We start from the raw sequence: 144,179 nt of genomic DNA, 5'->3' as shown, positions 1-144,179 counted from the left end.
AATTTACCGATATATGGTTAGGTTCCTCCTGATGGACTGTCTAGTGCAGCACCAAGTGCACATGCATCTATGTTAGTTCGCAGGTAGGACGTAAAATCTGTCGATTTCGCACAAAAGATGGCATTATGCATTTATAGTTGTACGAGTCATTGAGACCATGCATTACTGCCATTAGTGAATTATGAAATATGGAGTCTAAATTTGCAATAAATTTTTTGCCAGCTGATTTCTCTAAAAATGATTTGCACATTAAGATAAAAAATATAACTCAGTACTCACTGCAGTGAGTGACAGAGAGCGCATTTTCTCGTCGACGAAAACTTGAGGTCACGGACGGACGGACAGACGGACAGACGGACGGACAGACAGACAGACGGACATGGCGAGCACACTAGTGCATTTTTTCCATAAATGAGAAAATACGCTAAAAAGAACAGAAGAGATAAAACCAAGAATGATATGATAAAATCAAGATAAAACCGAGTTATCTTAGCGACATGAATTTTACAAGTTGGGCGTCCTCAGTTATGATATACATATAGTGCGATCAAATGGAGGAACGATAATGCTAATTGTATTCCCATTTCACTGCTGTTTCTAAACTTAATGCTTTGTGGAGTATATAACCATGCATATGATGGATGATAAATGTTAATGTAAAACCATTGCGTGGTTCCAAATGCTCTTTCGGAAGTTTCAGCCCTTTTGTTTCCATTTAAACAATTTATTGGCAATTCAGAAGGTAGCGAACTTGATAGAAGGAACTTGACTAGGTGCCTTAACTTCATTGCCAATATTTACACTCCTCGAGATATTTCGTCATCTTACTTTGATAGTCAAGATTATAATCAATTATTAATGAATAAACTTTTCCGGGTGGTTCAGTTATGGTAATTCATATGTGAACCTCAGTGAATCGATATTGAATGTACTATTTGAGCACGCCTAGGGACCGCAAATTTGAATGAATTTAATGAAAATAAACACCTGCTCATGTAATCTCCAGCCGGGCGGTCCTTGCAAGCTTCAGGATGTCGAAATTGCCAAACACATTCGAGACTAATTAGAGATATTCAAATGGGCTGCGCGGCTGTGTCAGCAGAAATGCATTTATTCAGCAGGCAAGCAACGCCAGCATTAGGAACTGTGGTGACATACTGAGTCAAACAGACGCTGCCTGCACCACAATGCATTGCATGCTTGGCTTGATGGTAGCATTAGGAACAGTGGTGACATGCTGAGTCAAACAGGCGCTGCCTGCACCGCAATGCATTGCATGCTGGGCTTGATGGTAGCATTAGGAAAGTGGTGACATGCTGAGTCAAAAAGACGCTCCCTGCACCACAATGCATTGCATGCTTGGCTTGATAGTAGCATTAGGAACAGTGGTGACATGCTGAGTCAAACAGACGCTCCCTGCACCACAATGCATTGCATGCTTGGCTTGATGGTAGCATTAGGAACTATGCTGAGTCAAACATACGCTGCCAGCACCACAACGCATAGCATGCTGGGCTTGATGGTAGCATTAGGAACAGTGGTGACATGCTGAGTCAAACAAATGCACCATAATAAATTGTAAGTAATGTGCATAAAATCTATCATTGATTTGCCTCGCCATTTTATTCAATCATTTTTACATGAAATGGTTTAATATCAAGCTTCACTGTAAACTGAAGTTAAAAATAATAAACAAGCATATAATTTTAATAGTTTTTCTGATTATATCAATTCAAAATATGAAACATGTGATGCATATAATTTTTAATTCCAATTATGAGATGCATTATGAAGAGTTGTTTCTCAATACTATAAAACCATAATACTGAATAATAAATGAAAAATAAAAGGGCCGATCATATTTGCTGTGGAAAAGACCAAAAAAAAACTTTTGCTGTGAAAAAAAACAACAACAAAAGTTCTCAGTACACCCGCCATTTACGACGATATTCATACTGAGCTGAAGATGATTTTTCGACGTCAAAATGATCGCATCATTTGAAATGAAATTACTCTCTCAAAGAAGACGTAATCACGTTATCTGACCTCGCATCGCCGTTTCTGTTGTAAAAAACTGACAGTGAAGCGTCAAGCCACGTGACATCGAATGCCAGCACCGACATTCATACTTCCTTCATTTATCTGTTAGGGAAGAAGAAGTGAGTATGTATATAAGCGTGGCTCCTGTTGGTAATATATCCCATTAACGAAGAATTCTTAGAATGCTGGGAGTTGAGTTTAAATACGTGCACGCTTATATAGAATTTTGGAATCAGTAATGTTGGTTTTAAAATTTAAGCTTTTCAAAGGGACAAAAAGTTCCCTCACCTGATCAGAGTAGAATTTAACCAAACTGTAAATTGGAAGATAGTACTAGCATCATGAATGAGCAAAAATATGGACATGACACTAGTAATTAATCACTAATGCAAAGCAAGCCATTCACAAGCGGGACTTAATAAGATGAAGTGCTTACAAAGCATTTTTAGGTAAAGCTAACATAATAAATCGTGAATTAGTGAATGGAATTCATTAATGGTAGATGCGTCATCAGCATTTCCATCGAAAATATCTTACGGTTATTCGTCGGTCTCTGTAAGACCGACTGCTTACTGAAGATAAATTTTCTTTTAGATTTAATTATATCAGGATCTCGTGGTACGATTTGGGGAGGGAATAATATATAGTGGAGCAAAAATGGCAGTGGTTTTCAAATGACTGCAGCGCGAGAGTGCGATGCCTGTGTTCAAAAGAGGTTATGAAGAATCATATACGTAAATTTTTAGTTTCGATTAGAAATTCAATTAAACTTTATTCCGTCATTCAGACCTGCTTATTAGGAAGAATTATCAAATTTTATTGAAATTACCTTCTAGGTATCTCTGAGGTGAATTTTTTGTGAAATAAATGTTACGAATTATTTTTTAGGGCAAATGGACGAGGAATAAAGCCGCCTGACATTCCGCGAGTACGCGTCTTGAGTAATGCCACAATATGTGAGCTTAACATATTGATTGTTAAAATAAATTAAACAAATATAAACTAATGATGTATTTAAACCTGATTTTTAGGTGACGGAAAGCATTTCGTCTCATTCAAACTCTGGGAATGTCAGTCACCGAAAAAAATTCTCATCTCAGCTCAATGATTTTTCATTAATGTAACTCTGAGCCAAGGAAAGTTACAAGTGCAACGATTCGCTTGCAATGGAAGTCGTATGAGATAATCCATGGCATCGATTAATCCCTGTCACGAGTTTGTCTTACTTGAGCCTGACGCGATTAATAGCACAAACTTGTGGTTCGTTTATCAGAACTGGAGTTTAATTCAACGAAAGAACTTCTAGCAACTCACAGATATCAGAAGTCGGCGGAACAGAACGAGAAAAAGTTTTGTATTTTTGTTGGACATATCAGTGCTGGAGGCACGAACGGCTGAAACTAACATGTAATTTTAAATAATTTCACGTTTAAAGCGTAATTTTTCATTATTAATATTTTTGAAAAATGAGGCACGTCTACGAAGCGTTTAGGAATAGTTTTATGTAAGTAGAAATCAACACAGAATACTGCTTTTTAAACTTTAGAGTATCATACATATAGATAATAAATTCAATTTGACTCACAAAACATATTTTCGGTGGAAATAGATTTAAATTAATTGTAAAAAAATATTGAAAACAAAAATTTGATTTTTAATTCGAACTAATCTTCTCAGTTCATCATTTCACATTTTTAAAATTTTATACTGATATCAGTTCACGCACCATGGCGCCAGGCATGAGGGCGAGGAAGAAGTTAGTGAAGGCTTCTATAAAATGACTATAATGCTTAGAAATAACTTATATGGAAAGACATCGTAACTGCCACCCGCAGAGGCACTTTGACGGATAATATCGGCCGCTTTAGAAGCAACGAACTCTTCCCGGTATCTCGAATTGAGGTGTCATCCAATGCAGATTCCGACAGGTAGAGTTAATATTTACCTGTGATGTCGATATTTAGAGGAATATTTTAATGTTGAATGTCGTGGTGCTCAACTTGATTCAGTCTGTTAGTTATTAAAAATAAACGGGCTGATCTTGTGTGTGATAGATAGTCTCCGTAATTTGAAATTTTGAAATTTACTTATTCCTAGTACCATTATTCCGAATTCCTTGTCCCCTTAATAATTTCGCAAATAAAAAAGTCTATTAAAAGTTGGATTATAACTTAGTACAATTCCAACCAAAAGTTGGAATGGATTTCACATTTAGATGCCAGTTAAATTAAAAGCAAATTATTAATTTGTACCTACTTATAATAGTATTCTTACGGAAAAATGCCACATTCCATAGGGTTCACCCCTCGCTACTATATATATCTAGAGCAGCTTTAGAACACACAGACTCTAAATACACTAACAATTAATTGCCAAAAACTCTTAAAAATCTATAATCTCCTGGGAACGACATGAGACATTTAAGCGGATACGGCAATTGCTAATTTGCTTCCATCTTACTTGTGATTCTTCCTTAATATCATTAGAACTCTTACTAATAAATTCTTCAGTATTGGAGCATTGTATTGAGCCGAAGGTTGAACGCGGTATCACTCCTTTGTATCTTCAAGCCCAGTGAAGAAAAGTCGCTTCCAAATTCAGGGCCGCTTCCGAAATTTGGAGTAATGAGGACATTTTGGTCGTCACGAGGTTTAAAATAAAGAACTAAATCTCTGAGCTACGTAGAGATGTATTTTGTTCTACTCCGTAGCTTTTTAGTGGATTTGTTGCTAGAGGTACTGCCCCCTTTTATCTACCAGCCTATGTCAGCAACCTTTTTTTATCGCCATTCGCGAAATAGCTGAGAAAACCAACACTACATATAACCATGAAATTCGATTCAGTCAGTTGTATTGATGATTTTATTGCATAAATGACCAGATGTACTGTAATGTCTCTTAATTCTCTTTTATATACCCTAGCTCGATTATACTATTGAGTATAAATTTAGACTGGCTATGAGGTCACTGCTATGCGGTCACGCGGTTGATGGCATTTCCATGCGATACGAGGACGCAAGAACGCCAATATGTGGCAGCTGTCCACTGCTACTGCTTCGCGGGACGATATTAGCTTCGCCGCCTTCAGACCTTCTAATATTATTCAAAATATTTTCCTACGGTCTCTTCTTATACATATATTTTTTGATCGTATGGAGCTTGGCGAAGCACTACGATTGCTACAGCGATTTTTCGTGCAAGAAAATACATTTTAGGCTGCGGTATCCCGTTAACTATATTATTTACAAGGAGCAAGCGGATTCCAGTATATTTTGAATTTTTGAATGAAGAAAATAATTCCTACTTATTTAACCTGCAGGATAAACGTATTTTCTTATCAATTAATATCAAACAACTCCAAAACAAAAATGGTTGAGTTACTGTCATGCATTTACTTATTAAAGTCATGAGATATTTTCTAGAAAATTTGCGAACACAAAGAAAAGAAAATTGCGTATATCTCTGTTAATTCGTAATTAGCCGCATGAATTGTCGTGATTTCTATATTAATAAAAGTTCATGAATATTGCATAAAATAATTTGGATATTAGATGGGTTACCACAAACGTAGATATTAACTAGGTCATGACACCCATAAATATTAAAAAAATTAGTATTAAAGTATTAATTTCACTTTATTGCCTAAATGAGAAATTAACGTGACATTTAAAAACAAAGAAGATGGCACATAAATTCACTATATCTTTATAACGGAAATAATTTCGGCGTCCAACTCCATCGTCAGTTTACAAGCCTTAGAAAGTAACTACATATTTTATGATCCAATATACAGTGTGTATAGTGAATACATTGTATAATCTAAGATTTTATGAGATCATCAATGATTGTTTTTACGTTCTAAGTTTGTCAAACTGACGATGGAGCTGGACTCCGAAATGTATTCCATTATAAAGATATGGTGATTTTATGGTGCGAGTTTCTTTGTTTGTGAATTTCTTATTAACCATTTTTTTGTGACGTCAAAACCTCACATTTAAAATAAACAAAGGACAGTGTGGGAATGAGCCTCAAACGGTACTGTTATTTTATTAATGCGTTTTTTATGTGCTCGAAATATAACTGAAACACGAATTACACTAAATTATTAAATTTTTCACTTTCATCCAAAATTCTTGCTTGAAAATGCACTTCACATTTTGAAACTTGAGATATCAAAAAATTGTTATATATATTTTAAATATTTTTCTTTTTAAGAAATCAGTCCTCCAAAAGCCACACTAATGTTTACCGCTTGATAGTTGAAAACATCTCTTCCTTCTTTAATAATAGATTACCGAACATTTATCAATTTACCGGCTCAATGCCTTTCCAATGAGATTGATTACTGTTCATACAGCAAATTTATTGATAATTTATGGTGGAAAATCTTACTATACAAGCGTTGGCTGCTGCCATGCCATGCGGCGCACGTTAAGCTGCGCAGCGCGTGCAGCGCCTTGCGAAAATTAAGAGCCTTCAGTTCTGCCATAATTTCAGAATTTTGTTGTTTATTTTGTGCCTTTATATAAAGGCTGAGAAGTGGCCAGTATATTAATTCGCTTCATTTGCCAATCGTAGAATTTTATGGTAGCAGTATTTGTTCTAATTCTCTAAACGTGCTTCGTTACAAATTTTCTAATAAGTCTTGAAATAGCATTATATTTTGATGGTGTACTAGGATATTAAGATATCCCATCTCAGGTCTCTATTACGATATTTTTTTAATATATTTATTAAATAATTTTGCTTATAACCTCTTGGGCAAATATTTTTATGCCTGTCTCTGGATAGCCAAAGGAAATTCATTGAATTCTAATTATTTGAATAAATGACGTCGTGTAAAAATAAATATTCTAGAGAAACTTAATTAAACCAAGAATCACCAACCAAAGTAATTGACATTTTCTCGCAACTTTAACAGTGCTACAAAATTCGCATGAACGGCTTTTACTGTAGTTCAAATAGCTTTTCCTTCCCGCCGAGCGTTTGAATGTGATTTCCATGCGGGTGACAAACAGAAATTATATTTTTGGACTAACCTGCGAATTGCGTGCCGGTAGTTTCTCTGTACTGCCTCTAAATTCTATTCAATATTGTATAAATTTAAATTATGATGTCGAACTGTTTAATTTGCTTCAATTATTAGAATTTTCGAAAGTACAGTATATAACATGCATGGCATACATTCATCTCCGATTGTCTTGATATCTTGAGGTATTGAGCTTGCGGCCTGGAAAAAAACTTTTATTATTTTTTTAGCTCCCGCGTGTTTTCCTACATAGCTTTTATTTCTAGAGTGCATTTTAAGGCAACATTTGAGTTCCCAATGACCGCTCCTGGCACCTACCTTGAACCACAGTATTTTACCTGTCCAAATAAATTAAGGCCTGCGTCAACTGTTCGTGCGCGGGTAGCCAATGCATGCTAATAATTAATATTCCTCGGAAATTTATCTCGACAAAATTTTTGGTGGCCGCGGTGAGAGAATGTTTTGTTGTGTCATTTACTGATTGTCAAAAGTTATATGTTTGTATAGTGGTAATTCAGTGTATAAATCGGGTATTTCTTTGACTCGGTCGATTCAGCAAATTTTAGAATAGTTTATTAACTCAGAGATTCATCGAGCATTGTCATTTATTTCTGTCTAGCCGTGTTCTGTATTGGATACTTCGTTCGTGCTAACTTTTCAATTAGATATATCGTTAATTAAAAGTCGTACGTCGTAGAATAACGATGCGTTTCTTGCTTCCCAGGTGGGAGGGTTTTATTTATGTTGCTTCGGATCTTAAACGTTGCGGTCAAGAATTGTCAAGACACAGCTTATGATCCAGTCGACTGAAGTTCAGCTCTTGCCCCTTGTACAGTTGTCGAGATCTTGAACGCTTACCCTAACTTGGCTTGCCGTCTGAACAGGGTTACAGCTTGAAGAGAATTTACATTTTATAGGTTTGGTATCCGTGGCTAGCTTATATAATAGGATCACGTGATTTCGATAAATTTGGATTGTTTTCTTTGTGTTTATGAACCGAGTTATTAATTTTTGTTGATTGATTCATCCTTATTTCATCAGCTCAAAAATTGACGAGCCTCCATCAAGTTGACATCAAGTTGACGAGATAATCCAACATTACTGCATTTTCATAATTTCATTAATACGAAGCTATGAGAAAGAGTTTTTACAAATAAATTATCTGCAATTTTTTAAATGCAGCTTAACATTTTGTTTGTCGGTTAAAATATTGATATACAATTTTCCTGGTATCGATGACTTAGCGATAACAAGTGGAAAATTGAATGAAAAGAAAATTATTTATTCACTTTATTGATACCAACAGAACATAGATTAATTAATATGTATAACAAACTCTGAATAAGCGTACGGTTTTCCGAGGTATCTCGACCATCATGCGATCAAGAGAATACCAAGCTAAATGCTATTCTTAAAGTACAAAAACTTAGCGCAATAAAATTCATGATATGAGTTTATTCCATGAATTGTCTTAAATACGAATTAAAATATGTTTTGCATTTCTTTTTCCCGTCGAGGCTTGTTAATTAGGCTCCTTATTCTTCCAGCTTTAATGACTACAATTTTAAATACAAATACAAATTTTGTCATTCGCAATTTTTGCACCACGTTAACATCGTATGCTTGCACAAATTCAACTATATAAGAGGTAATTCAGAGATAATTACATTTTTTCCCGGATTAAACTGATAACAGGAAATGTTGATTGTATCGTCGAAATACTTTCAGAAAGAGAAATTTTGAAATTTCAATCAACAAATCACTGTTGTAGTCAGCAAAATTTGTCATGAAAATATAAACTACATGTGAATTTGAAGCTCAATTATAAATGTGAGGTCGAAAAAAATTCTTACACGATTCATACACAAAAAATTCTTACCCTCTTTACCTGATTTTCACTCTCAATTGCGGTCAGGATCAGGGTCGCGCTATCAAAATATTTAAGTTTGTAATAACGTCAGCCAATAATTGACGGCTTTTCAAGATAAGCCCACCATTTACAGACGAGAAATCAACCGATTTCAGAAAAATTTTGTGTTTTCATAAGTGATAAAGTTTAAAATTGATAATTTTTGTAATTTTTAATCACTAAAATAGAGAAAATTGTCACGAAGAAATATTTATTTTAGTACTATGCATAAAAATAAAATCTAGATTGTCGATTAACATTTAAATTTATTTCCTTTATAGAACGAGGTGGCTTACTTGTCTTATATACTAATATTTCCACAGAAAATAGCATAAATTATGCTGTTTGTTCTAATTTTAATTTTTTACCGTGAAAAAAATATCCCAGACTTTAATCTTCCAGAATAACTGTTCACAGTTATGCGTTCGAAACAGATTTTAAAATTAGAGAAACATACTTTCGCGAAATTCGAGTTGCTGAAACCCTCAGTCAAATATTTCAGCTGGAAGGAAATTTTTTACTACCTACTTGACAAGCATATTAGTTATTTAAATTAGTGAATAGTTTTTAAAGCGGTTAATATATTTAGAAGTTCAGGGTTTAGCACATTCATAAAATCTTCATAAAACAAATGACTTGTAGCTGAGGAGAAGCGTTTCGAACAGGCAATCGAGTGAGGTTAAAGGACGCAGACCACGACAGAGACAATCCACTCAAGATTAAAATAGGAATTCAAGGGTGGAATTGGCCAGCGATTAGTTTTTTCATTTTCTATTCATCGAAAATGTAGGCAAAACGCATTTTTGAAATGCACAAATAAATCCATTTACTATATGGGATAATTTAGTCAGTCAGAAACTGTTAGCTACTTTAATTACATTATTCAACATTCGCTAAATAGGCGTAGTAACAATTTTTTCACTTATCAGGAAGAAAAATAATAAAATTAATAAGAAATACATATACATTCATGTATCAAAAAAGATCCTATGGTAATACTCCCTGGTATTCAACGGAATGTCCCATCAATATCTTATCAAATTGCATGAATATATTGGAGTTATAATGATGTCAGGGCAAATTAAAGTCAGAAATTAAAGTCAAGGCAAGGAAATAGGGATGCTTAAAGATTTAAATCTTACGCGTTCCCGTGAATGTGCCTCGACCTTCAGGATTAAAATTGTCCGATGCTAAAAGAACTCAAAATTCCTGACCATTCTAAGTTGCAGCTAACGGTGTTTCATAAAGAAATGACGTAAGTTACTTTTCAAACATTTTGAGCTTTATTTACACCAAAGTTTTAGCTCTTGAGTAATGGCAAGAGAAGAGTTATTATCGGGACGTAGTGAGATAATAATGGTTCCTCGCCAGTCTGGCCTTATAGTTGTTGTCCGACAGCTAACAAACTGAAGATTTCCGACCATTTTAAGTTGGACTAGAAATGCTTTGTAACTCAGTAAATGTGGCTCTATTTTAATCTGGAATGGCACGCGTTTAACCGATTAATCACTCGCCATTTCCACCCTTTTTCTATTCGTCTAGCCTAGAGAAAGACGAGGGCTGCTTAATTAGCCATACAATAGACGTGGAGAAATATTTTCCAAACTGCGAAGCGATGACGTCAGAAAACTTTAGCTCCAGGACCACAATTATATCAATATAAGCACCATTATAAACCTACATGGAGGTTATTTAACGAATAATTGGCATAGATTTAAAATAGAAAAAATTGAGGTTGAAATTCAAAAACTGAGGATAAACATTAGAATACTACACTCCATAAATATTTTCGAGTCTCGTGTTTCATAGTCGGGTTTAGATGAATTTACAGTTTATTTAATTTCAATCTGCAGATAAAACTTTAGTTTCTTGGACGTCTCCACTCGAGCATCAGAGATGTGATTAGCAGCAAGTGATTTTGAAGCGACTGGATTTCCGGAACTGTTGGATGAGAAGGAAATTGAAATTTAGCAGCAGTATTCGAATAAGCTGTGAAAATTACATTTTCAGAATCATTCGAAAATACGCACCTTTCCATTAACTCGTTAAATAATTAATTGGTCTTTCAGTTCCATCGGAAATAAATTCAACAAAATAGTTAGTAAAAAAATATTAACTTTTTTCTAGGAGGCGACAAGACTTCATCAGTAAAGTTTTAGTCACACGTGCACGGTTATTGATGCCAATTTAGTGTTAAGCGTAAAATTGTAGCATCATAAAGTACTATTCTTACGCAGAGAAGATTTATTGTGACTATAGACGTAGCAGTATACTCGAAAAGAGACGTAAAAATTCGTAAAAATTTTATTTTTGACAGGTTATTCTGCGTAGCGCTTTCTAAGCCATCACACTTACGGAGTGTTTTGTAAGCTATATAAGCACATATAACATAAATATGTTCTATATAACGTTCAAATGTAAATAGCGTTTGATATTTTTGTATTACGTCTCAGCTATTTCAACGTGCTTTAATAATCAAGTTCCCATCATAATTCTAGCACTTAACTAACCTGCATTGGCAAAGTGCGTGTTATAGGCGACTTTGGCAGTTTTATCGGCGTATACAGAACCTCGGACAGAACAGGTGGTGAGTTTCTGTCCGTTAATTCTGGCTTATAATTCTAGCACTTAGCTAACCTGCATTGGAAAGGTGCGTGTTATAAGCGACTGTGGCAGTTTTATCGGCGTGCAGAACCTCGGACAGAGTTGTGAGTTTCTGTCCGTTGATGGAGGCTTGTAATTCTAGCATTTAACTAACCTGCATTGGAAAGGTGCGTGTTATAGGCGACTGTGGCAGTTTTATCGGCGTGCAGAACCTCGGACAGAGTGGTGAGTTTCTGTCCGTTTATGGAGGCTAAGCAGCTGACCCTGGCGATGCCTCTAAGGAAATGCTGGTTTGTTACAAGTCTCACGCCGCTCGTGCTGGTCACGCGGCCATCCTTGTCCACCACGTCTGGGTATTCGACGAGCTCTGATACTGTAGCCTGAAATGTTGGTATATTCTTTTAATAATGAGACAAGATCTCTTCAATAAATTGGAGGTAAAATTCATTTATTTACCTACACTACGAACTAATAAATAATTTTAGCTTATATCTCTTCAATGCATTGGAATTCGGGCATTGCATGCCGCGAATATTTGTATTCAACATGACGATATTAAATTTAAAATATTTTTATACATAACAAATATTGTTTTTTTTAATAGTTTCTTTCACAGCACGATTTTTTATGCATCGACATAATAGTACTGAGGATCACAGCACTTCGGTAGACACCAAAAGTAGCAATTTTGATGAATTTATTCAGCAAACGATCGTAAGGTACACTCAGCGAAACGAGCGAAATTTTTCAAAGAGCAATAAAGTCAATCATGAAGAAAATTTGACAGTTCTTCCTGACTAGTTTTATAAATTAATGCATTTTTTGTACATGTGTGAATCATACAAACCCAGTTTGTTCAGGAAAATGGTTAATCAGTGGTAGGTGTAACAAATGGATTTAACGGAATATCCCATTCATTTTCTTGTGTGATATTCTGAATTATCTCACACCCATCTGTGTGTATTATGAATAATGATCTCACAGGTTTGCCGTTGATGATCCACTTGAGCACAGTACGGGGGACGGAGCCCCCCGCCGAGCAGTTACGCTCCACCGTCTCCCCAGGGGCGTAGCGGGCGAGGGCGGGGAGCCGGGGGGACAGCCGCACACCCTGGGGAGGAACTGGCAAATTTTTTCATAAATATTTAAATTGATATATAATTATATTATTAACATTTCAACAACTGAAATATCAACTTTCATATTGTAAACTTAATGGTTAATATTTCAGTTTCAATTCTCGAGCATTTGTGTTTCAAGACAAACCAATGGGATAGAGGAATGCTGCTGGGTCAAAGATTTCTCTATAAATCCACTAGAGCTTCTTTTCATCTAGATGTAATTTTGTTCTACATTATAGGACATTTATTTACTGTCCGACGCATGTATTACACGGTATTAAATAATAATAAACATGAGTTAATACTTGTAGTTAATTATCGTTTCAAATTTCTTCCGATGGAAATTTTCTAAGTCATGATATCTTCCAGTTTTTTTTAATGAAAAAGTGAAATGGAAAATGGAAATAAGATTTTTATGAAGGCCAGCCTCCGTCATCACCTCGCACTGGTGGCACCATCATCACCCCATCATCAAGTTTGCTCACCTACAACTGTCATGTTTTTGTACATGACGGCCGTCTTGAAGGCCGGGGCCTCCGTCATCACCTCGCACTGGTGTGTCGTTATCAGTTCCTAAATACGTCAGGGATCAATTTGGGACTGGGCATCAGAAATGTCGTTATCAGTTCCTAAATACGTCAGGGATCAATTTGGAACTGGGCATCAGAAATGTGGTTATCAGTTCCTGAATACGTCAGGATCAATTTGGAATTTGGGACTGGGCATCTGGGCATCAGAAATGTGGTTGGTTATCAGTTCCTGAATAAGTGAGGGATCAACGTGGAACTTGCGACTGGGCATCGGAAATGTGGTTATCAGTTCCTAAACACGTCAGGGGTCAACGTGATCTGACACCGGATTAAAATGGAATGAATTCCCAGTAGTTCATTCTACTGTGAAGGAAGAATTCCTGCCAGTTCATTCCTCTTTAAATAAAAAAAAAATATTTAAATTCTCAGTGAAGAACAAATCACTTAAAGCAAACAGAGCAAAAAATTCTGAGTTTGAGGTGAAATTTTTTTAGAGAAGTAAATACGTAAAATATGAGCAATTACTCTCAATTATTTAATTAGATTATCAGGGCACTTAATATTGGGCTTATTATTACTGTACAAATTAGGAAAAATTAGATGACTGTGAGGCACAGGCGTTGATCATGTTCTACGTCGAGCTTTCGTGATGGCGGTGAGAAATTTTCGCTCTCGTATTGACGTCAAATTGAAAAATCCCATTACATATGCCCAACGGATGCCCAATTTATAAAGTGAATAATAGTAGATAAACATTCTAGCACATCGTCGGAAATTAAACATTCTATGATTGCCCGATGATTCTAAACACTCTTCTGTTGACACAGCAACTGTTCGCTGTTCAAGATTGATGAGTGTTCATCATGGCTGATGCAATGCAATGTACATAGTACTGAACTCGGCTGCATTGAAGCACGTAATTTTACATGACTTATTCAAGTTTGCTCGAACGAGCTGAATGTTTTATTAGCAAGAGATTAGTTTGACTTGTTTTGGTTTCTCACAGTGAACTTTTCGCAGAGATTAAGCAGGGAATTAAGGGAGGCCGGATTTGTTTACAAATTGCGAGTATCAAATGCAGTATTTGTTATAAGTATAAATAATGATTCTGAAAGCTCTTATTTAACCAGCTGTACAAAAATATCGCGCACGAATTTTACTGTTACATGCACTGCTTGATATCAATGAATTTTATTGTAAACAACCAATGAAAAGCACACGAAAAGTTACGAAGCTTGCGTCAAATTATCTGATGGCGCTTAAAATCTACCATTAATATTTCAGAGTACGTAATTGCTATACTGCCGACGGACAACTAAAACCCTCACCGGTCCGTGTTGCGATGGTTATTCGTATACTCCTCAGGAAACCAGTTGCTCCCGTAAGGCCCCAAAGTCCCCAGCGGAGGATACATGGGGTACGTGGGTCCGTAAATATCCTGGGATGTAGGGGACCTCGAGGGATCATCGTGCGTGTGCCCAGGGGATCTTTCCTCATACAGGGTCGAAGGAACGTCGATTTTTACGTCCCGTTTTTCGAGGTGCGTTGATTTTACGATCATTGCTGCGGAGTTAGATTTGGAACTCCGATAGAAATAATTTGCCGGAATTGCTCGGCTCTCTGGCGATTTTTCACTTGCATAGCATGTTATTGCTATCAATATCACGAGTGCTTGGAGAAGAAGTACGGGGCGACACTTTAATGTCATTTTTACTCAACAATTTATTCCAGTATCCTCAAGAGACATTCCAGTACGAAGGCACAAATGAGCACGGGTAGCAAACAGCCATGTCCGATATACTCCGGCCAAACATGTTCAAGTTCGAGACGCCGCATTCACTGTGTTCGTTCAAGGATGACACTGAAGGTGAGCACACTGACCTAGATAATGAATGAATGAAGAGCGAGTAATTAATGAACAACTAAATAACATGTTCACAAGCATATTATTTCAAAATTATGCATTCTCAAACAAAAACAATATGATATGTAATTTTTGAGCGTCTATGCGGTATTAATGTTTGTCTTTAGAGAGACCATTCCTGATCACCTCAAATTAACTACAAGCCCATGTATATCAGCACCTACAACAACGCGTATATAATAACAATGTTTGTATAAATGAAAACAAACCGTGCTACCCAACGCAGGGCAATACAATAACTTGCTGTTAGCGAGCCTCATCTCTCTTCATGAATGCACCAGTCAATCACTGGGGGTTTCTATTGGATCACCAAAAGCGATTTCCGCTGTCAATTCCTCGTTAAATTTCAATTTGCGTCGTTTTAGAAAAGTTTAGACAATTACTCACGCTGTCGGCAGAGAGAATTGCAGTCCAACTAAAGCTTGCCAGCAGCACCTCCATTAAGTGAAGGTTGTTGTTTTTTAAGTTATCAGTGATATGTTGCGTTGAATTATCCGCAGAATAATTATTATTGCTTTGTAGGCGTTCCCAATATAATGTGAAATGAAATGCCCTAAAAGTAATGTCTTTCTATACCGGTATAAATTTCCCCAGAAATATAAACCATCAGTTATCAGACCGATCTAAGGAAATAAATTAAACTTACATTTGGTTCACCGAGTATGAAAGTAACCTTAGAAGCACGATAATTACTCATTACCATGGCTGGATTGCCGAAAATGTGCTCGGTTTTAGAACGTACTGAAGTTAGAATTTCAAAATAATTAAAAAAAAAACAAAGTTTAAGTTTAAACAAAGAATTTAAATTCATATAATGTGTCCATTCTTAATTCTTACTGCTGGTTAATTGTCAAAAATAATTTGTCTTTTTCCATTTTTAATAGCCATTCAAAAAATCAATATTCAAATGCAGTATCGATCAAAATACTGTATTTTTAGCTCCATTTTGGACATAGCTCGAATAAAATATTACGTGGGAGTTTGGAAAACAATTTAATGGCAGTCAGTGCACAATCCTGGCCTGAAGTTGAGTAATGAATGCAAGAAAAAAGATTCGTCAGTCTTGGGGACTTCTAGAAACAGTTGCGTCGTAAGACGAAGCAGAGCGACCTTTCCTTTGTCCAGGGTTGGGACACATCGGGCAGCGATCTGGCGAGGTCGATTCGTATTCATTGGATGTTTTCAGACGGTGGGCTTTGAGCAAAAACTCCCAAAATTGGCCGCTCTAAACGACTCCAAACGACTTCTGAGAAACAACTCTCATGATGGAGCGTGGAGTATCGGAGAACGCGATAACACTGCTGGCATTGCCATGCTATTTGAACAGTCGAAAATAGATGATTATTGAAGTAATAAAACGCAAAATGAATGTTGACCAGAAATATAAAATTCATAGATCTTCGGGTTATTCCGAAAGCTGTTCGGAATAAAAAAAGCTCATAACAGTGTAATCGCAATTTTTCACATGTACGCTTCACGTAATCTTTCTGTTTAGACCTTCAGTCATCCGACCGAAGTTTACCTGTAGATAAATTGTCATTCGTAGTTCAAACCTCTTTAGTGGCGAAAAACTTCGGTGAGTTTAGTGCTGCAATTTATTAGTTCTGCATTATTGATTCCGATATATTTTTTGATTCACTTGGATTTAGTTTTGCTTATATTTGTTTATCTTGTGTATTAGATAGCTAATATTTCTTGTCATACTTGCAGAAACTATGTTTTCAAGATTACCCAAATAAAACTCCTTGAAATCTGAGTATCGAAATTTCGCCTAAGCCACTAGTGCTTAACAAACAGTAATGAAAATAGCAAAACTCTCTAAAACATCATTCTAAATTTTTGTGATAGCGCGATGTACTTTTGAAAACTCGTTGAATTTCAGGGAAATATTCTCCCTCATGAAGCAGAAAGTCTTAGAAACTGGTGTTAAGAGATCGGCTATTGCGAATTTTTTAGTACATGAAAAAACCCTGTCACGAGGAGCCTAAAATTTCAGATTAACTTAACTCAAAAATTGTAAAACGTCTCTGGCATTGATTATGCGTAAGTTCAATGTCTGGACTAGACGATAATCTCCCCAAGTTCAGAGTGTTTTCAAAATAAAAGATAATTTTTTCCCATTGGAGATTGACTATAAAAAAAGTTACCCGCCGCTAACTTGCCAATGTTTTTCGCCCCGCCTAACAGAATATTCTGAGCCACAGTGGCACAGATCTGCAAATCTGCACACTTGAATCTGCACAAATATCTGTAGGTGCACAAATATCTGCACAAATATCTGTAGGACCTACAGTATACATTTAGACTACGCTCAAGTACACGTTCTGACGAAAGTTCCCGTAGCTGTCTAAGTACACGAAGCAGCCGATTTCTCATCTCTCATTAATGATTTTAGCTCGAAAAACCAACATTGATTGTCTAACGAAGTTACAAACGGATATAAATTTTTGATAATAACCGGGGCTTTTTCACCGCGAACAACTTAATTGGAACTCTTGCTACAAAACATCAACTTGGGATGGCAGACAATGTTCGCAAGTTTTCTTTAACTGAGAATTTTGGTGTTTGATTAATTATTTATGTGTATAAAGAACATTTAGAGCCGAAGAAACATTGCATATCACAGATTTCTCTTAAAATCATTTCGTGAATTTCTGCAGCGTATTTTAACTTGACTTTAATGGTTTTTTGGGTATTCATTGTTAAAAAAACGTTTGCGATTTATTGTTGAAGGCATTTTCGATGAAATCGTGAAATCCTATTGTTATAAATCTTGATATTCCATTGTATTTATGTCTTGAGAATCCATTATTATTTTTGAGAAATTGAATTGCAATACTGTGTTAAGGCGCAAAGATATACAGATCCTAGAGTTGCGGAGAGGCGAGAACATTGCTTGGACTTTATAGAGGAGAACTTATAATATACGAGCATTGGAGAAATGTTAACGTTATCCCGTAATCTACCGCCCTTTAATGTACTGAGTTTTACGAAAATTGCGGCGTTCCTCATCATGAAAAACGTAGCTTTTATTTACCTGTATTAGACGGAATTGCTACGACCGTTGATCGTTACCAGGATCGTTCGCCACAATATTCGTTATAATGTTGAACCATTATAAGGAAAAATAGCTAAAAGGATAATATATGACATGAATAGGTTTTAAACTAAATAAATATAGAAGGGCTGATATAAGTTTTTTTTCTATTTCAGCGACTTCAAACGAGAAAAGATCAAAAAATTCATGCCGGAAGGAGCTACCGTTTTTAAAACTCTTTTTCGAATTATTAATAGCGGGTCATATGACGCCATGATCAAGGCACTATCTGTTAAGAATGTGTATTCAAAATTAATCAAAATTCATTGAAATCAATAATTTGCATTACGACGGCAGCCGCAAGAAGAAATTGACTAACTTAACGCGCTAGAAAAATTTCTTGTTGTACATTTTATCCATGAGTTTCAGTCATGTTTATCCAGCAGTTGGAACAGGGATTCTAGTGTAAGAGGTGCCAACATCTTTAATAATACGATTTTATCTTGTCAAACCCTGAATTTAGTAATACATTTTTTGGCGCTTTTGAGCTAAATCTAAATAAAATGCAAATCAGCTTGAGATCAGCACAATACGACACAATACCCCAAGAAGGTAATTGATAACTTACACATAAAAATCAAAATATTAATTAGACCAGATACTTTAATCCTCAATACAGACAATTCTAATCAAGATCTTGACCATCGAGCCTAACGCAACTCTTTCGAGGGCTCTCAGCCACCGCTGCCATTACCACCAGCAAACAACTTAGTTTGTTTAATTACTTTTTCCGATGATTGCAATTGTGGCGCAATCTTATACTATGAAATTTTTTGAATTGTAAAAAATCAAATACAGACTCGCAAGCAAATATATTTTGAACGAATCTGTTAGCGGCGGAATTAAAACAAATATGTTTTAAACGAAGCTGTTTTTGTCTTGAAAATGCTTGTGAAACTGGTTGTTCCATTTTCGACGCCATTCATCCATTGCGTTTTCACTTTAGAATTTTAGGATATTAGGCAGAGTTATAGCAAGGCTTGAGGAACAAATTTCGCTTTTAAAAATTCTCATGAAAAGTAGAAAAGATTTGAAAATTTAACATTAAATCATATAATAATTTGGTGTTCAAGTTCTGTCATCACTTAAAATGAAATATTTTGAATCAATTAATTAATTTTGAATCAAGTGATGGGTTGCGGCTTCTCTTTAAAGAATTCATTGTTCACTTTAAGATGAAAAATTTCACTGTATACAAATAATTCTGCTCTTCAATGATGTGAAGCATTCTAAATTATCTCTGTATTTCCAAATTTAATTTTTTGGCAGATAATTTTTAAAATCAATTATATATATGTGATTGCTGTGTCCGTTTTACTCAAACTTTCACTTTCCTAAATTATATTCGAAATGAAAATTTTATCAAACGTGAAATTCAAGATCAGCTTGGATTTCATTAAAAAAAGTATCCGGCCAAAATCATTCTGATATATTATTATAATAATAAAATTCTTCGATTAAATTTTCGAGAATGAGCTCTAAACTTTTCAGCGTTTTGATGAGATCAGTAAGGGGAGCTGCGTTGTTCGAACCAAGTTCTCCACAGCACACACCACACGACCTCCCCTCACGCACGCTGCAGGGGTACTGGGCACTGGAGGTCAAACGAGCGTGCCACTCACGCCAGTGATATGAACAGCTACTTGAGTTAACTGTTACCGTACTTATTCATTTAAAAAAGAATTTTTAAATAAATTTTAGCACGAGATAATTTCAAACATCAATTTATTTGAACCCATCTAGTGATAGATCGAAACTATAAGTTAGACTGGTGAATGAAAAATTAGTTTTCTAAATAAAATTATTTATACTCCGCGGGATCGTAATTATAGTTCATAATCAATAATTATAGTACATAATCGGTCAGCATAATCTTTATGAATCACCTGCAATCTATTGCTCCATTAATTTTGGTTTATTCTAAATAGGGGAATGTAAATTCCTTTAGCTATTAAATTTTGACATAATGGGAGAGTAGAATTTTCTCGAAAATCTACGTTTAGACGCCCATACATTCAATAATCTCGAAATATAAATGGATGGGAATCGAATCCATACGAATAACGTGTACAAATATCACAGATTTCGAGAAATAAAAGTTTGTGAGTACCGGAATCCTGAACACAGGTTCATCAGTACTGTGTTTCTGAACAGAATGCAAGTAAATGCAGACATGAGAAGTACTGAGCTCTCTAAGGCCCTATAGTGCGCCATGGTAAGTTACTTTGGGCCCGCGAACAGGCACGTGTCCCACCGGTGACAGCTGGCAAAATTGTTCCTTGTGTTTGGGCCCAAAGTTAGAGGCCGTAATTACGCCGCGCTGGGCTATTGACGCCTTCATCGTGACCAAACCTGCAAGAAATATCCTGACGAGGCAAACTACAGCTTCTCATGTTGTGCAGGTGATGACGGACGTAGTGATGTAGTGGAGATGATGATGGTAGACGTAGTGATGTAGTGAAGAGGATTTAGGATAGAGGTAGTGATGTAGTGGAGATGATGACGGATGGAAGAAGTGATGTAGTGGAGGTGATGACGGATAGATGTAGTGATGTAGTGGAGATGATGACGGTAGACGTAGTGATGTAGTGAAGAGGATTTAGGATAGATGTAGTGATGTAGTGGAGATGATGACGGATGGAAGAAGTGATGTAGTGGAGGTGATGACGGATAGATGTAGTGATGTAGTGGAGATGGTACGAATAGAAGAAATGATGTGATAAAGTAGATATTGGATTGATGTAGTGATATAGTGGAGATGAAGACGGAAAGATGTCTAGTGATGTAGTGGAGATGATGTTGATTAGATGTAGTGATGTAGTGAAAATGATTAAGGATTGAAGTAGTAATGATTGTTGCGATGAATATAATGAAAATGTACGTTGTTCTAGTGTTTCAAGGCAGATACGCGGTCTATGAGGTTCATACGAGTGTACTTGTGAGAGATTAGAAGGATTTAGGTCATTATACTATTGGAAAGTCGATAAAAATATTCATTTCACTGTGGAATTTTATTAAGTATATATCCATGTCTAGTTCAAATTTAAAATATTATGGGGATGAACCACAATTTTCCTCCTTTGAATTCTTTTATTTTAAGTGCGATGAAGAGAAGCTTTAGGTCGTAAAACCTTGCTCTCTGTGTAATGATGAGGAATTAAATCATCGACCTTCTTTCAGTTGAATTCTATGCGAATTTTAGGTGAATTCTAGGCGAAATTTTTGGCTCTACCTAAGAGAGAAAAAAATTGGGCGGTCAATGAAGTCTTTCAGGCAAGGGAGGAGTCATTGTCTGGGCGCGATTATTTTTCGAAATCTTCTGTCGGCAGGAAATTGAACGACATTTTTGTACTAGGACCGATCGTGTTGGAAAATAAACGAGATTGTAGACTGCTTTCTTTCATAATGAAGACATAAATAAAAATTAAAATAGTTCTCCACCATCTGAGAAATCTTTATCAACTCTTAATTATCTGTGTGAATGTTTTTAGAGTGCTGTGAAATACGGTTTTTGGAATAAATTTTACGTTTTTACTTTTCACAAGCAATAATTGATAGATTTGACCCCAATAAGCAGATTAAATTATGTCTTTTTGTAAATTTTTGTCTCCTAATTGCCTTTTTAGTGCATTTTCTCATTTTATGGAAAAATGCACTATTGTGCTTGCCATGTCCGTCAGTCTGTCTGTCCGTCAGTCCGTGACCTCAAGTTTTCGTGGACGAGAAAATGCGCTCTTGTCACTCACTGCAGTGAGTACTGAGTTATATTTTTTTAAAAAAGTTTTACTCTTTCGTCGATATCCAAACATAAAATTTATGTAGTTTCTAAGGCATGTGCTATTTCGGAGGCAGGAACGTTGCATGTTTATTCCGAGCTCAAGGTTGTACGTGATAGCAATTTTGCAGCGCTGTTGGTGCGGGTCTGTGGTATGATCGATCACTGAAATTTCCTGTTCGACATGAGAAATTTACGGCGCTTGTGGACGGCAGATGCTGGTGATTTAAGCCACAGATCCCGCGATACGTTTACTTCAAGTCTAAGCTTATCGAGGCATCAACTTGTTTCGTGAGTTGAAAATAAATAGCGAGTTAAATAAAATATGGCATACAAAATTGCGCACAAGATAACCTAGGTGTAATAAATAAAAAAGTATAAGATCCAAAAATATGTACTAGAACCCAACTTAATTATGAGATCCAAACTTACGTATCAGATCTCAACTTACGTAAAAAATCCAGGCTAACGTAATAAATCTCAATTTACGTATAAAATCCTTACATATGCATAAGATCTCAACTGACATATACGATTCGAACTTACGTACAAGATTTCAATTTATGTATAGGGGCCCAAATGACGTAGCGGTAATATTTCGGAGTTCGTGTAATTAAGTAAATTCCGTTTCCGTAACCATTTACAATTGTGTCCATCATTAGCTCCTGAATGGCTTAGATAAAAAATTTTCACGATAAAAATTAAACTTTCATGATATTCAGTTCATTGAGCTAGAATTAAGTAAAGTTTATGGTAAGAAATCAGCGGTTGATTTTCATTATTTAATAAACTGCGTACAATTTACATAACTCACTATCACAATAAAATTCAAACCATAAATCAAATGATGCAACGTCTATCTAATCTCACACTGAAGGAAATACGAGTATCGTGTCTGAAACGGAACGAATGTCAGAAATTTATAAGCAAAGAAAACAGCCAGAATATTAACCATTTCTTACGAATAATAACGTTTCGGAGTCCAGCTCCATCGTCAGTTCAAAGATTTAGCTGGACGCCGAAACGTTTTCATTCTCAAGAAATGATTAATATTCTGGCTGTTTTCTTTGCTTTTATATTCCTGATAAATTTGCGATTTCAGTAATCTAGTAATTTTAATACTTATATGGAACGAATGTCCATTTTAATTCCAACCTGTGGATACTTTCCGAAAATTCAATTTGAGAATAGGACTCTCAAAGAACGATCAGATATAAGTCCATTTAATCTACAAGTCGTAGTATCGACAAAAAATGGTCGGAACTTCATTTTAATCCTGAGTTTCCGGTTCAAAAAATACCGTAAATTCAGTGCTTGAATTCATCAGCCATGGCGAGATGTAGCTGGACTAGTAGACTAGGAATAGCTTCGTTAGCTGCGTAAGACTGAGAAACGCCTTTGTGGTGCGAAGCTTCACGAATTGAGTTCTGGAAACAAGGCCTCGTTCCTCTTGAATAGCTGCCTAGAGCTTCTGCTGTCAGGCTTCCTTCAGTCACTGGCTACAAATTGAGCAGAAATTGATTTCAGCCCTGAAGTGAAATTGCAGTCGAGCAGCAGCATGAGGCTCCCTCTCTTCAACCTCGTGTGATACGAGAAGTTCGACTTAAATCATGGATGAAGTAAAGAATTTATTTAAAAAACATATTTATCAAAGTTGTGAATAACTTTATTCTGAATCTGTATGTATTTATTCTGTAACAAAGATTTTGTATTTAGTCATGCCTGCAAATTTATGATATCAAATGAAAAATTCTGCAAACTGTGGTAAAGAATATTAGAGTAAAATTGCAATTGATCACTGCGATCAGCTTAAAATCACCTATCCTAAAGCACCATGTGAGGCTATCCCGTCTCTTCGACCGATATCGATGTCTACAGATGTGAGGCCATCCCGTCTCTCCTTCAGATATCGATGTCTAAAGATGTGAGGCCATCCCGTCTCTCCGACAGATATCGATGTCTAAAGATGTGAGGCCATCCCGTCTCTCCGACAGATATCGATGTCTAAAGATGTGAGGCCATCCCGTCTCTCCGACAGATATCGATGTCTAAAGATGTGAGGCCATCCCTTCTCTCCGACAGATATCGATGTCTAAAGATGCGAGGCCATCCCGTCCCTCCGACAGATATCGATGTCTAAAGATGTGAGGCCATCCCGTCTCTTCAACAGATATCGATGTCTAAAGATGTGAGGCCATCCCGTCCCTCCGACAGATAAGATATCGATGTCTAACGATGTGAGGCCATCTCGTCTCTGTGACCGATATCGATGCCTAAAGATGTGAGGCCATCCCGTCTCTTCAACAGATATCGATGTCTAAAGATGTGAGGCCATCCCGTCCCTCCGACAGATATCTATGTCTAAAGATGTGAGGCCATCCCGTCGCTCCGACAGATATCGATGTCTAAAGATGTGAGGCCATCCCGTCTCTGTGACCGATATCGATGTCCTACGATGCTTGTATTTAGTTTGGTCGAAGAAAACAAGTGTGGCATGCCACAGCAAGAGCTGGTGCGATGTGCATTTGTTCTGAAGAATATATTAACAAGCTGAGGTTTTCCAGGGCAAATAAAAAATGCAGAAAATGTATACCGTATTTTTTACGGCCGTTGAACACACACATCATGGCACGCTCGGAACTTCAGATATGATGCCTTTCATGGCCAAGAACGACACTGGGATATTTCAAGCTTGACGCATTTTAGGGAAATTAGGGAACGACGCAACAGGGTACTTCGTCTCCATACACATAAAACTTCCCTAATGAAGATCATGCTCAGAAACTTACCCTAAATGGTATTCGCATCGCCTTAAACTTACCCTAAAAACTAGAAGTATGAAAACTTTGCACTATTCGCTATTATTGGAAGAAAAGTATTCGCTATTGGAGTAAAGAATATTGGAAGAAGAGTAATAAAAACGTGCAGATGTGTTGATGATATTAGTATAGTTAGGCAAAAGTTCTTCATTTATACAGGTTTGATTGAAGACCAGAGCGTACTTTTTAATTAACAATTTTCTTATTGTTTTTTTCCGATAAGCCGAACGAAATTTCATGCAGGTGCTTGGAGATCAAAGAGCAGATTACCAAATGACATTTTAATGGAATGAGACGTTTCGAATATATCAATATTCATTATCAAGTAAGTGAAGAGTTATTGCAACGCTTAAAATTGAAATTTGGACATGACATTAGTTCATACAGAAAGTATCGTAGATACGGTTTAAAATCGAAAATCAAATTAATCTGAGAATAATTTCTACGTCTTGACGAATCCGGCGCTATGCAAATTGATAACAGGAGACTAGTGTTTGATAACGAGAGCCTCCGCTATCGACAGTCTCGTAGTGTCGGGGCACCGCATGACGATGCTGGTGCAGGCCTCCAACGTGGCACGGGTGATGGTCTCGTTGTGGGCCTCCCGCATATGATTCTTTGGTCCTCCAGCTTGCAGATGGCATGTGATTCTGCGGCTCAATATCGTGCTGATCAAACCGATGTAATTTACATTTTAGAGAAGTCAACAAGCTTCTTTCAAGCAGGAAAATTTGTAAATTACATTGTTTTCTTGCAGCGGTCCAGACTTTTTACATGGACTGTTTTTCATGATTACATTCTTGATCTTTTTGCTTCTGTAGTAAATCAAAAGTTGTATTCGGTCAGTTACTGTTGCGCAGCTGATGTTATTTTGCACAGTTGAATTGAGGACTCGTTCGTCAGTATTATGACCGCCCTTCATTTGATTTTGATAGCAAATTCTGGTGACGCAACCTCTTGATGTGGATTCATCTGTTCGGTTTTGACGTGCTCTGATATTTGAATTTTTTTGTCAATAGTTTTGTTTGCATAACCGTTGTTGACAAGAATTTGTTGGCAGGACCCGAGTTCAGTTTTTAAGACACGAGTGGATGTACAGCTCTTGAACGATCGATGTTCATGACCATTATAGGCTCTCATCATCAAGGACGAGTCTCCTATCAATTTGCAAACTGCCGGACTCGTCAGGACGTTGAAATTATTATCGGATTAATTTGATTTTCGATTTTAAACCGTATCTACAATACTTTCTGTATGAACTTATGTCATGTCCAAATTTCAGTTTTAAGCGTTGTAAAAACTGTTCACTTGCTTGATAATGAATATTGATATATTCGAAACGTCGCATTCCAGTAAAATGTTTTTGGTAATCTGTTTTTTGGTCTCCGAGGACCTGCAAGAAATTTCGTTCGGCTTATCGAGAAAAACAATAAGAAAATTGTTAATAATAATAAACTTTTAAAAATTACTTTTTAAAGACAACACTTCTAAAGAATCCAGTGTATCCGATGTTAAAATGTAACATGAATTGCTCATTTCATTTTTGAATATTAAAAAAATTCATTTTGCAATTTTTTTAATATATAAATTTTTTTCCAAAAATTATTTATTCTGTCAATTGATTCATGCATTGCTTCCAACTTCACACGTGTGCAAAATTTCAGATCAATTGGACAGTTAAAAGTGTGTCAAATATCAGTTATAAGATTTATAGCTGACAAAATTATTTTTTAAATTTTTTTAATATTGAAAAATTTTTTTTTACTTTTTAAAATAATTTATTTTGTCATTTGATTCTTGCATTGTCTCCAACTTTACGCAAGTGTGCAAAATTTCAGATCGATAGGATTAGTAGAAGTGTGTTAAATTTTGATTATAAGATTTGTAGCAGACAGACAGACAGACAGACATACAAACAAGAAGTGAAGTTAAAGAGAAGTGTTGTAAAAACTAAGCTCTGGTCTTCAATCAAACCTGTATAAATGTGTAGATGAGTAGACGTGTGGTGGATAATCCATTTTAATGACGATAATGCAAGATCTGAGTGTCAAAATCGAATAAGGTGAGGTTAATACAAACAAACTAAATGGGAGAGGCGAATCGGCGGAGATGATGTCAGATACAAGCGTCTTTGAACGTATTGAGCTTCTTATTTTATCCTAATTTCTATCTTTTTAGAGCCAAAAAATGGTTGAATTAGAAATGTTTCTCGGCTTATTTATTCGAAGCTGTAAAGGTTTATTAGCATGAGTGTCTCATGGGAAATTAATGCTCATGCAAGAGCCCGAACAATGACTCGACTGAAGACATAGCATTCGAGGCCTGTACTTCAGATGCAAAAAAGTGGCTCCAGTTCCCGCAAGTGATTAATAGATCATATAGACTAAAACCCATGCAGTGCAACTGCCAGTGAAGTCGTAGATCGTTAAAAATTCCTTCGTAAAAGTTAACGCATGTCAGGCCGCCCTTAAAGGCATTACAAAAGTTAAGGAATAAATAATCCGCGTTACGTAGATATAGTGCAATTTTTTTTGATCCGTGGAAATAATCAGCATAATACCATGGTTGCTATAACTATTCTTTGTAGTTGCATTAATTAATTTTAATTTAAATATTTAATGATATTAACAGGAAATTCATAATAACAACTTTATTGTTATGCAATATTATTATGATTCTATATATTATATAATAATATTATTACGCTGTTGTAGTAATGTAACATTCCTTACATTGGTCCCGCTTCTGAGTCTATGGCTAAAGAGTTGAAAGATTTGTTCTCTAAATACCTCCCAAATGTAAATCTTCATGTATTGCTGGTGAATAATTTTAAAATCAGTTCTTTTTTCAAGTATAAAGACACACTTCCTGTTCCTATGCGATCGTCCTAAGATCAGCCCAAATAAGTTAAGTTTCAATGGTTAGTAATTTGCATGCTGTTAAATAAGTTTAATGACATTAATCACTGGGCCAATCTTAAGGAGAAAATTAGCATGCAGATGAATGACTGAGGTGAGAAATTTAAGTAGGAAAATGGCGTAGTAAACGACACGCTTGCATGACCAGCGGCTGTCGAAGCTTCAATTCTTCTTGTTTAAGCGTAAGGTAGCAAGAAGGTACTTCTTTCTTTAATTTAAGAAAGATGGAAGATTAAATTTAATTTACAATTTCTAATAAATTGCTCCTCAAATATGATATTTTATTGCGCGATAAGTGCAGTGTTTTTTATCATTAATTTTATCTATTTATTTAGTTATTTTTGTCGTGGACAAAGAATGAATTCACAGGCGAATGAATTAAAATTCTTCGTGTCTCTAGGATAATTCTATGATGAACATATTATGTTTATTTATACGAACTGAAGCGGAAATATGAACTGTACAATTTACGATGTACATATAGTACATTTGGCACTAAAAAAGGCAGCCAAAAATTCCATCCACAACTTTTAGTTTTGATGGGAACGCTTGAAGCAGAGCCAACTTTTCCCAACATACCACTAACTTCACTCGACTAACTCACTCGAACTCATAACATGAGGACTCCCCAGTCATCGCAAGTGGTAGAAGTTAAATTGTCTTGGTACGAGCAGCCAGGCCTTCTCGTCACCTTATCAGGGATGATCTTGAGCTTCTTCCAAGCTTGCGGCTTACACACACCAAGCAAGCTGGGAGCCCCAAACCGCTTGTTGGTGGTGACTCAATGTATCTTGCTTGGTCAGGATACGGACCGAATTATCCTCGTAGAACAGAGGTTGCGTACGAAGGATGCGCTCGAATGATGCATGCGGGGAACGTCCAAAAGTTACGTTAGGAGGATGATTGTGTACAGAGGATACGCTCGGAAGATGATTGTGTACAGAGGATATGCTCGGAAGATGATTGTGTACAGAGTATATGCTCGGAGGATGATTGTGTACAGAGGATACGTTCGATGGATGATTGTGTACACTGTACAGAGATATGCTCGGAGGATGATGTGTACAGAGGATACGTTCGATGGATGATTGAGTACAGAGATATGCTCGGAGGATGATTGTGTACAGAGGATACGCTCGGAGGATGATTGTGTACAGAGGATACGCTCGGAGGATGATTGTGTACAGAGGATACGCTCGGAGGACGATTGAGTACAGAGGATATGCTCAGAGGATGATTGAGTACAGAGGATACGCTCGGAGGATGACTTAGTACAGAGGATACGTTCGGAGGATGATTGTGTACAGAGGATATGTTCGATGGATGATTGAGTACAGAGGATATGCTCAGAGGATGATTGAGTACAGAGGATATGCTCGGAGGATAATTGAGTACAAAGGATACGCTCGGAGGATGATTGAGTACAGAGATATGCTCGGAGGATGATTGTGTACAGAGCATACGCTCGGAGGATGATTGTGTACAGAGCATACGCTCGTATAGGTTGAGTACGGAGGTTATGTTCGGAGTTTTCGTACGACAGACAAGTTGCCGTCTCGAACAACATTCACTATATCGTATTCATAGAGTATCATCATTCATTTAGCATTAATTGTAATTGAAATTAATATCAGGTGCTGAAGTCGAAACTATTAGAAGATAAAATGAGTTACATATGACAAATTGGAATCGAGAGCCATTTGGAAATTTAATTGAAGTACAAAATAATTATTGATTTAATGAAGGCGTTGGAATTTTACGCGACTTATTTTTGTGTGTTACTCATCAGGGGAACTTTTCAGTCGTGACAAGGGTCAAAATTACTCCGACTTGCTGAGTCCTCTTGCTGTTTTTCGCTAATTATTTCACAAATGATAAATGATGATTGTGAAATGATGATATCACAATCATCAAATGATTGTATCCATTTTTAGATTGTCGAACTTTTGATGTAGCTGGACTCCGAAACATTTTCAATATCGACATGGTGAATTTGCTTGGCGTTTTCTCTGCTTTTAAATTCCTTGTTTCACGAACTATGTACATACCATGGTTGGAGGGAGCGCCCTGGACAGAGATAATTAGATAATGAAGGGCCTTTTAAAGCGCTACAAATTATTATAGTTTAAGATTCGAAGATTTGAATATCTATTGCTCGTTAGATAAATATCTTGCATTACAAAATTATTTTTTATCAAGGCGCGCGTCTATACTCCACCTTATTAAAAGAAGATATATTTTTACGACAGAATCAGTTCCTTTTATTTCTTATTAAAAGCCGTATCTACTCTTTCTTCTCATAGGAGATTCAATTTCTTTGATTGAAAAGATAGAATCAGCTACTTCCATCGCTTAATAAAACAAGGATCTACACTTCCTGCTCCTCCGAATTTCTAGCTATCTCTGTCGGCCACTGTTTGCTTCGGAGCCGAGGATTTCCACAAACAAGGGCTGAAGAAGATTGCTTGCCGCAGTGAACTAACTTTCCTTTGTTTCGCGTTAATAAAGATTCGATATCAGACGCGCACGGGTATGAATCTCTTCCAGCTATAGGCTTGGGCGTCAACCGATAGCCATAATTAAAAGTATTACTAAGTTAGTGTTGTGATAAGAGAATTATCGGTGTGTCTTAAATAGCTGTTACTTTCTTGCCGTCAGAGTGTTACTCTGGCAATGGAAAAACAGTTAGGGTAATACATTGTTAATAAATTGTGTTCATGTAATTAACAGTGGTTGCCAAACCGAACTTACAATTCAAACTGAACTGAAATACAATTTGCACTTATCGAATAATGAATAGTTTGAATAATTTTCAATTGGATGGGTTAAATTCGGGCACCACGAATTTGAAGCTCTGATTCAGTCGACAGAAGAAAGACCATATTAACTGTTATGCTGGTCCCAAGCACCCTTATGGATTGTTCTACATATTACTACCGCTCATAATTCGGTGACTTTGAAAGACAAAATTAATGTATGAATTTTTAACGAAATAATCTCAATGTAATTGTTTATTTCAATCTTTGATACCCAATTAGATTTATAATTTTAAAGGAATAAATTTAGGTTATTTTAAACATAATTTCTGATCCGCAATGATCCCAATTAACAATTGAACGCATGAAAATATTTAAAAGAATATTTTTAACGGAACTTCTACCACTGTAAAAGGGCTTGCTCGATTTGTTAGTAAATTGTGGTTTTGAGACAGGGTTTGACCCATTCATAAATAATTAAAATACGGTAAATAATCTACCAATCCTCATACATTTTTAGCGCATTATATCATTTATGTAAAAAGAGGCTCTATTGTGCTCGCCATGTCCGTCTGTCTGTCTGTCCGTCCATGACTTCACGCTCTCGTCGACGAGAAAATGCGCTCTCTGTCACTAACTGCAGTGAGTACTGAATTATATTTTTTCACTATAAGTTCACAAGAAAATAAAACGCACACCCGCTCATTTTTGAACTAACTCTGTTTTCAGAACAGATCCCCCACTAAGAAACGAATTATTTCAAGCTTTTCTTAGGCTTTAAAAACCAGAACTTTTTCACTAGCACAAGGTCAGTTCCTGAGCGCAAGCGATTCTTCCTACTCGAGTTTGAGGGTGAGATCAGACTGAACTTCCTCCCATACCCGATAGTTTAGACCATTTTCGGCACTTTTATCTGAAGTGCGGAAAATGCACTTGCGGAAGAACCAAAAGTTTTTCCTCGAACGACTTTGCTCCATCAGCCGGACAATTTAGACTGAGCTCGTACTCTCGAGTCGGTGAATTTAGAGACCCAAGAACTTGCATTAAGTTTTTTAGTTCCTACGAAGATCTTCTGTGAATGAAGAGAATCCCTTCGACCCATGTCTAAAATGAAATTGTTCATGTAAATTTAATAAGGGAAGTATGATCTCAAATAATTTGTCACAAGTTTGTACAAAAAACTATTAATAAAATTAGAAGCACGTAAAATGAAGTAAAAATTTGTAGACGTCTAATAATGAATTAATTTGCGGAAACGTTCTAATGCGCAAATTTTCGCTCAAACGTAAATCATGCATTTTCTTACACTCTACCGTCTCCAGAGATTAGAAAAATTACTTTGCAAGAAAAGTCTCTGAATTTTAATGCCTCTTTAGATGATTCTTTATAAAAGAAAAAATATAAAAGAGTTTTGTGGCTATTCAAGGGCATAAAGTAAATAGAATACGAAGTGCAAGCTCCAAAAGATCTTGGAAACTGTACCATTCCTTTCACGAACTGCTGTCATGAACGCGAGTTCAAGTTTTCCGTAAAATTTCGGCGACTTCTCCAAATTTTTATTTCAAAGTCGCCGATTTTATACGATGCCTGAGAAACAAGAAGGAAAAACCAGGGATTCCAAGCCTAATTGACTTCTACTTAGCATATTTTATGAGACTAAATTGTTCTGCTTTCTAATTTTTGTGCCATTTGTCAGTAATATTTTTATTTGTTCTTGTAGTTGTAAGAACGAAATTCGAGTTCAAAATAGTACTCCATAAACCATAAATGGAGACAAGACGTTTTTATAAAGTCTGTGTGTACATTTTATAATATTAAAAATGCGATACAATGGCTATTACCTATTTATACATGAGAATATTTGGTAGTTAATAAGCAATAAGTTGTAATGACAAAAATGAGAGATTTGTGTCCAATAATTAGACTAACATCGTTTCAAAAATACCATGCAACCGTGAATGTTTAAAGTGCATAGACATGAATTTTGAATGAATTTGAGCAGCAATTATTTACTTCTAAACTCTTAATTTACAACTATCTCATTTCAACATTTATCAAAGAACATTTTTGCATTGCAAATTCTTCATAAATATCTAATTGTATCCTGTCATCCATTATATGCTTTTAATAACATTTAATGTTCAAAAGGTCAAATGAACTTCTTTACTCACTTTAACGTCTAATGAACTCGGCAGAAATAAATTTTATATTCTATATGAGCCCGATAACCTTGCTGCTTCCGAGACGAATTTTGTTGGCTTTCATTATAGTGAAAAGTCATAAAGTTCTTCAGCTGAGAGATACCTATTACAATGAACTACCAAACATAAAAACTTTAATGATACATTAAAATTTGAAAGCCATGTAAAAGCTTTAAAATGACATTATCATTTCACTGCATATCAATTGTCATTGAAGGTCGCGAACAAAATATCTTCTTTGTTATCGTGTTATCAACCCTCATGGCCCCGGGCACTATAACAAAATACCGAAAAGTTACTCATATTTAAGATAGCTGTTTAAATCCTTTATGATAGTCGCAGAAATCTTTTGAGGTAGTGGTTTATATTTTTTGAATTAGCTGCATAAATTCTTCAAGTTAGCTGTATAGACCAATCCTTTAAGATAGCTGTTTGATTCCTCTAAACCCTTCAAGATAACTGTTTGATTTCTTTGAGAGAGCTGTTTGAATCCTTTATGTTATATGTATAAATCCTTTATGATAGCTGTTTGCTTCCTTTTAATATATCTGCTTGAATCCTTTAAGATAGCTGTTTGAATCCTTTCAGGTAGCTATTCAAATCTATTTTGATAGTTGTCGTATTCCTATACCTGCTGTAAAATGCATGATTCCACTGCGCGAGTTTAGTGATTATCAGAACCAGTGAATTGTTATTGTAGTTCATTTGGTTATTTGCATATAAACAGAACTAATTTTCAGTGGGAGCAGAATTGCTGTGATTGTGTTCTCACCTTAGTTTTCCTTAGCTTTCTTAGTATTTGTTTGGGAGACACAAATACAAGAACGTAAATTCATATATTGGTATGATTGCAATTTACGGCCAGAAATATAAATTATGGTGATCGACGAGGGTGAAACGAATTTTGTACAATACAGTCCTCATTAAACCACCCGGAGAACTTGATCGGTCGAAATTGCCAAACCATACGGTAAACCGTGTTCTCGAAAGGCGGAAAGGCTGCACGCTAAGATCTGTTGCCCAAGTTTGGTCTGTCGAAGTACTGATGGCAGGAAATCTTCTGGCAATTAGATTTAAATAAGATATAACGATGAATGATAGAATTAGTCTCAAGCCACATGCTTCAGCAATGAAAAGACAAGTGATTTTGGAACAAGCAATGTAATTTTGTAATATTATAGTCTATGTAACAAATATGTTTTCTTGGGTTTTAATAGAAAACGATTCATTGGCACAAACTAATTTCATAAGAAATCTAAGCATTCATAACATCAGTATTTCCGTTAGATTTGTATACCTCCACAATCCCGTTGTGTTTTCGTATTCCCTGTATAGAATTGAATTGTTGAGCTCTCATCAGTCTCCCGTTGATGCGTAGAGGGAGAAATTTTGGGCGCGCATGGAACTTTATGCATTCTAGTTTTAAGCAACTGCTTTTACACAAAACGGCTATAAGGAAATTTTTAAATGAACATTTTTTCAGAAATAGGTTCATACTAATCAAGAGCTGGGCTTCTAAATGAGCGATAGTCATTGGCTGCTTTCCTCAGTGACAGAAGCCACTATGCTAGCCATTTCTGTAAATGTATACCCATGAAATATTAATTCTTCTGCATATTCTATGTGTAGTGAAGGCTGTCCTTCATCGGGTTTATTTTCCTCTCACGAATACTTCAAACAGTAATGAACACCAACAATTTAATAGAACGAAACAAGAAGCAAAATTTACATAAATAGATAACGCCATACATTAAACTATCTAGCACATTAACTATCTATCCTGTTCAGTCTAGCTATTCAACCAACGACTTCTGCAAATTCCCGAAAGGTAATAGTCTACAGCGTTGATCCTCGATGTGAGAAGTCAGTCCACGTGGTTAACATCCAGTACGAGAAGCTTCAAGGAATCAGCTTCACACCCTGTGCCTTCTAGAATTTAATTTACAACCTTACTCTGTGTATTTTCTGTACTCTTCTTTACATCTTGTTAGAGGTGCGAATGTATGGGTTCTTATTGCAAATATTGTCTCAAAACTTAACTAGGTGATCTAAATCTTCCGTGTACTAATATATCCATTATATCCCTTAACTACATTTGAATTTATTTAGGGTCAACCTCTGGGAATGAGGCCTGCGAACAAAAATAAGGGGGAGATATAAATGTAGCATAATTACTCCTGAATTATATAAGAATTTTTTGAGGAAATCTAGTATATTGCTGCAGTCTCCCAGCTATTTTGTTTACGTTTATTCCTGTATCTTTGCAATTAATTACAGAAGTGTTTCCTCGAATTAACAAGTGCAAGATATGAAAGCAGAAGAATGTTTTGACATTACTTCTCCGAGAAGTCATGAAAAAATTTATAGTTATTATAAAGTTCATGGTCTGTCAGAGACTGGCGACAGGTAGATCGCGCTGGAAAGTTTTTGTCTATCAGAGACTCTCGATCGACCAATCGCATGGAAAATTTTATAGTCTGTCAGAGATGAGCAACCGAGAGATCGCATGGAAAAATTTATAGTCTGTCAGAGACCAGCGACCGAGAAATCGCTTGGAAAAGTTTATAGTCTGTCAGAGATCAGCGACCGTGAGATCGCATGGAGAAGTTTATAGTCTGTCAGAGACTATCGACCGAGAGATCGCATGGAAAAGTTTATAGTCTGTCAGAGACTAGCGAACGAGAGAACGCATGGAAATGTTTATAGTCTGTCAGAGACTAGCGAACGAGAGAACGCATGGAAATGTTTATAGTCTGTCAGAGACCAGCGACCGAGAGATCGCATGTAAAAGTTTATAGTCTGTAAGAGACTAGCGACAGAAAGATCGCACTGAAAAGTTTACAGTCTGTCAGAGAACAGTGCCGGCAAACCGTATGTTCTTATCCGGCACTGTTAGCGACTGAATAAGTTGTGCTTGAGTGAAAATTATGTAGGTTCGTTCACCGGTTGGCAAGTTTGTTTATTATCTTTGTAAATTCTTTTCTCTGTAGGGGGACATTTTTATTTTTTCCCCGTTTCAAAAGATCGGAGAAATATCACTTAATTAATTCAATGGAAAAAGTACTTTAAAAGATTTGTCATAATTATATTATCAAGAATTGGATATATATCTAAAGTACGAGCATCAGCTAATTAATTAACGATATGATTGCCGCCTTGTCCATCGGTGATCTGATAAAATGTTTCGCGTAATTAAAAAATTGACTTACATGTATAGAATTCATTGGAATAATTTACGTTAAACATCGAGGAATGACGAATGGAAACTAACTTGATAAAATGAAAAATCTACTGGTGATTTGCTACTCGTGTCTCAGAATTGAGTCAACATATTGAATCGTGAAGATATGCGCATTGTAATTTGTGTTGGATCACTCAACAGAAAAAATTGACAAATATAAGATACGATGTTTTTGGTTTGCTCGATTATATAAATGAATACCCATGCCTAATGAATTTAGAGCATTTCTTTAATGAATTTCACGGATGTCAACATGATGGCGTACTAGCTTCTTCTGTTTTAAATTAAAGTCAAATTTTATTCACCATCTGTATAACTTATTTATTGATTAGACTGAAATAGATACCTAATGTTTGTCTCAGCTGAAGAGAAACTGTAATTAATATTGTAGACCTGATCAATGAGGATTTTCTTTAGCATGGCTTCGAATCCCACAAAGTTTACCTATTATTTTTAATATTTTTCACCCAGCAAATCCTACCAACAATGCAATACCATTTATAGACCCGCCGAGCTAATTCGAGAACAATGCATGTTATTGAATTTTCGATGTGGAGCAATAGAAGCCGTTGGTCACAAAGTGGAGGTGGCTTTCATATGCAAATGTGGCAGGTCCTGGCGGGGTTATACTTTGTTCAGGGCTGTCCGGCGTGTGGTCTTTGGCGATAGCCGAACAAAAGGGTAGCTTTATTTATTCAGTCGTAGAACTGTCCTACGACAAGATAAACTTAAATACAGTGAACAACCAGGCGCATAAAACCGTCCAGGGGACATGAACTTTGGATAATTTGATTGCTATATAATGCGATGCATCGAATGTAAGTCATGCATTGCTGTTGATTTTAGGAGATGGGATTGTAAACATTGAAGATGATGCGTAAGTGGTTCATTAGCGATGAATAACTTGAGTTATTTAAATGAAGGTACGGCAAAGGATAACTTAAAGGGCCATAGTCGACTAATGTAAAGCCTATTGGTGTGTCATGTAAAGCATATAAGGCAATTTGTTATACCTTCTTTTCTAAAAATAGTTGGTATTTATGCCTTGTGATATATAGGTTTGCCCGAAATTCTTCCTTTTTTAACTCAAACATTATTCATCGATTTAGTTTCAAAACGCAAAGCCAATTGGAGATAATTTACCAACATTTCGCGTTATGTGGAGACTTATTGTTATATACTTCTAAAATAATGGAAGCTATTCGATAAGTTCAGGATAGGATCGCACGTCCGCATCTGCACAAGACTGGTTTACCGGTTCAGAACCTGTCCTAGTGGAGCTTATCCTTATCCCTGCTATATATAGTGGAGGCACGTATACATGCTTTTCCTGAACTATCCTTGGTCTTAAATAGCAAATTTTTTGCCCAGCACCAAGTCAGGACAGTTAGATAATGGCACAGCTTGTGCACTCCTGCAGGCTTGGCCCATTACCATAATTGCTATTAGATGTTGCGTTGAGAATCTTCCGATGTTTTATCGCCGCCGCAATGTCACTTTTTATCTTGAACGCTCACACGAATAAGAGCAGGAACAGAGAAAAATTGTAAATGTAATTAATCAAATTTCCCATTAAGGTTGATAATATTTTCACTTGGTTCACCTGTCAAACACAACTATTAAGTCTCACTATCATCGCTGAATGCAGGGTGCTGCAGTCGGTCTAAAAAATTTCAATTGATAAATACGCAAGGCAAGAGAACTTTAAATTATTCTCGCCGGCTATAACTCAAGTCTGAGTTATTCTCCTGGTTTGCTCACCTAGAGTTTATTGTACGCAGCCTTCAGCTGAGCGATCGCAGATGCTTTATTGCAAAAAATTGCTCAGTAAAAGCCATTTAGGGACACACCAACGATTGTTCATGGCACAACAATCTGGGAAAACCTAAGAAATCTACTTGTAAGCTATTGAACTTAGAAGTTTTATAAATAGAAGTACATTTTCCTGCTTTTTTGTTGAAAGAGATTCCTATTTTATACTAATGCGATGTAAGCAATATTAAAAATATATTTTTTTCTTACTTAACGGTTCCTCTCCTTCTTATTTATAATGTTTCAAAACAATGAAACATTTTAAATGAAATAATAATTGTTTTCACAAATGTTTGAACTATTTTCAGTGAATTTTCCCCCGTTAAGCCGAGCAGTAAAATTTTTGGAATCATGTTCTAGGTTTTTCATCTCCAAGAATTAATTTTTACAACAAAAAATTTACTCATTAGAAGAAAACTACAAAAAAACAGCGCTGTGAAGGTGTAGCGCTGTTGTATTAAGCTATTGAGACCTCAGCTATTGCCGGTCTTCCCGTTTCAGGACAGCAACATAAAGTGCTATCTTGTCTTATACAACCGTTGTTTTTCTTAGAAAATATCGAATTATTCAGCATTAAGGTCCTCCGCTTATTGGGAATGATCGCTTATAAGAACAGCCGTGATATCAAATTATTCTTATCAGCGCTGCCATTTGAAATAAAGGAATCAGAATCCGTTCACAAGATCTCTAATTGTTCAGTGTTCACCAATTATATTTCGGGATCCAAATGTTGCCTCAAACTTTTTCGTAGACTTTAAAATCTTTATGCATAAGCAACTGCGAAACGGAAACTTTGTTCGAAGTGCACATATTTCAGTGAGATGAAAAGTTTCTATAAAATCGCTGGTGTCGATTACAAATGTTAACCTGTGCAACTTTTTCATATACTTATTACTATTTAGTGCATATAATATATAATATGTTCTTTAGATGTGCACGAAACATCGGTTGTCATTCCCCGCCTAAAATCCTCATTATTATTATTATTATTATTATTATTATTATTATTATTATTATTAATCCCCTCATTATGATTATTTGACGGACTGTGGGGATTTACCGCCTTGACTTGCATATAACAGGAACATGGAGGTATATATACGCACAGAGATATGAGAGTAACTTTCAGAATAGCTATTCACTTTTGCCCTCATGTGGGTCATCCTGGCCCAGTTTAACGTATCTCAAGAGCGTATCAGTGCACTGTCCACTCTTTGCTTAGAAAGTGGGCCACTATAAGGACAATGTGACCCATACATTTTATGTGTGTAGAGACAGAGTTCATGTAGGGCTCAGCCCCAGGAATGTGGACATGGTTCTTAGCCGACATACGGCGGCTGGATTATAGACACCCGTAAATAATATTTCTATGACCCTCTTGACCTATCTTATACGATTGAGGAATAACATTGAGGAAGGCGATCATGCCATTCTATTAGTAATTATAACACAGCTGATCATGTTAGATAGCTTTTCCTACAGTCTCTGATTGTATAGAAATTGGAATGTTTATTTTCTGTTTAAAAACTTCAAAAATATATTGATTGTAGATAGAAAATAATTCGGCCTTCTAGTATGCATTATTAATTTCCAATTACCTGTAATGTTATAATGCTATGCTATAATGTAATGTAATTATGTAATGTTGTAATGTAGTATTATAATTTAATGTTGTTAGAGCTGGGCAGCGCTACTTTGAAATGAAGCGGCGCTACCGCTACCGCTACACCCACTAGATTGTAGCGAGCGCTCCCGCTAGCGCCACAGTAAAATGTAGCGCGCTACATTAGCCGCTACAATGGCCAAAATTATTGAAATTCTAAATATTTATTGTTCTGCTGTTGGGATTTACTCATAAACATTTAATGATAATAAAACATTTTCAAAACATATCAATGCAACTTTATTGCAATTAACCTAACCGAACTAGTACGGGTTAGATACAGTAAATAAAAGTTACAGTTATTTTTATGTTTTACCTTCCCTACATGGATGTGTACTTTAATCTACAAATATAAAAAATTATCCAAATATACATATAAAAATCAGTCTTTCATTTGTATATATGTGTGGGTTATTTTTGAGATTGGTAGATTAAAGTAGACATCCATGTAGGGAAGGTGAAGCATAAAAATAACTGTGTAAAATTAACTGTAAGCAAACTGAAACATGAAAAAATACCTGTAAGTGGTAACTGGTAACAACTTAACAAGTAACAACTAACATGTTTACACTAGTAACAGGCTGAGGTTGACAACATTACACCGAAATCTTTCCTACAGTTTTATTCTGTAATTTATATTATGTATGTATCATGCTGTTTTTAAAATAATATTTAATACTATTAAGTAAAATCTGAAGGCTTTATCTATAAATGTAGCGGTAGCGCTGTAGCGGCAAAACCTCGTATCGCTACTTAAATATGTAGCGGGCGCTACCGATACCGCTACATTGCCTTAAATGTAGCGGCCGCTACATGTAGTGCGCTACTGTCCACCTCTGAATGTTGTAATGTAATATCATAATATAATGTTATAATGCGATATAATAGACTATAATAAATGAATGTTTGAACTAGAGAATGTAAAACTAAAATTACTGGCAAAAACTGATTAAAATAACTGAAAAAAATTCGAAAAGAAAATATCCGAACGTCGATTTTAAAAATTGTTCTCGCTGCTAGGCACTATCTTCCATCAGACTTCTTTGCTCTAAAGTAATCTTCTACTGAACGTGAGTAAACATGATAATAAACTAACGGTTATTATTTATTTATGGTACCTGACAAGCACGACTTGATGCAGGTGAGAAATATTACCCAGGATCCAGGGTAATGTAAAAAGAGATTCGTTAAAGACTTGATGGTTAACAGCTGGCCAGGGTAAAATAACTACAGACCAGTTGAGGCTTCACGCATCGCTTGCTTCTGAGTTGCACGAAAACTGACGCTGGATGAGATAAAAATAAAATTATATAAAATTGACGCAATGCAAAATGACGAAGATGAGTAATGGGAAAATGAGTAATGAGAAGATGAGTAATGAGAAGATTAGTTATGAGAAAATGAGTAATGAGAAGATGAGTAATGAGAAAATGAGAAAATGAGAGGATGAGTAATGAGAAAATGAGTAATGAGAAAATGAGTAATGAGAAGATGAGTAATGAGAAGATGAGTAATGAGAAAATGAGTAATGAGAAGATGAGTAATGAGAAGATGAATAATGAGAAGATGAGTAATGAGAACATGAGTAATGAGAAGATAAGTAATGACAAGATGAGTAATGAGAAGATGAGTAATGAGAAGATGAGTAATGAGAAGATAAGTAATGAGAAGATGAGTAATGAGAAGATGAGTAATGAGAAGATAAGTAATGAGAAGATCAGTAATGAGAAGATAAGTAATGAGTTATTGGTTATCCTATGGCAACGGTTTCTCCGAGGCATGCGTGTGCGCTACAAAATCTGGAAATTTTAGTCATTACAACATTTCAAAAGAAATTTCGTGTGATAATAACAATTCATAATACTAATAATGTAATAATAATAATAATTAAAAATCCTCATAACGTTGTTTTCAATTATACTTTACGCAATCATTTTCATATTCTGAAACTAATTTTATCTCGAATATATGGAACAAATTTATTATAGTCATTCGGAAGCAATGTGGAAATTCCTGGCGAGCATTAAGTCTTGTCATACACGGGAATCCTATTTAACCTTCAATCACAAAATAACAAATTTATTTGGATGAATAAATTTTTTTCAGTTATCGCCTCATTCAAATTAGTCTGTTATCCAGTTAAAAAGTAAATAAAAATAACAATAAGTTTGTCTGAAAGTAAAAAACAAATCAACCCAAGTTCATCGAGAAGTACCAATTTAATTAAGCATAGTGGTTTTCCTGTCCAAAAATCATTACTCGGACATTTTCCACTCGTGTTTACTCGTAGTCTATCCAATGACAAGCTTTATTTACATTAGTTCATCGCTATCTAACAACCATATTTGAACAAATTGATCCCTACGATACAAAACTATTTACAAAGTCTTTCCTGCGAAGTTAAAATTATTGTAAAGCAGACCCTACACAAAAGTTCCATGAGAAAAATGTGTAGGTAAGTCGTCTAAATAGTAACATACTTCATAACACAAAGCAAAAGCAGGGTGGACGTTTCACTAATACGCCATTTTGACGTGCCAAATTGGGTCAGGATGCGAAGGCAAAAAATTATTCATTATTTAAACAAAGTCTCACCAATTTAGTCTCACTCGGTATAAGCTTATGCATGGCAGTGTACTCGGTATAAGCTTATGCATGGCAGTGTACTCGGTATAAGCTTATGCATGGCAGTGTACTCGGTATAAGCTTATTTTAAAGCCACGCGAAAAGCACACACAATCAAGGAAGCTCGATATAAAACTTGCCTTCAGTGAGTAATATTATAAATTATTTCGTTGATGTAATTATTTAGGAAATATATTGGGCTCGTAGAAGCAGTTACGGAAGTTTAATTAGAGATGAAATTGACAATATGGAATTGAGAGTCGCATAATTGAAATAAGTTTTTTAATATTCTCATTTATCATCTTAATCACGAAAAAGTTCATGGCAGGATCACGATATTTCTTCGCTTCGCTTTTTTCTTTGTAACTATAGTATTCAGTTAAATTATGCAGTTCTTATTTTCTAAATCACTGAAACAAAACGTGTTTTTTAATTACGCATTTTCCTTGGTATTAGAATTCAATACTTAAGATGGTCGTGCATGTTCTGAAAATTAATACAAGAAACTGTATTTTTGAAGATGCTCGGTATTCACCAATATAACATTTACTGTCTTACTCATAAATTTTTGCAATGGATTAATTCAAATAGCCAGAAAAAGGTGTTATTGGGCCATTGAATTAATTGTTAACACATGTACGTATGAGTTCAAAATTTAGTTGTATATGTGGTTGTTTATATCGAGGTATGTTATGTGATACCTTTATAGTGGCCCCAATAACAGTGGCTCCGAGGCTTACTTCCTTGCCCCTGAGAGCCCAAGGTCTCGCCTCTCAGTCACTGAAGCGAACTCCGGCCATGCGGTTTGGCAGAGAAGCCTGGGGCTGATGGAAAGAAACTCCAGAAATGTTTAGGATTGTTACTGGCATCAATATTGTTTATTGTTGTTACTGGCATCAATATCGTAAGAAAGTGTCTGAGGTCCGGAAAATTCTTCATCTGTGATCCACTTAATTGTTATGTGAAAAGTGCTCAGTGAATAACGGGTATGGCATAGAAATTAATTGATCTAGATTCTAACTAATAAGTCGCAACATTTTTAATGATTATCGCCTTGCGATACAGATTTTTGACAGATTAAAAAAATTTGTGTTCGTGGTTTTGATCTAATAAGTAGTCTACTACAAAAGCATTGTTCACCTCAATTGACACGAAGAATTGGTGTATTTTTCAGAAATATTCCGTTTTGTATCTAATAATCATTATTGGGCTGAATAACGAAATAATTAATAATAATAATAATAATAATATAAATAATAACTATTATTATAACTTGTATCTAATTATAGGGCTACAAATTCATCTCTTTGATTGACACGAATAATTGATTTACTGACAACAAAAAATGATGATATTCGTAATTTTTATCTACATTCATAGATGATAAATATTGCTCATATCTATATTTTTTTGACATGACTATACAATTAATGTGCTACGCGTTTAGGTGGGGAGGTTAATACAGTATGATCAGAAGCCAGTATGAGCTATTGAACCAACTAATGACTCTCAATAGTTGTAGATTTGTGTCGTCTAGTCATTATTTGAAATTTAGACCTCATGTGATGACGGAGTTCAGAATTTTAACAAGTGAAGTCAAACGTATCTTGAAGCTGCGCCGAAATACTTCTAAACTTATCAGTGACTGCCATGAGGCTTGAACTTAAAACAAAATATTTTAGAGAAAATGACTTCATGACGGTGAGGTTGCTGACTTATGGTGAATCTGACCTCGCGACTGTGAGGTCACCGGCTCTTACTGATTCTTTACTCACGATGATAAGGTCGTTGACTCCTGTTGAACTATAAGGTATTCAATAAGAATGCATGTAATCGGCAGCTGAACTGAATGCAATCTAAGGTAGGAGCGCTAGTGCTGATTATATATCTAACTCATACCACCATTGGTATAATGTAGGTGCGTGACGAGATTGAAGATTGACGATTGGAATTTCAGACGGATTGACATAGAGATTGATATTTCAGTTTGAACCACGGCGTGATACTTGCACCAGGATGCTGCAGTGCGTTCCTAAACAAGAAGTGAGAATTAGTTGTGTTATATATCAAGGTGCGATGTACTGTAAGCCAGAAGTATAACATTATGGCAGAAGTGTAACATGTTAGGAAAGTAATGTGTAACAGACAAAAATTGCTAAAATAAACTGAATAAAATACGTGACATTTGTAATCATTATTGAAGGAACATTATCAGCTATGATTCTGGTAAGTATATAATATTTAATCGCATTGTATTTATAAGGAAAATTATTATGAATCAATTATTAATATTAGCCTGTGGTTAAAAAAATGCTAATAAACGTGAATATATTATCAACCTATAATGTGGTTGAGTTTTCAAACAAACCTTTTCTCAACGATTTTGTTATTAAATAATCCATTCAATTGATGTATTCAGGTTGAAAAATTACTAACCATTTTTTTCATGTAAGAAAATCGTCAATTTGAATTCACGCATATGATTCTTTCATCATTTTAGTCAAGGGGAGGAAACTCATTGGAATAATTTTCTGATATAGGTACTAGCATATGATGTGAAATTTCTACACGGGGTTAGCAAGGCTTTCTCATAAGTTCCAAAATGCTATCATGTGTCGTACCATAGGTTCAAAAATTATATCATACATCATATTATGATAGGTTCAACAATTATATCATACATCATATCATAGGTTTTAAGATGATTTTATATGACATATCATAAGTTCAAAATTATATCATATGTCACATCATAGGTTCAAAAATGTTATCATACGTCATATCATAGGTTAAAAAATGTTATCATTAAACATATCATAAGTTCAAAAGCGAGACCAAAGCATCCACTAACATTTTTCAAAGCTCAATTCTCTTGCTTAGTTACTGAGCTATGCACTCAACTCGGTTATTGGATTATCCACGCCCAAAGCCAATTACTTTCTTCGCTGGCCAGAACTTAAATGCAAATGTTGCTGGTCACGCTGCCAAGAGACGGCTGTCCTATATTAGGAATAGTTACGAGTGTCAATTTGAATTTTTGATCGTTTAAATTTAAAATTCAAATAAAATTTTAATTTTAATTTAAATGAGGTTGTTACCTTCGTGGAAAACTTGCAATGTATCTGAATTTATGCTGCAATCTGAGTATTTATTTTCCATGTAAAATTTGTTAGAAATAGAAAATTTGTCGAATATACCTGGTTATTGTTAATTTCCACTCAATGTTAGTTTTTACGGGAATTGAACTATTTTAATTTGCGAAGCAAAGTCTAATATAATTTTGAGATTATATGGTCTAAGAGGCGTATGATTAATTTTAAGTATATTTGTTCATCATTTACAAATTTGATATGCTGCTACTGGCAGTGTTATGAAAAGAGGGTTTTAATTACCATAGATTTCAGGGCAGAACATTTATATTGCTTCTGCCTAAACTTAGGCTTGAGGACATTGCGTTCGTGTTGAGGACATTGCCTCTAAGGTTTCTTCGAACGAAAACAAATTATATAAAAAGGCAATATTCCAAAGATTATTATGCCAACGTTTGTCTATATTTTAAATCAGTCGCAAAATTCCAGTCTCACAGAACAATCTAACTGAACGGACTGAGGTGATAACAAATGTTTGAATAAATTGTGGACAGATAACCTGTAGAAAAAATTATCAGAGGTACCAATTGCCTGAAAAAAGTATACGTTTTTTCATCTAAAGAATTGGTTCTCGCGCACTTGTATTCTCGTATGATACCAGAGACGAGATAAGAAGTGGTCAAGTTTAGAATATAATGACCCTATAAATGTCACTCAAAAATGTCGCATCGCTTATACAGCGAAGTCTGAATATCTATGAACATGCCTAGCGTGATTCAAAGGGCAAGAAATCCCACGATAGCTGATTATACGTCTAAATTTCCTCCTTAGAGAAACTTAGGGTACTTTTTTTGCATTATATGTTTAAAAATATCACATGCATTTCGTCATGATTTTATTTGTATCGGAACTAACACATGCACGCATGCATTATATGTTTAAAAATATCACATGCATTTCGTCATGATTTTATTTGTATCGGGACCAACACACGTAGTCGTTCATCAGCGCTCGAATGTCCTCTAGATACTTTACAACGCTTTGTTCAAATATGACTGAATGCTATTATCATGCATTCAGACACAGTTCATCATCCATGAATTCTATTACCGAGTTTAAATTCAGACACAGTTCATCATATTTTAGAGTTCATGTACCCCGCATCATAGATTTAATCATATTTACAAGCAACTCTTACATTGTGAGGTAAGTGTTCCATGACTCGTATTCCTGCACGGTATCATTAATTGCAAAGCAGTGTCAGACCCCCTGCTGTATTTGCCTGTATATCTCGACTGATTTGTTGGACAATTGATTAGAAAAAACATGCTTGCCGCCGCAGCAGCAACGGTTCGAGTGAATATAAGGTTACGATTAAAACTGAGAATGCGCAAAAGTCAAGCACTGGGGAGCATTAAGATGCATTTCTTTGCATTTAAAATGCAGTTGGGGAGGCCTTTTTAAATCAAGAAGGACTGTTCACAGATAAGAACGGATAGGGGTTGACGCTGAGCAAGAATATATGAACTTACAAAGCGAAGCGGCACAACATTATCACTTATTTTGAAAAAAAGTTAAACCGGATTAATTTAGGAAAAATACAATATACAATTCAGCTATTATCAGTTAAGAAAATTCAACGAGTTTATTATTATTTTGGAAACTTTCAAGCAGGTTGGATGAAAAGTTATATATTTGTCTTTTGTGTGTTTTTACTGGATGTCTATTTGGCCGATTAATTATTTAACTTGATATGGTATTGTTTATTTGCATGAAATTTGAACAAACTTGTATAATAGCTAATATTTGTTCCAGTATATATGGGTAGAATGCTCTTCAATTAAGTATTTTCCTATATTGGCTAAATTTGTTATGTACTTATGTACTTATAAATCGTTTTAAGTCACAAATGAAGAAAAGTCAGTAAAACTTTTGGCAGGATTATTATTGGTTATATAATTATTTAAAAGTGGATAAATTATTGAAAATAGACTCTAATATACATACACAATTTGCTTCAATTCCAGTTTTATCTAAAAAATAGATACTTCAACTTAAAAAAAAATACATAAATGAAAAATTATACAAGATACTTCAACGAAATGAGAAGTGTCAATTATCTCCATGTCAGTTTCCTTGCGTCTTTAGGCGTACTAATCGCATCGTAACTCTGTCACCACGAACGCCTGACCATCCCATGAATCTGTCCAGGAACGCCAGTTTAGATAACATCGCCCATTCGGATACCCTAACATTGCACCGTAAAAATATTACGGGACTATAAAGTCCAGCCACGTATGCGGAATTTGATTGCATCTAATTTATTGCTGTAGGAAGGAGAATTATCACGGACTGAACTTGGCACATGAACTTTTTTGAATAATTCCAAATAAATTTGAGTATCTATCTTTAAATAAAACCAAGCAGCATTGATTTCAAGAACAATAAATTGAGATAAATGTCTAGTTACAGAAATTCAAGCAAGGCACAGAAGCAGCATGTAACTATATAATTGAAACTTTTGCAGGAAATTGGGAGCGTTTTATTGTTGGTGATAATGACGACCGTCGAGAGCAGCAGCAATGCAGGTCCGTAATTTAAATGACATCCGCACTTTCAAATTCCCGTTAAAATTTTAGCAAGTTACATTAGTAAATTTTGAACAGAAAACATTTTGAACATCGTATTGTATGCATATTATAGTGTCATAAAATATCACTGTGTTCTATTACTGACAATCCTCTCTGAATAAAAGTTTTGCTCCTAAAAAAAAGATTTAGTCTTGATCGAATAACGTTGCACTCATATTCACCAAAGGAAGAGTATAATGAGTAATCTGTGTAGCTAAATGTAACATGGTGGCTCATATTCCCGTACAACAAACTTAACCTACTGAATTTACCCTGACCACATGAGGAAAATCATTTAAACTTCTTCTTGCATTGCAAATCATAAATTTGACAGGCATGCTATAGCAGTTTTATAACCATCATGCATTTGTTGATGGAATTTTATGCTCCCGTATATGTTCCCGTATACCCGTATACGTTCCCGTAATACCCGTATATGTTCCCGTATACCCGTACATGTTCCCGTATACCCAGACTTTTATTGGCCGTATCCTGATCACATCGCGAGTCCGCTGGTGCCGTGTTCTCGAGAGGGATATTTCGCTCACCCTCGGGACTGTAGGTGGTTTTACAGGTAAAGTTAGACCGAAAATTTCGAGGTGTAACAGTGTTCGTTCACTTAATAAAATATTGCTTAGGCCAGCAGTGCAATGCAATTAGTTTGAATGGTGTTGCTTCCATGAATGCAATAGAAATGCTACCCTAATTTATGGAATATTAACGATAAGTTGGACATAATCCTGTAACCTGGTGTTAAATTTTTCTTGATTAATTTAACCGATTCATTTCAAATGAGTAAATATAACAACTTACTTTGCTTGTTCTGAAGATGCGTCGGTGGCAACGGGGTTGGATCCTACCGCAGATTTTACTTTGAATGCGATCCTAACATGATCTACATAAGTGACATGAACAAATGTGGCTTCGTGTATGTAACGTCAGACCTCGAGGCTTCCTGCTCTTCTCATGACGATTCCGTGGCTACGAATGTTATTTCTTTGGGGATTGACAGCCAAGAAAACACGGAATCCCCACAGCCAGCTCTTCCAACTTTACGACCTGTTTACCCGACCCTAATTCCACCACCATCTAAACCTGACCTCAATTTATACAACACTGCTGTTGTTCCTCTTAACTCCTTGCATCCTTTTCCAACGTCTGAATCTGATGATTTCCTCGGAAACTTGATAGTCCCTCAGTCCATGCCAGCGTCTGACGGAGAAGAAAACGTCTGCAGTATAATGATTGGGAGCTGCAGTTACCGAATGATGTGCATGAAAGCAATATGGGAAGTACATCACAGCATCGTCAGGGTTTGCGAGCAAGCTTTCTATCGCTGCACAAAAGCCGGAGGCAGAGAGCTCGATCTGTGTCTGCCGGGCAGCACCTACAGCCCTGACCAAAGGTATTGCATCAGTGGTGAGTTTCACCAGCAAGGAATGACCGATTTAGATTTAGTTAACTGCATGAGAGTCTTTTGCTTACTGTTCTTTATTGCCATTGAAGTACTTTTCTGTACGGGATCATAATATTTTCGCTTTCAATTGTCAACAAATACATATTAAAGGAAAGTACTTGTAAAGCTTTCACCCAAACTCCATGGTTTTCTTGAAAGGAAAATGTAGTTGTGATAGATTTCAGCAGTTACAATTATTATGCATTCCAGCGCTGATGAAACGAAGTACATTTGGCTACTTCACCGTTCAAAAAACAAAACATATAAGCACCTCCGTTAAAAAATAATGCATCACGGATATCAACATGAAGGCAATGCTGATTTTTTTTCATTTCGCAAATGTTTTTTCCCAATGGTAGATAATAACTTCTGCAAGAATCCAATCGACTACAGTTACGTCAATCCTCCTGCTCCACCGCGGACCTCCTCCACAACAGCTGGACCTCCAGCAATATCGGTACCTGAACCTGATGAAACAACAATCCTGCCAATCACAACACCTAAAATTCCTACAACAACCACGCAACCAAACTACTGGTTCACGACATCATCTACCACTCAAAGTCCTACATCCGTAATAACTTCAACTCTACCGCCTGCAACAGCATTCAGACCTACAATAAGCAGTTGGTATTTCACCTCTTCAACACCTGTCTTCACTACGACACCAATTTCCCGACCTCAACCACCTCCTACCATCAGCACTACTACTCGGCCACCTCCTAAACCACCCGTTGGACCACCAGTTGTTCTCCCTAGCAGCTCAACCCGACCTCCGTACAAACCTCCCGATGTCCCTATTTCGAAGCCAACTATATCACCCAACTCCTGGTGGGTACCATACAAACCAACTACACCAGAAACCACAACAAGCACTACCACTACGACCATCACAACACCCACTGTTGCAGTGACTGGTGATCCTGATACTGATGAGGACTTTACAACCGTCCATCTCGCGTTGAACCAAACGGTGAGATGCTCAAAGACTAAACCCCGACCCATGGAGAGCTGGATGCTGGACTATTTTTGTTCAGAATATTATCTCTGCAGCCCAACGGGACACTACAAGGTGCGTTACAGCTAGACCTAGCATTCTAATCTGCTATATGTCTTAATATTGTGCGTTTGAATATATCTTGGACACCAAAGTGTTGTATAGAAGATCAATTATTTCTGCAATTCAGAGCATATTATTTCAAATGTCAAATGAGAAACCTAAAGTGATTTCGTAGCTGAGAAATTCTAAATTTGTCAATTTATTATTGTTATTCCTACCGACATATCAGGGCTTGGTTGTGTTGTGTCACGAGTTCTTGGAATGTCGCTTCGTGGCTACGGGCGTCTGGGTGGTGGCCAAGATGCAGTGTCCCGCCCCCTGGCTCTACTCCTACTCAACCAACGCCTGCGCGAGGAAACCTTCCGGTAGGATTGAATTCAATATTTCGCTACACTTTTTAGCGCATGTTCTCATTTATGGAAAAAAGGCGCTATTGTGCTCGTCATGTCCGTCCGTCTGTCTGTCCGTCTGTCCGTCCGTGACTTCACGTTTTCGTCGACGAGAAAATGCGCTCTCTTTCACTCACTGCATTGAGTACTGAGTTATATAATTTTTTTGCTTTCGCGATGAATTTATAAATGATGACTTACCACCTCATTACAGAAGTCTTATATAGATTTTTTTTTTTTAATTCTTCCACATCATTGTAAAAAAATGCCTCTCACACTGAGAAAATTTTGTAGCGCGTAACGAAATAATCAAGCGTTTTTTTTTCAAGCGTAACCGATAAAAGTAAACGGTAACATGGCTGCATAATGAAACGATGATCTTAGGTAGATAGATCATTTTGATATATCTGCTTATTTATTATGAAATGCAAGTTGCAAATACACTTGAAATACAAACTTTTCGTTTTTTTCCCTTTGCCAGATCACGAACTGTGTTCCTGAAGAAAAATCTTGACCTGAAGAACGTCGGTGAATAGTAAAGGATATACACGAAAATTTCAATTTGTCCTTCCTCTATGTCTATTGAGTCATGGTAAATCAATGTGTCTCAAACATATTTATTTTTAAATGTAAATTTATATATTTTCTGCATCTAAATAGTCCGTGAGAATAAGATAAAAGGTTTTTTAATGTGAATTATTATTTAATTTAGCTCAAAAATATTGAATTTATTTTTATTATTTTAGCTCAAAATTTTAGAGAAAATAATGCCGTTTTTAAGCAAATTGACTATGTGTTTTTGATTTTGATTTTAATATTTTTAACACGCAAAATAGCCAAAACCCACATTATTGAAGTACAAAGACATTAAAACTTGAATTTTGTGATAATTCTCCTACATTGCATTTGCATTACTATGCATTGCACCCATGGATTTATTTACGTGCAACTCAGCAATTAGAATGTTTTTTTTTTAATAATGACAAATTAATGCACGAATCTTGTGGGTAAAAAATGCATCAAAAAATTCGATGGCGTATCGAAAGATCTCAAAGTGCAGAACGGTGTTATATTTACATACAAAAGCCAGCGACATTCTGGATGTTGTGTAGCCTATTGTTTAGCAAGAGGTGCTGTTGTCCCAGTTATTAAAAATGCATGATGATACGTATATCCATTATTTCAGTTCGTAAATGTATATCCATTATAAATACTTCAGTTCAAGAAAACTAATTGTTTTCTCGTTAAGTATCTTCGCAGAATCTAACGGTTTCTGTTTTTGATACCTCAATTCCTATGTGGAAATCACGTGACCTTTTATCGCCAAACTTGGTATTTCATTTTTCCTAGTATCATTATCTCTAAGTTCTTTAACCGAGAAATTTCCTAAAACGCTAAAATGATCATCTACTAATTTAATTTTGAATGATTATTAAAAAACGTTAAACAAAAGAGTTGTTTAACAAGAACTCTCAATTATGTCTCTTTCGTTGTATTTTGATTGAAACCATTATAATAAATATTTCTATAGAAGCTGAATGTTATTCTTCTCCAGATGCGATATCAATATATATTAGACGATATAAAATGCGATATTCATACGATATCACATTCCAATGTTCATTTTTCTCTGTATTTTTGGATTTATCGATCAGCAAGGACTATTTTAATTCTTCTATAATATTCATAATTATAAATATACATTTTTATCTACCTGTTTTAGTTTATATAGGCAATAAAAAATTGACCGACCGTAAACGGAACTTACTCTCAAAATGGTAAGAATTTTATTATTTCCCCCCTGTTTATTAAGTGCTATTTCTTATATGCGAACTCAAACTACGCATGTCAGCTAGAAACTCCAGATTAGAAGCGTGAGCTGACAGAACTATTCAACAAATGCTAATTCTAAAACCAGCTTCAGCTTTGACGCTAAGACGAAGCATCCAATACCTCGAGGAATGTGCCTGCAATATATTCTTGGCAGTGGATTCGCTGCTTCACTTTTGACAGTCGAGATCTTCAAATGCGCTAGAGTGTTACTTTCTTAGAAGCAACTTAATTAAACGCTAAAATAAACAATAAGGAAATAAAGTACGTTAATTGGTACGCACCTAAATATGTTAGAAAATTCATTGAATTGCGTTAATTTATAGTGCGTCCTGAAGAAAGCTTGATAAACCCTCATGTTCCAGGACCGTGAAACTGTTTATTTACGGATGACATCAAAAGCAATCGATATAACCATCGTAACGTGTCTAAATACTTTATAATAATCATTCTAGCGCCAGGCTAGGGAAAATTCCTCGTTTACAGGTACATCAGGAGTATTTAATATTAACCCTAACGTGCAAAAATAATATATAGTGAAATTCTCAGTGAAGTGATTCTCAGGGATAGTGAAATTCTCAGTTTACGGGTGACACCACAAGTATTTAACAATCATAACTTGCCAAAAAATGTTATGATAATCATTCTAGTGCCTGGATAGCAAAAATTCTCAGTTCGTGACTGACATCAGAAGTATGCAATAATATTCGTAATTAGATTGATTAAGCATTGAAGTACGTCGATTTTCCCTTGCTAAAATATGCCAAAATAATCATTAATTACTAGTTGAAGGACAATGAAAACTGTATAAGGTTGACAGCAAAATTTTTGATATTTATCTTAAGAACGGCCATATTTCTGATACATCCCAGTAAAGACAATGAAATTATATATTGTTATTTAATATTAATAGATTTGTTATTGTTGGCATGTTTTTTGATATAGCTATTAAACGAAGATAATGCATAGATATGCAGTACTCGTCAACTTCAGAGAAGATTTTCACAAAATTGAATCATATAAGAAATTCGCTAAAATCAAGTACATTTGCAGTCAGAGCTTTGACGATCACTGTATTCAATGTATTCATTGTATTAAATATTAAATACAACCAACGTTTGGAAAAGATTAACGTACATAAATTTTTTAGACAAACTTTCGTAAATAAATCACATTTGATTATAAGTCAATGCATGATTTGATGGGGCGTATCATCGAGCGCATTTATTTATTTTTCAATTTAATTTTGTTCTCTCCTTAACTAGAAGAATAAATCAATAATTACTCACAATGCAGGTAAGAGGCTAAAATTAAAAAAAAATAAATAGTACGGATTATTAGAAAATAAAGATGGGCCATTAAAAAGTGAAAATCATAGATCATTGAAGAATGAAGATCATGGGTCATTGAAGAATTAGATTGAAGGTCATTAAAAAATAAGATTGTAGTTCACTGAAGAATTAAGACATTAGATCATTGAGGAATAGGAGAACGAAGAGAGTTCATTGAAGAATAAGTTCATGGGTGATTAAAGAATAAAGTGCATGGGTCATTGAAGAAGGAATATTACATATCATGAAAGAACAAGGGTTCGGGTATTTTAAAAATAAGAGAACTGGTCTAACTGACGTTCGTCTGCCAATAAAGGAGGACCCTACAGGTAGCTAAAAAGAGATTGGAATCTTAAGGACGTTCGAATCTATTGAAATTATGACTGTTGTACCTGATTGTCTTGGCCGGGAACTGCATTTAACTGTGAAGCATCAGCAAACGCCGTAGTGTAGTGATCTGTGATACCTGGGTTACTGTGGTGACTGAGAGTGACATCACTATTCTGCTTCTGCGGTACGTCTAAATTCACCGAATTGATTATAGAGCCAAACAAATTTTGACTATTGGATTCTGGAGCATCAGAATATGTAATCGTTTGATGACCTGCATCTTTGAGAAGAAAATTGTCATTCCTTCGACTCCGCGCCTCCCGATTTTCTAAATCAATTTCAGTTTCGTTTACCAACCTGGTCACAGCTCCCCTAGATCCTAAGGGCTGGGGATTGACAAACCCTCGGTCCGCAAGGATATCTTCTTGCACATGTCCTCGATCACCCAAAACTTGAGCGTCAAAAAGCGTTGGTGAATTTGAACGCGCCTGTCTGAACTCGGGAGAGCCATAACCTGCTTCTTGGACCTGCTGAATCAGAGTCTCTTCGAAACCTGGCAATTGGAGCACAGGACGTGACGGTTCTACTGAATTGGAATCGTAAAATTGTGGTTGGAGGCCAATTTCCAAAGGCACATTTGCTGTAGATTTCAATGTTGATAATATATCCGGCTTAGTCCATTGACCCTGGAATTGGGTCTGAGTATGCGGTTTCAACTGCTGTTCGGGATTCTGATGGCGGTTTAACTTAGGGTTCACATGAAACTGGGTGTTGGGGTTCATTTGCTCTTTGTAATTTGGGTTCACTTGTTGCTGATAATTCGTAGTAATTTGATACTGAATATTTGGTTCAACTTGTTGCTGTAAATTTGGAATGACTTGACGATTATTGTTATTATTCACCAGCTGAGGGGAATTTTGATAAACTGTTGGTTGAAAGGTAGAATCAGTTTGCTTTTGCTCATATGTTGTAGCTTGCTGTGGGTAATAGCGAACTTCATGTTGACCAATGAAAGAATTTAGGGGCTGAGGAGCTAAGGGATTTATATTCTTTAGCTTATAGGGATTTAATCCTTGCTGGTGGTATTGATTGGTCCCTGGCAATAAACTATTACTAACCTGTTGTTGGAAATCTGGACTCAGTTGTATGAAGGATCCTTGATTTAATTGTGGCTGGGAGCCTTGCGCCGTATGCGGCTTAAAATCCGATATCACTAGCGGCTGAAAATAAGAATTCATCGAATTCTGGGGCATAGTATTTGTCTGATGCTTTAGGTACGGGTTGGTAGCGTGCAATAAATTAGGATTCGTTGATGTTCGTGTGCCTTGACTTCCGATATATGGCGGTTGCCGGACAAGCTGTCCTTGCTGATACAGCGATGCCAGCTGAGGCCCCGACGATGCCAGCTGCGGCCCCGAAGGTGCCAGCTGAGGCCCCAACGTTGCCAGCTGAGGCCCTGACGATGCCAGCTGAGGCCCCGACGATGCTGTGTTGTCTTGCAGGATCTCATGATACAAGCGCTCGATGGTGGCGTGGTCATTCCTCAGGAACTCGTGGCTATTCCTGTGACTTATCCAGCGAGCGAACGTTTCCCCACATACCTCTGCCAAGAGGAAAAACGTATATTTAACGAATGAGGACAAGCACGAGTACATACCCGCATCGATATTTATACAACCGAGTAAAGAAGAATTACATCAGTTTTTTTTCATTTTGGCTGTTTTATAGTATGTTTGATTCGCCCTTTTTCTCTTAATTAAAAAGAATTGCTAAAAATAAGCGATTAGAAACATGTCCGGTAAGAACTCTAACCATCGTAATCGTTATAAAAACATCTGGTAAGAACTCTAACCATCGTAACCATTATAAAGACGTCCGGTAAGAACTCTAACCATCGTAACCATAACCATTATAAAGACGTCCGGTAAGAACTCTGACCATCGTAACCATTATAAAGACGTCCGGTAAGAAATCTAACCATCGTAACCATTATAAAGACGTCCAGTAAGAACTTTAACCATCCTAACCATAAGAAACACGTCTGGCGAGAACTCTAGCCATCGTAACCACCAGAAATAAGTCAATCGAGAACAATCATAACCATTATAACCATTACTCACGTCCTGTAGGAACACTGCAGCTGGAAGTGGTAGGAGAGAAGAACTGCCCTTCAGGACACTGCGTCTCTTCAGACCGTAAGACATTGTCGCTAGGATCGAGTTTGCAAACGTAGTATAGGTCACAACGGGTGTCAATTTTCTTAAAAAGGAAAAAGAAAATGGCATTTAAATATTTTCAAGTTATCACTGCTTCATTCATTTGAGCAATGTGTAAATTATCTCAGTTCCGTGAAAATGCAGTAAGCAAGAAATTAAAGGAGATGTATTTTCCAATGTCAGGTTTTCAGTCCTCGGAATCAACACCGCCAACAAGTATCACAAGAAGATGAAATAATCAAGAGCAAGATTCGACTTATTGAATTATAATATTTTCGCAATTTCATTTAAAATCGAAAACCGCAGTCTTGTAGTAATAAGCATGTTTAAACACAGATAACATCGATACCTGGAATATTCCATCTACACAGATAGGTGTGTTTCTGCAGTTGCGACGGAGTGCGTCTCGACTCATTTGGGGGACATGAAGATGACGAGTGCATGCCTCGTGCAGCACGATTGTGACCACTAATGATTGTGAGTTGGACGATTGTGTTGTGGTAGTTGGGGCTTCAGTAATGGTTCCTTCAGTTATTGTAACAATTGAGGTTGCAGGAATAGTATTAGGAGGAATTATTGGCGATGAATCGGGTCCTGGTGCAACATTAACAGTGTCTTGACACTGTGTCACTGAAACTGAAAAAAATGAAAATTTGGAAATGATATAAATTCCAAATTAGATAAATTGCAACAATGTTATAATGTAATTGTAGTTATTTTGAATACGTTTTCACCCCAAGCTCGTCTTCGAATAGGTATCGACATAAAATATAATTTAACAGTTGTAAAGCAAAGGCTATAGCGGCAAAGTTTCCACCTAATTTTTGGTGCTTTAGCTTTTCTATCCGCAAAGGAGTATAGAAATTAAATCCTTAAAGAGTGAAATTAATAGGCCCAAATTTATCATTCGTGTTAGACAAGATTGCTCACCATCCTCATAACAATCCTGAATGACGTACGAGTAGAACATCGTGGGTGAACATGTCCTGATTGTGAGGTGGATCGTATTTCCCATGTGAGGGAAAACCTCACAAATGAAGAATTTTCGGCAGTATCTTGTGAACTCCTGTAGACAGGCGAATAAATTCGTATATATTAACTGTTTTCACAAGACAATCGTGTTTATAAATTCCCGTTGTAAATAAAAATAATAATTGAAATATTTATATCGTAATTAGTTATACTCGGATAATTAAGTGATCAGTATATTATTAGTATTAAACTTGTAATTATAAATAAATATAAATTTCCGTCAATTTCTGTCGCTCTCTCATCATCGAAATAATTTTCATTATTTTCATCACTTTATATCATTTAGGTATAAGTTGAGTTGTATGAGGTTTAAATATTGGCTTATAAGACGTAATGATGCGAATACCGTATATGTTAACTCTTTCTTCACTCCACATGATGTCTAAAAATTCGAATTAGTAAAATAGAAAAAATTTTAATCGATTCGTCAAATTAAAGGTTTCGCAATTAAAAAAAAACTCCCAAAAACGCGAAAAAAAATGTTACCAACTTGAGTCATCTTTTAAAAATTTTTCATCACACACCTCGAACTTGAATAATGAGAAACTTTAACATAAGAATTTCCTTTTTCCCTCTCAAAACTAGAGAAGTAATTTATTACACCTTTAAACTAAGAAAGTATATGCATTTTTTAATTTCTTACTTTTTGTGAGCCGATCTGAACGCATGTGAGTTCGTCGGAGCACTGCAAGTCTCTGTGCCCAGTCGCGTTGGGCACGAACCCCGCGTGGGGGCATTGGAACTGCGCGATGTATTCGTGGACATCAGCACCCGGTGGGAGGTTAGGAGGGGCTCCAGAACCCGTTGGGAGGTTAGGGAGAGCTCCAGTGGGTGGTATTCCAATCGAGGGGATAGCGTCAGGTTCAGTTGGTGTGCCAGGCACAGTGGGTGAGGTCCCAGCAACAGGAGTAGCCCCATCATCCGGGGTTGGATAAGGAGGGACGCTCTCAGTGAAGGAAATGTTGAGGAAGACACAAGGGGAGTAAAGTCCGCCTGTGGAATGTAAATATAATAGGATTTAGTGCCTTAAATCAAATCGCTTTTTTTTTAATTTCAGACGATGCTTTGACCTTGGTTTTTATTTCGTCATGGCAATATTGGGATTGACCACTTAGATTTTAAAAACAGTTTTTCAATGAAATGAATTATAACTGAGAGGTGACTCATGTGAATAGATAAAGTCACGTACAGTTTATTCACTCGGGCAGGCTTAGAAAGGGCTCTTATTTTAAAATGGAAATGTTGTAACCTAGTGGATATGCCGTTTACTTTTCCGATTTTCGCCCCATTTTAAGTGATATCATTATTTTTTATCACGCAGCAGAATTACTTCTCAAAATGATAAAATCATTCAACATATTCCGCACCTGTTGGTTGTCCATCCAAGTCAAGGCTGCCGAGCTGCCTCTGCATGGGCACCGCCACACATCTGCTCAAGCTTGGCACGAAGACCGCGTCGCGTTCACACACCCGTCTCCTCGGGGTGCCTTGGCCGCACATGAAGTCGCTCGTGCAGCCCAGGAAACTTGCTAAAGTTTCACATGCGGTGTACACGCTGCAGTGCTCTGATTCTTGGGTGCACTGCACATTGTCGTGGACGATCAAGTCCGACCCGGGGCATTGGTTCTCAGCTGCAACAATCAATTGGTATTATGTGAACTTCAGTCATGGTTAGGTCTATTCCGGGGCATGGGTTCTCAGCTGCAACAATGAATTGGGATCATTTCCACTACATTATTAGACTAGTCGAACTCGTAGCATCTGTTCTTAGCTGCAACATTGAACTCTGGTTAAGTCGAATTATGGAGCTGGTTCTCAGCAGTTAGATACAACGAGCTTGATTCAAGGATCAAAATAGGGCGAAGTCATATCCGTCGAGAAATTAAATGAAAATTCTACGAAAAGTCAAACGAGACGATAACGTTTCTCAATATACTGGGTTGAGATGCATACAGTTTTCTGCCTCTATTCCAGTGTAGGGTTTTTGAAAAACTTTTTCAGAATTGCAGAGAAATGCATATTAAAATGATTGAAGCCGCTTACGGCCAGCGAAAAGCACTATTGAATATATATTTCTGGATGACACGATAACAATGTCATTAAAACTACAGATTTTTGCCTCCTTAATGTTACGCAGGACCTTCATGCAGTTGTTTTGAGTCGTGACTGAGTTTCACTTGTACAAATACGAGTAGTTGTTGTCCGTCCATTTGATGTTAAGTCTATTCTCTCTCCACGCTCATCACTTGCTGCTGAAAGGTATTGGAGGGAAATATTTGAAGAGGGAATACGGAAAATGAAACCAATTAAACTTCGGCACCTCTTTTCATAGTAAGACTAAAGCAACTTTGCAAGGCAGGCTTGATAATATGCAACGCGTATGTTCCCAAGAGAAGCCATTCCAGGCGGACAAGCATGTGTGGCGGAATAAATGTGAGCATTTAGCGTAATGTTTGTTTCATCAGCGAATTCTTGTTTCGTCTGGACTCGGAAAATGTTCTTTTCTTCATTATATTATACGATAGTTACAGAATCGGACTAAATAATGCATTAATATTTCATGATCGAAATATGGAATCTTATGTCACTTGATATTATCTTATAAATTTATAAGATGTACTTAATAAGTGTCATGGAGAGAGACTAAGTGTCGTGCCAGCACGAGCGTGATTGGTCCGGACCACCACGGCGGGCTTCTGGTTAACCAATGGGCGTAAACAGATTTTCGTCGAGACTTAACCTATGATTTAGTAAGGGTAACTTGTGATTATGTAAACAGAGAATAAAAGTTGCCTTCCTCCGCACCCACGAGATCCACCAACACTGCCTTCCCCCACACCCGCGAGATCCACTAACACTGCCTTCCCCGCATCCACGAGATCCACCAACACCGCCTTCCCCCACACCCACGAGATCCACCAACACTGCCTTCCCCCGCACCCACGAGATCCACTAACACTGCCTTCCCCCACACCCACGAGATCCACCAACACCGCCTTCCCCCACACCCACGAGATCCATCAACACTGCCTTCCCCTGTAATGTTCTGATCCAGCCCCGTCCGCGTATATCCCGCGCTTCGTTGCGGTTCGCACCCACACCCATGGTTGAACTATATAAGGTTGAACCATGGTTGAACTATATAAGGTTGAACCATGATTGAACTATGTAAGGTTGACCCACGAGAATATCCGTCTCTCAGTTCAGTTTCCTTGTTACGTCACTGAGATCGAGAAACGTAATTAAACCAGGCAACCGATCCGTCATTCCCATGACGGATTGGTTGACTGGTTTGATCGCATTTCGGTGAATGGTTAATGCCGTGACGTCGCTGAGATCAGTGACGGCACAGGTGAACAACAAACTGCATCCGCATATATGAACTTCTCATGGGCCAACATTAAATTAGTTCAACCTTGCCCACACGACTTGCTCACTCGCAGCTCGTTGATTAACGTACCCTCTGCAGTAGCTAAAGCTCGTGCCCGCAATTATATACGCTTTTCTCAATGAAATGGCAGCTCAATTTCTCAAAATAGTTTAAAATATGAATCCAACACGCCCGAGATAAGCAAGCAAGTATGTTTATGATTGAATCAATATTTTGTGAAATAGTATAATTATTGTTATTGACTTTTCAATTACTCACGTGTTAGCGGTGCCATGCAGTTTCCATCGTACACATTGAAGAGTTGATCTTCGGGACATTTATTTGTCCTGCTGGTGAGACCTCCCAGGTGATAGCAATACCTCGTGACGTAGCACAACCTGTACAGCTGGACAGTTCAAGTAAAAATTAGCAGCACTCATGATGGTCAGGCCGACCATGTCTTAGAAATGTCATTTATTTCAAATTTATTGCATTGAAAACACTTAAGAAACCATCTGACATTTAGCGTACAAGATTACTCGGCGACAAAAAATTCTCTACTATACCTACTCGCCATGAGAATTTCTGCAGATTGTACGTAGTTTATTGACTGTTCTCAATGAATCGTAACATGAGTCATGAAAATCTTCCAAAAATCTTACGGATTGGAGAATTATGCAATAAATTGCTCGTCAGCTTATGTCCAGAGAAGGACACGCAAATTTGAGCTCGAAATCATCGAACTCTTTGCTGTGTTGATGATTACTGTTTGAGGCTTGCCACAAAGCAGTGTAATTTGATGAATTAACTTATCCTATTATGTAATGAATTAACTAATCCTCATATCACGTTCTATTTATATCATAATAGAATTATTTATCTTTTTATCCAACATATAATCAGTTAATTATATGACACACCACATTAATTAAAAAACTTGATCTTAAACTGGTGCCTGCACTAATTATTGAAGTAACACCGCACCTGCGCGGGACGGTCTGGCAGACAGGCGCGGTAGTCGCGGCAGTCCCTGACTTGGTCCTCGCACGTGACCCTGAAGTCGCTCACGGGACGCTGGGTAGACGTGGCGGTCTGGCACAGGTCTTGTTCTGCCAGGGCATTAATTGTGTGAAGTGTTACAGACATATTAAAAAAAATTTTTTTGCAAGAGAAAAATAGATTACAAGCTACAAATAGAAAGTAATAGTCATTCTAACAGAAGAAGCACATCAGGTATTAAATAATGTAATTGTGAATTTCCCCGTTCATCTAAAAATGTGGGAAATCAAAATTACTCCAACATAATCAAAATTATTTTTTCGCTTTTCTTTATACTTTTTGTGTGCTGTTTGTTTTCTATATTGAGATTTCTTACAGGAGATGACTAATTCCGTTTAGATAACTTGGATATCCGAATTTTTTGGCATAAATATAATGCGGTCAAATAACTGAAAAAATTACGACCCATCATCGGTAGAAAAACTCGCTTGTTTTCCTTCAGTGTTTTCTCAAATGTCAGCATGGATAGCAGAATAAGTTTTAGTTAATAGGAAACACCTATCATACCAGACCACGAAACACGTTTTTTCCACTCGCGAAATAACAAGCGCAGGTCAATTTAAACGGAAAAATACACAAGAGACTGCCTTTAAACCTGTTCACCAGGAAGTTGAGAAATTCAACACATGCTTGACACTTCCGGGCTGATGTTGCTAAGCGAGAGCTGCGTGGCGAGGAATCGTTATCACCTCCGCCATCGCAGAGCAGCCCAATAATTTATTTCTAAATTGAACCGCTGACCCATGCCTTGGTGAACGTTATAGCAAACATCAAATAGCTTGAAAAATCTGATAATATGTATCAAGTTGATGGAGATGGAGACAGGTGAAATTTGATTTCATACTCGTTATTTTATTTATGGGTGTTTCATGAGTGATTTCATCTTGGAAGTCATCCAACCAGTCAAGCCCCTGTTTTGCAAGTAACATTTTTTTTTGTAGTTCTTTGACCATAATTTTATTTAAACATTTTTGCACCATTTTCCAGTAAGTTTTGATCATAGTGCCCCGATAACTTTTTTATAAACATTTGGAGGCGCCATTTATGTCACAAATAATATAACTCAAGAGAGAATAAAACATTGCATCATACGTGAGAAAATATTAATTCAGAAAATATTTTTCCGACTGAAAATACGACTCCTGGAAATAATTCTTACCCTAAATTAATGTTTTATAAATGAAATTCTTAATTTCCCGCAGTTATTTTTAATGGAATAATTATTTTCAGTTTCAGAAGCCTCTATTTACCAGAATAAACTTTTATCGTAACGAAGGAATTTTTTTCGGGTAAGAATCAACATAAATGAACGATAGATTATTTTTGGTGCCCGAAATATAAGTGGTTTCCGAATAATAAGTGTGCTGAAAAAAATCAATCAATATCGACCAGTATTTTAATTATTATTAATTATCTTGAAGACTTATTTGAAATGTATCGTGTTGATTGAAATCACCTGCTAAAGCACTACATGGTTTACGTTAGTTTCTGGTCGTTAATATATATATTTTTAATTTTGCTAATAGCATAAATTGGCTGCTGCCATATATTACGAAACCTCATCGAGTTAAAAATAAAATAGTTTTCTCAGAAACATCTTTGTTATTATATAAGGCGGCAATTTTTTGATGAATAGGACAAACCATTCTCACCTTGAATGCATTTGTTGTTAGCCACATCATAGACGTAGCCTGCGCTGCAGAGTTCGACGTTCGGAGAGCCATCGCAAATCCGGAGCAATTGCGAGCAAATCTCCGTTTTGTACACAAACGACGAGCCTGAAACAAAATCATATGCAGGGTCAGACATGCGCTGACACATGAACGTCTGAAAGTGTTTTATTTTGAACCACAGCGCTAATTTTTGTTTAGAATAGTTTATGTGTTGTTAATTACGACCAATTCTTAGATTCCAGTTTTCATAGCTGATCTGTTTCATTTATGATTATAAAAAATAATTGTTTTAATTAATAATTATTCGATCAAGAATATGATTAATTTCGATTCCCTCACCGACAGCGGAAGGGGCGCAGACGTTTTGCTGGCGGCAGCCGCTGAGTTGGGTCCTGCAGTTGTGGCTTGGCTGCGGGGCTTCCACCAAACAGTTGTTGGCAGGGCCCGGGAACACGCACTGGTCCAGCGTGTCGGAAAACATCGTGCCGGGCCCACACTCAAAGTACGCGCGCCAGAAGTGCCCGGATTCGTACGTGTCGTAACAGCTGAAGTGTGCAGTAAAAATACTTAGTATGGTAGTAATTTAATAATGTAATACGCGAATTAAGAAGCAAAGTAGCCTCATCATTAAGGTTCATAATATAAATATCAGGAAATTTCAATGGAATTGAAAATGCACTTCTGAGTAGCTCCCCTGTTGGGACTTTGCTCTGCGACTCACAGGTAGAACCAGCGGCAGTCTCGGGGGTGGGGGACTTTTGTCTAGGACTTACCGGTAGAACCAGCGGCAGTCTCGGGGGTGGGACTTTTGTCTAGGACTCACCGGTAGAACCAGCGGCAGTCTCGGGAGTGGGGGACTTTTTCCTTGGACTCACCGGTAGAACCAGCGGCAGTCTCGGGGGTGGGGGACTTTTATCTAGGACTCACCGGTAGAACCAGCGGCAGCCTTGAGGGTGGGGGACTTTTGTCTAGGACTCACCGGTGGAACCAGCGGCAGTCTCGGGGGTGGGGGACTTTTGTCTAGGACTCACCGGTAGAACCAGCGGCAGTCTCGGAGGCGAGGGACTTTTGTCTAGGACTCACCGGTAGAACCAGCGGCAGTCTCGGGGGTGGGAGACTTTTGTCTAGGACTCACCGGTAGAACCAGCGGCAGTCTCGGGGGTGAGGAAAAACCCCAACGTACGGGCACGGCACAAGAGGACTCACAATCACGTCCGGGTACCGAAAATCTGAAAAATCACGGAAAATATCCTAATGAATATTTTAATTTATTCTATTTTCATTTACTTATTGAATTTGAACGTGTTGTTGGAGAATATTATTTACAATTACTACCATGCTAAGCCTGAAAAAATTGATTAATTAATATCGGCTCTAGATTTCGTGGCATAATTGATGTTCTTTAGCTCTGATCTAAGATTGCTTCATGGTGCGGCAATATATTCATGTGTTTTCCTACTAAGTTCTACGTACTGTCACTAAATTTAATGTTTAAATTTAGACAAGACATATGTCATACCTTTTCAATGCCTCTTGACCGAAGAACTTTACAAAGGTTTTCGAATTTTATTAAACTGTAAACTTATTATTATAAAATAAACTTTTATCATGAAATTGCATTCTGTGCATCCTTCTATGAAGCAAGCACACGCTATGGTATGTAGCCGTCTGCGAAGATGCAGCCGGAATACGCTTTTCTTTTTTTAATTATTTAAAATTGATAACCCATGTCGAATGAAACCTATGTAAAAAATTATAACAAGTACTGTATGGAACCAGGATGCTGCTGGGGGAAAATTCTGGAGCGAATGCAGAAATTATTTGATTTTATGACATTGAAAATAAGACGATAAGCTTTCAAATTTTATATTGTCTTTCCGAGATACAAAGATACAAAAGATGCATAACCAGTGCAGTATGACGCCAGGATACTGGAGGAAGGGAGAAATTTTCTGTAACAAATGAAACAATTTTTTATTCTTTGCAATTGGATATGACTTGACAGGCACAAAAAATTACTATTGTCTTTCGGAGATACAATAGGACGAAGTTCAGGCGAATCTAATCGGATAGGAAACCTCAACGCTCCATAAGGAGCGATCCATTGCATCGTGCCACTTCTTACCACACTAACAAACGCGCAATATGTTCAAACAATGGAGCTGCAACAATGACGATCATGCCCATACTAATTTTTATAGAAGCATCGTATTGTCAAAATGTGCTTGTTAAAATCGATAAGATTGGAGCATCGACTCGTGGGTTTGAGCCTCAGCCAGCAGGGAAAAATTGGTATCGTTGTCAGCAAAGTTTCCAAGTCATAAATAGCTGCAAGAGTGGGAAAGTTAGTTGCAGGTTCGAAACCTAGCTAGCAGTTAAAATTATTCCTTCTCATCTAATAAACGCCTTACTTTGCCAAAAATTATTACATAAATTTTGTTAGCGTTTTCTATTATTCTTCGTGTCACTGACCTATGGTCCCCGCCGAGCCGTTGGGGGCCACTTGGGCCGACGCGGGCGCTGTGAGGAGCGTGAAGCACAGGAGACCGAGCGAGAACATTTCCTGTAGGAGAGATCAGGAGCAAGGATATCAATAATTCATGTTCATTATTGCATGAACGCACAAAAACTTATCTGCTAAAGCGATGTAAATATTTTGAATTTTCGTAAAGGTTAGCTGCTGCAGAAGTGAATTAAATCAAGTTTAACTTCATTACAGATATCCAATGAATTATATTTTAGTGAGGGATATTTCAACTAAACTATAAAACTCAGTCTTTCGTTGAATGGTCTAGGTGATTAGCCATTGAGAATTTTGATCTAAATATTCAGTTAATGTGAGTCTCTCAGTAAATTCATAGACTGTAGACATTGAAGTCGATCTCCGGTCATGACCGAGCTATATGTCTGAGCCATTGTGGTTAAATTTATATTTGACAATTGAATTATTTTTTAATTATTTCAGGATTTTCATACTATAATGAAATTCTTGACATCTAATTAACTTGAAGAAATTCGCAGTGTAAGTCATTAAATTCCGAGCGTCCAATTCCGATTTATTTTATCGAGAAGATAGGAAACTCACATCAAGAATAAAAAAAGCTCTTTCGCTAATGGCAGCCTTTCTGAAATTTCAGATGTATCATTGAAGGAATAGATCTATTTTCAGTTATCTGTATACACGGCATTATTTTCTATGTCCATGGCAGGAGCACCAGCACCATTGTCGCCGGGAAATGAGATTATGCTTAACGAATGTAAAAATGAAAGATTTGTACTCAACAATTAGCAAAGCATTAAGTCGGTCTTGACACAAAAATGCGATAAATAAGCTCTCTTTGTGTCTCTCAGATAAGGAAAAGGCCAGTAAATAAGGCGGGTAATGTACTTCCCGCCTAATTCACTTTGACCGAACACTGCAGTATTCGCTCCGCCCGCGCCATGGGAGACTGAATATATTAGTATAATCAGGCAGTACATTAACTGTGACTAAGGGGAGCAATAAGAAAAATAATAATGTATTCTTTTCGCTGACAATATGCAGATGAAAATATTAACATTCTTCCACTTTTGCATCTAAGTTAAAGTGGAAGTAAATACCATCAAAGATTTTTGAAGCCGAATATATCAGTTTATAACAAATGCCTAAATTAATCGTTAGACGATTCGTTCATCCTTTTAATACTAGTTTGCTTCAATCGCTAACGAAAGATATTTCCAAGTGAAGAATTTTTAAAATAAATTTCCAAGTAAATGCATAATATTTAACTTAGCACACTTGATTTGCAATAATCATGAACTACCTACCCTCTAGTTGTCAATTCCTATTACTATCATCGCTCATGCAGGCGCATTTTGTGAAATATATTTTTGCCTTTTTTACCGAAAATTTTAAACCGGCGAGGAGTGACCTTTTAGCAATTTTTCCCATAAAAATTAAAAAATGGGAATCATATTACAGAGAATTTCGTAACATTCTACAACGTCTCGCGTGTCCGGCACAGCCATCCTGTGAACTCTAACGTTGTAAATCACTCAATTAGTTGATTTTTCCTCGAAGATTTCGTGACAGCGGCATGTCAGTCCAGAACATGTATGTAGTTTTTTCTTGTCTTAATTAATTATTATTTTTAACATAAATCTATTTAAAACTCTTATTTTCATAGGTCGAATTTAAATATTATCAATCGATTATTACCAGGAACATCGAAACTCGTTTGTTGAGTTTTGGTCTGATACTTCAAGACATTTCTTTAGCTTCAAGCTGATTTAGTGTTGCAGGAATTGAGGCTTCTTTTGAAATAAGGAGTTTGCATTATCGTTCTACAAATTACTCTATATATTGACGCCGCAGCAATGAAAAACAGAGAAGTGAAGAGCGTTGCCGCTCTTCATGAAAATCATGGCATTAGGATAGTTTAGGAGTAATCGGATTATTTCTCGATTTAAATTACGGTGGCAAGAGAAGTTTGGTATTTCATCTTAAAGTCGGCGGGAAATTTGTTTTACTTACCAAAAAATCCATGTTTGATGACGTCTCGACGTCCTTGATGAAACGTCCCTTATTGGGTCGCTTGTAACGTATATTCACGGCTAACTTGAAATAATAATGCTATTGAAAAATCTGGAAATTTTTTTGGTTTAAAAGTTTACGTCAAGTTGGCTTCATTTATGGAACGTGTCCGTTTATCGATAAGTAATTTATTTGGTAATATTTCAATTGAAGAGGACAACCTTAACAAATACGTGACAATTGCAACAATTCCTCGCTGACTTTGAGCTTAGACAATTGCTTTACTGTAATAGGATCTAGATTGAGGAACCTTCTTAACTTTACCCCTTTAGAAAAAGGTCTTATTTTAATCCATGGTTTTTGAGAACATTTAACATTTGTTGCGAGAATATTTTTCAGGTCAATAGAATTAAAAAAATTGAACTCAGTACCCACTGCAGTGAGTGACAGAGAGGGCATTTTCTCGTCGACGAAAACGTGGTCACGGACGGACGGATGGACGGACAGACGGACGGACATGACGAGCACAATAGCGCCTTTTTTCCATAAATGAGAAAATGCGCCAAAAATAACAAAAATATTTATTCATGAAAACATAAAAACAATCAAATTCTCGGTTGTTCTCATTGAAATTATTCTAGTAACGAGAGAGAAGCTATAGCATTCGCCGTATTCGACAGTGATGGATGACTAATCCATTTACCTGACATAAGCAACACTGACTGTCTTACAAAAATTGAAATAATACGTCCGGACCGCCGCAAAGAAAGTTCCGTAAGCCGGAGCGGTAAATGCAGCAATGCCTGCAGTCCGGTCCGGGCTTTGCTATATATGCGGACCGCCGGTCAACGAGCTCCGAATAACGGTTATCGCGTCCAGGATAACCGGCCCCCTAGACTGCCCGCCCAATCTGTCCCTGTTTTTTATGAGTCAGGACAGTAAATTTTTTATATAAATATTAATTTTAGAAAATCTTCAAATCTAGTTCTTTTTCTACCTCGATTTAAACTGACTCACCCTCACTTACACCTAAAACTTTTTGAGTACACTCTCATCTTGTCTTGTAATTTTATTTCATCTCGAATTCACTTTCACAAATGCCAATTAAACTTTCAATTTTTATCGCTCTATTTTAAAGTTTTTCTGTCAAACGCCATGCTCGACAAATATAACTTGCCCCTGCAAACGTACCTTACAAACTCACAATTTCCTGTGGCCAGTCATTATCTATTAATTTCTCCGCCCCACTCATATGTCTGCAAATGTATTTCCTGACTCAAAAAGCAATTAAAAAAAAACTTTGTCCATTATTCTCCATCTAAATATATTATCTTATTCTAAAAAATCCGTTCCATTAAAAACTAGCGACAGAAAGTTTGGAGTTCCGGAAAACAAGAAAATATTTAATTTTAACGCATTTGTTAAAAGGCAAGCTATTTTCTATTTTTAAAACGTTTTTCTTTACTCAGCTTCGCGTTTGTTTGTTTGTTTGTTTGTTGTTAACATTGACAACGAAAATTAGCCCACTTCTGATTGCTCTAGAGATCTGAAATTCGGCATGCAGGCTATTTTCGCTAACAATTTCAGATAAAATCGTAAAAACTAGTATATATAATCATAAAAAAGTATATATATATATATATATATAGTATATATATAGTATGAAGTGCGGGCGCTGACGTTATAGACGAGCAGGCGCTGACGCTGCGTATCATCGATACGTACGTCAAGTCATACTTGATCAAATCTTAATCGTTTTTCTTGTGGACTAAAAAAGTAGAAAATAAATTATGGCTCGCCCCAAAAAAACGTGGGTCGGACTCGTGTGTTGTGTGTTTTACGCTTTAATCATAAATCTGCCCGATACACGTTTTTTGGGGCGAGCCATAATTTATTTTCTACTTTTTAGTCCACAAGAAAAACGTGGTTTTTTAAAAAGTTTTTTTTTAAGTATTTAATTATACGCAGATCTTATGGCTTTAACATTTTGCTTGCCCGACCCAAATTTACACGCTCGATATCCTACAATCAAAATTCTAAATTAAAATTTTAGTCTCTGGAAGCAGTTTGATATAAATTATCGAACAATTGAATAAATAATCGAAGAATCCCAGCATGAACTAGATCATGTTGATCAGCATCGAATTATCAGGAAAAAATCGCGTTTGACATCACGATCAATGTAGTGACTTCTATTGTTTTTCCAAGAAAATAAAACCGGTATTGACTTTAGGAGCCAGACTTTAGCGTACGGTATTCGACAATAGCAACGGAAGATACTTAGTATATCAATCGAGAGATAATAAGAAAGAATTAAGCATCAGAATCACTACGAAACAACTCTAGTTTTAGAAAGAAATTGCAAAGATGCTTAAAAGAAATTGCGCGAAAATTTAGCTCAACAAAGGACGTATACGAAAAAAAACAGGTGACTTCCAATATCAGAGTTCTGCTATAGAATATAAAAATATTTGATATATGGCAATCAAGCATGTTGCAATTATATGTATGTATACAATTATATATTGGGACTTGGATAGTTTATATAATTTTTTCAGTTTATTAGTCCCATATTTGCATGGAAAAATATTTGAAACGAATCACTTAAAATTTTGTGTTACTTCCAGTCTACTGAAACTGTGTTCAGTCAGAAAATGCTAATTGTTAATATTAAGAACGCTATACTCCTATAATGAAGGAAATTTGAAACCTATGTTCTCAATTGTTGTTGAGCCTCCTACTAAATTTTCTTCTAATTTAACAAATTCATACCTCATAAAATTGGTCTTCATAAATTAATCTTTATTGTTTAGTTATTTGTTCAATTGCTAGGTATATCAAGCGCTAGAATCGACAACGAATTTGGTTCAAAATGAGATTTTTATGTTCCTTTTGCACGTCGGTTGACGCGATACTCCTTTATAGTTAATAATTAACAAATTGATATAAACAACATTTAGAGGATTAAAACAAAAGGTTCAATTACAGATATAAACAGTATGTTTTGAATGTGTTAATGTAAAACAATTATTGTTGTCTGAATTCATTTTTTTACGATTTGATTCAGTCGATTGTAAAAACCACCTTTTTTAGATTACACATTATTTGCTTTATATTTTCTAATAATTTCTAAACAAGCCTTCTTATCAGCAACAAACGGCACAAAAGGAAAGTTATTCTTAGTATGAAAATTCATTAGATAAATCGATACATATCAGCTTGATAGTTCACTTTGCTGGATGCCGTAAATTGTCCTGTCCGCTGACAACATCGAACAATGCAAGCGATAGACTCGCAAATAAAAACGAAAACCAACTTATTTATATTAATTTTTTCATTTGCTGCATTTGGCTGCGTGCAATTTTCGTTGGCTGTATTTTCCTGCACAATTTATTGGCTGGGACACTGAAAGTGACACATCAAACGGTCGAGGGCTTATCAAGTATCCATGTCGAGGGCCCCTCCATGTCTAGAAATTCCTTCTCGATCCATAGAGTTAATGAGGTATTAGTTCACCTCTCGTGCATCTAACGCTTTTCTTACGTAAAAGTTTTTATTGTCAAGCATTATAATGAAAAGTTGGTTTGGAATTTAGCGATTTACTGAATAAATACTGTTTTACTGTTAGGCTATTGTTTATGAGTAATTCGGTACCTATCAATTAAGTAAAAATGAAGTCGAGTGCATACGTATGAGGAGTATCATGCATGAGCATCATACATGAGTATCATGCATGAGCATCATACATGAGTATCATGCATGAGCATCATACNGTATAAGAGACAGGTTGAAGCTAGGCCAGTTATATTGAAGCTCGGCTCATTCTATTTGAAGTCGACCAGTTAAATTGAAGCTCGGCTCTTTCTATTTGAAGTTAGGCCATTTATATTGAAGCTCGGCTCATTCTATTTGAAGTCAGCCAGTTATATTGAAGCTCGGCTCGTACAAATTCTTACTTATACCTGTGTGGTAGTGAGAAGAATAAAAGCTCGGAGTCTATCTCTGATTCCTTTATAATAGGCTATGCTCTCAATTCATACTAGGCATTTAAGTGTAAACTTAATTTGGCGTCATGTGAGGCCATTCAATCGAGTCTCTTTTAACCCGAACAATCCTGATAGCCTGAATAACCTAGTATAAAAATTCCCTTTAAGTTTACTTGTCATTCATGGTTATCGTTTGCATGTGTATAGAATGCAAGGCTATTTCAGTCGCTTACAAAATTGACGGAGGAAGACAATTCTAAATAGTCTGTCTGAAACATTACAGGCATTTCGCCAATGTACAATTTCATGCATTGTGGCATGCAATTCAATTTAATGATCATGTTTTTAAAAGTGCTGCGTTGATTTTTTTCGATGCTTTAGAATGAACATGAATTTTTCCACAGTATCCTCAATTCCACGAGCCGTAATAAAGTGTGGTCGCTAGCCGAAGATTTGGGAAGCAGAGCAGCGATGTCGCCGCCACTAATGAGTTTCATATTTCACAGGCTGCGCAGGGCATTTGCTTGCTAAAGACTTTCTGCACGGTAGAAGAACAGGTCCCGTGGCAACAATGGCCACATATATTGCCTAAAATTATGACCCTAAAGCTCACGGCGCTGCATTGGAAACACACCCTCCTCCATGTGGCGGCTCTCGAAGATGCCGGGCAGCCATTTGCAATGCGGTCAAGTTCATTGCCACGCAGTGAACTTGAGGTCAATGCCATACGGGGAACTTGTGGAACATATTACTGGACTCGATGTTCCCTGTATGGCATTACCTGGACTCAATGCTGACCGTTAAATTGGATTCAATGTATGGCAGTGACCGTGATTGCAATATCGGAACTATGCACGCAAAAGGTCGCCGATGCCACTAATTGAATTATTTGCACTGCTTCTACCGAACAATAATTGGATTATTGTAGCTACGCATTGCCAAGGTTACAAGACATTGTTGGGACTTCGTGTTGTTTCGACTGCCTTTTTGGGATGGTCTTAAAATTCCTCGCGCTTGCAATAAATACCACATTATTTACTCGAATATGCCTGTGGATTAGAACCATTTTTTAGGCTCTTTAAATCCAAAATGAACCTCCAAGCCTTAACATTAAGTTTATGGTAACTTTGTCCGATGTGTACAGATATTGGCGCCGGAGCTAGAGTCGCTGAGCGACCACTCGTTGCCGACTGTGGTAATTTGTGTATATTATACTGAATATAACCGCAAACTAAAATTTCTCCCGTTTATCAAGCTGAAAAATTTCTTTTTCAATAGGTTGTGAGAGTCTTTGATGATAATCTCAAATCGAATTACGTATTTCATAATTTTAGTTCAACAGCTTCAGCTGTTTCCTGTCTTTATGCTAAGATATTATCTATGCACACTAAAATATAAAATATACTATCATTAAATGGAATGCTCAAATCATTACTTAATTAATTGATAAAATTGTCGGAAGCGAACAAACATTCATGTTATTCCCGTTTATTCGAATTTCGTAGATAATGAAAATATTCTGATCGTAACATCGGTTTCGGATTTTTTCGTCAATTGTTCATTAATCAATGTCAAATAGGGTTACCATAGCAGCAAATATGTTAAAGGGTCAATGCACGACAATCACTACAAATTTAAACACAGCATTCCAGCCGCCTCTGTCAACATTCCTTACCGAATTTTTTATAGCAACGATTTGCATAAAATTAAGCAAGCACTCTAGGCTAATGTACAAGCAATGTTTTGCACAAGACTGTAAAGCAAGCACTCTATATAGGCTAATGTACAAGCAATGTTTTGCATGAACCAAGCAAGCAGTTCACCTCTGAAGTGCCTGGCTCCTAATACCTTGTTTGTCTGGCCAGTATAAGTTGTTATATATTCATGACAGCGCGATAAGGTCGTGCATTAGAGCTCAGGATGAGTTATTATAGCTTACGTTGGATGTGCAGTTTATTTTTGTACTGATACTACTGCAAATATGAACCAGTTTTTATTTATATCTCGTAAAGACCTTTCTTTTATAGAAATTTTATAAATAATAGAGTACTGACCGAATAGTAGTTGGTTAGTTAATCTTAATTTCAGAATTTATTTTGACTTAACAACATGATTGAGGATAGGTTAAGCGTACGAAATTGAGAATTTGATCATACAAGTAAAAAAAGTGCAAAAGACATAATTTTAACGGTTCAAATTATATACATTATAGATTTTAGCATATAAAACTCTAAAATAAATTATGGAACCGGGGAAAGTTTTTTGACCGTAACCAAACGATCATCTTTTTACATGCCTCACTTCTATATAGAAGTGACCCCGAGTGCGGCCATTTTGTTCATGTAGTGCATGTCTGGGGCGCGCCGCGCCTAGAACCTGATTCTCGTACCTAATATACAGGGTGCGGCGTGGGAACTTACTCTTTTTCCATATTGCGCATGGCGCCACCTTCCTAGGACTAATGGCCGCCACGTGGCGCGCAATTCAAATAAGTAAGTTCCCGCGCCGCACCCTGTACATACTGAGAACAAAGACATGTGACGTTAAAATAATGTTGATTACGAATTGATATCGTTGAAACGGAGTTTAATAAGCGTCGTTACTATGGCGTTTGAAGAATGTTATTGAAACGGTGTTTTATAATAAACATTCAATGTTGTTTCCACGGCCGATAAGTGGTGGACATTTTCTGAAATGGTTAACGTTCTTTGCCCGCATCATTATCATCCTAAATTTCTGGTATCGGGGGTCGACAACACGACATTTGTTTGATGGAAAGAGCAGAACGAAAAGGTTTTACTTATCTGAAAAAATAGTTTTATTTACCGGAAAATAATTTATTTGTTGATTTTATTCTCTCCTGAGACTTTAATTTGTAATTTTTTTGAAAGAAGTGTAAAAATTTGAAAGCTATTCCGCCCACATAAATAATATAATTACACTGCATGTGAATATTTTCACTTTTCAATTGCTTTGCAATTCACTGGCTAGACATGGCTGTCCTGCTCTGCCGAGGCAGCAACCGTAGAAAGCTTGGGCGTCAAACTCTGGAATAAAGGAATGAAGTTTTTGAGGAATGAGGTTTTTAAGGAATGAGGTTTTTAAGGAATGAGGTTTTTGAGGAATAAAGGTTTTTAAGGATTGAGGTTTTTAAGGAATGAGTTTTTCAATGAATGAGGTTTTTGAGGAATGAGGTTTTTGAGGAATGATTTTTTTTAGGAATGAGGTTTTTAAAGAATGAGGTTTTTGAGGAACGAGGTGTTTAAGGAATGAGGTTTTTAAGGAATGAGGTTTTTGAAGAATGAGGTTCTTGAGGAATGAGATGTTTAAGGAATGAGGTTTTTGAGGAATGAGGTTTTTGAGGAATGAGATTTTTGAGGAATGAGGTTTATAAGGAATGAGGTTTTTAAGAAATAGGGTATTTAAGGATTGAGGTTTTTGAGGAATGAAGTGTTTAAGGAATGAGGTGATTAAGGAATGAGATTTTTGAGGAATGAGGTTTTTGAGGAATGAGGTGATTAAGGAATGAGGTTTTTGAGGAATGAGGGTTTTTAAGGGGTGAGGTTTTTGAGGAATGGGGTTTTTAATTATTGAGTTTTTTATGGAATGAGATTTTTGAGGAATGAGGTTTTTAAGGAATGAGGTTTTTAAGGAATGAGGTTTTTAAGGAAAGAGGTTTTTAAGCAATGAGGTTTTTAGGGAATGGGGTTTTTAAGAAATGATGTTTATAAGGAATGGGGTTTTTAAGTATGTGGTTTTTAAGGAATGAGATTTTTAAGTAATGGGGTTTTTAAGGAATGGTTTTTTTAATGAATTTGTTTTTTAAGGAATGGGATTTTTGAGGAATGAGGTTTTTAAAGAATAATGTTTTTAGGGAATGCTGTTTTTAAGGAATGAGATTTTTAATTAATGGGGTTTTCAATGAATGAGGTTTTTAAGGTATAAAGTTTTTGAGGAATGAGCTTTTTCTCATGGTTATTTTGTGCAAATATAATTGGTTATCCATAATATGCCTATGAGTAGTGCTTATATATTAATACTTTTTCATTAAGACAAGAATAACATCTTTTAACGAAGTTAATAAGTAAAAAAAATTGAGCTTCATGCGTAATTAAATGGCGTACGCATTAAATAAGCATCCACACTATTTTAGTTCTGTTAAATTCAAGATTATTGAACTGCGGAAAAAATGAAACGTAAAGGGATTTAATAATATCTCCCTTGTTTAATGTAATTTAAAATAAACTAAAATCATAAAAGAATTAGTAAATCTGAGGAACTTAGTTGGCGTATAATTAAATCTCATTACTCATTGGCGAGATATGAGTTCCCAGCTCATTATTCATTAATAACTTGGTGATATTTATAATTAATATTTAATAGGTGATAACTTACGAATGAGACATAATATAGATGTCTACTATGATCGACTCTTAACGGTTTAATAAAGTGTTCATAATAAGTTCACTTCTCTATTGTGGTCCGCTTCGACCGGACCTGGATCGACTATAAGAACATTTTATATTAATTAATATAGACCTTTTTACCCGGGCGCCGACAAACTTTCATAGTCACATTAGCAGCTAATGATTGTCCATCTGACGTTCACATTACATCTAATATTCTAATATGGAAAGTTAAGGCCAGCGAGTACGGTTGGCAATGGACACATTTCACTTCCCGTACAATTCCCTCTGACTGAACACTGCAGTACCCGCTTCGCCTTCGCTATGGGAGACTGAATATATTAGAATAATCAGACTGGGTTCTACACGCGCCCACTTCATTGATACTCGCGGAGATTTTAATGAAGAATTTATTTGTTGTGTCGATTCCACAGCATCGAATTGCAACGCCAAGGAAATATTGAATTCTACTTCATGAATTAAATGTTTCGTGAGATTTAATATACAATTTTATTGTGCGTCTGTTCATCACGATGGATCATGATATATTATTTCAGTTTCCAATTTGGATGAACGCAAGTGAAAATTTATTAAATTGAGGTTTGTTGAATATAATAGGATTTTAATAGCTATTAGTTAGGACGTTTGTGCAAATTTTTCCACAAATAAATCGAGTATAAAATTTTATTTTAGATTTGCATTTGAAAATATTTCGGGGGATTTTTAAGAATGCCTCGCAAAGTGTCTTTTTAGCGCATTTCTCATTTATGAAAAAATGCACTATTGTGCTCGCCATGTCCGTCTGTCTGTATGTCTGTCTGTCCGTCTGTCCGTCCGTGACCTCAAGTTTTCGTCGACGAGAAAATGCGCTCTCTGTCACTCACTGCAGTGAGTACTGAGTTATTTTTTTTTATTGAATAATGATCCATGATTCCTTTCAGATCTCAACTTAAATTATTCATTAACTGTTCCTATTTTAGTGGACAAATAATATTCGAGAAAGATCGAGAAATGCAGAGCGGCGAGTGAATATTGATGCCAATGTACATCCAAATACCGCGATCATCAAACGGAAGACGAACATTCTTCCTTTGAATGATTGTGATAGTTGACCGTCAGTCGTTATTTCAATGAACCAACCATCTGGTTCTTATTTCAACTGCCCCTTCCTTTTTAAAGACCGCGAAAAATAATGAAGTGCAAGTGTTATGAATTTATGCTAAAATAAATACTTCAATCTACTGCAAACTACATCATCCGAACGTAGTGCAATATAACAAAAACCTACATTTTTTATATTAAGCTAAAATAAAACCAGAAATTACTCTTTATACCGGATAAGTGTGGAAAGGTGCGAAAACCTGAGCGGTGTTAAAATTTGCAACTTTTTCTATTGCACTGAAATCATTAACTAAATAAGTAAGAAAACACAACGCCATACATACTCTTGCTTGTCTCCTAGCTGATCACTATGTCTCCTAGCATCACACTATGCAGGGACAAGCAGAACTTGTCCGACTCTGTCCTGTTCGGGGCCTGTACCGAGAAAAATTATTGGGTCCTCTCGTCCAAAAAATAACACGCTTTTCTACCCAAAGCAGGAGCAGGAGAGAGCGGATTTAGCACAGACAACGATACGCTCATATGGTGAACCAAGCTGTGTCAAGATGATTGCAAACACTCGAGTAGAAAGTGCATCGCCTTTTGGACGGACACTACAGAAATTTGGACAATCTTTTTTCTGAGTGTGCGATCGTGTAATTTATACTCGCTGTGACTGCATTTGAAATTTAGGGCAGTTGAAATTTTTGGCCTTCGATATTCATTACCAAGCCACTGCTAAACAAAAATTTGACTTTACCATTCTAAAAGAATTATAACGCATTAATTTAACAACAATTTTAAATTAGATGAAAAAGCAATACAATTAATCAATTAAGTTGATTCATTCCTTGAGTACGAGTAAATTACATGCTATAAAAATAGTGCAATAATTATTTCCAGAGCAAATGTGAAAAAAATATGGAGGGAATGTGGCAAATTACTCATGTTATGTACCATAGATCAATTGACATCGAAGTCTGAATAATTGACAACCCTCACAATGAATTTTGCATCATAGAAGTGAATCATGCAGTGACTCACTTCAACCTAAACTTATAAGTTGGCGTTGACTACGCTAATCCTGTCGCAATCTGCGTGTTTGATGTTCTACATCAACAACAACAAAATGAAGGTTCCCAGCCTTCCATCTCCCTACCACCGTATGTCACTCTCCGGGAACATACAATTATACGTAAACTATTGATTGTAGCAACCTGAGGACGTTTGTACGCAACAGAGAAATTTTAAAGTTGTCGTACGTGGATGCAACTATCAGTGCAAGTCATTTTGCGCTCACTAGAACGAATCCTGTTTGTGGGAGTAGGCTTGTGACAATATTGCTCCGGTTACTCATGTCAGGCGGTAGAGGGTTAAAGCTTGACGCCCATGTTTGCCGATACGGCCGGCGATGCAATAATGAGAACCCGTTCTTTTTATATTTTAGCATGTCAAAAACAAATTTGAAGATTACGCTGATCATTTCATAAGTCATTTTATATGTTGGCTCAGAGCATCATCAAATTTGTCTTCACTATTCGCTTATTGCGTTGTGGTCTGTCAATGTTTTGTACTGAATTATATTTAGAATATTTAGTGTACCTTCAATAATTGTTTGCGGATTAGAATGACCATGAGTATTTGATGTTCTAATAAACATGAATTTTAATCAACTTCTTTCATAAACATGTGCTTTTACGTACAAACGGGGAGTTTAAACCCCAGCTTCCTCTAAGCTCGTTTAAAGAACCATGATTTTTTTAATAGTCGAGACCGATTGAATTTTGATATCTTTTCGATTAGACAATGAACATTAATTGTGATGCAGGTAATACATTTAACGGAACATTATAGCGGAATAAACTAAGATATTTAAAATATATTCTACAGGGACCTCGTTCATCCTTATTTCAACATTGATGATGACGCATCAGTTACAAGTATTTGAGCATTAGGATATTGGAAGCAATGTTTCAAAAAGCTTTTGATAAATTGCATCAACTCGAATTTGTTTGCCCAACTCTGGGCGGAAAATAGGCATTGTTCTGAAGGTCAAGTCTTGATTCGCCGGATCATGTTTAGATCGAAGTGGAGTTCGAAGTTTCATCAGTCAATAAAAAGACGTTTTATATTGTTGGTGTTTATTCTTCCAAAGGACTGGAAAACCATTGAAATAACGTTGGAATGAAGAGAAAATACGAACTCTTCTTAAAAGAATCAATAAATATTTACAGTGAAGTCAATTGGATAGCTCACACATAAGGTGCTGAAAGCCTTGAAATAAACTCTTAATCATCGGACAGCACAAATACTTGTTCATTAAAAATTATTAGAAGGAAGTTAATTATGATTAAATTCAACTATGGCACAAAACTAACTTACATATGTTCATGATTAATATTGCCGGTATGTTGGTATTTTCTCTGTTCAAGGAATCAGATACATCCGTTAAAAAAGGTTCTTTGCACCAGATTCGCTAGAAATTTGATAGAATTGTCTTTGATAAAATTTTAAATAATCTCAGAGTGGAGCGAAGATTTACCTATATTTCAATCCAGCAGCATGTACAGTTTAGTTCTTTTTTTCCTTTTAGTTATAGGTTCATTTCCGCAATATTTTGTACTTTCCTTCTGGTTCTCCTCGACGCGATGCGAGTGAACCTCATGAATGTCGCCGTGTGATGATGTCTGGTCTTCCTGTAATTTTTTAAGTTTCTCTTGTAATCTTTGTGGTATCGCAAAAATAGAAACTTCTTCATTGCTGTGCACCAACTTGTGTCAAAAAGAAGGCAAATCTCGCTTGCTTGGCGACAAATTTAATAACGTCGTCCAAGGAATTCGGATTGGTCCGGCTTTCCTGTTCAAAATCTGCATTTCGTTATGGAGAAAATGAGGTTGTTATAGTGACACGATGTACAATGCCTGGGTTACTGTGACTAAAATGTATTTTAGCACCTATAAGTTTTTCTTGAATTTGAAATATCAATTCATCAAAGTTGGTTGATCTGTGCTGCCTAGAAGACGATCGGGATCACTCCGACTCTGCCCAAGCATATTCGTTTGGTCATTTTGTGGAAGTACAGGGACAACATAAGGGTTGTGGTCTTCTGCATTGCTGAATTCAGGAGTAGCTGAAAACGTCATAATTTCATGACTTGGGAATCCAGGATTGCTGTGGTGAAGAATAACACCACTGCTATTTTGGTCTTCTGGGATTTTTAATTTTTCACAATTGCTTTTCTGATCATCTAAGTTGTGATCACTGAATCGTAGAGCATTAGAATTTATCAAAAATGTTTTATCTGGGTTGCTGGGAACATTGGGCAAAAGATTACCATTCCATCCACTCTGGGCCTCCAAGTCAACTGCAGCATCGTTTACCAACGGAGTCGCAGCTCCTCTTGACTCAAAGGGCTGGGGATTGACATACCCTCGGTCGTTAAGAAGATCTTCTTGCACAAATCCTCCATCACCCAAGATTTGAGCGTCGAAAAGCGTTGGTGGATTTGAACGTGCCTGCCTGAACTCGGGAGAGCCATAACCTGCTTTTTGGACCTGCTGGATCAGAGTCTCTTCATAACCCGGTACCTGCAGCACAGGGCGTGATGGTTCAACTGAATTGGAATCGTAAACTTGAGGCTGAACACCAGCTTGAAAAGGTTTCGGCACAACCAAGACGGGTTTCAAAGTTGACGAAATTTCTTGCTTGGGAAAGCGATCGAAGGATGGAGTGTGACTCGGCTGCTTGAATGGCGATGCAGTGTCTATGTGCCCTTTGTGCATAATGCCCTCATGATGCTGGTAATTTGGTTTCATTTTCTGCTGGTTATTTAAGTTCAAATGTTGCTGGTAATTTTTGTTTGCTTGTTGCTCATAATTTGGGTTAACCTGTTGCTGCGAATTTAGGTTCACTTGTTGCCGGTAATTAGGGTTGACTTGTTGCTGGTAATAAGGGTTGACTTGTTGCTGGTAATTTGGGTTTGCTTGTTGGTGGTAATTTGGGTTCTTTTGTTGCTGGTAATTTGGGTTCACTTGTTGCTGGTCATTTGGGTTCAATTGTTGCTGGTAAGTTGGGTTCACTTGTTGGTAATTTGGATTCACTTGTTGGTAATTTGGATTCACTTGTTGCTGATAATTTGGATTCACTTGTTGCTGGTAATTTGGGTTCACTTGTTGGTAATTTGGATTCACATGTTGGTAATTTGGATTCACTTGTTGCTGGTAATTTCCCGACGATGCCAGCTGAGGACCCGACGATGCCAGCTGAGGCCCTGAAGATGCCAGCTGAGGACCCGACGATGCCAGCTGAGGCCCCGACGATGCTGTGTTGTCTTGCAGGCTCTCTTGATACAAGCGCTCGATCGTGGCGTGGTCATTCCTCAGGAACTCGTGGCTATTTCTGTAACTTATCCAGCGAGCAAACGTTTCCCCACATACCTCTGCCAAGAAGAAAACACTCATTTGCCTATTAAATCTTGAAATTAGTAGTTTCTTGTAAATCTACGCGATTAATTCATTTCTTATCTAGCAACACTAATATAATTATATTCATGAACAAAGTTAAGACTGATAGGCAAAGCGTTACCAATGGAGGTGCAAAAGCACGGTAATAACAAAAATTATTCATTCATTGTTTGTTGGAAGCTCTAAAGAATTTAGGGGGTAAATTTTTCTCAATATTATTTTACGCACGCCCTGTGGGAAGCTTGCAGGTCTCAGTTTTCGGGTCAAAGTATCGCTCTGCAGGACATTGCGTTGCTTCAGAATAAAGCGTATTGGTTGCTGGGTTAAGCCGACAGGTGTAGTATTGCGTACAGCGAGTCTCAACTCCCTGCAAAAAGGCTGAGTTTCATAAAAATCTTATTTCGTAGATATCAAGTGCCTTTAGCATTTAACTATGCAGTATCTAAGTTATTGTTATTTCTTATTTAAATTTAAATACTAATTTAATAAATGACTTCCTTCAGTCGTTTCTTATTCAAATGTCTCATTATGATCCAGTCTCAACGAAGCGACAAGTTGGAAATATATTTATCATTTATTTGAGTTAATATATCCATTATTTACCGTAATTTGAGTCGTACAAAAATTGAAGCGATTTAATCACGCTCATTTTTCATGCTTGGTACTCTACCGAATTAACAAAAATGTTAATCGCTCTTGAAATGATTATTGTTTAAAAATTGCGTTTATACCTGAAATATTCCTTCAATACACAGCGGAATGTTCTTGCAGTGAACTCGAGTCCCTTCAGGGGTCAGCTTGGGGATCTGCTGGTTACGAAAACACGGCTGATGGAGGCGGAAGACAACGATTGTAGTAGATGGTGTAGAAGGAGTGGTGGAGATGGTGCTCGTGTTGAGGTAGTTTACAGGTGTTGGAGTAGTGGCGGAGATGGTGCTCGTGTTGGAGTAGTTTGCAGGTGTTGGAGTAGTGGCGGATATGGTGCTCGTGTTGGAGTCGTTTGCAGGTGTTGGATGAGTGGTGGATATGGTGCTCGTGTTGGAGTAGTTTGCAGGTGTTGTTGGTGGAACAGTTGTTGGTGGTTCAGCCGCTTGTGGTTCAGTCGTTAGTGGTTCACTCGTTGATGTAACCGTAGTTTCTGAAGCAGGAGTGGATTGAGCAATTGTCAATGTGGGGTCAGTTGAAATTCTTGGAGTGGTCGTTTCTCCAAAGTTTCGACACGGCGTCGCTGGAACTGGTAGACGAGATACTTCGATGAGATGTTGACGTCATTAAAAATAAAATGTATCGTTCTATTCATTATAAAATCCTAAGAAGTCATCCATCACATTTCTCTATATTATTTCTTGCCAATGTTTGAAATTAAATTTTGCTAATGAATACTACACCGCCATGTGATGATTTACCCAGAAAAATTATTGGGTTATTTTGTTCAAATTGTGACACATTTTCTTCTCGTAGCACTAATATAACTTTTTGCCGGGCCAAACTTTGCCAAGATTATGTTTAGAAGGTCAAAAAGTGCATAGTTAATTGGACAAAGTCTCCCTAATTTCTCCGAGTGTTGCAGTGAGCAAACCATAGCTTCTCTTGTTCATTTGAGTGTTGACGATTATCTCGTTTAGGGCATGCATGTAAAATCGACCACACAACGAGAGGTTACTGTGAAATCTATTCAGATATGTTATTAAATGTGCACACAAAGATTTGTTACCATCAAATTTAGTCTCATACATGATTACTCACAATAGTAGGAAGAAAGGCAGGTTTGAAGTTGGAACGAAAAGAATGTCGACTCGGAACATTCTCTGAGGAAGAGTTGCAAGTCGCTTGAAAATGGTGAATAGTCGCAAATAAAATATTTGCGGCAGCGTTGTGTGGTTTCCTGTGAAATAAAAATTTTGACTTTAAAGTTTTGTGGACGAACACCTTTACAAAATTTGTTAGCACTTTCTTTTCAAATGTGAAATAATCAAGATATTTTGAAAATTCTTGCATTGAATTTTGCAGCCTGCTGGTTTTCTATTACAGAGTGAAACTTCGGTCATGTTTGAAATTTCAGTTTTTATACTCGTTCATGTCCTTACTAGTATTCACATGCGAAATCAAAAATTATTTAAACAACTTAGGTCTCGAAAAAAAAACAATCATTCTATTGCAAACGTATCAATTTTTCCCTTTATCTACCATCTGAGCAAAAAAAAAAAAACTAACTGAGCGAAGAAGCTTTTCCCACATCACCAGAAGATAATTATTTTATCTTAGGGAAAATAACAATTTTATCTGAAGAATAATAAAAATTTATCTAAAGGTAAGAAAAAAATTTATATAAAGATGAGATAACAATTTTATCTAAAGATAAGATTATAATTTTATCTAAATCCCTCACGATTCCGTGGTTGTGCTGGATGCAAGTAATTTCGTCGGAGCACTGCAAGTCTATGTGCCCAGTCGCGTTGGGCACGAGCCCCGCGTGGGGGCATTGGAACTGCGCGATGTAGTCGTGGACATCAGCGCTCGGGGGGAGAGTGGGGGGAACCTCAGCGGGTGTTGTGGGGGTAACGGGGATGGTTTCGGTTATGGTATCGGGGGTTGGTGCGATGGTTGAGGAGTCCGTGGGTTCGGGACCAGGCGTCACAAGATCAGGGAAACTCCCATTGGGGAAGTTGATGTGAATGCAAGGGGAGTAGAAGCCACCTAGAATATATCAAAGGAACCATAATAAACTAGAATGTTCGTACCGTAAACTTTTACGAGATGAAACTATTTGTTATTTGACTTCAATAAAAGACTATAAAACCATTGCGAAACTAATTTTATTTAAGGTTTGAACTTTGCACAATATATCAAGCGGTAGCCGAGAAAGAGAGCTGATCATTCAGAATTAATAAAAAAAACTTTCTAATGAAAAATGATGATAAACTAAACACCTGTCTCGTATCATATTCAGTGAAATACATCTTTACTCTGGCATAAGTTGTACTTAGGCTTTCGTCTACGCTGTATGTATGTTGTATGTTCTATCCACAAGGTGCAGTTCTGATCCAAATAACATTAAAGTAAAAAAATATTCATCTATATGGGAATGGCCGTTGTCCCTTTCCGCACCTGCTGGTTGTCCGTCCAAGTCAAGGCTGCCGAGCTGCCTCTGCGTGGGCACCGCCACACATCTGCTCAAGCTTGGCACGAAGACCGCGTCGCGTTCACACACCCGTCTCCTCGGGGTGCCTTGGCCGCACATGAAGTCGCTCGTGCAGCCCAGGAAACTTGCTAAAGTTTCACATGCGGTGTACACGCTGCAGTGCTCTGATTCTTGGGTGCACTGCACATTGTCGTGGACGATCAAGTCCGACCCGGGGCATTGGTTCTCAGCTGCAACAATCAATTGGTATGATGTTAACTTGAGCCATGTTTAAGTCTACTCTGGGGCATCGGTTCTTATAGCTGCAACAATGGTTTTGATGTGAACTTCAGTCATGATCAAGTCCGCTCCTGGGCATCGGTTCTCAGCTGCAATAATGAATTGGTATTATGTTACTTTCAGTTTCGATTTAGTCGTACCCAGGTAAATGACTCTCAGCTCTCAACATGAACAGAGAAGACTTAAATATGTATATTGGATGAAGTTGGTGTACCGATTAGCATGGTTTTTGGACACAATTACTTAAGACCAGTTTTGGATTTTAAAAATTCGTTTTCAGTGGCAGTAGAGGCATATCAATGCCACAATGCTGAGCCTAGCCTCAGGATAACGCATCAGCAAGTCTCGGTGTGAAAGCATGCTAGAACGCCGTCACGCGCAAGACCGCACTCCACTTCGTATGCCTTTTTTAGTTTAAGCACGGTACAGGTGGCATGCTAGCCTGTAAAGTCAAGTGCTTAAAGCTTTAAAGCCTCATGTCCACAGCCGCATCTTAAGTATGCTCAAGTTTAGCATGGTAATATCCTCATTTAGCCTTAATTACTCTGGCCTAACCTTCTTAAGTTGCTCGCCCTGACTCTCCATCCAAACCAACCCGCGCGAATTTAACCTTACCCTATAGAATGCGGGAGGGTGAAGATGCTTGGCACGTGAGCAAGTTGCGGTGGTCCGTTTCCACTACGGGACTGATTCTGAAGGATTGAGACTGGCCTGAGACCAATAAGCCACATGGCTGGGCCTGAAAACTGGCGTGCGCGTTTCCACCACACGCGTGTGCTGGGACTTAGACTGACCGTCTAGGCTACCGCACTCGCTGGTCTTCGAAGATAGATTATGCTGCCGCTCTTGCTTTACTAGCTGTTGTCACTATGCGCAGGAGGAAACAAAGATCTATTTACCTAATAGCAGTTATGAAACGCAAGAATGGTTTCAAACTTCTAATTAACATAGTTTATCTGTGTAATAACATGCATTCACCATGGGATTAAGTACCAATCTCAAAAATAATCCACATATATGTACAAAAAAGACTGATTTTTATATGTATATGTGGATAATTTCCTAGATTGGAAGATTAAAGTTAAATTATACCTTTAATGTGTCGAGAAAATTAAATGTAATAAATACGTCACAATGTTTAACCATGTCTGGTTTTTGACCTAGAGATTTAGATAGGTATCATAGCGTGCTTCACAAATGCTACTACTATTATTGGTTATTGTGTTTATTTAGTACTATTTACTGAGTATACATACACTGTAAGTACAATAAGATAATTGAGATTTTTTAATTGACGGACGAGTGAATCCATGTCAATAAACAGATGAAATCGGTTAATAAGAAGTTAGGAAGTATTATTTCCATTTTTCCATGTTCGTGGATGGATATAATTTCTCCATTTCTTTACTTATTTTCTCTAATTCTTAAGATTCTGTCTCTGTAAAAAGAGCTTTTTACTTGCCAGGCCTCTCTATATAAATCGATAAGCCTTTCAGTGACATCTCTGCTTCAGTCTCCGTCGTGCGACATGATCAGGCAAATAGGCAGGCAAAGGCGACATAGGCGACAGCCCAGCGCAATACCTACTTGAACGAAAGTCACAGCGACACTGCCCCGTGCCCGTCACGCAACTCACGCAAGTCCAGTGAAAGATTGAACAGGGCTTGAATGCCCGTCGCGCCAGTCTCGATGGTCAGGACTGCCTCAGTCCGAACTGAAAAAGCCAGTTTTTCAGGCGTCTGTCTCGCAGAGTCTCATTGTGGAAACGGGCCTTTATAGTCTGCATGAATTGAGAGGCGGAGCAACGTCAAAAGGCAAGGACAGAGTAAGTCTAAGTAAAGCCAGATGGTCTTTAGTTCATATTAATATCCGCGGTCCATCGAGCCAAAGTAATGGATATTATTTAAGCATAAGAACTCAAGTGCTTGAAGGAATAGCGACCCAATTCTACAGCAACTGATTAAGCCCGTCTTGTCTGTATGGATGTTCAACCTCCAAAATAGCCCTACTTAATTACTTCTACCCTTGCCACGACTGTCCACCAAAATAAACTTAGCTGAACCTAACCGATTCGCATTATTGACTGCAGCAAGTATGTATTGGAGTATGTGGGGAGGTAGATCCATGCAGGGATTGTACATGTAAAAAACGAAACTAACTTGGGCAGTAGCTATGGACTTACGGAGCAATTGCTTAAGCCATTCCGGTGCGGGTGTGGTTTGCGATGTTTGTAGCGTTGTCTGCTCTCGGCCACTTTGTCTAAGCTCTGAGTTAAGTTTAGCTGTGCGAGTTTAAGCTGCACGTTTGCTTCAGCATTAATTTAAGAGCTAAATTAGTGGCCAACGGATTCGTATTCCGCAATGGTGTGATCTGCGGCTTCCAGCTCTGAGGTTGAATGATGAGCCTGGGCATTGGCTCCAGGGTCGCAATAAGAGTCAAATTTTTGGCCACGGCTACGCCCCGCTGAAAACTTTGGCATTCAAGGCGGGAAAAATTAGCAAATCTGGTAACAACATAAATCATTGGTCAGGTCCTGCAGCATCAATAGCAAATTAATTAAAGAACTAGAGAAAACGATTCGGGTTCTTGATTCAGCCTAATACAGGAAGTGATATTTTTTCCCTGGAGGTTCGAATTGTTTCGAAGAGTTCGAAGAAGAGATCGAGATCAAAACCCAGTACTCACGTGTCACAGGAGCCATGCAGTTGCCATCGTACACATTGAAGAGTTGATTTTCGGGACATTTATTTGTCCTGCTGGTGAGACCGGACAAATCATAGCAATACCTCGTGACGTAGCACAGCCTGTACACCTGAAAAATTCAAGAAAATTCCTTGAATATTGCTGCTGATATTGCCAGCCGGGCTATAGCGGAGCTTAGCCGGAGGCCGGCTTAGCCTGATTTTACACTAAAGTTCATATTCCTTTCCGTTGTTGAGCACATTAAACAGCTAATGAAATCAAGTGCTTCAAGCCACTGCTTCTTATATTCACAGCAGCCAAAGCCTAGGCAAGTTCAAGTTAGGTATGGTCAATGGCCTAACTGCATCTTGCCTGACCTACACCGGCCTAACCTCCTCTGGATAGACCTACTTACGTTGCAAAATTTATTCTATTTTTAACCACGCAAGAAAACCTGAGCAGACCTAACCTACTATGTGTGGGGGCTAGTTATTAGATTATTTTTAGTTGCAATGAAGAGCATTATTCAAGTGTTTTTTCATACAATTGTTTTCAAATAATCATCATTGTTGTTGTGGACGTGCGGTAACCGCGGCAGTCGCTAACTTCGTCCCCATTCAAATAATAAACTGTCTTAAACAGTAGTCAGCAATAATTGATCTGACACCGCACCTGCGCAGGACGGCCAGGCAGACAGGCGCGGTAGTCGCGACAGTCCCTGACTTGGTCCTCACATTTGACGCCGAAGTCGCTGACGGGACGATGGGTGGACGTGGTGGTCTGACAGAGGTCTTGCTCTGCCAGGGTAGAAAATTCCATGAAGTTTTAGCTACGAATGGAGTTTTTAACTTGAATTTCTGACATAAAGTGTGAAGGTGGTTTTGTACCTAAAATTCTAGTCCAAAGATTACTTTTAAACGATAACTAACTAATGCAAATTGTACAATTTACAGTTAGGTGTTTTATTTCTGAAAAGTGTACAAAATGTGAATTGCTTGTAATTACAGAATAACCGCACACAATAGCCACTCGTGATCAAAGAGTCACGGGTGCAAATAACTAATGGAAATAACTGGTTACCTGACGACGTACGGGCACGGCACTTTTAAACACAAACGCAACAGTGGCCTTATTCACTAGTTCAAACACAACAGTTTGACTATCTAGTAAATAGTTTAAACTCAATCAAAACAAATTGAGTCGTTTTCTAGCTTTAAGCTAACTAGGTTGTTTTAAACCTAACGCAATAGGTTGTTTTTAAACCTTTTCACGAGGAAGTTGAGAAATTCCACCCACGCTAACCCTTCCCGTTGCTGCTCTGAGAGCTGCGTAGCCCATAGTCGGAACTAGTATAAGGTAGACTCATGAGAAGCTCATTTTCGCGAACGGAGCTTGTTTTTAGCATGATCACTGATCTCAATGACGTCACTGATCTCAATGACATCACGGGCATTAACCAATCACCGAAATGCGTTCAAACCAGTCAACCAATCCGTCATCGGAATGACGGGTTTGTTTACGTTTCTCGATCTACGTGACGTAACATGAAAGCTGAACTAAAAGGCGGAACTTCTCGTGGGTCAACCTTATATAGTTCAACAATGGCGTAGCCTGCGGAGACTTATTTCTCCTCCGACATCATAGGACGGCTTAATAATTATTTACGTAGAAACAGAAATAATTCCTAGTAATGATTTTGCCATAGAGTTTTGTTTGTAATTTGCATGAGATAGTCCATATGTTTTTATTCGTGTATTAATTTCATTTATTTTTTTTAATGTTGACAATGTTGTTGACTAATCAGGCAAAATATTTGAATCATATATGATGTTTGACTTTGAAGGCAGGAAGTCTTTTTAAAATTGATGAGAATTATTGAAAATTTCGGCATCTAGTGATTGGTTTTTAATATGAATTTTGTTCATAAAGAAATTCAAGGTTATATTAAAATGAGATAATTTCCTAATTCATGCATTATAGGTGCACCAACGAGCTTTTTTGTAAGCAGGAATGAAAAAGAAGAAGAACAAGTAAGTTACGATGTGAACGTATAGACTCATTTCCGTAGAAATTTAGTATGTATATTTGTTTAATCAAATTAAATATTTATTCCATTTTCAATTCGTAAATGTTTAGATATACTGTATGCTCGTTGTTTCAAACTGAGGTTTGGAAGGCACACCAAAAAAATGACTTCCAAAGTCATTTTTCTCGACTGAATATCGTTTTGTGCAAAATTATCTGTCTTTAATCCCTAAAAACTTAGAAAAATAAGTCAGTTGAAGTAAATTTGAATTTTTTCTCAAAAAGAAGAGCGTTGTTATGACAAATATTACGAGTTATGTTGTTATAGAAAAAGCATTTTCCACATGCTTCATTAAGCTTAAATATCTGGACTTGTTTTGTGTTGTAAAATAAGAAAACGGAAACTGTTGGTTGTTGGGAGGATAGCCAGAGAGTCAGTTGGAAGAGACACGTGGCGCCGAATACAGAGATTACTATAGCATCTACGCTAGCCTTTTACGTGTCCAGGGTCCGAACTATTTACTTAATAAGCTATAGTCCTAACGAACTTCCGTTGTACCGATTTGTGATTAATTGTATTAACCTACTTCCTGAATAAAGTTATTGAACTTAAACGTCTACAAGTGCCCTTTTTAAACTCGTGGTTATAGAATCAACACTTAGACAACGCAATCGGCTAAAGAACGATCACTATAGGCCTATATGCGGTGCCTCAGCTGATGCCCGACAATGTGTATTGAAAGAAACCCATATTAATGAAATAAAATCTACTAAGAAATATATACACATATAAACAGGGCATTTCTGATGCATGAAACATCAAAATAGCATCTAAAACTCTAGATAATTTTTTTGCACTAAATCAAAATAAATTGTCCGCACCTTGAATACATTCGTTGTTAGCCACATCATAGACGTAGCCCGCGCTGCAGAGCTCCACGTTCGGAGCGCCAAGGCAAATCTGGAGCCCCCGAGAGCAGATCTCCGTTGTGTACACAAACGACGAGCCTGGAACAACATTAGGTGCAGGGTCAGACGTGTGAAAACACACGGTGTATTTTTATCCAGTGCTAGCAGAATTTGATGTGTTTTCTAGAGACTTGATGACGCGTGTTTCTGTTAGCGTTCGTTCATTATAAAGCTGTTTTTTAAATATAATTATTAACTACCCTCTCATTGTCTGCAAAGTTTTTATGGGAACTTTCCAGTGATCATTTGTTATCAATCTGTTTGAAAAACTTTAATACAATATGTATATTAAAAATAAAGTCAATCCTTATTTCTCGGAGAAATTCGTTCTTTGTGTGATCTAGTTTTCAATTGATCTAAATTTTGCGTAGAATTTCGATTGATTGATTCAGATCAATCTAAGACCAGATCTTCAATATTGATCAATGTCCACAGAAATAATTTCATTCTTGTCTAATAATAATTTCATCTTTCATTCTTGGTTATGAAAAAATTTTAATTACTAAATTTTTCGATCAAGAATATGATTGATTTCGATTCCCTCACCGACGGCGGAAGGAGCGCAGACGTTTTGCTGGCGGCAGCCGCTGAGTTGGGTCCTGCAGTTGTGGCTTGGCTGCGGGGCTTCCACCAAACAGTTGTTGGCAGGGCCCGGGAACACGCACTGGTCCAGCGTGTCGGAAAACATCGTGCCGGGCCCACACTCAAAGTACGCGCGCCAGAAGTGCCCGGATTCGTACGTGTCGTAACAGCTGTTGAGTACATTAGTAAAACGAAATTAATATATTAATTAGCAGAAAAAAATGGAGTATAAACGGTGTCACCGCGGATATTTCATTCTTTTATTTTAGTTGCTGCCATGGTTAGTTTAGAGTCGCCTGATGTAGTTGACTATGGGTTTATTTTCGTATTCGTAGCCGTGAGTTTCGTTGCATCTACCACGAACACTCTAAAATAAATTAGGTAAAATTAAATTTCTAATATATATTCGAAATTTAGAAATGGAATTGCAACATCCGGAAGGTTCAAGGTTAAAATCGTAGGAAACTTCTATATTGAACGGAAATCACTTTTGAAATGCTCACCGAAATAACTTTAGTCTAGGACTCACCGGTAGAACCGGCGGCAGTCTCGGGGGTGGGGGACTTTTGTCTAGGACTCACCGGTAGAACCAGCGGCAGTCTCGGGGGTGGGGGACTTTTGTCTAGGACTCACCGGTAGAACCAGCGGCAGTCTCGAGGGTTGGGACTTTTGTCTAGGACTCACCGGTAGAACCAGCGGCAGTCTCGAGGGTGTGGGGACTTTTGTCTAGGACTCACCGGTAGAACCAGCGGCAGTCTCGGGGGTGAGGGAACACCCCAACGTACGGGCACGGCACAAGAGGACTCACAATCACGTCCGGGTACCGAAAATCTGAATAAAGCGATACATACATTCCCATTAATGTTCGTAAATGAAAGAATATGATTTAATTAACTACTTTATGGAGTTGTTATAATATATAATTTCGTTGTTAGCAGTAAAGAGAGGGTTTAACGTTTGAAGCTCTTTGAATTCCGATGGCAAGACGTATTATAAGTTTTATAAAAGATCATCGTTCATGATACATACACGTGATAGAATTTTGAAAAAAACTACAAACTGACTGAAATGTTCTCATATAAAAATCTTCGATGGATAGAAATTTAGTTGTTATAATTAGTATATTGTAGAGATCTTAAATTAAACAGTATTTTTTGTTAGGTATAGGCTTTTATTGGATAAATATGTTGTCAAGTTAGAATTAGGATTAGAAGTCTTGAATTGTAGAATTGAAAGAATGTACTGTAACTGTGATGGGAAATTGCGTATAGGAAATGGTAGCAGTAGGAACGCGCTCGTGAAATTAAGCAGCATCTTAATTGTGGTTCGTAAGCCTGTCCCTCGGGCTGCAGTTAGTAGATGCCCATATTGTGTGCTAAAGTCTCGTCTGTGAAGAAAACTTTTAATGTAAATGTGACGTTTTGTGCAATAAAGTATTTTACTGGGACCGTAATTTAAATGAACATTGAACCTGCCACTATACGCACGACAGTATTATCTGGAGCATCGAAAAAAGCCACGCTACTAAAATTGACTTTAATGGAACTCATTAACGAATTCTGAAAATTTCCATCAAGACTTATATTAAATTTTAATTTCAGAAGATTCCAATCAATATTCGTTTATTGAGGCTAAGGTCTTTTATTGCGGCTTGTCCTATAGTGTACGTTGTTAATCAAAGACACTTGTTCATTACCGCGTACGAGTCTGAACTTGCGAAGAAAGATTGTCGAATTGTAACCTGGGCCCATACTTTAAAAAAAAGTTTAAGAGATCGTAAGTTCATCAGTCAATCATTGACGACCTTTCAAGCAAAATCTACCAATCATAGATGAGAAAAAGAGCGTAAGTGCTTACGTTCACATAGCGAATTTTGAAACTATGGTCCCAGCGTTGCCAGCGAGCTGGAGACTTAGAAATGCCAGTATATAATGCAGTCTGGAGACGCGCGTACCATGTAGCGCGCTTTGATGGCTACAGCAGCTGCGAAATTTTGCAATGTATATCGCCCTTCAACTACGGACGCGTACGCCAGATTAAGTATGTTTTTTTCAGATATCTGGAAAAATTTTTTTATTCCGACAATTAAACAATTAATTAAATTAAATTAACAATCAAACTAGGTATATTATATCGCTAATTAATCTTTGTAAATATCAATGCTTGTATTAGTGCTTTGCTAAAATGTTTCAATCTTTTGACCATCTATATACCATCTAATTTTTAAGTATTAAAAAATTTCCAGTGAATATACATAAAAAAATCTGATCTGAGACCAATCCGATGCAAAACCTTGCGCAAGGCTCAGTTGATATTATACAACAATGACCTAAGCCGCTTGGTGAAAGGCGACTAAATTATACAAGCTGTGCCATTTGTGGAACAAATAATTTAGACCTTAAGGAAATTGTCGTGAATAAATAGTAGGCACCGCTTACAATATGCGACACAACGCTGCTGCATTCACACCTCTGTGTCAAGTCACGCTGATGTGAATTCCTGCGATAGCTGAGAAGATAAGAGCCTGCCAACTACAACTCACTCAATCCATTATTATCAATACTGTTGACTTCTCTCATTATTTAACACGTCATTCAGGACTCAAGTTCTAGTCAATCAGGCTTCTAATCCTTATCGTTCACAGATCAGGAATATAAATTGTTACATAAGGTTTGCCAACCGCACTCGGCACCGTAAAGGGTTAGGTCTATGCAACACACAGAAAATAATGGGTCATATTGTTTAAATTGTGGCACAAAGGCACGCTATTTTGGCGGGCCCAAATGGGTCAAGATGACCCACACAAGAGCAAAAAGTGCACCGTGATTTTGACAATATCTGACTAATTCCCTTGACTGATCTATTATCCGCAGCGTCAGCCTAGCTTTAATTTCAGACACCGAGTGCTCGAACGTAGTTCCTTCTATCTTTTAATGTTCGAATCGAATTTTTATTGTTTCTAACAGACAATTGGTGCCACATATACCGCCAAATAATTATTGTATTCACTTATTCTTTGAAAATCGTATTTGACGTTGCCTCGCCTTTTAAAAGGAGTCCTCTGGTAATTTAGTTATGGCAATAAACCATTATTTGAATGCAATCGAGAACCTTGAAGGTCCATTTCGATTATTTTTCCTCAAATTCGAGAACTCCTATTGAAATTAACATGTTGCATGCACAACGTGAAATATTCATGTTATTTTTCAATGATACTTCGTGTCACTGACCTATGGTCCCCGCCGAGCCGTTGGGGGCTACTTGGGCCGACGCGGGCGCTGTGAGGAGCGTGAAGCACATGAGACCGAACAAGAACAATTCCTGTAGGAGAGATCAGAAGCAAGGATGTCATTCTTGTCTTAATATATTAAGTAGAATAAGATGAGTGTCTTTATGTGATGACTTCATCCCTGTTTTCTATTGTCAATATATTAATAATAGATTTAGTGTCTTAATGTGCTGATTAAAAAGATAATAGGATGAGTGTCTTAGTGTGGAGACGTCATCCCTGTTTTTAGTTTACAATCGATTTAATTGAGAAATATAGTATAAGTGTCTCAACGTTTTTACTCATAGAAGAAAGCGAGGCAATTCACCGATTATGCAAAATAATCTTCTTAACCCGTGGCCTTCGGTGATGTCATTATCAGATAATTACATCCACGATTGTCATGCCCAGGGCAATCCATAAATCTTCGCCAACATTAAGCACAAAAATCAAAGTGGGAGAGCCTGTCTTTAAATCCAGAGGATTAGTTCTGTAAGGAGATTATTACTGAGAACGTAAGTAGTTTATACTGACAAGACGATTAATTATTTACAGACTATACGACTACAAATAATCAACAGAAGGACAATAGATGATTTACTGGTTAGAGTGTATAAATATATTACCAAAAAGACAATAAATACAATATCAAGGACAAAACTGTAAGTAGCTTGTTGACAAGACTACATTATTTACTGACAAGATGTTAAGTAGTTTACTGATAAGACAGTAAATAATTAATTGATAAGACGGTAAACATTTTACCGATAATAGAGATATGATTTCCCTCATAATAGGAAACTAAAGATATATTGTACGTGCAATATAATTATACGGTTTTGTACCGTGGTTTCTCTGAAGTAAGATTTCAATGTGTTGATATTAAAGCTTTTAAATAGTTCTATGAAATTAAATATTACATCACTATATTTAGAGCAATGTAATTGATTATTGTTTTAGAATCTCTAATATTACACTCGCGTGTCCTCAATCGATTTAAGAAAATAAAATAACAAAAGAGAATGATAAATGGCAGATTAGCAAATACTTCTGATTATCCAATGATAAATTGAAATAAACATTGAAATATATTATAATACGTGTGTTCATATATGTCAAATTCTACCAATTTGCTTGAGTGAATAGAAAGGAAATAGGAATGAACGAACTTACTTGTGGATGTCGGATAATGGCGTACAATTAATTTGATGGAGGCCATCGAAATAAGCTCATCAATAGGTAAAATAAGAAAAAAAATGAAATGTGGAATACAATATATGTTGAGTTCCCATTTAAATTAGAAGCAAGTCATATGAATGCAAAAGAATTCGAGCAAATGACCTAGCTGTACCCGTCTCCTGGGCATGTATCGTAAACATTAAATCGTATCTTTTTCGATAGCAAATGACTCGATAAATCGATTATGACAAAACATATTGTATCGAAGCTTATGTAGTATTTTTTTAGATTTATTTGTATTTCAGGCACAACATTTATTTAAAATTTAATAATAATTTAAGTGAATTGACTTACCTTTGATATCATGACGACTTGTTTCTTGTTAGACGTTAATTAAGGAAACGTCCTATAATGCAGTACCTGTGTTGTTCTTCCAGCGGCTGCTATGATGGTCAAGGTCAACTTTCGATTATATAATTCCAGACCATGCGACCAGAACAGAATCGCCACGCTGGAGTTTTCTTTGCTTTTTATTGCCTGTTTAACTCACGATTTAAGCAGACTAACGATATTAATTCAATGATATAATTGTCATTGAACCTGGTGAACTGATCCAGGAAAACAATCCAGTACAAGTGGCAAAGGCCTTTGAACTTTCTTTCGTCAATATCGCTGTGTACGTCAGCGCCTTATATGGTATGCCGTTAAAAATTAGTGTCAAATATACGGCAGTGATCTATTTCAATTCTCTAAATTCGACTAGGCTTCGATACTTTTTACCCTGCGAGACAGCAAAAAATTAAATGAAGATAATTTCAACACTTACAATTGGCAGCTCTAAAGCATGGGCATTTGCTTCACGAAACCAATACTTAATTTATATTGCCGCGAGATACCTTCATTTTATTATTATATAATTAAAATTTTATTATAATTTAAAGTATGAAAACTGTTCAAATCTTCTGTCGCACATCATGGAACAGCAACTATGGATTTCTTTCGTACGAGTAGCTTCTCTTTGACTAGTCCAATCCCATCTTTTAACCAACTAAAAACTTACGTCATCTCTTCCGTCAAATAAACCCAAACATTATGCTTTTTTATAACAGAATTCTAACCCAACCTCATTTCTTCCAAACAACACGTCTGAGGCTCTCGAATGCAAGTTCCGTATGCCGGAGCGGTGTTGGCCGCAATGCCTGCAGTCCGGTCCGGGCTTTGCTATATATGCGGACCGCCGGTCAACGAGCCCCGAATAACGGTTATCGCATCCTGGGTAACCGGTACTTGCAGCTGGTCCGCCATTTTTGTCCCTTTCTTCGGAAACCAGTGAAAAACAAAAATTACCTTTTCAATTTAACCCTTGTTTCAAATTTGTGCAATTCCCTATATCATTTTTTTGCGGCTGCAGATATATTCATTCTCATCTCGCTATTGCACTGTCTCCTTCCTTATCTTTTTCTTCCTTACTCATTCACTTCGCAGCATCACTTTAACGATTTACCATTTAACGGGTATTCAACCAAGTATTAAATGAAAATAATGCGGATTTATTATTTTGTACGAATACTTTTTTCACCCTCAAAAGTGAACATGTTGCATTGTTTTTTGTTGCATTGAGATTTAATTTCTTTTGATAGTATTTTTGAATACTATGCGTCTCTATACATAATTTAAATCACTTTTCCTGTTAAGTTTGCGTACTTACATACATTAAAATACGATTTTTCAAGTGTACGAATATTTATTTCCCCCCACTGTATATCTATATATATCTTACCACCTTTAACGATAGCTTAAGACTATCACACTCCATTTTACCATTTTTCATTAAAACAGGCACTTTTTCACCAGCAGAGTTAAAAACTGATGAGTTGAATCCCAAGGTTGAGTCGTTGTCATACGAGGAAAACTGAAGGATTGAACCCCAAGGAAGAGTCACTGGCCCGCAAATAAAAACTAAAGGGTTGAACCCCAGGTAAGATTCGTTATAATGCGAGGAACAACTGAAGGGTTACATCCCAGGGATAAACTCCTGCGCCTCTGAATAATTTTATTGAAATGAACCGCGACAACCGGGACGAGACGAGAAATTACCAGGAAAAAATAACGGCATATAGAGGATAATTAAAATTTGTCCCGAAATAAACGATATGAACCGGGAAAAGGCTTGTGTCCTGGACTTTAGAACTTTTGTCCCGATAATCATGAAACGATACGAGACAGATAGAAATGAGACTTGGTGCAACGAGACGAGACATGTCATATATATTCAAGGCAAAATAAGATATTCTTTACTACACGAAAACAAAACGAAAAATTCGATTATATTTGAGTATTCCTTTCGATGATATTGGTATTCCTTTCCTGCACGAAAGAAATACCAAGTTAGCCCATGATTGTCAATGTTCAGTTGCCAGTCATGGGCAGATTCGGCGACATTTGGCTGCCAAACTAATTTGGTAGTTATTTTAGTCGGCAAAATAGACGCTGTATGACTAAATATTATATTCGTGAATGGTGTTAGAAACATACAAGTTCAGGGCGCTTAATGGCATAATCACCACCGGTAGCCTATCGCAGAGAGAGTAATTAGTCCCAACCAAATGGAGAACGTACCATCTTATGTTCTCTAAACTTGTTTGTTTGACTTCTCGGTTAATCAATTTTACACCAAAGATTGTTCAAAAGCAGAATTTTTCATTGGCAGATGTCTCGTAAAAACCTGTTGACAAGAAGAAGGCTCACAACGTCAGCTACTGGCCGCTATACCACTATTAAGCCCAGAAGCAGGCATTACCTCTGTACACGAGGCCACTATTATGGTCATTAGTTTCGATTATTACTGTACTTTAGATCGAAAACGAAGAAACGGAAAATATGCATCTATTCCTATCTCAGAGTCTGGCTATTAATTAGATATGTTTTTAATTTCATTCATATCCGTTCTGAACAGAGGGACTTTTAAGCTGAGGGGTTGAACCCCAGGGCAGAGTCGTTGTACTGGGCAGAAAAAACTGAAGGGTTGAACCCTGAGGAAAAATCGTTGGTTGAACCCCAAGAAAAAAATCGTTGTCCTAGGTAGGGAAGAAGTGAAGGGTTGAACCCCGAGGAAAAAATCGTTGTCCTAGGCAGGGAAGAAGTGAAGGGTTGAACCCTGAGGAAAAATCGTTATCCTAGGCAGAGAAGCAGTGAAGGGTTGAACCCTGAGGAAAAATCGTTATCTTAGGCAGGGAAGAAGTGAAGGGTTGAACCCTGAGGAAAAATCGTTATCCTAGGCAGGGAAGGAGTGAAGGGTTGAACCCTGAGGAAAAATCGTTATCCTAGGCAGGGAAGAAGTGAAGGGATGAACCCTGAGGAAAAATCGTTGTCCTAGGCAGGGAAGAAGTGAAGGGATGAACCCTGAGGAAAAATCGTTGTCCTAGGCAGGGAAGGAGTGAAGGGTTGAACCCTGAGGAAAAATCGTTGTCCTAGGCAGGGAAGAAGTGAAGGGATGAACCCTGAGGAAAAATCGTTGTCCTAGGCAGGGCAGATGTGAAGGGATGAACCCCAGGGAAGAGTCGTTGTTGTAAGCAGAAAAAGCTGAAGGGTTGAACCCTGAGGAAAAATCGTTGTCCTAGGCAGCGCTGATGTGAAGGGATGAACCCCAGGGAAGAGTCGTTGTTGTAAGCAGAAAAAGCTGAAGGGTTGAACCCTGAGGAAAAATCGTTGTCCTAGGCAGCGCTGATGTGAAGGGATGAACCCCAGGGAAGAGTCGTTGTTGTAAGCAGAAAAAGCTGAAGGGTTGAACCCTGAGGAAAAATCGTTGTCCTAGGCAGGGCAGAAGTGAAGGGTTGGACCCCAGGGAAGAGTCGTTGTCCTGGGCAGGTCAGGCCAGGCGGAGGGGAGGGGCTGTGGCAGGGTATCATAACTCGCAGTACGTATAGCCTCCCCATCCTCGGTCAGGACAAAGAAGCCTTCGGTTTCAGTTAACTTGGGCTCGTGTTTTTTACGCAGTTCAGGTAGGCGCTTTAAATTTATTGAAAAAGGCTAACCAGAATTTTTTATTAATCAGTTTTATTATTTTATCACGCAAATTAATCCTCGATTTATCTCAACTGTTAAGCAAATTTAGGAAGTTTTTTTATATTTTTATGTTTTCCGCAGCATTTCATGTGATCTCTTTGAAAAATGTAAATCTAGCACTTGAATGTGATAATACACTCGATTAAAATCCTACTCTTTGTTTGAAGAGCATCTAAAAATATATTATGTTGATATTTTGAAGTTTAAGTCATGTAAAAACCGAGAGCTTATATGATTTGTTGTTATACTGAATACGGTAATGGAATTTTGATCCTTCCGTTAAACAGGATCAGCCTTGCATGCCGTTTGGGATTCACTGGGCATCGTTCAGCCGTCGACTTTTGAAGAAATTTATATCAGGAAATGTAAGTTAAAAATGGTGTTCAAAATGAGGAAAAATTTGGGAGTAAAGTGAATTTGGGATTACATTTTGGGAGCAAAGAATTTCAGAAAATGTTAGGGAAAGAGAGCGTTGAGAATCACAGTCTACCTGAGGAATGTTTACAAGTGAGCATGAAAGTGTGAGTGATAAACTAAATTGTAGAGTTTAGAAGACAATGCATGAGGTGAAAGCTTACTTGACGATTTAACATAAATAAAACGAAACTATTATTAGGGCTTTATTGTAAAAAATGATATGATATTTTGTCAAATAATAATTCGAAATAATGGAAACAGTTTTCTTCAATCCAGGAATCAGAATTTATATTTATCTTTGACTCATTTTACTCAGGAATTTAGATTAAAACCCAGAATAATACACTAAAATAATATAAATTTTATTTCTTAATCTATTAGCCACTTGATTCAAAAGTTTCACGAAGAAAACTTCACAAAAATTCACCAAATCTTCATATAAATGTTAAAAATGTCAAGCCCCGTTTTTTCATTAGACATGGTGAATTTTTAAATTTCAAGTACTTTTGTGATAGATCCAATCGAGTGACATTGATACTTGTATACAATCAAAATAAGGGAAACCACACTATCGAAAGCGATATTCAAGGCCAGCAATTCCTACATATATTTAACACGTCTATAATTAAGCGAGGCAGTGACCGCTACATGCACTGTCTCCAGATAGCATCGAATAATGCAGGGTCTTGCAATAAATACGTTTTTTATCCCAAGTATTTTTTTGCGAGCTCGAGATCAATTTATTGGTCGGGACTCTGCGAGAGACAGAGCCAGAGACTAGCATTTGTAAGGAATGGGTGATGTCGTAGTATATCTGGGGCTATCGCTGTTATAAATTTAATTGTATATTAATTAATAATAGTGAAATCATTCGTGTAGCTCGGTAAACTTTAGTAATATGGTGTACACACGAAATTTTATTAATAATTAAATTTAGACGTTCATGGTAAGAATATATTTTCATATATGAAAAGGAGTCTCAAGTTTTATTTGATCGTTATGCACTACTATTCCTTTGGTGTAGTTTGGCAGAAGTTTTTCTTTAATGCAAGTTTCATTGAAGACCAGAGACTATTTCTTATTAAAAATTTTCTTATTTTTTCTCTATTCGGCGTTCTCTATTATTTCTATTTCTCGGCGTCTATTTCTCTATTATTTTTCTCTATATTACTATTCCTTTGTATATACGCAAAAAGGATAGTTATATATCGACTGTAAGGTTTTCTTCTTCTCTAGCTGTGGATCCTTGTCTGCATTCCGCAGCTGAATCGAGGACAGAAATGCCGTGCAAATCTCCTTCTTCTCGGTGCGATAATTTATAAAAAATTTGCCTTGATAATAAATAATGCTATTGAATCTCGTCGTGCCTACATGATCCTGACAGCTAAAGTCTCTGTGTAAACGAGTTATCATCTTGTTTTACAAGTTAATACTATTAACACAGATCTAATTTCCAGGAAAAAAATAGCATATGATTCAATAAATAATTGGTATATATTCCTGTAGATGCCTCGAATTCCTATCGAAATAATATTTTATCAATTATTAAAATTAGATGGTCTCATAATCGCATGAAAAATCTCCGATGATTAAGAAATCTCTTCACCGAAGTCGACATCGAAAACAAGGGTGTCCCGCCCCGGCATTGCCAATAAGCTGAATTAAATTTAATTTTTGTGACGTTAATTGTGTGTCCCATTCTTTTCGGCATTAAAATGACTAAAATCGCCGCCAGCGAAAGTCTTGGGAAGCAGAGCAGTGATGTCGCCGCCACTAATGAGTTTCATATTTCACAGGCTGCGCAGGGCATTTGCTTGCTAAAGACTTTCTGCACGGTAGAAGAACAGGTCCCGTGGCAACAATGGCCACATATATTGCCTAAACTTATGACCCTAAAGCTCACGGCGCTGCATTGGAAACACAACCTCCTCCAGGCGGCGGCTCTTGAAGAGGCCGGGCAGCCATTTGCAATGCGGTCAAGTTCATTGCCACGCAGTGAACTTGAGGTCAATGCCATACGGGGAACTTGAGGTCAATGCCATACGGGGAACTTGAGGTCAATGCCATACGGGGAACTTGAGGTCAATGCCATGCGGGGAACTTGAGGTCAATGCCATACGGGGAATTTGAGGTCAATGCCATACGGGGAACTTGAGGTCAATGCCATACGGGGAACTTGAGGTCAATGCCACGCAGTGAACTTGAGGTCAATGCCATACAGGGAACTTGAGGTCAATGCCACGCAGAACACTTGGGTTCAAAATCATGAAGTGAACATAACTGAGGCGACGGCGACATAATCTCTCGCTAAGAACATTCATATAGAAGGCTTTACAATGTACATGCTTATCAGTTTGTCCTCCGATTAACGGTTCTTGTAGACAAGATTTCCTGCCATCAATGACATCTCAATCGTCGTGCTTTTACCGGAATGGTGTAATTGACAAAAAACATTAACGCAGCATTAAAACTTTTGTAGTCATTATAAGTGCATGTTGGTGTATTCTTCTCTGGTATTGTATATTACATTTTAATAAGAGAACTGCCACCAATTTGAGAGTATGAATAAATATATATCATAACGCCCGTCGGCTTGCTTTACCGTATCCACCTGTCCTACACGGTACGTCAAACAGTGGTCAATGAAATTATATATTTTTCATGAATTTTCAGCAATATCAACTCATCGAAATAGGTATGTAATTAAAGGCTGTTTGCAAATTTGTTCGAATTCTGAGGTACATTATTTCAGTCGTAAATACAAGAGCATGCGTGGAGAATCTTTTATCCTGCAGGACTGCTAATCGGCTGCTGAAGTATCAGCTAAGACATTTCAGGAGCGTCACTCCTCGTCTTCAAACGGTACCTCTCCTTGCCTGGCATTTGGTGCTAACAGCACTGACGACGATCAATATCCATGCATGGATGTTACAAGTAGAAAAATTTGATCAGTAGGCACTGCCGTGAGTGACAGAGAGCGCATTTTCTCGTCCGTCCGTTCGTATGGACACGGACGGACGGACATGACGAGCAAAAGGTTAACTCTTTGTCTACCAGCAGCATCTCTCTTTACCTGACCTTTGGCCACAAATAGAAGTAACGACAGTCAAGGTCAATCTACCATACAACAGGAAAAGGGTTAACCCTTTGTCTACCGACGGTATCTGTCATTACCGGCCTTTGAGAGAAATAGCATAGACGACAGTTAAAGTAGCAGAAAGAAATGGTTATCTAATTTATCTAATCTTTAGTTCGCATCAGTAGGCAAAGAATTTCTTTTGAATATTTTTCGCTTGCATTCTTTGTGTGTTTTTAATCTGAATGAATGTTACCTTTATATATCTGATTAAAAGCATGCAGTGGCTTTTACACTCATTCCTTATTTTCTGCCCCTACACTTGCACTGGTAAAAAGCTCTTCATATGACTTATTCTACCATTAAAATTTGCATGTGGGTTCGATGGCAAAATTCAAAGATCCTGGAGAACGCAGTCGTTCACAAATTTCAATGTTAGATTAAATATGGGTTCTTAATAAACTGTTGCTTTAAACTCTTCAATTCCTTGCATTATCCTGTAGGATACGCACTTTGTATACTCTCTTTTGACGCCATCATGAAAATTTTGCAGAATTTTGAAACCAAAAATTTTGAATTTATAAAGACTAACAGACGCATCCAGACACCGAATTTTTTCTCTTCATAAGAATTTTTTGTTCAACTTTTAAGCCTTCAACAACGAGTTTTATTTTGTTAGGTCTTAAGCTGTGCGCGTTGTCTTGCTGGCTGTTTATTCCAAAATATGATTTAGAATTAAAAGCAACATTTGATTTTAGTTTGTTCCAAAATACCCTGCCGGCAAAGCCTATATGTTGGTCTCCAGCTCGGAGTTATCCAAAATTTTTGTTGATATATATTATAAATTTTATTTTAGTTTGTTCTTGGCGTTGGTGCACCGCGTACAACATTACGTGCAGCTCAGATATCCTCTGAAAATTTTTATTTCGACGACGAGTTCTTCAAAAGTTTGGGATAACTTCTGAGTTTGCTGCTTTAATTGGAAGACATAAACATATAAAGGACGCTTACATATACTGAAGACATATACTTCGATGCTTAATATAAACTATTTAAACAAAGAGATATACTGAAGGACATTCCATGGGATGAATTAAATGACGCTAATTGAGCTGTTTAACTAATGCATATTATAGGTAAAAAACTCGTCACCTGCGGTCAGGCGATGAGCTCCGCCATTTTATTCGCGCTGTTCAGATCTTGTATAGATACACACTATATATATTCAGATATATAGTATGCAAATCCTCCACGTCGCGGGTGTGCACTGCATCAGGAACCTGATCCACGACCCGAGAATGAGGATTAGAAAAGAAAGATTGAATTTTAAATTATTCAACGATCGTGGTTTTGTGTTCATCATCGCCGATTATTTCACGAATTTGACTGCGTTTCGATGACGCGATCAACCAGTTTTGCACAACGACTCTTCCGAATATCAAAACGACTCTTCCGAATGCAAATATCATTAGATCACTTTTAGTTTACGTGCAATTAATTATCAGATGCCAATAGCAGCTGTAAACTCCACTCCATTTATTCTCGATAATGTAAAAACTTGAGATGTTTGTAACCGTCCAGTGCCATTTTGTTGAGGATGCCGCTTGAACTCCTGCAGTGGACAATAAATAACGTCGACGCGAACAGGAATGAGGGATCGTCGGTCTTGCCGCCAAAATAATTGCATAAATTACAAGAGAATCTCTGACGCGAATTTACATGCAACGTTATCATCCCGGATAACAAACAAATAAATATATATATAGGTAAAATTAATGATTACGTATGCCTAAATGTTTCCTCTGAGGACACTTCAGTACGTTAACCAAAATTTAATGTATAAAATTAGTGAAATTCGTAAATATTTTGGAATATTTTTCAACCGGAAGCTGTTTTTTGAAAACTGTTCATATATGAAATAACCTAATACTGATAATAAGAAATAAATTTTCAGATCAGGGCAGGGTGGTTGAGAATATATTTACACAATATATTAGGTTATCTCTGTTTATCTGTATATATAAGTGTCATCTATCAGTCAGTAAACACCTCTGGATTTCTAAGAACATTGTGAATGCACTGTAAATCGTGTAATATGAATTCATTCAATCTTACGTTAGAAACTTTAACAACTTTTCATATATAAGTTGTTTAATGTTATAATTGCGCGACGCATTTCATGATTTTTTTGCAATTATTTTACTATAGCTACCTTTAGCCCTTGATTATTATGACTTTTCTCCACGTACGTATATTCAAACATTGTTATGAGGCATGCTTTTCATTTAATTATTTTTACGATAGAAAATGGCAGGAAACTTTGAGTAAAAATCAGATCAGAATGGTGGACTTTTTTGAAGATACCAAATGCCCTATTTCATTTTAGTATATATGCGCTACATTATTCTTTTTTTCTGTAATTTTGAAAATATCTGTGAGTTTTATTGTTCGAACTTCCATATCTATTTCAAAGTTCAGGAAATCTAATTTTTGCGTGCTATTTTCGTTTGAAAACTACGTACGCCTTCACTTTATTTATTTAATGGTCAATGCTAACATCTATACATAGTTTACAGAATTAAAACAAAATTTCACGTCCGGAAACGTAGTTCCAGAAATTAAGTATAAGTTCTAAGTTCAGGGAACTACTATAGCCACCTAAATTCAATATCATATCGAATAACTTTGTTCTATTTTGTTTCAGCCAAATTCCTCAAATTAATTACAAAAGTTTATGCTTGATGCATGCAGTTTACATAGCTGCTATACGCACAAAAACACAAATCTGGGCCTATACTTTAAAAAAAAGTTAAGAGATCGTAAGTTCATCAGCCAATCATTGACGGCCTTTCAAGCCACTCTTTTAAAAACAGTTAAGAGATCGTAAGTTCATCAGCCAATCATTGACGGCCTTTCAAGCAAAATCCACCAATCATAGACAAGAAAATAGAGCGTAAGTACTTACGTTCAGCCAATTTTGAAAGTATGGCCCCAGTACAATGTTTCTTTAGCGGCTGCGTTTTTCTCGAATCTTTGGGTCGCGTGGAAACAACTAAATTAGGTACCATTGAAATATTTTTAACTAAAGAACTACAGAGTAACATTTCCACCCGTAACACTAGATCTCAACGTAAAAAAGCGAGGCAATATAAATAGTGAATAAAATATTTTATCAAGAATGCAGCAATGCCATACGAATAAAATGATTTAATTTCTCAGCGCCTGAATCGTCCATTAAAATTCAATGGAATTGAACCTCTAATGCTAGAAATGCTAATGCGAATTCATGCGACAGCTTTAGAACGAACGGCACTCCATACTCGGCCCTGCTAATATCTAGTTCTCAATGCTGTTAAATTTGTCCGTACATTCAAATTTCAATTGATGAATAAATTTAAAGTCAATGTACTTTTTTCTTTTAGCTTAAAAGCTTCACTCAGAGATAGAAATTTCCACAACATTCTCGTTAAATAGTAAAACTTTTTCAGCAATGGATTTAGTACAGATTTGAAATCCTAGTTTAGTAGAATATATTATATAAATACTAATATATATTATAATATATCCAGTGTTGCGGATGATTCAGAAATGAAAGAATTGATCATAGATTGCGGTAATAATTTGGGAACAGGCAGGATAATTATCAGAATGATCGTCAAGATTAGACCTTGAAATAAATAATTGTGATCACTTCGTAAATGAATCATATTTCTCAACTTAAATAAGGCTCCAAAGATGAGGCCGTGATTATCAGTGAGAATAGATGATAGTTATTTGCTCTATATATGCACAATATAGATAATATATTGTAATAAAATATCATACTTAAATTTATCGGTAAAATAAATTTGATTGGTAGAATTAACACAATATGCAAAATACTTTCATTTCGATCGAGTTTGTTGATTCGATCATTTAATAGTGAGCACGTTTTTTTCAGTGATCTAGTAAATAATTCAAGATTTCAATACATTAGTTACTGTTGAAACACACATCGTTAATGAACAATCGTCTTGACTGACACGCTAAAGGCCACGTTCATAACAAAATGTCCCACATCTATTAACCTTTCTTATATATTCCATCACTAACGCATTTACTTTAGAGCATGGTAGAAAACAATAAATACTACAGTATCCGTCCCGCCTTATCCTCTCTGACAGAACACAAGCGTACCCGCCCGGTCCGCGCTATGAGAGACTGAATTATTTAGCATAATGAGACTGCTTGCCGTGAAGGTGTACGCTTCCGAGTTTTGGAATTTTGAATATTCTTCAACTTAAAAATAAAACTATCAAATTTTCAACATTTCTATGTACTTTTTGAACATATTCATTCTAGTTTTCTATTCAAATGAACTCAAACGCAATCAAATTTTTTGCTTTTGAATTTTATTGTTTCAGGATAGACTGAAAACACATATTCTATCTAACTAAATATAATTTTTGCATGATCGAGTAAATAAATAAATGATATTCATTTGATGATATTAGAATAGAAATAATTAATTACCTTACCACGGTCTGTCAATTCTCTTGCATCTATAGGAGCGCGGCAGTCTGACACGTCTTTATTATATAATTTATTTTAGTTATACCAATAAAATGAAAGGTAACAAAACTTCCATAATGGTGGCGGTGTGCACGCGTTTTCAATGAAACGTTAGGGATGACGTTTTTATAGACGCGGAATTGCTCTAAAAGTTGTACATTTTTTATATAAAATACTGATATAAAATCAGAAAAAATTTGAGGATGTAATGCGATATAATCATAACCTTTCATTTTTTTTCAATACAATGAATGAGGTAGCTGAAAAGCAATCTCTGTGTATTAGTAGTTAAAATTAAAGCAAATATTGAGCATTTTTTCTAATTAAAACAATAAGAAGTCACCAAATATTTCTTGAAATAAAAAAAAAATGACAATAACCGCTGAATGGCGGACGAAAACAGCTGACTGTGGATTATTGTCAATAATAATCAATCTCATGCTCAAATCGAAAAAATTAATTGCATGTTAACTATAATTTCATTGAAAACCACTACTTTCCTTGTTGCAACAATGTTGGTTTAAGTGGGATAAGCGTATCATTTCAACCCTCCTTTCCTGTCGCGTTTAGTAACGATACACGATATCAAGCGTATATCGTCCAAACGCATCAATTTGCATTTGTCACGGCGGGGTTTGCAGTATTTACTGCGCAGTCTGGTCCGACTTTGTTATATATGAGGACCGCCTTTTAACTGGCCGCTGCAAATGATCCGGGATCACCAATACATTTGTGTTTATGTTGAATATATAGCGTCGAATAGCGCCGTCGCCATGTGGCTTGAAGAAAATCCAGGCTGTTCCGCACCCTTTCATGATGGAGCTTCTATAGTGAAAGCAATCCCCAATCCTAGCCGGACATTGTAGCGAAAACTACAATGGGATGACATGATGAATGCATAAATCTGTTTATTATTGTGTCCTCGAGGTCATATTTTCTATTGTATAATTCCTGTAACCTTACATTAATAAATGGTAGGCAAATTATGACTCTTCGCGTGTTTTTGCACGGAATTGACACTGTGGAGAGGAGCTTACTGGACAGCGAACTCTCCTGCGAACTGGCCTCAGGCCTGAGCACTCGAATGCAAAACCTAACTTGACGTTCAACTCAACCAACCATAAATCCATCAATAATGAACGTATTTTATTAAAATTTGAAAAATAAGTAGATAATATCAGTAATTTGTGGACGGAATTATTTCAGATTTTTACATAAATTACTTTTTTATTAATACGGAAAACCTAACTTCACGTTCACCTCGCAGTTTGGGTCCTAGTCATGTCAAGTTTCAGTATTTTGTGGCATTTAAAAAAAAATTGATGTAAAAATCTTAGATAAATCCGTTCGCAAATTATTTATAATATCTACTTAATTTTCAAATTTGAATGAAATCCGTTCATTATTGATGGATTTATTGCTGGTTGTGTTGATAATGAAGTTAGGTATTCCGTTTTAATAAAAAAGTAATTGATGTAAAAATGTGAAATAATTCCGTCCACAAATTATTGATATTATCTACTTATTTTACAAATTTGAAAAACATCCGTTCATTATTGATGGATTCATGGCTGGTTGAGTTGAACGTCAAGTTAGGTTTTGCATTCGAGTGCGCAGGCCAGTTCGCAGGCGAGTTCTACAGATTTTGGGTTCAATGTCACGCAGTAAACTTCTGTTAGATGCGACGCGCTAAACTTGATTTCAATGCCACGCTCTGAACTTGTGTTCAATTTCATGCATAAGGGTACGCGCACAGTGAAAGCAGGTTGCCAGCGTGCTGGTTACCTGCTCAGGCTGGCGCCTGAAACCATAGAATACAGAAGCCTATTCGTACAGGTTTTCACTGTGAACACTTACATTATTATCATATGTTCATTCTTGTGGCAGGTTGGAGCAGGTTGCCCGCGCGGGCAAACCTGCTTTCACTGTGTGCGTACCCTTACTCTTCTGTTAGATGTAACGCACTAAACTTGGTTTCAATGCCATCGCATCAAGTGTAAAATAATTTGACAAGCTGGGTATAGTGCCCCCATCCAAAATCTGGCCCAGTCTTCATAAGCTTATTCGGTTGTCTACCGAATAATTGTTTTAATGATGTCATCTGCAAGTAAAATTTTCGTTTCAGATTCTATTTAGTTCGGTCCTTTTCACGCGCTTGTTTGAGTTCGCTAGTTCCAAATGTACAGCTAGTTTGTACGTGTTAAACTAAAATTTCTGATTAAACTTTTAATTTGAATTAAAAATTTAGCAAATTGCAATATTTTATAATTGCTCCAACATTTAATATTGGTATTTGCGCATGAATTTTTAATGTAAACTCAATTTTCGTGTTAGAATATTTGTAATTTTCAGCAAAATTTAAACGATCGACTGCTGTCAGCTGCGATATCTTGGGGAGAAATCGCAATTTAAATAGGGAACAGAATATTACTTTCATCCATACATTTTCTACAACAAAATAGTATATGAAATTTCAAACGAAGATCATGTTTTGTCTGGATAACGTACGCACTGCACAGGCACACTGATTTCCCGGCGTACTCTTCACACACCCCTCGCCTCGCAGGTCTCGAAACCTTCTCCTCAGAAACTGCCTACCGATTGCCGCCCTCAGATACCTTGCGGTTCTACATGCCACCTTCCATGGCGCCGCTTTTCTCTCGACGCTGTATTTTCTGGTGCTAGCACATCCTGATATTGTCTTCCTAGAAGGCGTTCGTCAATTAGAGTTAATAGCGGTTCCATCATTTATTAAGCCGGTCGCCAGTTTTTAACATCGCAGAGAATTCACAGCTTGCTGTGCCCTCGAACACGCAATGCATTGCTCCAATTCTGATATGCTTAAACGGCCACCTCCTCGCAGATTCTGAGCATAAACTGGCGCCCAGAACTGGAATCGAACCCACACCTATTCTCCAATCATGGCTGGACTGCAAACACTGGGCCACCCTTGACTTCTTCCCTGACACCATCATCTAAGTCAATTAATCTTGCAATTAAGAGTATACCTAATGCAGATTGCGCTTGCAATGGACTCTCACAATTTTGTGTGACGGCGATGATGACGGCGCAGTAGTATAAAATTTTCGTTTGTACATTCATCTCGCCTCCTTTTGAAAGAGCACTATATTCCTGAGCTGCACTTAATTATCGATTAATGATTTTGTGCTCTATATCTCATCACGTTTTTGATATTTAAGTAACCAATAGTCCATTTTGTCGTCCGCAATCATAGATTGTTTGACCTGCTCCGGGTAGCAGACAACAGCTGGTGGGGCGCATGCCGCTGGCCAGCTTTGCTAACTTCACACTTATATCACATTGTGAAACGCTACTGACCACCTGGAGAGTGGAGAGCAAACGCCGGCAGAGAGGAAATGTAACTGAAAGAAAACTACGAAGACGTGCACTAAATAACCATGTCTGAGTCCAGGTGTTACAAGCTTACAACTTACAAGTGCAGAAGCCTTGATCCCTTGAAGAGTTGAAGCGCTAGCAGTCAAACCATCAACCTCAACTCAACGTGCAACAGTCAACACTGCAAATTCTACTTGAGTTCTTCAATGTGCACTAACTTCATACTTTCACATTTCACTTAGATCATATTTCTTTCTGTAGGTAAGAAAACTAGAGGACCTAGCAGTTAGCACTAGCAGGATTAGCAGCCTATGTTATCATTTAATCATTGTTAATAATTTGTTCTGTAGTCAATTGACAATTGCTTCAAAGTTAAAACCATAGGCATAGTGCCATCATGCCATGTTTCCAAATTCCAACAGTCCACCTGCTCCACTGCCACCACTTGATCATGCTAAACCTAAAGGCTAAAGGCAATTATTACCATTGTCTGTACCAATTATACCATTACCATACCATACTACCTACAGGCTTTAGTTTAGACTAATAAACACTGCTACATGATACCGCATATTATTATTATTATATTATTATTATTATTATTGCTGGTGCTGTGCTGTGTCTTCTGCCCAATTTTCCAGATTGGTATTCCTATGGCTCATAGCCTAATGGCTATGCTAGTCTGGAAAAGTCCTATTTTTGTCTGAAATATCGTGGCTCTAATATCATATAATTTCAGTAGGTATGAAATCTCGCGGCTCGAATGGCATAAATTTTTGTTTGATTAAAAAATCGCGGTTTGCACTTCGCAAACATGTCATTTCATAAAATTTTCAACTTCCGCAATCCGCATTGCTTTACCGTTTCCGCCAAAAATATCTTGCAGATACATCGTAATGTAAACAAATAAACAAAACGTTTGTTGAAGATCGCGCATAGTTGCGGTCATGTCAAAGCGGTCAGACTGTATATTAACACGTGCTGAACTTACAGTAGAGACAAATTTTATTGTTGCCGTTTGACTGTTTAAGGGCATAGTGGCAAACCAGTAATTTTTTAGAATCAGTTCATTTTTAATTTCCTTATTTACTAAAGATTTTAACAGATTTCTTATGTATGATAATTCTGGTATCCAAGATACTTTACTGGTCTACTTATAGGACTCAAAAATGAACTTGAGGAAGAGTCTAAAAAACTCTCTGCTTTGCCACTATGTTTAAGGGTAAAATTAGAGATTTGGGGTAACACGTGCATAAACTTTGTAAATAAATTCGCATTCACACCTCGTAAATGGCTTTTCATGGCCAAGATATGGAATTCACGGCTCGGTGAAATAGAATCACGGCTCGTAGAAATGGAATCACGCCTGGCAAATCCATAAAACCACGGCTCGAAAAATTCAGTCGTGGCTCGCCAAGCAGATATATTCCATACTAGTGGCTATGGCCAATTGGCCATAGGCCATTCGCCGCCATTGACTAATACCTCGAGTAAAACTTGTGAAAAATGCATAGTTTCGATTAAAATTTTTGGAAATAACCTTTGAAATAATCCTTATCACCCACAATTTTTTTGGAAAATTATGATTAATATTCTGAACTGGCTTACTTTTGGAATATAAAATTTTCTTTGTGAATGATATAGGTAAAAATAATTACTTTAAATTTAGGATATTTCTTCTTACAAGGGTAAAACATTCTGCCAACAATCTAAAATAATTGTAGAAACAAAAAAAGGCCAAATCAATTGTTATGTTTCTTTAGAGTTGTGGACAAAAATGTAACTTTTTCTTTATTTTTACCAAAGAAATTAAGCAAGAGAAGCAGAAACCCGTGAAACTATCAGCCAGCACAGACATTTTTGTCTCATTTAGAGGTAGCTTCTCCCCAATTTTACCAAGTGGCTATGTCATGATTGTCATCTGAACTGCTCTTCATTTTGAGTCTTGTATCAAGTTGAGGCAAGGGTCAAAATGTATAGGTATAAGATAAAGCATCTTCAAAACTGCTAATGCTGAATTGGCTTCAATACATTTTTAGCTTCTCTTTTGTATCAGTTTATTATTTATAATTTAGGTACCATTTACCATACTAACTAAATATTTGTAACTTTCATTGAAGCTAGATAAATAATCAAGTTATTTGTGAACATGGATAATAAAAATAAAAAAGAGTCATCGGGCCTTCGGAAGGCTGATCGGGTTCGTAATTTGTGTATCATGGCTCATGTTGACCATGGCAAAACCACTCTGGCTGACACACTTATTGCAACAAATGGGATCATATCTGAGAAGCAAGCAGGATCTATCAAGTACATGGACAGGTAATTGTGCATCACATTAGTTTAGTTATTTATTTTACAAGTTATTATATGTCGCCTTACAATTCCACTTGTATAATAATATTGCAGCAAAGGTATGATAACAAAACATCCTAGTACTTATATATTTTTAAAATTTTGATGACGTACATACATACCGGTACTATCATCTATGTCAAGAATTTTTGGAATGTGTGGCATTGAATTTGTACTTAACAATTAATTTATGGTGACTGATTTTCATTATATTCTCTACTACCTATGTATTGACATACAATATTCTCAGATTTTACTCCAAACTTTCTTGCAGCCGCCCAGATGAAATGGCTAGAGGAATCACCATGAAAAGCTCCTGTATCACTCTTGCATACCCACACCAGAATGAGAGCTACCTCATCAATCTCATTGATTCTCCGGGTCATGTTGACTTTACTTCAGGTTTGTACCTGCATCCAAATATCGACTACAAATTAGTTAGATGAAAAGTCCCTGTCTGATTGAGGCAGAATTTTTGTTATTCAGATCATTTTACATTTTTGTTGTTGCAGAGGTGAGCACGGCTGTTCGTCTCTGTGATGGGTGTATCTTGGTGGTTGATGTAGTGGAAGGAGTCTGCGCTCAAACAAAGGTGGGTTGTTTTTCCATAATATCCATATATTGTTACTAAATATCTTATTGTTTAATTATGATTGAAAGTTTTCAATGCATTCAAGGTTATCAAATAATTTTACAGATTTTGACTACAACTATTTGATTCTCATTTAGTTAACTTTAGGACCTGACATGAGAAATTGACCATTTAGCATTCTCATGTTTGTCTGACATACTCTTTAAATATGTATGCCTAAACTACTTTGAGGAGATATTCTAATGTTTATTTAATGTCCATGTCATGATATTTGTATAGGCTGTTATGCGACAAGCCTGGGTCTCAGGGGTGAAGCCTGTTCTTGTACTCAACAAAATTGACAGACTCATTCTTGAGAAGGAACTTGCACCTCTGGATGCCTACTACCACATAGCCAATGTTCTGGAGCAGGTGAGTTATTGCAGTTATTACACATTTTTTGGCTCTAAACATGCTATAAAAATTTATTTCCATGCTAGTTGTTGCTTTCACCTCTATACTTTTTTACTCTCTCTTCTCTTTTATATTTTTTGTGCTGCAGTTTTCAGAAAAAAAATTATTTATTTTCTTCACTGAAGCCTGAATTTTAGCATACATCATTGTTTATTTCATAATTTGTATCAAATGTTTTATTATTTCAAATCAATATCATTAATCTTGTCAAGTCCTTTCCATGCCTGAACTTTCCTTGCTGAAATATGTTACCCATTGCTTTGTTCTTTATTTTGGCTGAGTAACGAGAATGTCGTTAAAAAAATATATTTTTGACAGGTCAATGCATACATGGCTGAGCTATACAACACAGATGTTTTTGGACGAACTAACGACAGAACAGATGCTGGTAAGCAAAATAAATTTCCTGGGCTAAATTTACGCAAAATTTATTACTTACTGGTACTTTTTGTTTATCACCTGGAAACAATCATTTCCAGAAACAACTTTCATGTGAAGCATGTATAGCATAATATTTGTTTCTATTGGATCTTTGTAGCTGAGCTTATCCTCATGCTACATCGTGTGTTACTTCATTTTGATAAATATGTTATTTCTTTCAAACAATAGTTCTTTACTTTTATCGTCCTTTGCTCTGTGCTAGATGTAAATAAGCTCCTGCTTCATGTGCTCATGCCATATAATACCGTACTGCACTTTTATCCTGCTCTTCTGTACCTGTAAGACCAGAGACGTTCATCGAGCAGCAAGACTGCAGGTCCCTCTTCCCCAAGCAAGACTGAAGGTCCCTCTTCCCCAAGCAAGACTGAAGGTCCCTCTTCCCCAAGCAAGACTGAAGGTCCCTATTCCCCAAGCAAGAATAGCTCATGTCTGACAGAGGGTAAAAGCCTCGTCGACTGGGGCATTGAGGACATCGATGACTCAGACTTGTACTTCAACCCCACTGATGGCAATGTCGTCTTCGCCAGTGCTATTGATTGCTGGGGATTTGGGTGAGACTCTAAAGCTTTATTTCAGAGCCCAATGATACTTGGTTACTTTGGTTGATTTGGTTTTGGTACTTATTTTGGTTAAATTGGTACTTGGTTAATTGTATATAATAAAGAATTTAGTGTTTGTTTCTTAACAGTTTAGTGTTCAAATAACATTACCTCGACATGTATACATTACATTAAATAGTCATGTAGGTTTAAAATTTGATGCCATTAAAATACACTCTTCACATTCCATATTAAAAAGCTTTATTTAGCTGTTTACTTGTACCGATATTTGGATTTCCATAATAATTTTTTTAAAATTTGTATGTTCAGGATTTCGCAGTTTGCGGAGCAGTTCTCCAGCAAGCTGGGCATGAGCCTGAAGGTCTTGTCAAAAACCCTGTGGGGGGACTTCTACATTTCCAGTAAAGGTGGCGAGAAGCGAATACTCAAAGGGGCTCGTGACAAACGCAAGAACCCTCTATTTGTGACCCTCATTCTGGATAACCTTTATCAGGTGAGCATGTAGTTTCTTGAACTTTCATTTATTAAAAAATTTACTTCGCATCTTCAGAAACATGTGATTTATGTTAGGAATGTGTCTGGGTCCAAATCCTGCAATCCAAGTTAAATAATGATACAAATAAATGATGTTAAATCTATTGAACTGCCTTTCGTATAGATATAAAAGAAAGTTCGTCCTTCAAGTTTGTTTACCAATTCTTTTTCATTTAATGAGTGACTCATTGATTAGTCATAGGTTCAGGGGCCGTACTATCACGACTCGCTAAGTACACATTTTGTCCTAAGTACACGTAGCGGCTCAAGTTCATCTAGCGACCTAAGCACAATTAACGGTCAGCACACGTAGCTCCTTAAATACACGTAGAGATCTAACTACAATAAATAAATATAACTCAGTACTCACTGCAGTGAGTGACTGAGAGCGCATTTTGTATTCGACGAAAACGTGGTCACGGACGGACGGACGGACAGACAGACGGACGGACACGACGAGCACAATAGCGCCTTTTTTCCATCAATGAGAAAATGCGCTAAAAAGCGGCGAATTTCTTGTCTACGATTGGTGGGTTTAGCTTGAATATCTGTCATTGATTGGTTGACGGAGTTACGAACTCATAACTACTTTTTATTGTAACTCTTAGGTTTACAAGAAAGTTCGGCCAGCAACTGCTGACCCTGCTGACGTACGCAAGATTGCTGACAGTTTGAACATCAAGATGTCAGCTCGTCTGTTCGAGTCAGCCTCTGAGAGCAAGACGCGCTTCATGCACATCTGCTCCAACTGGCTCCCGCTGTCTAAGGCTGTCCTCAGTCAGTTCCCAGTATATATTTAATTCCGTATTATGTTTGAATTTTGTATACTATAAAATGTTGTTGGTCCGATATATTGCTCAATTAAATTGTCGAAGATATTCATATGTGTTCTTGGCTGCATTCATGTAACAAGCCGCAGAGTGACTGAAGCATTCGAAAGCGTTTTCACATCTTAAAACCTCGGGTATAAATTCCACTATTGCCGTAGAAAACCGTAGTTTCTTGTTGTAACTAAAATTCTATCTTCGCTATGTCTGGTCAGTGATAAGAAACCCGTTAAAATTTAGTACCAGAAATGGTCCTGTGCAGTAAAATTTAGAGTCAGATATGGCCTGGCTCATGGGTGCTTCTAATGTGCATTTTCTTTTTGTTAGAATTAGGTCCTAAAAAGGCAACTTTTATTAGAATTAAGTCCAACCAACTTGCCATTTATGTTAGAATTAGGACTCAAAAAACGAGACTTTTCGATAGAATATGACCCCGGAAATGAATACACAATTGTGTGCCGTTGTGTGCTACAGACATGGTTGTGCTGCAGCTTCCAGCCCCGACTACCATATCAGAAGAACGTGCGAAGAAGCTCCTCACAACTGCCACTCACGACTTCAGGTGACCATTGCACCAGCAGCACAAACAATATAATGTTTACGTTAGTACTTCTACACTCACGACTTCAGGTGACCATTGCACCAGCAGCACAAACAATATAATGTTTACGTTAGTACTTCCAGCAGTGCAGTACTTTCATTTCTATTACAATAAGGCAGATATACCTAGAACTTGTTCGATGATCAGGCGCCATTTGTGTTGGTGCTTCATGAATGCCGGTACGTAAAATTTGTTATTCGTTTTTGACTTAATTTAAGTTTTAATTTACTAACCATTCGATCATAATATAAATGATATGCGTATATAATCATGTTCCTAAATCATAATCGCTTCTTATATTACTTATTCACTTTACTTATTCTTCACGCATTACGGATATACTTCTAGCTTATTTTGTTTTCGTTATAGTCATCTTATTCGTAAGTAAGTAATGCAACATGATTTTAAATCTAAGATTTTTATGAGATTTCTCAGTGTTCTTTGAAATGTTAATAGTTTGTTTCCGCCGGAGTTCGCCAGCGTCCCTAGGAATCATAATTGTACTCCTAATTATTGAATGCTTTATTTAAATTATAATATAAACCGTAATATTAATTATAATACTCATCATAATATTAATCATAACAAATCATGATATTAACGATAAATGTTGATATGGTCAGGAGTCTACCAGCGTGCAGTCGCTCGCTGCTGCCGCACCTGCAGCGCTGCAGCAGCGAGCCTAGCGCTCCCCTCATCGTTTATGTCTCTAAGGTAATAGTATATCTTATCTATTATATGAATAATATTTTTATTATGTATCTTTCTTGAAAAATAGGCTTCTATAATATATATTAATATATGGCGAGAATATCTACATAAGCATGCATATGCTGAACCATGCAACTAGTGTTAATGCATGATTTTCTCTTAGGATGATCACCTTTGCATTCAATGATTACATTTCCTTCTGTGCTTTTATTTGTGTTTTTGTCGTAGGTTTTATTTTAATTTCATTCCTTTACAGATTTTGTTATTTACGTATAACTTTTTATTTACAATTTTTTTTCACCGTAACTTCGAAATTAAATCCTTTGATTTCTTAACTAGAAATTTACTTTTAATTGAATAAAAAAAGAAAAAAAAACAGATTTTCTTAGTTTCATTATAATCTTATAGCAACGAAACAAATTTTTCATTTTGTTATCTCTTTATCTTAATTTTGACTGCGATTATCGTCCAGATGTTTGGAGTGTCGTGCAAAAAACTACGCGACGCCGACGAGAAATTGCGTGGGGGGGCGGCGCCCCCACGCGGCCCCCTCCCTCCTGGTGAGTCATCACCCCGCCAGTCCTGATCTGTTATCTATATTATCTTAATATCTTTATCATTTTATAATCTATTTTATCTTAATATCTTTATCACCTTATAATCTATATTATCTTAGTATATTTATCATCTAATAAACCATATTATATTATCTTAATATCTCTATCGTCTTATAATCTATGTTATCTTAGTATATTTATTATCTAATAATCTATATTATCTTAATCTCTTTATCATCTTATAATCTATGTTATCTTAGTATATTTATCATCTAATAATCTATATTAGCTTAATCTCTTTATCATCTAATAAACTATATTATCTTGATATCTTTATTATCTTATAATCTATATTATCATAATCTCTTTACCATCTTATATTCTATATTACGTATCTATAAATTGATACAGATACAGTTTCATTACATTTATTATATACCGTATCATAATATCAGGATGATGAATAACTTTTCAAGTCTCACTTGAATTCCACCAAATTCGACCCAATGATCTCATGTTAGGATTTCATTTTCCAAAGCCAATATGTTCACTTTAATGAAAAATCTTATCCTATTTGAAATATAACTTCCGAAATTATTATAAAAGTGATTAATTAGCTGATAATCTCAACCTCGTCAGGCGACGACGAAGACGTGCAGGATTTAACTGCTGAGGTCCTGGAGGAGCCGGAGGAACTGCTGGCCTTTGCTCGCGTCTTTAGCGGCTCCCTGAAGCCTGGCATGGAGGTGAAGATTACTGCTGCTATACTGTTTATTGCTATATTATTTTATTTATATTATTATATTACATATATGTTATTTATTTATATTCTTATATTTTTATATATAGTGGCTCCCTGAAGCCTGGCATGGAGGTCAGGGTTACTGCTGCTGGCAGCAGATGAAACATAATTAAAATTAATAAATAATATGACTTAATATGATAATATTTTTTATATTTATATTATTTATATTCTTATATTTTTATTTTTTTATTCTTTATAGGTATTTATTATTTATTTATTTATAATATATATATATATTATTAGTATTTAAGTACTATTATATAATAATATTTTTTATATTTTTATATAACATTTAGTATAATAACGGTATATATTTTTTCATTATTCAATATAATTGAATATATTATAATATAATAATAAATGTATAACGTGACAGGTGTACGTGTTGGGGCCAAAGCACAACCCTGCGTCGGTAGCGCCGTTCATGTCTCCTGATGGGGAGCTCAGTGATGAGCACCTCGCTCTGTGTCCTCATATTACGCGCTGCAAGGTGCCTTATGGGTCAACCTGACTCACTTTAGCATTAACTGATTTAGTATTAACCTAATAATTTAAATAATTTATATAGGGTTGGATTTTCTCGACAAGATAAAAAATTTATAGTCGAGAAAATTTAGTTTTGGTTAAGGTAAATAAAGTTATCAATTGGCTTAGTTTAATTGGGGTTTACCCTCATTTTGCAGGCTTACGCGCGCCATAAATACCGCAGTTTCCACGTAATTTCGTATGATTTCTTCTCACAGTTATCTTTAGTAGGTACCGTTAATTAATTTATTTGAAAAAACTTCATTTCAAATAATAAAATGAAATTAAAATTAATTTACCTGCTGCTGAGGCACCAGATTCTGCGAGCACTCAGGAAAAAAATGTGTCATGTTGTCCTTCGTGACCTTTTTTTACACGTAACAGTGACACTCACTTTTGCCGGGCAAAACTGTGTCAGGATAATCCACACAAGTGCTAGAAGTGCATCGTTTTTTTGGACAAAGTCTCATCATTTTTCCGCATGTTAAATTTTTTTCCAATAGCTGAACATAATATAAAAATTTTCAACTTTAAAATTTTTTGTAAAATTTTTAACTTGGAAATTTATTTATAATTTTGTAATGTGATGCAAGGAAGTTTGACACGTCAGGTTGGTGGGGTGTACCTCCTGCTGGGGCGCGAGGTACAGAGTCTGGGGTCAGCGGGCGCCGGCCTCCTGGTGGGGGTGGGTGGCCTCACGGGGCACATCGTCAAGAGCGGCAGCCTCAGCAGCACCCCAGCCTGTCCTCCCTTCACCCACGTCATCCACACCGCCGGTCCCAGCCTTAATGGTGACTATTATTGTTATATTTTTACACTGGTCCCAGCCTTAATGGTGACTATTATTGTTATATTTTTACACTGGTCCCAGCCTTAATGGTGACTATTATTGTTATATTATTACGCCAGTCCAAGCCTTAATGGTGGTCTTAATGGTGACTATTATTGTTATTGTTGTTACGCCAGTCCCAGCCTTAATGGTGACTATTATTGTTGTTACGCCGGTCCCAGCCTTAATGGTGACTATTATTGTTGTTACGCTGGTCCCAGCCTTAATGGTGACTATTATTGTTGTTACGCTGGTCCCAGCCTTAATGGTGACTATTATTGTTGTTACGCTGGTCCCAGCCTTAATGGTGACTATTATTGTTGTTACCCCGGTCCCAGCGTTAATGGTGACTATATTATTGTTGTTACTCTGGTCCCAGCCTTAATGGTGACTATTATTGTTGTTAGGCTGGTCCCAGCCTTAATGGGACTATTATTGTTGTTAGGCTGGTCCCAGCCTTTATGGTGACTATATTATTGTTGTTACGCTGGTCCCAGCCTTAATGGTGACTATTATTTTGTTACGCTGGTCCCAGCCTTTATGGTGACTATTATTGTTGTTACGCCGGTCCCAGCCTTAATGGTGACTATTATTGTTGTTAGGCTGGTCCCAGCCTTAATGGTGACTATTATTGTTGTTAGGCTGGTCCCAGCCTTTATGGTGACTATTATTGTTGTTACGCCGGTCCCAGCCTTAATGGTGACTATTATGGTTGTTACGCTGGTCCCAGCCTTAATGGTGACTATTATTGTTGTTACNNNATGTTGCACCCGTGCTGATGTTGCACTCGTGCTGATGTTGCACTCGTGCTGATGTTGCACCCGTGCTGATGTTGCACTCGTGCTGATGTTGCACCCGTGCTGATGTTGCACTCGTGCTGATGTTTCTATCCCTCAGGAGATGCTGAGGGCTCGCTGCTGAGGGTACAGGTGCTCCCTAAGAACCCTCGCTGCCTCCCCGAGCTGAGGGAAGGCCTGAGGCTACTCAACCAAGCCGACCCTTGTGTTCAGGTAACATATTTTTACAATTAACTAATTTTAATATTAATTATCTTCAAAATTGAGTAGTAATAAATATTGAAGTGATTAACTCTTAATTGCAATATCTTCACTACGTATATAAAGTTACAGCTGTTAAATATCAATAATTTCGATAACAGTGTCAAGGGATAACATTTCAACTAAACTCTACGCATACAGTTTTTGTAATGAGAATATTTGCTATTTTATATCCCGTTACAAACAATTGTAGGAACTTACATGGTATTGCAAGGAAACCAATTTAATTTTTTGAATTTAAGAACATTGCATATTGAGTCTTTAGAATGAAATGTGCATGTTGGTGCTATGAGAATCATCAATATAATTACTATCCAAGGGTAACATAGATATTAAATATCCAAATAAAATAGTGTATAGGTGTACACAACTTACTTAGATTGATGTATAATACAAGACTATGTGAAGGTTTGGCCGCAGTCGTCGGGACTGTGTGTACAAATCAATATGTAATATAGGTTTCCTATAAGAAATATATTCTCTAATGATATTTATAATTACCGTAAAACAAGGTGACTTGGACCACTTTTATCGCGTAACTATTTATGATACAAATAGTCACATAGTAAATATATGAATTATATCTCTTTAATGCATTTGTAGGTTATTTCATGGTACTTCAAGAGCCATCAATTTTGCATGGCAAAAACTTATCGATTAAAGCTTTTCTTTTCTTAAATGTCAAATCGGCCCAAGTTACCTACCCCGTTATTCAGTGCCTATGGCACTGAATATAAATATAAATACTCTCTAATAAATAATAATAAGTATAAATACTCTCTAATATGAATAATTTTTAAAACCTTCAAATATAATATTGGATTTTCATACGAAATATAGTATTATATAGTGATGTTTAATTAATTAATAATTTCTTGGAACAGTCTGCCTGCTTCCATATCTTTGGCTCCTTTGCAAGTGTTTCGTCGACGCCTAAAGACTGAACTATTTCTTAAAGCCTATGAATCTTGTACTTAGTCATTTTATTCATTCCCTTTATTTCTAGTGTCTATTTATTTTTCGCTTGCTATTAATCTTATGTGTGGCGTGCCCTCAAAGATAGGACATAAGATATCGACATAAATGTCGACATGAATGTTGATACACATTTATGTCGATACACTAGATATTGACATAAATGTCGATACTCATTTATTTTCGCTTGTTATTAATCTTATGTGTGACGTGCCTTCTTAAGTTCGTTTGAACCAGACGCCTCGATAAATGATTCATAGATAATAATAATGATAATAATAATTAATACATGCCTGGTGCGCAGGTTTGGCTGGAGTCGTCAGGGCAGTACATGATAGGCGCGGCTGGGGAGGTGCACCTGCAGCGCTGTCTTAGTGACCTGCAGGACAAGTCAGTCTTGGGCATGTCACTGAATAATATTGCAATATTATCTTTAGTTAGAAATCGTGTGATTTTACAATATTATCATAATGATGTTTATTAATTACTTATATGGTGACTGAATAATATTACATTGATTATTAGTTAGAAATCGTATGATATTACAATATTATCTTAATGATGTTTATTAATTACTCATATGGTGATGATAAAAATCCTGCAAACATGTTATCTGTATACACGATTTTCACATTTTTTTCAATCTAATTATGATTTTTTGCCGTAAAAAATATTAATAATATTCAAAATGAAATTGATGGCAAGTATTGTAGGAGGAAATTATTGTAATGTATAGCGTGATTAATTGAATTGTATGGCAAGGAAATATCATTAGGGATATTCAGCTCTAATGAAAGTTGCCCTCACAACACACAATAGAACATCTTCAACCTGCATCACTGATTATATTTACTCTCACTATTGCTTTACCCTCACTATTGCTTTACCTTCACTATTGTTTTATCCTCACTATTGCTTTGCCCCCACTATTGCTTTACCCTCACTATTGCTTTACCCTCACTATTGCTTTACCCTCACTATTCTTAGTATCCTTAGTACTTGTTTGGGACGTAGCAGTCCCAGGCCACGATGGATCGCCGCCTCTGATTATCGCTCACCCGGTGGCGCATTTGGGCCACCTGATGCACGATGCTGTTGCTTGCTTCTCGCTGCTGGTGGTGTTGCCGGAGAGGTCGATCTGGGATTGTGCCCAGGAAAACGTCCAGTTGTCTCTTGAAGGTCTCCAGGGTGAACTCCCCCTCTCTTAGATCCCTTGGTAGGGCGTTGAACAGCCTTGGCCCTGCCACAGAAAGCGATCCTTCCCGCAGGGATTGAAATCTGACTGCGGATCTGTTACGCAGGGGAGGGATCTTGCACAGTCTCCCCCTTCTCTCGTTGTGATATGTCTCAATCCTGAAGGTCTCGCTCTCGAACTTTGGCACCATTCCGGTTATTCCGGTTATCATTTTCCACGGGCTTTACCCTTTCCCTATTGCTTTATCCTCATTATTGCTTCACTCCCAACATTTGTTTTTTTCACAATTGCTTTGCCCCCAAATTTGCAATATCCTCATAATTGCATTACTCTCAGCGTTTTATTTGCCTCACAGGCGCATGTCCCTCACAACAGTTTCCCCTCACAACCGCATGTCCCTCACAACAGTTTGGGTTTCCCAGGGCTCACAACCGCATGTCCCTCACAACAGTTTCCCCTCACAACAGTTTCCCCTCACAACAGTTTCCCCTCACAACAGTTTCCCCTCACAACAGTTTCCCTCACACCAGTTTCCCCTCACAACCGCATGTCCCTCACAACAGTTTCCCCTCACAACCGCATGTCCCTCACACCAGTTTCCCCTCACAACCGCATTTCCCTCACACCAGTTTCCCCTCACAACCGCATGTCCCTCACACCAGTTTCCCCTCACAACCGCATGTCCCTCACAACAGTTCCCCCTCACAACATTTTCTCCTCACAACAGTTTCCCCTCACAACAGTTTCCCCTCACAACATTTTCCCCTCACAACATTTTCCCCTCACAACATTTTCCCCTCACAACATTTTCCCCTCACAGTTTCCCCTCACAACAGTTTCCCCTCACAACCGCATGTCCCTCACAACAGTTTCCCCTCACAATCGCATGTCCCTCACACCAGTTTCCCCTCACAACCGCATGTCCCTCACAACAGTTTCCCCTCACAACCGCATGTCCCTCACACCAGTTTCCCCTCACAGTAGTTTCCCCTCACACCAGTTTCCCCTCACAACTGTTTCCCCTCACACCAGTTGTCCCTCACAACAGTTCCCCCTCACAACAGTTTCCCCTCACACTGTCGTGGCTTCCGCACTACCGCAATTTCTGCGCGGTAACCACCACAAAAAGCCTCAGTGATCGACAGTCGGCAGTACACGAAGGATAAATAAGGACACCTTTTCTTTGGGTTCTTTAACTGTAAACACATGCGAATCATGAAAGTCATATAACTATGCAAACGTATAATTGAACGGATAAGAGCACATATGAACAGGGCCACTGGCACAGGTGGGAGCAGACGATTGACTGACTCCGCTATCGAAAATATGGCCTCAAGAAGTGCTTTTTGTGGAGAACCATTTGGCCAGTTCACTTTGAATAATACAATTTATTCAGACCCTAAATTCTTAATAATTATTACTGGTCTACTTCAATTATGGTGTGGGAACCACAACACCAGTTTCCCCTCACAACTGTTTCCCCTCACACCAGTTGTCCCTCACAACAGTTTCCCCTCACAACCGCATGTCCCTCACACCTGAAGGTACGCGCGCACGGCGGTGACGGCGTCTGCGCCCATCGTGCCGTTCAGGGAGACCATCGTGCCGCGCCCCCGCGTCGACAACACCAACGAGGCCATCGAGGGAGAGAACGTCGACACCTCCAAGCTGGTGGGTCACAAGTGGGTCATTGGTGGGTCATTGGTGGATTATTGGTGGGTTATAGGTGGGGCATAGCTGGGTCATTAGTGGGTAATAGCAACTTACGAGAGTACGTCGACATGTCCAAGCTGGTGGGGCAGACTCAGAAGTGGGTCATTTGTGGGTTATTGGTGGGTCATAGCTGGGTCATTAGTGGGTAATAGGTGCCATAGCAACTTACGAGAGTACGTTGACATGTCCAAGCTGCAGGGTTATAAGTGAATATTAGCGATGCCAGTGGAGATTACCAACGCTGGTGGGTTATAACAAAGCTGATAGATCATAATAATAACGCATGTAGATCTCATCAACGCCATGTCTCATGGATCGCCTTCTATGCGACTATTAGCACTGTAATATTTCATTAATATTGACTTATAACTTTTCCAGTTACTACGTAGTTCAAAATTAGTTCAATTGTCTAAATTCAACTCACCTTACAACATTTATAATGATATTCTCTCCAGTAATTCACTTATTTTTGCATTTATAATTGCCTCATATTTTCTCTTATGCACTTTCTTTTTATGTGCCCTAACAATTGTTATCATTTGAAGACTTTGACTTCTATCAAGTCAACTTTTCATTCTTGTTTTATAATGATATTATCTACAATAATTTATTTCTTATTACATTTATAGTTCTTCTTAGTTTCGCTCACGTTCTTTATTGACAAGTACATTTCTTTCTTTTTTATGTATTTATAGTCCTTTCAGTTTCACACACATCCATCATTTTTTTGTATTTTTAGGGCATTTTCTCATTTATGGAAAAATGCACTATTGTGCTCGCCATGTCCGTCTGTCCGTCCGTGACTTCACGTTTTCGTCAACGAGAAAATGCGCTCTCTGTCACTCGCTGCAGTGAGTACTGAGTTATATATATATAGGTATATATACATATTTTTCACTTCCAGTTGCCATTATTTTCTATTACTTCCCTAATATGTTCACTAACATCGTAATTCTTTGCAGGCTGGAGATGGTGCCGTGAGGCTAGACGCAGCTCTAGGCAGCATCAGAGTGCGTGCTGTGCCTCTGCCCAGCTCTGTGACAGAGCTGCTCTGCGCTAACTCTGAACTGCTCTCTGCTCTGTCATCTCAGAGCAACACAATCAACGTGGCTGCCGGCATGGCCTCCCAGAACAGCTTCCTCAAGAAACCCAGCGATGCCTTCAACTCTCAAATTAATTCATTGTTTAAAGAAACTAAATCTCATCTAAATGACCACGATGAAAACTCCGACGTTATTATTTCTAATGGTGGAGACGCTAAATCCAACGTCAGTTCTAAAACAGAGGAAAAAAGTGCAAGGGATTTTGAATCTGAAGGAATTTCTGTTGTAGATTCAAGTATAGAAACTCCTAAAGAGGCGAAGGCTAATGATGGCGATAAGATTACTGACGACGTGAAGGGTATTCAACTTGGTAAGACTCCTGAAGTGGTGAAGGGTAGTGAAGAGACTCTCCCTTTAACGAGCTTCACCTCGACAACTCGGTCGAGTCCCCAGACTCTGACGCGAGAGACACAAGCTGCTTTAGTTCACCTGAAGAAGCAGCTATCAGAGGCTTTCTCTGCCGCTGGGGAAGAATGGGCTGGGGCTGAGGACCAGATGTGGACTGTGGGTCCCCATTACTGTGGCCCCAACATCCTGCTCAACAGAGTCCCTAGCTATGGGGACCGTCCCTCAATCTGGATGCCCAAAGCCTCGATGCCCTCGTCTCCCCTCGCGTCCATGGACCACGCCTTGGTTACTGGTGGGTGCAGCGAGGATCTCCTTTTAAAATTTAGACTAATCCGTTTAGAGTTAAAAATTGGAAGCAAAGGTTTTCCTAATTTTCATAATGATCATAATTATTTCCAGGATGATCATAATTTTCAACTATTTCATATACATTAAATGTTATCTAATTAATTTTAATATAGTTTCCGCATGGGACAGCTTCATGGTCTGTTCCTCGGCCCCAGTCCCTCTCTTTCATTTATATCTGGCCCAATTATATTGTAACTTTAATTTGTAGAAATGAACATATGATATTCAGCTATTTATTTTTTATACTAAATTAATTGCTTGAATCGATCTGTTAGTTACTTGAAAGATTACAGTCGATCCTGGTTATTCCGGTAATCTTTTTGGTACCAGCATAGAATTTTGTCGTATAATTCGAGGCGTTCGCCTAATTAAATTTTGTGTCATTTGCCACATTTTGCATCAATTATTGCTCGTTTCTTGCACAGGTTTCCAGTTGTGTTGCGCCGCGGGGTCGCTGTGCGAGGAGCCGCTCATGGGCGTCTGTTTCCTGGTGGAGGACTGGCAGCCTCCGTCTGACAGCGCCCAGCTACCACCGGGCAAGGTCGCCATATTTCTACTTGAATAATGCCCTCCATATTGACTCTTACTAAATTTATTTTTATAATTTTGAATAATGCGCTTCTTGACTTTTACTTACTTTATTTAATTATATTTACAGGTACGTGATGATTTATCTTATATCTCATTTATTTAGGCAATATTATAGGTAATCCCACGGCAAGGTCGCGATATTTGTGCTTGAATAATGCACTTCATCTTGACTCTTAATAACTTTATTTATGTAATTTTTCATAATGCGCTTCATTTCGGCTCTTAATAACTTTATTTGTATAATTTTGAATAGTGCGCTTCTTCTTGACTTTTAATACGGCAACTTTATTTAATTATATTTACAGGTACGTGATGATTTATCTTATATCTCATGTTTTTATCTCATTCTCTTATATCTCTTATATCTCATTCTTCGAGTTTCTAAGTTTACCTCATTTTTCGCATTTTTTTGTAATATATTAATAATATTTATGAGATTTCTAAACTGATTGGAACAGCACGGATTAAAAGACGTATCATATCCTCATGAATGACACGTGTTATTCTACCTTATATACAATATGTGCAGAATGAAAATGCAACGTCTTCGATGGACAAACGTACAGTTTCAGTTTCACTCTTTCTAATCTAAATAAGTGACGTTTCATGTGATAATGCTATCTAATCTAAATAAAATAACGTTGCAGGTGATGATGCTTTCTAAAGAGCTTTTCCTGAACGCGTTCGACGAGCAGCCACGACGCATGATGGTCGCGACGTACAGCTGCGTCGTGAGCGTCACGTCTGAGGTCGTGGGCAGAGTTTATTCAGTGTTGGGTCGCCGCCACGGCAGGATATTGGCTGGCGACATCACTGAAGGCTCGAACGCATGGAACGTTACAGCTTATTTGCCCATCGTTGAAAGCATCGACTTCGCCAACGAACTGCGCAAGGCTGTGAGTCTTGGTTTTATTTCAGGGCTCTTTTTGCAAGAAAATTTGCCTTTGTCTTGGGATTTTTGCCCATATAATTTTAAGTGAGTTCACCGCACTGACCGATAATCACCTGCAAATTGAATAGAGCTTGGCCGCGGCTAGGCAGAGTTGTAATAAAATTTCCTATGAATTCAAATTAAATTTTTTTAGTACTGTCCTAATAATCAGTGAAATTCGTCTTTCATGTCTGCCAGAAATAAAATGACGTTAGAGCTCTGCTCTAACGTCTGCTCAGCCCCTGTTATTTTTTCTCAAATGATTTTAAATCACACAATTATGCTAATTTTTCCATCTCTCTTGCACTCATCGGGGGAGGCTTAGCTGTTTTTTTTTCTCGTGGATGTAATGTAATTATGTTTTTTTATGAGCTTATTTAATTTTTTGTTCAATTTCTTAACTTCCCTAGACGTCGAGGGAGACTGAGCAGCTTTTATTCTCGTGGTACATTGTAATTATCATTTTTTCAATAAGCTAATAATTTTCCGTTCAATTTCCTAACTTCTTTGCAGAAACCTGGTTATCTGGCTTCCCCATTTTGATGCTATGTCATTTCTTATTAACCGTTAACATTTTTTGTACAATTTCTCACCTCCCCTAGACGTCGGGGGAGGCTGAGCTGCTTGTTTTTCTCGTGGATGTATTGTAATTGTCTTTTTAATGAGCTTATTTAATTTTTTGTCCAATCTCTTACCTCCCCCAGACCTCTGGGGAGGCTCAGCCACAACTGATGTTCTCCCACTGGGAGACGCTGGAGGTTGACCCGTACTGGGACCCGTGCACGGCTGAGGAGCTCAAGCACTTCGGGCAGAAGGCGGACACCGAGAACCTGGCCCGCGTCTACATGAACGCCGTGCGCAGGCGTAAGGGCATCAAGGAGTACGGCAAGAAGCTCGTCGAGTTCGGCGAGAAACAGCGAACTCTCACTAAGAATAAATAACAGTTCGTGTCATCGAGTGGAGTAAAAGAGTTCACTACCGTGTTTTATTTCCCGTGTATTGTTATTGGAGTTCACGGAGATAAGTTTGAATTTGTTTTGCCCCTTGTCTACAGATAATTTATTCGCAGCTGAAGTCCTTTTAGTCCTTCGCCGGCAGACTAAGGGTCTAGGTGAATTAATTCATTGATACAAATGTTACACGGTAATAAAACGATTGTGATGTAAAATAAATGAGATGTTCGCACAACTGTGATTTCTTTATAAAATTTTGTACTCTTATCGGAACTTTGTGATCAATGAAAGTACATCGCTTCAAAAGTTATCCACGAATGATAAGAGTTTAGTGAAAAGCTTTAACTATTCATAGACCTACGAAAAAAATGTTCTGTTCTATCCATGTTTAACAGAAACCATGTCCACAACTAATCGCTTTAACGAACGAACTGAGAGCGCCGTCCTCGGTTTTATGCGTGTCTATGGTGCATCTCAACTGAGCCATTGACTTCTGAATTTCGTATTACCGTATTAGTCCGAATTCAGTATCAAGTCTATGGCTTCTTACTTCCAAACGACTCTTGCTCAGTTCGATTTGGGCCTTCGCAATCCTACTTCCGACCATTTTTCGAGTTATGCCTTCGTCTCCTATCTAGTGACGACACCAACTTTATTCCTATGGACTGGCAGTTATGCAGGAGGACAGCGATATGTCGTGTCCCGCCAAACTACAGGGGAAGTTCCCCTTACAGCTTTCTCCACGACAGAGTAATATTCTTTGGGTACGAGGCTCCCTATTCACCATTGCGGCTGTGTCAACAGACAGAAAATGCCCTCATTCTGTGCTGAAAACCCGCGTCAACTTCCTCAAAGCCCTCGCCATTACGAGCCCGTTGCCTGAACCCCTTTCGTATCGGACACATTCATCGTCGCCAATGCTATTCGTATCTAGTGGTTTGAGACCGAGAAGTCACGAAAAGGTTAACTGGGCTATTTTAGCCTATTTAGTCAGTTAGGATCATTGGTCTCTATTTTTACTCATATATTGTTTTTCAACAGGAAAACGTGCCCGTTGTTACGGAGAAAGAAGCTCATTACAAGCAGATAACTGAATAATTTTTCCGTTCATGTCTGAAAGAAATGGACATCGAAGGAGACGAGGCATAACTCCATGAGTTTCAAACCAACACGTCAAGTCAACTCAGCACGGGCCTTGATAGCCTTGCGAATAAATATGTTCTTAAGCATCTCCTGCTTCCCGGACCATTTCCTTAGCCCGACTAACTTGCCTTCTTGAGCATTTTTCCTATACAGTAAAATTCGAGCGTCAATCGATAAAGTTTATCGTTATCAACGATTATTCCCGAAAGCTGACTCGCTTGAAGACATAAAATTTAGAACTTATCGATACAAGCTTCAGCGAGTGGCTTGAAACTTTACAAGACGACTCTATGAGTTCTCAGCAAATCGCGAGCGTAATTTTAGAAATCGATTGGAAAAAGACTACGATTGTTTGGGGAATTATAATTGGGCAATTTTGTTATATGTATGTAATCGACAGCTGTTCATTATTAAAATCTAGAAAAATTCGTTTTCCCAGTTTTTTGTATTTTATTTTATTAATTTTTTTTGTCGACACCTTGTACTTAGTCTTATATCATCTATTAACACTCCCATGAGGAATCAAGTTCAGCGGAGTGTTCTTTTCGAACGTTCTCCTGCTTTTTGGCGTTCTGCTTGTAATGGTGTCTCAAATATGTGGCGTTCTTTCTAGAATGGTGTCTCGGAACTGGCGTTCTGCACGAAAAAATATTCCATTAAAAATGCATTCTGAATATATTATATAAATACTGAATATGTTGTGTGCTTTCAGTAAGTGTATTCACCAGGCAAATCTAGAATGAGTCGCGTTCTACCAGAAAAGCTGTCCCAAAATCAAGGCGTTCTGCCTGGCACAATCGACAGTCTCACGTTTGCTGCGGTCAACGGTTGCCTGTGCCGTGAATCTTTGCTTGCAAATTGCGAGGCCTTCGGTGAAGGCAAATTTTACGACTCTGGCTTAGGATTAGTTTAGGATGCTCCCACGCCTTATTTTGCTTATATAATTTTTATTTAATGACCGAGACATTATTAAGCATTTGAATCGTCAAATAATAGAAAAATAAACCGGAAGAAAGAAGGAAATGACTCCAATAATTGTTATTAATTATAACGAATTAAATCCTGATGGTTCTTAAAATCGGTAAGGAAAACTACGTACAAGTCATTGACCGTAAATGTGTCAAAGCCACGTTCTTCGTTCTGGTGTATGAGTATACATACCCTGTATTTACATCATATATTGGTGTACTATTGATCATTATGATTTTAGTTTGGCATAAATCCATCGTTATTTTGTGTAATGCATGCAATGTAGCCGAACAACATACCGAGTTAGGTGCAATCATGTTGCCACACATCCAAATTTTCTTATCGAATATCCGATGCACGGAGATTTAATCCTGCAATGACAGCGACATTCAAGAGTCCTTCAAGCAACGGATGTTAACGCGGCTGAGGTGTGGAAGCCTTTGAGTGCGAGGACGACATTCCGTTGAGAGAAACTTGACAGTTCTGGCAAAGGAGGGAGGCCTGACAACTCTGTAAGACAGGAGATAAGTCAGTACATTCGTCGGTACCTAAGCCAGTCAGTTGAGCTCTCAGTAAGTAGCTAATTCAGTAGTTAAATGAGTAGCGCAATCAGTTGCTAAGCCAGTAACCAAGTCGGGAGCCAACGCAGTAGCTAAGTTGGTAGCAGAATTGATTGACATTAAGACTATGATCGCAGGGATGTCACGTTTGGTCTCCTCCTGTCTCCTATAGAACAGCGAGCATTACAAGTGTAGCAGGAACATTAGCACAGCACTACAAGTGTAGCAGGAACATTAGCACAGCACTACAAGTGTAGCAGGAACATTAGCACAGCACTACAAGTGTAGCAGGAACATTAGCACAGCAATACAAGTGTAGCACGAACATCTAGAGAGATTGGTGAGATTTATTTATTTAAGCAGTGCACTTTATTCTCTTTTGTGAGTCGCCTCGACCCACATCAGCTCGGGAAAATTACGTATCAGTGTTCTCTGCTCATGCGATGGGTTAGAAAGTGTGTCACTATTCGAACAAAATGATCCATCTATTCACAATTAAAATGTGTACCAGAATATAGTGCCTCCCTCGCGTCCGCGAATTTTTTCCGAGTCCGACTTATCTTTTGCATTTGTTTCCTCTGATCTCGGCACGGACGCTCTCTGAACCATTCCAACAATTCCAGTTCATATTTATAACAGATCGTATATATTCAGTAAAAGTCTCAGCAACACTGCACAAAATGACAGTTTTATAATGGACCTCTACAGGGAAATGTTGGAAATGTTCTCATAGAAATCATACTCGTGCACTTGTGAAGCAATAGTGCAACACTTCTCGTCAGGGAATTTAAATGAAGATTAACTGAATAAATAAATACTGAATATGATGTGTGCTCTCAGTAAGTATATTTGCTAGGCATGAATGCATTGCGCAGGCATTTTAACTCTTTTCTACTAACTCATGCATACTAAATATCGATCTTATAGCGAAGGAAATTTCTACTTCCACGCTACAGACGAACCTCAGGCCGGAAAATAAAAGTTTTAAATTTACAAAGTTTAACGACGTTGTACATGTAATTCAATAATAACATCGACACTGATTTTTTCCTTGAAAGTAATTTGCATTCCTCTTCCTTTAATAATTAATAATTGTGATGACAACGTACGTATCACCTAAACTAACAACTATTAAGTAAAACCATTAACTCAATAGAGGCGTATGATATTAATCCGGCATTTTGAAAACACGTTGTTTGCCCTGAACGCTTTTTGACAGTCGCCGGACCTCGTGAATTTGCATCCGCAAATCCTTCTGTTGGAGAGACTACAAGAATCATGCATGTGAAATGCCTTCAAAACACGACATTGTTTTCGTGGCGCCTTCGCAAAACAGAGCCATCAATGGCGACCAGAACAGCGATGCACTCTTTTGTCAACGATGAGTCGATACATCAACAGAGCGTTGAGTCGATACATCAACAGGGCGTTGAGTCGATACATCAACAGGGCGTTGAGTCGATACATCAACAGGGCGTTGAGTCGATACATCAACAGGGCGTTGAGCCGATACATCAAGAGGGCGTTTAAGTCGATACATCAACAGGGCGTTAAGTCGATACATCAACATGGCATATAGTCGATACATCAACAGGGCGCGATTCATCAATTGCTCTGAAGGCAACTTACGGGAGCACAAAACTTTATTCGTTACCGCAGTCAGAAGAACTCATTTATTTCATTGACACTTATTTCCCACGAAGCCCTTGATGCAAATTTTCATGTCATGTGTTAAATGAAGATTTTCCATTCCGGTCCCAAATTCATCTGAATTTTAAGAAAAAATTAGAAATTCGGCTTCGATGAACGCAATTATTGCCGTATGCATGGTTTTATTAAATTATGGTAGTTTACTTTACTTTTTTTACTCTATTTCATTTCTTTTAATTTAAATAAAATTTCATTTTAACTATCAAATCAAGTTGTACACATGAGTTAGGGTAAGACCATGCCTTGTTGCCGGCCGTGGCGACAGAATTCCGTTAATGGAATGAAAATCTTACTTAAGACTCCAGGAATAGATACATTCAGAATCGGTATATATTCAAGTTAAACTATGATCTACAATACCGTATATTAAAATCCACATATCTTCAACTGCAATGAACAAAGATTAAACGCTCCTTCTTTCCTCTTTGTCTCCTTCCTTCTTGATGTAATCTCTAATCTTTTCCTCGTTTTTTATTCCTTCTTATTTTAAATTTTCTCAGTTATGAATTCTTATTTCCCGTACCCATTTTTGGAACACATCTACTGTCGCTCCCACCCGTCCTTTACAGCTGCTCAGACTCAAGCATCACTCGTTATTGAAGAGACGCTCAGACGGCGCTGAGAATAAACATGTTTTGGTCCCGGGGGGCCGAAATGAGCTCCAAATTACGCCTGCTTCACAATAGCTTCAAGTCGTCTTAAATATGCCTGCTTCACTATAGCTTCACCTCGTCTTTAATCCATGCCTGCTTCACTATAGCTTCATGTCGTCTTTAATTCATGCGTGCTTCACTATAGCTTCATGTCGTCCTAAAATATGCCTGCTTCACTATAGCTTCACGTCGTCTTTAATTCATGCCTGCTTCACTATAGCTTCACGTCGTCTTAAAATATGCCTGCTTCACTATAGCTTCACGTCGTCTTTAATTCATGCCTGCTTCACTATAGCTTCACGTCGTCTTAAAATATGCCTGCTTCACTATAGCTTCACGTCGTCTTAAAATCATGCCTGCTTCACTATAGCTTCAAGTCGTCTTTAATTCATGCGTGCATCGCTATAGCTTCAAGTCGTCTTAAAATCACGCCTGTTTCACTATAGCTTCAAGTCGTCTTGAAATATGTCTGCTTCACAATGGCTTCACCTCGTCTTAAAATCTTGCCTGCTTCATTATAGCTTCACGTCGTCTTAAAATCATGCCTGCTTCACTATAGCTTCAAGTCGTCTTGAAATATGCCTGCTTCACTATAGCTTCACGTCGTCTTAAAATCACGCCTGTTTCACTATAGCTTCAAGTCGTCTTTAATTCATGCGTGCTTCACTATAGCTTCATCTTGTCTTGAAATATGTCTGCTTCACAATGGCTTCACCTCGTCTTAAAATATGCCTGCTTCATTATAGCTTCACGTCGTCTTAAAATCATGCATGCTTCACTACAGCTTCACCTCGTCCAGAAACGAACGTACGCGATTGAATCGTTTACATACAGTTGAATAGCGATGTAATCGTCCAGATTTAGAATATTTCAAAATAAGCATTATTCTAATAAAGGAAGTTTTTCTTGGTTGCATTAGATTTTTTCTTGGAAGAATTATTAGCTTTTCATGCTGCCGAAGAGCAATTTCTTGAGTAGCGCCTCTTGCTGCAATTACATAAAGTGATTTCACCGTCACTTATTTTAAAGTTAATGACTTTTGAAAGATAAGTTCTTATCTTGAATTCTGTAAAGTAAATTTGTTATAGAAATTCAAATAGTTTCATCAGTTCCAATCGTAGGTGATCTAATCGACACCATGCAGGAATTCAATGAACGATTTTTTTTCAAAAATTGCCTTACAGGTTCCAGGGTTAGAAAGAAAAAGCCTAAACTGGCTTGCAGAATTGATCTCAAGATGCTCTGCTTCAAATGATTCTATAACGTGTATGCATAACTATTTAGGTGACACGGTTTTATCATTCCGATTATTTTGCTCCAATCATAGTAATGTACTGTAAGTACCAGAACTGAGCGGTAATTATTTTAAAACAATCTAGATTATTACCAGGCGTTTGCTGCAGCAATATCATATATCAGAGATTATCATTTACCTCATTTATGAAGCTGAATAAAATGTATACATTGAAATAAGAGACATAAATGAAACAAGTTCCCTGTAATATATCTCGTTATTTTAACAAATGTAAATATTGGATGCATTTCCATGAAAACAAATGGTTTTATAAATATTCGAAAATTTTCAATGCATATTAATCACTCTAACCTCAACTTGCTGAGCAACTTCGCTCTGATGGACGCCATGTCTTTCAAAGAACCTTAGCAATTTTTGTAGCACAAAATAAGAACATTTTCGTTCGTAGTTCGTGTAACACAAATCAAGTATCACAATGTTTGATGATCCAGGAACAACGAGAAGAATTTAAATCAGCGGCAGAAATGAAAAAAATGCGTAATTCCAGGGCAAGCAATGCCGTTCATGGAATTCAAACGAAATTTGGAAATCTTGTCGTATCAAGAATACGTGTCGAGAAACTTGCTGACCTTAGCATAACATCATATAAAAAATCACATCCAATTACTCCATAATTAGGCAATGGATTTACATTTAAAATTTCATTCGAACGTTCAAAATCCTAACAACGTATCGGGAAAATACGTAAACTTGACTTTTACGGACCGTTAAAGTATTTTTCCTGTTTTTGAGTATTCCTGCGATGCGCTCAGTAACTATAAAACTCAGGCAGCAATGAAGAATTTTGAAAGATAAACTAATAAAATATATCAAAAATAATGATATCTAATGTATCAACAACATAATATCGACAGCTAAGTGGTCATTCGAGTTTGTCTCATTCCTGCAGGAATTGTCGATAATCATAACATTATGAGCTTCAACTTTGAGCTCTACACTAAATTGAAATCTAAAACCTACAGATATCCAATGCATTTAAATAATGTTATAATTTATGATTAATTGCTACCAAATTACTTTATTACAGGCTTCTATCTTGAATAAATTGTATATTATCTGCATAATAAAAAAGATAAATTATATGAAGGAAGAAATGTTGCTTCGTATCCCTTGCAATTTGCTTGCAATTTAAATATTTCCGACTAGATAAAAACAGGAAGAATTCATTGCCACTAAAGTCCGTTTCAAGCACTTGCAGTAAAACAAGTTCAAACGACATTGCAGTGATTTCTGAAGTAACCAAGGTCAACCCGACTGAACAAATTTACGCACATCTTTTGCGTTTTAGCGGTCAAACTTGTAATAAAAAGTGGTCGAATTGTGTGATAGGTGTCAAGTTTTTGCTATATAATACCAAAATGCTAACGAACACTACATAGAATGTAGCATTAAATGCACTTGTGTATTACATTTTTTCGGAATGTCCATCGAATAATAATTATGAACTTTTTCTTCAATGCCTCATCAAATGAATAGTCACTTGTTGCATACAATGAACATGTTCGAGACAAGTTATTGCTTAGTAATGAACACTTCTCGTGACAAATAATATCAAATGTGTACAAGTATCAGCATGTATGTTCAAGTGGTGGCAAGCTGTTATACCAGTAACAGCCAGTCGTTACAAGTTGCGGTAACTTGTATATTGTGGTCACAAAACTTTATTTTTTGAAGGCCATTAGTGGTTGTCAGTAGTTACAAGTGGCGGCCACTAGTTATGAGTTCATCTTAACAGAATCATGGCTATTTCGTTGTTAGTAGCCTGGTAAGAGACTACTTATTGCCATCCGTAGCCGATTTCAATATCTTCTTATTTATGACAAGTTGGGTTCAAAAGTTCTGCGTGACATATACAGGCCAGGTTGTATGTGACCTCTACATCAAGAGTTCTGCGTGACATATACAGGCAGGTTATGTGTGACCTCTACATCAAGAGTTCTGCGTAACATATACAACAGGCCAGGTTGTATGTGACCTCTACATCAAGAGTTCTGCGTGACATGTAATGGAGAGGTTATGTGAAAGTGGTACATAGAAAATTTCTGCGTGAGAACAACAGGTTCTGTATGACCTGCATGCATAGCCAAGTGTGTCGGGTCGTTCGTTCCGGTGGTTCAGGGTAAACGTGTCACAGATCACGGTTTAGAAGAGTTTATTAGGGTTAATTCAATCCTACAACACGATTAATGACAGTGTCCAGGTTTGCGATCGGAGGTCATTGCAACTTCCTGAGACTGCAATGACAACTGACCAGTTGTAAACAATTGCTGCGAAGCTGTCTCCTGACCAGATGTAAACAACTGCTGCGACGCAGTCTCCTGACCAGTTGTAAACAACTGCGACGCAGTCTCCTGACCAGTTGTAAACAACTGCTGCAGCGCTGTCTCCTGACCAGTTGTAAACAACTGCTGCGACGCAGTCTCCTGACCAGTTGTAAACAACTACGACGCTGCCTCCTGACCAGTTGTAAACAACTGCTGTGACGCTGTCTCCTGACCAGTTGTAAACAACTGCTGCGACGCTGTCTCCTGACTAGTTGTAAACAGCTGCGACGCTGTCTCCTGGCCAGTTGTAAACAGCTGCTGCGACGCTGTCTCCTGACCAGTTGTAAACAGCTGCTGCGACGTTATCTCCTGACAAGTTCTGAGGCAACTGTTGATGCAGCAGATCAACAGTTCAACATTTGAGTCAACAACGAAATCTAATCTGAATTCCATTAGCTTATCAGACCATCACGCTGGTCACGTTTCACACTCGCTTTATACCTGCATGCACATCCAAAGCAGTGCCAAAGCCTAACCAAACACATCTAATGCACATCCAAAGCCTCACCTTAACAATAATTGAGATAATTGTGATCTATCAATAATTGTGATCAGGAAAAACAAGTACCAAAAAGTACCACTACCAGTAACTGCTTTCAACCTGAAAATATCTACGTACTAAAAAGTGACAATAACTGTATTCTATCCCAAGAAACGTAAGTTTCAAAGAGCAACAATATCAATAATTATTTCATGTCCTTAGAACAATACATAAAATATGTGCGAACATTAATGAATGTTTTTCATCCCTGGGATATCATTAAAAGGAAGATGAACATAACACAGGGAAAATACCTAAGAAAATTGGCTTTAAAAAGTACAGGAATTATATCGTTATTCCTCACAGTCTTTTGTCACCAAATGAAAAAATTTATCTTCGTAAATACGAAGAATGAGACACTTGTTCCTGAGCTTCATTGTTGATCACATCGCCTTCAGAACCTAGAATGGGATACCAATATTAAGATCAGTTTTATTCAGAGCTCTGCACGGATGGGTCAGTTATATTCATTTATTTTAGGCACTGTTGTAACGAATTAATGGTGAGACAAAAGACCCAATATGTAATAATTTTGCGATTCAATTGTCCAGTTAAGTAATAATTTTGCGACTCAATTGTCCAGTTATATAATAAATTTGTGATACAATTTTCCATTAAATAATAATTTCGTGAATCAATGTCCAGTTAAGCAATAATTTCATTATTCAATTGTCCAGTTAAATGCTAATTTTGTTTTTTATTTATCCAGTTGAATAACAATTTCGTGATTCAATTTTTCTGGTAAATAATAATTTTTTTATCTGGTTGTCCACTTAGATAATAATTTTGTGATTCAATTGTTCTGCTAAAAAACAATTTTGTGGTTCAATTGTCCAGTTACATAACAATGCTGCTTCGGATCTTAAAATTAACGATAAATGTAGTTCCTTTATCTCTATTGATACACATTCTATGTATTTTCTATTAAAAAATAGTTGAACAGAACAGTTTCATTTGGATACTAATTGGCCTTAATAAACCATTTTTAATTGTTGTGTGCCAGGAACTTAGGCAAATAATTAAGCCCCGTTTTTTGTGTTAAGTTCTTTTAATGTTAAAAATATCTATCCAATGAAAAAGTTCCGTTTTGCGGTCTTGCACAACAAACTCAAAAGTTGGCTCTTTGTTCTCTTGTACTCTAGTTCATATATGCATGCACATCAATGGGTAACGTTTCATGTTCGAAACTCGACAAGAAGCATAAATGTTTTCCGCTAAATTTTTGGTTTCATTAATTTTTTTAAACGCATTGAATAATGTACAACCCTCTCAATTTTCTGTTAGTGCTTTTCAATGAAATTTTCCGATTTTTATTTCGCTGACCAAAGCATATTTCAAAGCCAATGTAATTTGGCGGTTCGCGATGAATTTTTAACTGCAGAACTCTGAAATTTTCCAGTTTTTTTCAGACCCGCAATCCGTTTGGGTCCCACAGCGGTTAATTTTGATTGACAGATTCTCGTTGTGGGACAAGTAATAACAATGTCAGGCGACGTTAAAATTCCGCGTGGGGTTTTGGATAGAAAAATGTGAAATTTTATCCCCATTTGAGATGTGTTTGACGTGGAGTTACTGGCATATATGACGTGGAGTTTCTTCCAAATGGTGTCTCTTTCACTCAACCTACTAACTTCTTGCTTGCATGTATGCTTCACTCTTGCTGTTCTTTTGCAGTTCTAAATTTAACGCTGTTTTTATGAAGTTATAATAGAGGCTGACTCAGGCCTCTCCGATTGATTGTCATTCGTATGTTGCATAAGGAGCATTTGAAGGGTATCGAAAAAGTAGTATGATTACGAAGGTCCGCATTTCCTAAATTTATTTAAACTCCGCGGATGATAACACAATTGATGATTGCGTTGATTGAAAGTTGCTCATCCAACCCTTAAGTTTTTGTTAACGTTCATGCCATCATTTACTGGATGAAGCAACAACTCAAACAATTATGAAGAAGATTCAACATAATTTGAGCTTTGAATCGGGATGGAATGTGTACTTTGATGCGCGTTTATTTCTATGAAAAAATAATTTAGATACAAACGTGTATGTCTTGCAACACTTTTGATATGGATTCCGTTATTACAATCACAAATTTTTTTGGAAAGAATTCCGTTAAACTAACTCTTTTAGATAGGAAGCATGAAATACACGCAGCGCAGTTCTGAGGAAATGTTTTTTAAATTCAAAGCAAAGCGACGTATTTTAAATTCATTCAGTTTTCGTTGGTCGCTGTCCAAAACGCGAAGCAGCTGCTAAAGTTGGTGTGTTTTCCGCCAAACTTGCCGTAGCGGGAAGGCCAATACCAACGCTCGACGATATTTCGAAGTCTGGCCACTAAAGGAAGCAGGTTTTGAGTGCAGTGTAGCGGAACGCAAAACGACCTCTAAAATGTTATTTTTGCTCGTCTCAGAAGCGCAGTTGACTTAAAATTTATTATGGATAAAAATCTCCGCCCGCTGCTCAGCATTGTTGGCCCTCAAAACTAAAATAGTTTTATATCGAGTCTCGATATCTTGATTTTGAAGTATCGAGGTGCATTCAGTCCTAAAGTTTCAATGATTCTGAATTTGCAAAACTGGTCGAGTTTTGGATGAGAAAAATCGCATTTTCGTTGCAATTTCAGAGCGTAGATTTGAACTTTTGCACATTGAAAGACCAAAATTTTTAAATTTAATTTTGGAGTCACTTCAAACAGAAACATTGACAGAACAAATTTTTCTCAGACCGCCCATCCGTCGTTATTATTTATTTTCTTTACAAGCGTCAAAATTAATAACTGAATTTTTAGTACTTCATTTTCTGTCGAGACTAGAACAATAATCATAATTCTCTACGAATATGGTGATTAAATTGAATACTGCTGTTTTTATATTGTTCTTCTCGGAACTGAATTAAAAGGGACCCTCGTTAGACTCGCTTAATTTTTCTATGCGCATGAGAAAATATTTATTACACGAGCCAGTTTGTAGCCTCAGCCTACTTCAAAAACACACGCACGTGTCTATAGGAATTTTTCAACGATTATTTTTCTTGCGTAAGTTCAATCATAAAGTTGCTAAGTTGCTTCCGTTTATCCTAGCCCGTAGAAGGCATGTTTGGAGACAAGTTTATGCGGCCGGCATCTCAAATAAAATTGATTTTCTAACTTAAAACTTTAGACGGGAAATCGAGTGCAGGGATAAAGATATTAGGCCTTCACGTTGACTCTTGGCCTTGACTCTAGGTCTCCACATTGACACTAGGCTTTGCCTCCATGCCTTCACATTGACTCTAGGCCTTCATATTGGCCCTAAGCTTTGACTCTATATATACCTTCTCATTGCACTTGACTCCATGCCTTCACATTGACTCTAGGCCTTCATATTGGCCCTAAGCTTTAAGTCTATATATACCTTCTCATTGCAATTGACTCCAGCAGTTCACATTACGCGGCCTGGCGTTGCTAGTCCTCTTGATTCGCTCTTCTATAATTTTTTTTCCATTTTCATGTTGTACTCAAGGGAATGAATTAGTTCTATTCGAAGTACGGTATCGAGATAATCATAGTATAATTCTGCAACTGGACAAATTTGCTTGCATATTAATTAAAATTGACTACCATCTTCGTACTTTATATTTTTGCCAATAGATTAGCTGGAATAGTAAGGTTCAGTCCCGAAATAGTTAGTTACTCATGGATTATGCTTACACTGCATGCGGATTAGCTTTTGGTTGATTGAGGATATATTACAACAAACTGTATATCTCTTTGGTTTAAATTATCAATTAGTATTTTCATTCAAATGTGATTTTTTTATACTTATAAAAGGTTTAATTTATCACAATGATTTCGTTCCATATCAATCCTAAAAAATAAAACATGTTTCAAAGTAAATAAAAGACATTGCACAGCGCACGAAACTCAGCCATTCATGATGTAATGAATTTCAAATCAGTTCAATTGTTTCGTTATTGAATGCTTTGTTTATTAATTTATTTATTGTTTATTTATTTATTATATTTGCGCTGGTCATTTGTTGGCCGGTCAAAAGCCGTTGGCATCGAAGCCTTTGATGTTGTCTCTGAACGCAAGCTTTGAACGTCGTTGAAATAACGTTCAAACGAACCTCGAGTTCAGATACAAGCGAGTCACAAAGACAATAATTATTTGAAAATTCAAAATTTTTTATTAAATCTCTGAATATATCCAGTAGAGTCTAAAAACCTCAAGAAATTTCTTATGAACAAAAGATGCAGAGGTGCAATAAATATAAAATAATTTTTTTTAATATAAGCGATAATTTTATAATATAATATTTTTTCCTGATTTGCATAAGTTACTAGAAAAGCGATGATAAAATAATGCTAAATTCGATGTCCTCGAGATAAAA

At 37.1% G+C, this 144,179-nt stretch overlaps 4 protein-coding genes across 8 annotated transcripts; 2 read left to right on the top strand and 2 right to left on the bottom strand.

Moving 5' to 3' along the window:
* Positions 1-9,216: 9,216 nt before the first annotated feature.
* On the bottom strand, positions 9,217-13,246 carry LOC108671944. The gene is made up of 4 exons (XM_018159540.2): positions 13,188-13,246; positions 12,564-12,703; positions 11,736-11,961; positions 9,217-10,918 (listed from the first exon to the last, which is right to left on the bottom strand). The coding sequence occupies exons 1-4, from the start codon at positions 13,243-13,245 to the stop codon at positions 10,839-10,841; spliced, it is 504 nt and encodes a 167-aa protein (XP_018015029.1). The 5' UTR covers position 13,246; the 3' UTR covers positions 9,217-10,838.
* A 30,307-nt stretch (positions 13,247-43,553) lies between these two features.
* Positions 43,554-51,411, top strand: LOC108671961 (rho GTPase-activating protein gacK). 2 transcript variants are annotated; one of them, XM_018159564.2, is made up of 7 exons: positions 43,554-44,289; positions 47,680-47,740; positions 48,257-48,356; positions 48,612-49,201; positions 49,598-50,310; positions 50,528-50,663; positions 51,169-51,411. In XM_018159564.2, exons 1-7 carry the CDS (start codon positions 44,281-44,283, stop codon positions 51,186-51,188), a joined length of 1,629 nt encoding a protein of 542 aa, XP_018015053.1. In that variant the 5' UTR covers positions 43,554-44,280; the 3' UTR covers positions 51,189-51,411. The 2 variants fall into 2 exon arrangements, with proteins under 2 accessions (XP_018015053.1, XP_018015051.1); XM_018159562.2 differs by lacking the exons at positions 43,554-44,289; positions 47,680-47,740 and having other exon boundaries at positions 47,749-48,356.
* A 2,430-nt stretch (positions 51,412-53,841) lies between these two features.
* LOC108671948 (mucin-4) lies at positions 53,842-96,896 on the bottom strand. 4 transcript variants are annotated; one of them, XM_018159546.2, is made up of 14 exons: positions 96,478-96,896; positions 94,907-94,997; positions 92,414-92,507; positions 91,641-91,846; positions 91,008-91,133; positions 88,773-88,897; positions 88,104-88,230; positions 85,106-85,369; positions 84,387-84,694; positions 83,744-83,882; positions 83,023-83,231; positions 82,729-82,878; positions 82,226-82,364; positions 53,842-55,781 (listed from the first exon to the last, which is right to left on the bottom strand). In XM_018159546.2, exons 1-14 carry the CDS (start codon positions 96,487-96,489, stop codon positions 54,226-54,228), a joined length of 3,546 nt encoding a protein of 1,181 aa, XP_018015035.1. In that variant the 5' UTR covers positions 96,490-96,896; the 3' UTR covers positions 53,842-54,225. The 4 variants fall into 4 exon arrangements, with proteins under 4 accessions (XP_018015035.1, XP_018015034.1, XP_018015037.1 ...); XM_018159545.2 differs by having other exon boundaries at positions 82,729-83,231; XM_018159548.2 differs by lacking the exons at positions 82,226-82,364; positions 82,729-82,878; positions 83,023-83,231; ... (5 more) ...; positions 91,008-91,133; positions 91,641-91,846 and adding exons at positions 56,299-56,437; positions 56,744-57,030; positions 57,325-57,460; ... (4 more) ...; positions 63,508-63,633; positions 63,868-64,073.
* Positions 96,897-113,606: 16,710 nt separating this feature from the next.
* On the top strand, positions 113,607-130,829 carry LOC108671938 (elongation factor-like GTPase 1). The gene is made up of 21 exons (XM_018159533.2): positions 113,607-113,911; positions 114,219-114,346; positions 114,457-114,536; positions 114,816-114,947; positions 115,308-115,377; positions 115,714-115,981; positions 116,300-116,483; positions 117,133-117,301; positions 117,826-117,913; positions 118,576-118,666; positions 119,136-119,223; positions 119,860-119,966; positions 120,402-120,515; positions 121,161-121,341; positions 122,277-122,389; positions 123,717-123,802; positions 126,152-126,278; positions 127,283-128,063; positions 128,545-128,660; positions 129,358-129,606; positions 130,346-130,829. The coding sequence occupies exons 1-21, from the start codon at positions 113,739-113,741 to the stop codon at positions 130,580-130,582; spliced, it is 3,582 nt and encodes a 1,193-aa protein (XP_018015022.1). The 5' UTR covers positions 113,607-113,738; the 3' UTR covers positions 130,583-130,829.
* The last annotated feature ends 13,350 nt before the right edge of the window (positions 130,830-144,179 follow it).

This window comes from Hyalella azteca, unplaced genomic scaffold (genome assembly GCF_000764305.2).
Source record: "Hyalella azteca isolate HAZT.00-mixed unplaced genomic scaffold, Hazt_2.0.2 contig12030, whole genome shotgun sequence".
Taxonomy (NCBI): domain Eukaryota; kingdom Metazoa; phylum Arthropoda; class Malacostraca; order Amphipoda; family Hyalellidae; genus Hyalella; species Hyalella azteca.
Note: the sequence above shows the minus strand (reverse complement) of the source record. Positions and strands in the feature narration are given on the sequence as shown.

Coding starts and splice junctions, on each gene's coding strand:
- LOC108671944 (XM_018159540.2), bottom strand. CDS start 13,245: ATGACGGAGGCCCCGGCCTTCAAGACGGCCGTCATGTACAAAAACATG. Junction 12,704..13,187: donor CAAAAACATGACAGTTGTAG/GTGAGCAAACTT, acceptor AAAATTTGCCAG/TTCCTCCCCAGGGTGTGCGG. Junction 10,919..11,735: donor CACGCACCTTTCCAATGCAG/GTTAGTTAAATG, acceptor CTCATCCAACAG/TTCCGGAAATCCAGTCGCTT.
- LOC108671961 (XM_018159562.2), top strand. CDS start 48,166: ATGCTCCCGTATATGTTCCCGTATACCCGTATACGTTCCCGTAATACC. Junction 48,357..48,611: donor GACTGTAGGTGGTTTTACAG/GTAAAGTTAGAC, acceptor CTTGTTCTGAAG/ATGCGTCGGTGGCAACGGGG. Junction 49,202..49,597: donor CCAAAGGTATTGCATCAGTG/GTGAGTTTCACC, acceptor TCCCAATGGTAG/ATAATAACTTCTGCAAGAAT.
- LOC108671948 (XM_018159545.2), bottom strand. Junction 92,508..94,906: donor CGGCTCGGCGGGGACCATAG/GTCAGTGACACG, acceptor CGCTTTATTCAG/ATTTTCGGTACCCGGACGTG. Junction 83,883..84,386: donor TCCAGCACAACCACGGAATC/GTGAGGGATTTA, acceptor TTTATTTCACAG/GAAACCACACAACGCTGCCG.
- LOC108671938 (XM_018159533.2), top strand. CDS start 113,739: ATGGATAATAAAAATAAAAAAGAGTCATCGGGCCTTCGGAAGGCTGAT. Junction 118,667..119,135: donor TCATCGTTTATGTCTCTAAG/GTAATAGTATAT, acceptor ATTATCGTCCAG/ATGTTTGGAGTGTCGTGCAA. Junction 122,390..123,716: donor AAGCCGACCCTTGTGTTCAG/GTAACATATTTT, acceptor CCTGGTGCGCAG/GTTTGGCTGGAGTCGTCAGG.